The following is a 144,179-nucleotide window of genomic DNA, read 5'->3' on the forward strand; positions in this document are numbered from 1 at the left end:
AGATCAAAAAACGACATAAGTACTGAGTAACTTATAGTATTGCAGCAGAAGTACATCTAGCATCTACAGTAGGCCCAAAAAGTATTTGGACACTTTAAGCATTCACCATTGGACAATTTTAAGGAAGCTTTTTAGGTTACTTTATAAAATGTGTAACAAAATAAGCACAACATCAAACTGATGGTAGACTCTGTGTGGAGAAGAATTCCAACAAGACTGCTCTAAGGCTACTGCTACTGGAAACTTCAAAGTCAGGGGTTGTTTTTCTTACTGTGGTATCATAGAGCTTGTTTTCATTGATGGATCGCAAACTCAGAAGTGTACAAAGGCATTTTGAATGCAAACCCATCAGAAGTCTGCAAAGGCATTTTGAATGCAAACCCATCAGAAGTCTGCAAAGAAAATGCTGAAACAATAAATGAACTGAAACACACCAGCCGCCTTGTCAAGGTCTCGCAATGGCCTGTTTAAAAAACTGCACTTGGTTTGACATTTTGTTTCCTAATACAATTAACTAATAACATTTTAGGTATGGTGCAAATGTCCAGATATTTATTGGGGTCACTATATTGGAATGGAGCTGAAGTTTAGGCTCTATTCTCTTTTTGGTCCAATTAAACATTAAAGCTTACAAATGAGAAATGTGACCAATTAGAAGTCAACCAACGTACCAACACAAAAGGAATTGGTAGCTAAAGTTAACTACAATTTCCTCACAAATACAGACACAAGAAAGTTCAAATCCATCAAATGTTTACTTAACAAATCCATCAAATGTCTGCTTGCATTTAACTGAGTAAATGTAAGTAGTTACTACCCATACAAATACAGTCAGACCCAGAAGTATTTGGGCAGTGAAACAATTTTTCTCATTTTGCCGCTCTACACCAAGGCGTTTAACAAAAATACTGCATCAAGTTTTTAGGAATTACAGACAGTTTTTACATAATCCCTCCATTTTTACAGGATCAAAGTAATTGGGCAGTTGACTGAAAGCAGTTTCATGTTCCCTCATTATATTAGGACAAATTAAGGAGATAAAAGGTCTGGAGCTGATTCCAAATGTTGAATATGCATTTGATAGATGTTCATAAGAACTCTCAATATTCTGTCCAAAGAAGTGTCGATGCAAGTGAAGGGGGCCGTCATTAGGCTGAATAAACAAAATGCAGAAACTTTAGAAGTGGTCAAATAAACAATTTGGTACATCCTTAAAAACAAGGACTGCACTGGCGAGCTCAGCAATACCAAAAGGCCTGGAAGACCATGGAAGACAACTAAAGTAGATGACTGCAGAATCGCAGAAGAAAAACCCCTCCACAACATTCTAGAGGAGGTTGGTGTATCATTGTCAAAGTCTATAATCAAGAGATGCCTTCATGAATGTAAATACAGAGGGTTTATCTCAAGATCCAGAGCACTCAAGAACAGAAAGACCAGATAAGACTTTGCTAGAAAACATCTAAAAAATCGTGCCCAGTTCTGGAACAAGATTCTTTGGACAAATGAAACCAAGATTAACTTGTATCAGAATGATGGGAAGATTAGAACATGGAGAAGGAAAGGAAGGGCTCATGGTCTGAAGCAAACCACATCACTGGTTAAACATGGTGGAGCCAGTGTTATGGCATTGGCGTGTATGGCTGCCAATGGAACTGGGTCACTGGTGTTTATTGATTATGTGACTGTTGATAGAAGTAGCAGGATGAATTCTTAAGTGTATAGAGCTATACTTTCTGCTCAGACTCTATTAAGGGCATCAAAACTGATAAGACAGCACTTCACGGTGCAGATGAATAACGACCCAAAACACACGGCGAAAGCAACTCAAGAGCTTCTTAAGGAAAAGAAATGGAATGTTCTTAAATGGCCGAGTCAGTCACCTGACCTCAACCTGATTGACCACGCTTTTCACTTACTGAAGACAAAACTGAAGGCAGAAATACCCACAAAAAAACAGCAACTGAAGGCGGCTGCAGCGAAGGCCTGGCAAAGCATCTCAAGGGAGGAAACTCAGCATTGGGTGATGTTCGTGGGCTCCACACTTCAGGCAGTCACTGACTGCAAAGGATTTGCTTCCAAGTATTAAAAATAATTCTTGTATTTATAATTATGTTTGTCCAATTACTTTGTAAAAATGGAGGGATTATGTAAAAAAGTGGCATAATTCTTAAAGGTTGCAATATTTGGGTCAAATTTCTTGAATTAAAGCTGAATGTCTACACTTCAAACACATCTTGGCTGCTTCATTTCAAATCCATTGTGGTGGTGTAGAGAGGCAAAATGGCAAAATCTGTGTCACTGTCCAAATACTTATGGATCTGACTGTAGGTCATAGAAATGACAGTGGTAGAAGTAGTAGAAATGAGACTCCCAGCATTGCTAGACTAAAGCAGAATGTGGTCATGGTGGTTTTTAAACCACATGAAGTGCCAAATGGTGAGTTTTCCTTAGTGAGACTTTTCTGCACAGCGGTTTGAATGAATAAGTGCAGCAGAATGTAACCAGCTCATTTTTTCCGTCCTCCCTACAAAAAAATCCCAATGACAGAAAAAAATATGGTCTTGCCATTTCGCCGTCTGCGTTAGTGTTTAAAGGTGAAGCGCAGGCATTTTCCCAAGCTAAACATGCTAACTATAGCCTGCTATGTTGAACCCCAGTTCCACATTCTCCTTGTTTCCCTCTCAGTTCTTTCTTTAGCACAAAGATTAATGTGCTACCGACATCATATTCTAGCCAAAGAAAAGCAGGAATGTATTTTATATTGTCCACCAAACTTTTTAATGGGGAACTCATAGCCTTTCTTCTTCTTCTTCTTCTTAGCTTCAATGTAGCTAGACTGTTTTAGGCTAACTTAAAGTGCTAATGGGTAAACACAGAAAAATGTATGGCCAAAGAACAAACTCTCAAGTCACAAAATGAAATGGTTTAATATGTAATCTGTTTCCCAGTTCCACTATATTTCCAATACAATGCTAAGAATACAATTCTAGGATATAGTTGTCTTTCATACTGTGTTAAACTCATGGGCATTTCCCTCAGTGGAGGAAGGTGCCCTCCACACTAGTACTGATATTTCTTTTACAATGGTTAAGATTAACCAGGTTTAAACTGGAGGTTGTCTGTATGTGAAGCACAAGGGTTCATCAAGTGTAAAGAGATTAAAGGGGAATTCCACAGACTTTTAAAATTGTCTACATAATGGATAAGATATGAACAGTCTTTGCTGTGCTCCATTCAGAATTGTTCACAGAATTGTGGTGGTGATAGGAACCAGACGTCTGAAAGCCACATCACAGAGAGATATTACATGGAATTATTATGAATACACTACTTAATGCCTGACACATTGTTGTAGAGTAGATATGAAAGAAGATTTGATACATTTTTAAAATCATGGTGAAGGCATTGTAAATTTATAGTGACATTTTTACACACACATATATATATATATATATATATATATATATATATATATATATATATATATATATATAGAATATATAGAAATACACGCACATACATATATATATGTATTTCTATATTTACATCTCATTTCTTGTTTACATCTCAAGGACTGATGTATGCAGATATGCTAAAACATCAGTGGAATTCGCCTTTAAAGGAGAGATAAAACGTTGTTGCTTGTTGGAATCGTGGGAACAGACATTGTTTTGTGTTATGCCCTTTTAGTTGTGCCTTTATTTATAGGCCAGGCCAAACAACTCTAGAGCAAGATGAATGTCTGCCAGCAGAAATGTTTAGAATTTCATGCTTATCAGTTAGACAAAGCACATTAACTTCAATTAATGGGTAGCTGGCATTAAAGCATGAATGAGACACAGTAGCCTACAGTTGAACTGCTCTCTCTCTCTCTCTCTCTCTCTCTGCTTCTTTCTCCCTCTCCCTCTCCCTCTCTCTCTCTCTCTCTCTCTCTCTCCCTGCTTCTTTCTCCCTCTCTCTCTCTTGTTTGCAGCCTTGTAGGGTGTGTCTGTGTGTGTGTGTGTGTGTGTAAGATGAGTGCATGGGTCTGAAAGTGAGCTGTGCTTCTGTGGATTGAATAATGTATTCCTCTGATGCTCAGCCTCTCTCTGCTTACAGCTTTTACCAAGCTTATCATGACAGTGCATTAGGATGATCTGATCTGATCTCTCTCTCTCTCTCTCTCTCTCTCTCTCTCTCTCGCTCTCTCTCTCTCTCTCTCTCTCTCTCTCTCTCTCTCTCTCTCTTTGTACCTCCCACCCCTTCTTCCTCTTCCATGTTCTGTTTTCTCCTGGTCAAATAAAATGTTACGTTTTTATTATTTTCAGTTGTGTTATTGTTGTTGTTGTGTAGTGTGTGTGGTGTTCTTGATTTTATGTCACTTGAAGTGGAGGCATGTGGAATGTTTGTTAGCTGTTTTCACTCGTCTGTCTGTTCCTTTGGTCTACTCTGTGCTGGGTTAGATTTTAGACTTCATCTTCTTAAGTAATGTCTGTCACTGAATCCCCTCCTCCTTCCTGAAAAATTCAGCATGGGCTAACTAAGTGCCAGCATCCATCCGTCCATCCATGTCCATCCATCCGTCCATCCATCCAGCCATCCATCCATTATTTCATTACTCCTTCCACCACTAAATAAAAGAACTGATGCCACTGCTACCATTGAAAATAGGAATTAGATTATTTTTGCATTTTATTTGCCATATTAGCGTTTTTATGTATGTCACTTGAGGTTTTCAGGGCTTCGGAGGTCAGTGTGGGTGCAGTCTGAATGCAGTCTGGAAACAGCATGGGTCCAGTTTGGGTACAGTCTGGATGCCGTTTGGATGCAGTCTAGGTACAATCTATGTGCAGTCTGGGTACAGTCTGGATGCAGTTTGGGTACAATCTGGGTACAGTCTGGATGCAGTGTGGGTGCAAAATGGATACAGTCTGGAAAGAGCACAGGTGCAGTCTGGTTGCAGTCTGAATGCAGTGTGGGTGCACACTGGATGCAGATTGGGATCAGTCTGGATGCAGTGTGAGTGCAGTCTAGATGCAGTGTGGAGGTAGTGTAAGTGCAGTTTAGATACAATCTAGGTGCATTACGGATGCAGTTTAGGTACAATCTAGGTACAGTCTGGATGCAGTGTGGGTGCAGTCTGGTTGCAGTCTGAATGTAGTGTTGGTGCACACTGGATGCAGTTTGAGTGCAGTCTGGATGCAGTATGGGTGCAGTCTGGATGCAGTGTGAGTTCAGTCTGGATGCAGTGTGAGCGCAGTCTGGATGCAGTGTGGGTGCAGTCTTGATGCAATGTGAGTGCAGTCTAGGTGTGGTGTGGATGCAATGTGAGTGCAGTCTGGATGCAATGTGAGTGTAGTCTAGATGTGGTGTGGATGCAGTATGGCTGCAGTCTTGATCTGGTATGGGTGCAGTCTGGATGCAGTGTGGATGCAGTCTAGGTGCAGTCTGGATGCCAGGGGGGTGCAGCCTGGATGCAGTTTGGGTGTAGTTTGGATGCAGTCTAGATGCCGTCTGGATGCAGAGTGGATGCAGTCTGGATACAGTTTGGGTGCAGTCTAGGTACAGTCTGGATGCAGTATGGATGCATTCTAGGTCCAGTGTGGGTGCAGTCTGGATACAGTCTAGGTACAGTGTGCCTGGATGGTTTAATGAGGAAATGAGTGTGTGGTAGAGAAGGAAGGGTGTTGGTGTGAAAGCAGTGAGGGGTTTAAGGCAGGGCTGTTAATGTTTCCATGATTTGTTCAGCAGTAATGCTTGTTTCCTCTAGGCTGCTGTACAAATCTCTCGCTCTCTCACATACACAGCTTGTGTTTCCCTTTAGTGTGTGTGTGTGTGTGTGTGTGTGTGTGTGTGTGTGTATTAGTGAGTGAGTATTTACTGGAAGGAAATTCAAAGTTTTTTTCTCCTCCTTTTTCTTATTATCTCTCTCTTATATTTTATTTTCTATCTCTGCTTCTTTTTCTCATTTTATTTCTCTCTCTACTTTTTGCCTACTTTCTTTTTTCTTTTTAAATTTCTCTTTTCTTTTTGCTTACTTTCTGTCTCCTTTTCTTTTCGCTAACTTTCTCTCTCTTTTTAGTTTGCCTCTCCTTCTTTTCCACTTCTTTTTTCTAACTTTTTCTCACTTTTCTCTTTCTTTTTTCTTACTTTCTCTCCCTCATTTTCTTTTTTGAACTATTTTTCCCTCCTCATTTTTTCTTTCTTTCACATATTTTTCTTTCTCTCTTCTTCTTTTTATTATTCCTCTCTTAAGTTTTTTTTCACTGTCATCTTTTTTTCCCTCTCTCTCCTCATTCCTCTCTCTCTCCAGTTGTTTTCTTCCCTCTCTCCTCCTTTTTTTGCTCTCACTCTCTTTTCTTTTTTTTCTTACTTTCCTTATTTCTTTCGACTCCTTTTTTCGTTCTCCTCCCTCTTTTCTTTCTCTCTTCCTTTTTTCCTACTTTCTCTCTCTTGGTCTCTCCTCCTTCTGGGCTCTCTTCATCCATCTGGCTGGGTCTGCCTCCTCAGACACTTCAACTGTGCCACGCACTCCTTTCTCCACATCTCTCGCTCCTTTTTTCCTTGTCTTCCCTCTCCGTCCATCTCTCCGTTTCTCTCTCACTCCGTCTGTCTCTGTTTCACTGTCTGTCCTCACACGGCCAGTGGTCAGCTGGGCTCTGGTTGGGGGGAAGTGCGTGTGTGGGGGGGTGTTTGGTTTCTTCCACAATGGAAACTCAATCAGGAAACAGAACAGAGGAGTTGAAAGGAGCAGGACACACGCGGGCCGCTGACGCCAAAGAGGACCTGCAGGAGAACAGGCACATCGAAAGGTTCGACATACCACTGACTAGCCTCAAGAACATGTTTGAGAAACCTCCCGCACACAGCACGGTGAGTTAGTGTGTGTTTGTGTGTGTATGTGTGTGTGGGAGACTGCTGAGTCAGACAAATTTAACCCCCTTAACCTGCATGTGTATCAGTTCCTTCAATACCTCACTAATTACACATTATATAATAACTTATATAATAGGTTATATATTAGTTTCATAGTAGGTACTGAATTATTTATAGTATTTACTGAATGACAAGTCCTAAAGAGCCCATACCCTACATTTTTATTATATTTAAATTTTCCCCCTGGTCCATTTATAATGCATGTGTGGGTTTCTGTACCAAAAACAGTCATAATTAAATTTTACATGACAATTTTCCAACCTCTCTATATCCCTTAAAATTAAAAAGACTGTTTGTGTTACTGTGTCTTTAAGAATAAGAGATGTAAATGATTGGCTGCCCTGTGTTGTGCCTCAGTCAAAAAGCAGTCTGGGCTGAAACAGTCCATAGAACTTCAGCATGAAAAAGTGGGTTTGACTGCTGCCGGCCAAACAGACAGAAATACTGTTTTTGTGACATCACAAAAACAGTGTATTCAAAATGGGCTGTTTTTGCAGCTTACTTTCTGTGTATAGACTGTATGGATTGGAAGTGGACAGTGCACTTCAAAATTTTAGCTCTAAAGCTAACTCTTTTATTTGAAAAATGTGATGATATGGGCACTTTAACACTCCAAAATATATATTTTGCCAATTATCTAAAATCTAGTTGATACATCTAATACACTGTTACATGTGAAAGTTTGGGCAACCCTGGTCAAATAACATGCTTTGTTGATCTTCTAAATGAAAAGAGGTTAACACTATCTGCCTGGAGCAGACTTAAATACATATTTCTACCTTTTTACACAATTACACATGATTTTTTACTATTTTTATACACAATTACCATTTTATTTGCTATGCAAAAATTTAAGTCTCAGAGCTCATTTGATGCATTAGGCTATAACCCAAGTCAGGGCTAGGCAGTTCCAGACCCTTTAAACCTCCCAGGGCGAGGTGCTTACATTCAACAGCCATGGCCACCTCTAAGCAGCTGGCTGAAGGTCAGAAAAACTAAAGATAATTTAATCTTACAAAGCAACAAAAGACTTCTAACCACTTTCTGCTTGAAGTTTTCAATTCCTGAGTTGTCTTTAAGGAACAGAAGTTACTGGGAATTGTTGAAGTCAAGGAATGATCTGAAAGACCAAGACAAATCTCAGATAAATCTGCTTTTAGACTGGTAAGTTATGCAAAGCAAAACCCCCACAACATTGCTAATGACCTACATGAGATTTAGTTGGCACGAGAATAGTGACGCACTAGTCCACTGTGCAGTGTTGTTGTTGTCATCAGAAGTAAACATGAATTGTGATCTCATCACAAAAGTCAACATCTGAAGTATGTAATACAACAAGAGGATAAACCAGAGGCCTTTTTAAATCCAGCGCTGTGGTCTGATGAAACAAAAATTGAATGTTATGTTTGGATACCTTGCCAGTTGTTAAGTGTGAGGGTGGATCTATTATGCTTTGGGGTTGTGTGGCAGCCTGGGGCACAGGAAATGTTTTGAGGATAGAGGAAAGAAAGAATTATACTAAATATGAATAAAAGAACAAAAACAGAAGTCAAAACATGCATCATCCCATCATCAGCCATACATACATACATACATACATACATCATCTAAACCGCTTATCCTTCTGGGTCGCAGTGGGGTGCTGGAGCCTATCCCAGCTGTCATTGGGTGGAAGGCAGGATACACCCTGGACAGGTCACCAGTCCATGACAGGGCAGACAGACAGACATACACATTCACACACTCACACCTAGGGGCAATTTTAGCATGTCCAATTGGCCTGACTGCATGTTTTTTGGACTGCGGGAGGAAACCGGAGTACCCGGAGGAAAACCACGCAGACACGGGGAGAACAGGCAAACTCCACACAGAAATGACCCTGGTCATTCGGCCGGGAATCGAACCCAGGCCATTCTTGCTGTGAGGTGACAGCGCTACCCACTGCGCCACCGTGCTGCCATCAGCCATACATGATCACTCAAAATTAATATTAAACTACTTCAAGAAACAATAGGTTTAAAGGCTTTGGAATGGCCTTCACTATCGCCAGACTATCTTGTATTAAAATCTGTGTCTCAAACACAGTGTGCATGCAAGACAACCTATAAATATATTTGAACTTGAAACATTATGCAGGGAACAGCGGAAAAATAACTCTTCAATCATAAAATAAAAGACTGTTAGCTACAAGAAAGATTTGGTGGCTCAGATTTCAGTGAAAGGGGGTCCTATTAAGTACTGACTGAAAGGGTGAAGAAATATGTCATATATAAGTTTGTTTCATGCAGACGTGGTGTCATTTGAGCAGTGGTGCCCAAACTTTTGCATACAGCTGTATCTCATCATGAGATAAACATATATTTAACAGACAATTACACAGAAGCCTCAACAACTAAACAGAATATCATAGTGTGCCCACTCTTAGCCTTTATTACAGCTTCTGTTCCTATCAGGAGACTTGATTTCAGTTATTCAAAGAAATCTGCAGGGATATTTATTCACACCTACAAAGTTCAGTCTTAGAAGTTGGTTATATTTTCTGCTTCTCACAAACCAAGTAATCCTAATTACATTCAGAGATCCAAATAAAGCTGCCATAATTAATTGCATTATTTCTTGAAATGAGTAAAATTGTCTGCCAGTGGAATAAATCTCTAGATAACATTACTTGAATAGAACTAGGTTGAATAATCTTACAATATTTTTACAACTATCTACTAATGAAAAATATTAGATATATTGACTAGATTTAAGATGATTTCACTTTCTACGATATCAAATTTTTCAGTGAACCCCTAAAATTCTAGATTCACTATTACTATGAGCTTATTATTGCATTATTTTATTAATAAACATTCAGTAACTGTTATAAATTATTTTGTATCTGCTATACAACTAATATATTAAGTTAATTGTTACACTCAAAGGTTCTTAAGTGAAACGATTTTTCAGATTGATGGAGAATGTGTTGTATATGGTTCTATATAGCACCAAAAAGGGTTCTTCTATTCTCACAATGTCAGGCTTGTAACAATAGCGGAACTCTTTTTCTAAAAGGTTCTATATAGAACCATGTATAACACATTCTCCATCAATCTGAAGAATCATTTCACCTTACAAAGAACGCTTTAAGCATGTAAACGGTTGTACATTGGTATAAAACCTTTACATGTGTTGGTTCTTTAAACTGTTGAAATGGTCTTCACACTCACACATCTCTTTTCAAACGGTTCTTTAGGGAGCCCAAAGTGGTTCTTCTGTGACATAAAGAAGTCTTTGTGGCGAAGCCTTTTTTAAAGAGGGGATTCATAACTGGATAATTAGCATAGAGTTCAGGGGGTTAATGAAGTTTGATCGTGCTTGGATCCCTATGCATCCAACTTTTTACAACGACAGCGCTAGACTCAGAGTTATGTTGATCTTTCATTCAAATTTATACATTTAGATTGCAGCAGGGTTGTGAGGCGAATAGTGGAGAAAGAAAGAGTGTATGTATGAGACAGAGAGAGAGAGAGAGAGAAAGAGAGAAGGAGAGTGAAAGAATGGAGCACAGGGCACCAACTGTTTTTCTTTTGTCATTGCACAACTTACACAGTCAGTAGCCAAACTCAATCTCTCATGATTTCCTCATCTGATTTTGACCCCTCTCCTCCCACACGGAGCACAGGAGGGATCACTTTGTTCTACTTGGAATCACTGATACAAATTTAGTGGGGGTGGTGGGGTTGGGGGACATGTTCTTTCCACTTTTTGGAAATTTTGCAATATATTTTGTATGTTGCAAGAAGGTTGTCAAAAAAAGTACATGGCTGATTTGCATTATTCTAGAGCTGTCAGTTACATTTCAGAACTCGGATTAAGGCTAAAATAGATTTAGTTGCTGTGTTTTGTTTGTTTAAAGCGTGAGATATCAATATGGTACGCATAATTTTGGTATACTTTGTTTAGTCATTTTTACATTTAAATTGCTGTATGTAAGCTATAGCCTCCTAATGCCTGTTCACCCACTTCTCAGACCAAATTTACATCCCTAAATACAAATTCATGTATTTATTAAAGGCTGTATTGAATTGTATTGAAATTCAAACTGTATCATCAGTACAGCTCTGGGTCCTTTCTAGTGGTCTTTCATTTGCCTTTTTTCATGGAAACCAAATTGAAAATTTGAAAAAAATTGAAAAAAAATTGAAAATTAGTTACACAGTTAATGCTTATATATCGCTGTTTTCAGAAGAAGACCTCATATCTCAAAAATGATACCTTTACAGGAGAAGGAAAAACCCACTGTACTTTTAATGTAAGTCAATGGAACCAGACCTTTTTCTAAGTCATTTTGGGACATTTCTTTTTGTGGGGTTGGGGGGGGGGACTCCCAGCCTCGAATGACTGTGGCATCACCGGGGACAAACTCTCAATTTCCTAAGAGCCAACAGTTAGATGGTTGTGCCACTCAAGAACAAGAGCATTATTTTGCACAAGGATATGCTGCTCTACAGTCTTTTGCCCTGAAATACATTTGTATTTCTCTGAGCCAAACCAGCCTGTGTAGTAAATAATAAGCGATCTGTAAAATCAAACCATTTTAACATATAAAATATTGGCTATTGAACTAAATCTTTATTTCAAAATTGAAATTGAAAAAATCATATCGATCCTGCGAGTATGTGTGTTGTTACGTCCTTATTATTTATCTATTTGTTTGTTTTCTTGTTTAAAACATTTTAGTTTAGGGATGCACAAAGTGTTTAGCCACCTAACATTTACAATCAGAAAAACAAAAAAATTAAACAGACCTGTGATGAAGTGTCAAAAACCGCTTAACAAATAATCTGAACAGCAATGAAAATGAGAAATAGTGAATAAAAACACACTCTTCACTCTTTTGATGAATACAACAGCATTCAAACAGTTTGAGCATCATCAGATCAACAGTGAAACGCAAACACGGTCTGCTGCAGCTGAATGTTTGATTTCAGTGTACTATTCTGGATGTGTGCACGCTTGGTTATCACTTGTGATTGGTTAGCAGATGTATAGAGCTGATGAGTTCATGCTGTATGGAGTGCCATGGCTCGAGGCTGTGGTGGAGTTCTTTATGTTGGATGGAGACTCTTGGAGTGCACTCTGGTGCAGTCCACTCTGAGAAGTGTGAGTCACTTTTTGGCAAGCCTGTAGGTGTGTGTTATGATTAGAGGGAGGGAGTAAGCAAAAGAGAGAGAGAGATATTAAATATTTCCATTCTGAAAGGAACATTTAATCCTCATTTTCCCACATCTTCATAACCTTCAGCGTATGCTCTGAAGAAGAGGAGAGAGAAACAGACACTGAGAGAAGTTCAGCAGCAGCAACGTCATCAGCATAACTATCAGAAAAATAAACTGACCACCCCAGAGTCCAGACCTCAACATCACTGAATGTGTTTGAGATCCTTAGATTGTGAGAGGCAAAAAATGCAACCAACTGCTAAGACTGAACTTTGGAGGTGTGGACAAATATCCCTACAGATTTCTTTGAAAAAGTGAAAGCGAGTCTCCTGAAAAGAGGGGAAGGTAAAGAGTGGACGCATTAAATACTGAAAAATGTGAAATTATATTTAGCTGTTGAGGCTTCTTTGTAATTTTCTGTTAAATGTATGTTTTCTGACACAGAAAAATGAATACGTTGGCTTCTTTGACAGGAAATGAAATAAATGAAGGGTAGCCTCTGACTTTTGCACAGTAGTGCATACTAACTCACCAAAAAGTGAGTAATACTTCCTTGAAGTGTCACCATGAGAGCCAACTAACACACAGTGGCAACAAAGACTGAAACTGATAATAAACTTGTAAGAGCAGTGAAACTGCCTGGTTCACACACACACACACACACACACACACAGCCCACATGCAAATTACAGGGTTATTTATAAGGAGCCCAGTGTTGTGGAGAGAGTCCAGAAATAAAGTTTAAATAACACAGTGTTAGTTTGCCTGTGTGCACGTCTGCGTGAGGCCGCATGCATGTGTGTGTGCACCCTGAGGTTTTCGAAGCTTACGAGAGAGAGAATGAGAGTAACTTTGAAGAGGAAAATTCCACCAATTTTTCTAAATTTTTGCAGAATTCAACCACAAAAATGAAAATGAAGTCATTCAGAGTGGTTTGGTGTGAAATGCTCAATTCTAGATAAACTTAGCTGAGTTGTTCACAGTGGTGATGACAGGAACCAGACGTCCGAAGTGATTATATGATTTCACAATCTCTGGCTTGTTACATACTAAGGCTTATTATTTAGTAACCACAAGCACATCAATGCAAACTAAGCTATTCTTCGGTTACAAAAGTGTGTTATAAAACTTTGGGCCCACCGGTGGGCCTTGGCATTAAATAAATTCATGGTGTAGAGGTGCTTGTAGGGCAGGGGTCACCAATCTTGTCCACAAAGGTCCAGTCTGGCTGCAGGTGTTCATTCCAACTGATTAGCCAATTGAAATCAGGATAACATCTGCTTAGTTGGAATGAAGACCTGCAGCAGCACCGGCCCACTGTGGATAAGACTGGTGACCCCAATGTAGGGCATTGTAAGGCAAAATAGACCCCAAAGAAAATGTATTTTTCAGATTTAGCACTTTATTATCATTATTCACATTATATATAGGAACTCAGAAGACACATGTAGGCTCACTGATTTTTTTGATAGTAAACAATGGTTGGACCATGGATTAAAAACTAAAGGATACACACACACATTATGCAACAGTGAGAATAAATGGATGTAGTTGCATTTTAACCGCAACACTTTCTGTTCCTGGAGCTTCAGTATGCCCAGTATGGTTTGCAGATATGATCCCCCACACCATGTCACCTGGTCAGAGACACTCTAAAAGCTAATACTATGTTTCTGAACGTTGCATGTGTTTTGGATGATGGTATGCTGGTCAACCAGAATGACTATGCAGCTAAACCAGCACCAAACTACCACTGGACCAACATAAACCAGCTGAGACCAGTATTAAAGCCATTTGTCAAAGTAGCTGCCACCCGTTCCTCGTACACAACCCACCATGCTTCTGACTACTTAGCGTGTAAAGCTAATTAGAAATTTAGCTGGAGTGGAGTATCCCAGTACCAATGTGTCTTAATATTGCATTGAAAAGAATCCCTTGAAGTTGAGTTCACTGAAGGATTATTAGCATTCTGGGCATATTTTCCAGTGGCATACTCAGTTTTACAGCCATTAAAAGTGACAAAAGTGTGCTAGCAAGCTAAAGAGTGCTAATCTAACTGGCCTTATTTTCCTCCGTTCTGGTTGAAATCACCCGCATATTTCATTCTCTGTGTTTAGAAGGTGACTTGGAAAGGCTGCAAAAATTGCCTACTGCATTTTTTTAAACTAAAAATCCTACATTCTTTATTTTAGCATATTTGTAAGCCAGTCTGTGCAGTAAAATCTAAACCTGCTACTGAAATCTGAACTCAGTCCTCTGGATACTGTCTTGGCTGAGAGCCCTAGTGCACCAGACTGACCTGAATCCTGGGTTTCCTGTTTGCGGGTGTGAGCTGTAGGCCTTATTGATCTGTGGAGTGTTTCTGTGAAATGTGGACTGAGGAGACTGTTAAGGTGTCATTGGACTAAATTAGAGGATGAAGGAAGGCAGATTTTGTAGAGATCCAACTATCTCAGCACTCTGAAACATGACCTCTCTATTCCCCAGCTCAGTTTAATAATTCACAAACTTTCTGCGCTCTCTCTCTCTCGCTCTCTCGCTCTTTCTTTGTCTCTTTCTGTATCTCTCTCTCTCTCTCTTTCTCTCCCTCTTTCATCTTTTATGATGCAGTCAGGGGAACTGACAGGAGGAATGGCAGGAAGCTACAGTAGACTTTCTCTCGTCTACTCATTATAACCCCCTCTGTCAATCTTCGTGGCCTACAGAACAAGAAGAAATCCCACACGATAGATATAAAATCGCTAAACTTACCTTAACACTTTAGAGACTGAGAAAGCAATTTCCTTGTTTGGGTCAACATTAATGTTAAAGGCCTTTATGTAGGTTCATACTGTACTGCCTCACTCTCATAACTACACAACTGATGTATTAGTTTTATAGTAGTAACTGAATTACTCATATTAGGCAGTCATGTCATAATAATACTTCTTAAGCTTAGTAACTGAATAATACACCCAGGGCTCTAGCAGTTAAGCTGATCAGTTTAAGAAAGCTATAATTCTGTAATTTAGTGGTAACTAACAGTGGCACTTGCATAAGATAACCACCAGATGGCAGTGCAACAATTTGTTCGTTCTCCCCATTTTCCTATAAACAGGGCAACCTACAATTATGGGCCTCAGTGATTAGAATAATCTAAGTATTCGGAGGGTATTTGAGGCTGTTCCCTCTGTGTCTCAGAGTGCTTAGTCATCACATATCCCATCACGGTTTTGCATATTACAGTGGGCAGTAGAGAGAGGTTTATTTGAATAGTTTTATATGGCGATGCTATAATAAACAAATTATGTTGCTGTGAGGAACAGAAACATCATCACCAGGTAAACACGTGCAGACTAAACAATGTATTTCCTGGAACATATTTTATGGTTTCTAGCATTTTCACAAGGCCCCAGTGTGAATGTCCAGAATAATGGCGTCATAGGTCAATAGGCCTACTGTCTGACCATCTGTTGGTCGTCACACAGAGAAGAGACGATGATGCGTGTGTTTTTTAAATAAATGAAAGTAGTTCCTCTATTACAGTTAACTGTCCAGCGCAGTACTGATACCACAGTCATATGGAAAAGTTTGGGGCACCACTGGTCAGATTCAGCAATGTTTTGTTGTTTGTTTGGGTGAAAATAAGTTTATTTTTTATGCTTCATTTTTTGTTAAATAGGATGTGTATTTATTTTCACTTACAAATTCAAGAAAACATGGAACATTTGGGCGTTCAAACTTTTGCTTACAAGTGTACATTGTATATCATTAAAGGAGAATTCCACCAAAGTTTCAAAAGTTGTGCATAATTAGAGCATTAAGATGTAAACAAAGCCTCTAAAAGGCACCTTAGGACCAGTTATTATATAAAGCTGTTCAGAATATCTTGCCTGATACCTGAAACATTGTTTCATGATAGTTTTGAGAACATTTTTGCTTAAAACATATTTTTAATTTTTTTAAACAGGGTGTTGAAACGCAAATATTCCGCAAAGAAAATTCACTTTTTCCAATTTATTACTGTTTTACTATCCTCAACATTATGTATAAAACCTCTGAAGGCACATTTAGGTTTACGGTCATTTTGGATAGTTAATAAAAATGACTATATTGACGCCTGGTTTCAATCATCACCCCTGTAAAGAAATCAGAGTCCGTACGTTTCCCTACAATGCGTTAAATTACACCAAACCACTCTGAATGACTTTGTTTACATCTCAAGCATTGAATTATCCACAAAATCTGAAAAATCGGTGAAATTCCCCTTTAAGCTGGATGTTAAAGCTATGCTAACAGTAGCAGACCAGCACTCAGTTGCCTATTTAAAATACCCACATCCCTGTGAGGCTAAATATAGGTTAAGTGACACACACGGTAGCCTCATGTCTAAAAGTGAAGAACACATAGGCGCGCTGTCATCTAGGCCTCTTTATATACTCATGCTAATGCTATGAGTGAAGCTCAGGTTAAATGCAGCTCATGGTGACTTGCTGTACCATTACGGCTTTGTTAAAAAGGGACGGTGCGTCTAGTCCTCACTACAATAACTTATGAGTCTATGACAGATATGAGATGTTCTGCATGAGCAGTGCAACATGTGAGGTCACCCTCACAACTTCATTCTACTGTCTAATTTTTCAGTATTAGGAATAGAATAGAATAGAATAGAATAGAATAGAATAGAACAGTCCACGCCCAATACAGAAGTCAACCAAGCTGTTTAACTGTGTGTGTACAGATAATCTAATTTACAGTGTGTGTAGAGAACTGAGTGAATTACAGTCATATATCTTTATATCTACCATATAAAAACCTCCTGATGTTTCTACACCATTAGAAAACGCCAGCTGCTCTTCACATTGTGTAAACATTTTTTTTGATAAATGGACAAACAGAAATGGTCCAATATTCCACTTGTTAAAATCTTGTAAAGTCACCATTTCTGAGACAAAATGTTTTGTATGATAGCAATGATAAAAATATAGATATACACACATATAAATTGTCGATTAATGTTTTAATCAGTTTTGAAATGAGCTGTAGAAGATTCTAAAATGACTGAGAAAGCAGTGAGAATTAGGTTTTAATCAAATTAATATCCAGAATTCATTACCTTATAGAAAGTGGCAAATAATTTGATAAAAGAATTAATGCACAGTGCAGTATTTAACATTTAATATCTTCTTATGAACAGAATTCTTAATTCTGAAATATTTTTCTGGTAAAATATACTGTAGTGTACTGTAGGGTAGGGGTAGGGTATCTAATATACATATACATATACATACATACATATTCACACATACATATATGTATATGGAAAAATGTGTGTGTGTATAATTCTTTATGTCTGTGTGTGTTTGTGCATGTCTATGCGCTGCTTTCATGCCGCCGTGCTGCCTTGTTTGTCTAACTCTAGCTTGGTGACTAATGTTTAAAAATGTCCACTTATCAGAGACTGCAGAGTAATGAGAGCCTCTCACTGAAGCTTACACAAACAGGAAACCCCCCTCACACACACACACATGCACACACTTCAGCACACAGTGGTTATGCTTTGTGCCCACAAGCACACACAACCAATGTTTTCAGTGTTTCACTCTGTATTTAACCCTGGACAGAAGTCTGCCTCGCATGAATAACTTTAAAATAAACCAACCCTGTGCTGAGGTCAGTCTTAAAGAGCTTTCTAGAAAGCACTGCAGAGCATTCACTGAATCACGGCCTGAAACTTTAAATATATTGAGCATATGATTATGATGAAACAGAGGCTCATGTTTGGCCAGTGTTATTTTGATTGAAACATTTGCTGGAGCTGTGACTTCCTGCAGCAGAGGTTTGTGTGGCTGTGGCGTTGCTGTAGCTGTGCCATTGCATTGAACCGAAGTCATTTCCCTCCTGCCTGAATGACCGGGCTTTTCTTTCTGTATGTGAATGATCACACCTGTTTCCCACTGCGCTTGTGAACTTTGACCTCAGAGCTCAGTATAGGCCAGACCACTGGGCTCTGTGTTTGTGTAAGTATGATCAAAACACAGTAACATGACTCTCCAAAACACACCGTGGACTCTTGTGTGTGTGTGAGTGTGTCTGTGTGCAATACTGGGCAAAAGTCAGAGACAACCTTTAATTTATTGAATTTCTAGTCAAAATGGCCATTGGGTTTTTTTCTGTGTCAGGAAAAAAACATATTTAACAGAAAAAACACAGAAGCCTCAGCAGCTAAATATAATATAATCTTTCAGTATTTAGTCTCTCCACTCTGCCTTTGTTACAGCTCACATTTTTTTCAAGAGACTTGCTTTCAGTTTTTCAAAGAAATCTGCACATTTTCAAAGTTCAGTCTTAAAAGTTGGTTGCATTTTCTGCTGTACATGATTCAAATAATCCCAAACACATTCAGAAATGTTGAAGTCTGGACTCTGGTGTGGTCAGTCCATTGTTCTGAGAACACCAGCAGCTTGTTTGTTTCATTTGCAAATGTTCTTCTTTTTTGTCTATTTCCTTTTCTCAGTAGCAAGCTTTATTGGTCACACACACAGACTTACACAGTATGTACATGTCTGTTGCTGTAGCATTGAGTCGTCTTCTCACAGTGGAAGGATGGACAGAAACACCTGTGGATGTTTTCAGATCTGAAGCAGCTTTATTTTCTCCTCTCTCTCAAAGATAAAATCTTTAAGTGCTGTTTATCTGATAGTGTTGGTGGTCTACCACATCTTGCATGGTTGTTTTCTCTCTTGAAATCCAGTTTCTTTCACTCGTTTCCTTTGACTTTTCCCTTCCTTATGCGAGTGGATTGTCTTATATCTAATCTCCTCAGAAATACCTCCTGAAAAATGAATCACGTGTATTTGATGGTCGTTTTGACTGGGAAATAAAGTATTGAGAGGAGGTCTCTGACTTCAGCACAGTACTGTATGTGTACAAGTGCATGTATGTGTGTATGTGTTAGAGAGCTCTGAACCTGCTGATTTCCCTGCTGTTTTGTATGGTCTTATCCAGCTGAGCGGTTGTCGTGGAAACGCTACGGGGAGTGTATTTGATTTGCAAATATTTTTGGAAAACAAAGTCATGAGATGAGATGGAGAGAGAGAAGAGATAGAGGAGGCTGATCATTTACAGTTAATATATGCAGCTTTTAATACTTTAATGTCATGTTCTGTCAGAGTGTTGTATTAAATGAAGAAATAATTCATGTACGTGACTCATGTGGGGATTTAATCATTTACTATGTTCTAGGGCTGTCGTTATGCATTGCATTAGTGATGGGTCTAATCTAGTTGTCTCGACAGTTAATCAAGAAATTGGCCTAATTTTTTAACGACCAAACAGTAAAAACAGACTTAAAGAGGCCTAAAATCTGCATCTAAAATGTTGTTTGCCATTTAATATTCTGTAGTATCCATGATTTTATAATCTTTTTGTGTTTTACGCATCTATATTCTCTCACTACAATACCCAGCATGCATTGTACCACTGAGAATCCCCCCATGGTAATAAAGAAATCTTGACTGCTGATGTAGAGGCTAATAAGTACAGATGTGATAGTGCCTTTAATCTGCATTAGCTATTAGGTCCTTTCACCTTCAAGATGCATCATCAGAAGGGGGGGTTTCTAGTCTTTAAACTGCAGACTGTAGAGTGTTTTGCAACATATTGTAGGCGGCGAGTAAACATGTTTATAATAAATGTAATGATGGTAACATTTTCCATTTTGGCCAGAGTGCCCCTTTAACTGAACAATAACAAACCACACAAGGCATTTCAAAGATTATTTTTTATTATTATATTCATTATCTGAGCCACTGAGTCCATCACAGGGCAGATACACAGACGAACATATTCACACCTAGGAGCAATTTAGCATGTCCAATTGGCCTGACTGTCTGTCTTTGGACTGTGGGAGGAAACACACGCAGACACAGGGAGAGCATGCGCTCCACGCAGAAAGCACGCTGGTCGCCCAGCCGGGCAATCGAACCCAGGCCCTTCTTGCAAATGTGAATAATTATTGTGCAGATTAACACCTTGAAATCCCCCGTACCTCCCAAGCAGGCATTAAATACTAAGGGACTTCAATGCAAACTAGCTGAGCTGTTCTTAGGTTATAAACGTGTGTAACAGGCCCACCAGTTAAGGGGTTAACAACTGATATTGCAAGATCATTAAAAAATCAATGTTTTAATCAATGCTCATTTTAATTGAGTTATCAAGTTTAATAGTGTAATTAAGATGGCCAGTTTATGAAATACCACTTTGTATTCAGGCGGTCCCATGTTGACTGGCTACTCCAGCACTGGCTACCTGCTAACTCACCATAGAGGCACTGATGCTCACTTCAAGCACAACAAAATGTTTGGTTCCACAATTCTTTTTTTTAGAAATGTTCTTTTCTGGTTTTGTAATGGGTTTTTCTCACATTGATTTACAAATATGCTACAGTATATTGTAAAGTCTATGTGGCTGATCAAGTTGGAATTGAGTAATTTAGTGTTTATGGATTTACGCATTCTGTATCTGCACTGATACTGAAGCAAGCAGCTGTTTTCCATTTACTTTTAGTGACTGCACTTCATTCAAGGACATCAGTGTTTACTCAGCGAGGTTAATCTAGAGAAACATTCCGCTCATCCTTAACTTATTAAATCAAACTGTTGATCTTTTCTCAACCCTCCACACTGCAGACTCACTGTTCAGTTATCACTCTTATCAAACCTGTTTCTTTACCTGCTATAAATCATTCAGTTACTGCTATGAAACTAACATTAAGAGAAGGAGGAAGGTGTCGGCCCACCTTTAGGGTGTCCAGAGACACTCTGTAGACACTCACACGTGTTTTACAGCAGACCTTTATTAAGGCCACTTCTGCACACATTGGTAACATTTTGTGGTGCATGCAAACTAACATGAGCAGCAAATTATTATTTGTGTAACCACTCCTCCCCTCCTCCCCTCCTCCCTCCCCTCTCTCTCTGTAGGAAGTGAAGGGTTCACCCTCCTCTGCTAGGAGAGTTATGGATCAAAAGAGCAAAGAAGCTTCTAGAAAAGAGGTGTCCAATCAGAGTGAAGATATGAGCATCTGTAAGTACCACTGGATCTCCTCGTATTAATGCTCGCTCTGATGATTTAATGGTGACTGTTATAAAAGAGTGTTTAACCTGCGTAACGTAAGTGAACTGACTTCTGCCCTTTGGTTTTTGTGGTGTGTGTGTGGGTGTGTGTGTGTGTGGGTGTGTGTGTGTGTGTGTGTGTGTATGTGTGTGTGTGTGTGTATGTGTGTGTGTGCACTTGTGTCAGTTTTGGTACATTTGTAGGACAGAAATAGGAAAACCTCCCTGAAATGTCTTTTTGCTGTTTACAGCATCTACTTTTTTTATTTCTTGAAAGCATTTTTGGTTAGGGTTAGATTTAGGGCTTAGAAAAAATCTAGGTACTTACATGTATGTAACAAATATGGAACATGCTATGATTACTGATAAAGTACTGTGCAGAAGTCAGAGACTAGGCTTCATTGATTTAATTTCCAGTCAAAATGATGTAATTCATTTTTTAGGAGGTATTTCTGAGATACCCTTGCATAATGATGGAGGTTTACTACACTGAAAAATGAAGAACTTGTACTTACTGTATGTTTTGACTGGGAAATGAATGACAAAAAGGGAACTTTGACTTTTCAAAGAGTTCACCCAATTAAAACTTCATAGCTGAGTCAAAAGTTCCCTGAATTTTTTTACCTTTCTTTTTACACTCAGCTTCCCAACTGGCCAGGACTCTCTCCATCACACAATCCTACTAGACATTTTTCCTCTTGATTACACACATACTGATGGCTATGGTTGGGGCTCAAACTCACAGCCTCCTGTTGGGGTGACAGCTTAGTCCACTGCACCACTCAGGAACACACAAAGCAACTCAGATTTTCTACAAATGTTTAATACACCGGAGAAAATATTTGTTGTTTTAACTTTAAAGCATGACATCGTCTCATGTGGTGCAACCGTCTAATAATTCATCCCAACATCGGGAGGTTGTGAGTTTGAATCCCAGCATCACTGTAGCTGTCCATATACAGAAGCCCAAGAGAAAAATATGCCAGATGGGACTGTATGATAGAAGGAGTGCCAGCTAGTGGGGAAACTGAATAAAAAACACAAATTCAGATTTGTTTATCTAACTGAGATGCAGAACTAAAAACAGTAGCTGGGAGAATTTTTGACTCAACTAAGAAGTTTGAGTTGTGTGAACTCTGCTGTCCTCAAGTTGAGTCAACTAAAGAAAAGCCATGTAATCAGTTACTATATCATTTTAGGTTAAGCTGATCCCTCATTTTTACAGTGTAGGCACTCACATATAAATAAATCATATAAGACGTATTATTATTACATATAGGCGCTTCCATATGTATAAAACATATCTGACATATATGTAAGACCCTACTTGACACTGTGTGTGTGGGTGTGTGTGTGTGTGTGTGTGTGTGTGTGTGTGGGTATGTGTGAGTGTTTTCAAGGTGACATGATTAAAGACTCTTCTCTATTGCCCTGTGACTCTCTGACAAGTGTGATGGCTTTATCCGTGTTTGTATGTGTGTGTGTGTGTGTGTGTGTGTGTGTGTTTGTGTACATCTACAGTAGTTATCGTTTCTTCACTGTGTTGCTTCCTCTTATTATTTGTTGTCTATTCTAGTGTTCATGTCTCTGTGTTGCTGTAACTCTATCCCGCATGTACAGCCTTTTATATATTTCATGAATGCTTTTAGTGTGTTTGTGGGGGTGGAAGTGTGTGTTTTCACACATGTGAGCGTGTGCTGTAGCTGTACACGTGTAGGAACAAATGTGGTTCCAGTAGCATGTTAGCACGTCAACAGCTTCGGCTGATTTAGAGAGCTGGATTGTCAGGTGAAGAGTTGTGTGTTGAGTGGATTGTGCGAAACGTGCACCGGCGCCACTTAGGGTTATACATTGGGGGGGGCTTGTGTAGTGGGGCTTATGTCCAAATCTAGTGAAATATATTTAATGTTGAATTTTGGGGAAGGTCATGGGCATATGAAAAGGAGTTATGGGTGAATACGTTAAAATTATTTATTGTTATCATTATTATACACTTTTATAATTCTATTGTGTTTATTGAAGTAGCCCTAAATTCATAATTAAAAACACAAAAAAAAATTATATTAAAAAATAAATTGCTCAATAATTTTAAGGCATCATTGCCCAGAGAACTACAAAAAATTGAAGTGTCCCTAAACCTTAACACACCAAGAGATATAAATTTGTATGATTATACAAATTGTAAACGCCTCCTGATTCCCCGTTTCTAAATCCTGTCCCTTCCCCACCCTGCATGTTGCCTCAGGTGATGCAGAGCAAAACCAAAGCTCCCACTGTAACTTTTAGAAAGATTTTTTCTTTCTGTCACTCCAGCACCAGCCACTCAACTTAACTTGCTCAAATGTGAGTCTTCATCCCCTAAACTTGCCTCAGTGCAGCATCAGTAAGCCAGAATTGCTGGTGATTTAGCCTTCTCGCTAAGCTAACGTTAGGTTCTTGTGCGATATGAATTCAAACTGAACCTACGTTGTTGTGTGTGAACCTATTTGGCCTTGCATCAGTGAAGTTTCAGTGAGCTGGAATGAACCTGTTCTGCTGTGTGCTGCAGCGTTAGCATGCTAAGCTGCGGCAGTTGCATGCTATCTGGTACCAGAATAGCCCTCCACCACATTTGGCAGTTTTTAGGTAGATGTGGGATATAAATTTGACACTGTCATAATTGTAAATACCAATAGTGTTTATTTATTTTAGCCAACTACTTACTGCACACTCAATACGTTTAAAAGAAGTAAGATATTGAGTGCAAACATGTGCTAACAGTTACATAGACCTCTGAGACACTGAGCCTCATTCACCAACTATTCCTAAGACAAGATTTCTTCTTCAAACCCACTAACGCAGTAAGATTCTGACGTTCACCAGTGTTTTCTCATTTGGGATTTGTTCTTAGGTATAAGAACAGAATCTACACTTACAAAGGTGTGAACAGTCCTGTGCTTGAAGAGCATGCCATGAATCTGACGTAGACTTTTTTAAGCCCTTTTTTTAACAAAAAATTAAGGAAGAGGTGAATGAGGCCCAAAGGGTCTAAGCTAGTTTTCTTTAAAAGAGAAATTAATTCTGTTTTTTTTAAATATCACTGCTATTTTGCCTTGTCGTCAACAATAATGTTCCAAACTTGATATGTTTGTACATTTCTCCTACCGAACATTGCCAGATACTCTGAATTAAGAAGTCACTAAGGAGCTGAACTACGGCTATCGCTACATGCATTGCGTGCAATTTAACATATGTAACAGTGTTGAAGTTTAATAGTAGACTTATCTTCACGCACTATGCAGGAGTGTTATCTTGCTTGTTGCATGTATTTAGCATTAATTGTATTTTGACTGTCAAACAATTTCATATTTCACAGGATCCATTGACACTGGGGGGGTGGGGGGGTGAATATACAGAGAATGAATCAGGTTTGGATCATTGTTTACCACAGGGTGCGATGGTGGTGCTTTCAAAAACATTATTCATTTTTCTCTTACAGAAATCTGCTTAGACCCTGAGTTCCTAATATAGGATGCCAACTACAGAGTGATGCACAGCTCATATTCAGCTGTAGCTAATAGTTTGCTTTTGCCGGTCTGTGTGCTGTGCAACATTTCCCTAATAAGAAATATTGTTTTTAGTTCAGCTGCTGCTTTTTCTTTCTCAAACTTGCGTCAGCTAAAACCTCTTGCTGTATCTGTTTTTTGTGTGCCATTAAAGACCAGCATGCCAGGCTACGGCCTAATGGAGGAAAGAACCAGTGAGACGATACGTGCCTGTAGAAAACAGCACAGTTTTTCTGGTTACCCTGCATGCTCAAAATCTCTGTTGTTTTCCAGCTGTTAAATGCAATTTCATGGCAAAATCACTGTTGTTTTCAGACAATTCTATGCCATTTCACTACCATGGCTTTTTTTGAAGCTTTGCACCAAAGTTGGGTGGGTATTGCCCCTCCAAATTTAGTTTCTGGACAATGACCCAGCACTCCTCCTGGTTGGCGCCTATGGGTACATAAATCTGTGTGTGTGTGAGGGTCAGTTACTTATCCCTCTAATCTGTCTATCAACACTAATTTTAAATAGACAATCTTGTTTATCGTGTTTCTTCTCTCTTTCATTGGACCTACACACTTCTGCCTCACAAACCCACTTGCTGGTTTAGGCACACACACACACACACACACACACACACACACACCCCATACACACTACAATAACAACACCTCCCCCCTACCCTGTAACACATACAGAGCATATTTTTGACTGGATATTTATGACTAAAGCGTTTGTTACTGCATTCCCTTCAGTCAAAAGATACTTCTGCTTGGAGACACATCACGTCATGTTTAAGAATGGATGTGCATGATGAGCAAATATGTTGTGAAAACTAGAGAACCTAAGTGTTCTGTGATTCTGTAGTGAGTTTTTTTTGTTTTTTTTCAACAAATTGTGTTCATTTTCAAGAATACTTAGAAAGTTATGATTATCACTACCAGAACTGGGATTTAGATACTGGTACCAAATGTACTTTTACAATGCTGGATACCAAAACAATATTATGGTAGAAAATAAACAACACTTGTTATTGTCTGTACAATGAGTATTTACTGAACTGAATGCAGAAAATATTCAAATTTTACAGCTGAATTAACATGACTGCTTAATTAACATCTTTTTTTTTAATTCTGCCTCTTTTTTCTCAGTACAAAACTATATAAACTATAATCTCTATATAATCACACTTTTGTTTAAAACATACAAAATGGGTTATACTTTATGTTGTTATTCTCGATAGGAGAATAAGACATACACTATATAGCCAAGGGTATGTGGACCCCTGACCACCATACCTATGTGAGTTTGCCGGACATCCTATTCCAAAGCCATTGGCACTAATATGGAGTTGCCCCCCCACCCCCTTTTTGCCTGCACCAGCCGTCACTCTGATGGGAAGGCTTTGCCCAAGATTTTGGAGTGTGTCTGTGGGAATTTGTGCCCATTCAATCGAAAGAGCATTTGTGACGTCAGGCACTGATGTTGGACAAGAAGGCCTGGCTCACAATCAACGTTCCAGTTCATCCCAAAGGTGTTCAGTAGGGTTAAGGTCAGGGCTCTGTGCAGGCCACTGGAGTTCCTCCACACCAAACTCATCAAACCATGTCTTTATTGACTTTGTTTTGTGCACTTGGGCTCAGTCATGCTGTAACAGAAACTTTACCCAAACAGTTGCCACAAAGTTGGAAGCATATGATTGTCTAAAATGCCTTTGTATGCTGTAACATTATTAGTGCCCTTCACTGGAACTAAGGGGCCCAAACCCTGAAAAACAGCCCCAGACCTTTATCCCTCCTCCACCAAACTTTGCTGTTGGCACTATGCATTCTGGCAGCTAGCATTCTCCTGGCATCCACCAAACCCAGATTTGTCCAGCAGACTGCCAGATACATTTCCACTGCTCCACAGTCTAGTAGCCGCATGCTTTACACCACTCCATCTGATACGTCATTGTGTGTAGTAATCTTATTACTTGTGTGCAGCTGCTCAGCTATTTCCAAAATCTCCTAATGCATAGTTCTTGTGCTGATGTTGCTTCCAGAGGCATTTCAGAGCTCTGTGGTGAGTGATGCAATAGAGGATGGGTGTTTTTTATACACCTTGTGCTTCATGGTGCACCCCTACTGTGAGTTTGCATGGTCTGCCGCTTTGTGGCTGAGCTGTTGTTGCTCCTGGGTGTTTCCATTTCACAATAACAGCTCTTACAGTTGACCGGGGCAGTTCTAGCAGGACAGAAATTTCACAAACTGACTTGTGGCAAAGGTGACATCCTATGACACTGCCAAATTTAAAATCACTTAGTTCTTCAGCATGACCTATTCTACTGCCAGTGTTTGTGTTTGGAGATTGCATGGTGCTTGGTTGCATACACCTGTTAGCAAGAAGTGTGGCTGAAGCACCTGAACTCAATAATTAGAAAGGGTATCCACATACTTTTGGCATAGGTCAGGGGTCGGCAACGTAAATGTTAAGAAGAGCCATTTTGTTCTTTTAACAAAAATCAAACCACCTTGGGAGGCACAACATTTTATATCCATTTTACCATCTTGGCTGTAAATATGTCTCAGTATGTGCTACTGTATTTTATTTCATTTACATTGCTCTGCATTAAACTTTTGCTCAGCTATAGCTGCTTTTCTCACATCTCTGACAGGAAACTTTTACTCAAAAGTAGAATAGTTTCTTCTAAAATGTCTCTCAGTGTTTGATTTTTACAAGGCTGAAGTCGCTTCTCATTCATCAGCTTTTTGTTCAAATTTTCCTCAGTATTCCTCAAATTTACTCAGTATTTTAAGCTATTATATCACTGCTGTCAGAAGAAAACTTCATATCTCCATTTTTGTTGTTTTTTCAGTTTTTGACATAATTTGAAAATACCCTTTTACATTTGTGTATAAATTTGAATGGACCAAAATAAACGGCCCAAAATGACTTGGAAAAATGCCTGGTTCCACTGACTTACATTAAAAGTAAAGTATGTTTTTTCCTTATCATTATCTTAATAACTTATAAGTTATCATTTTGGAGGTTTTCTTCCAACAACAGCGACGTTAAAAATTATACTACAATTATCTATTTAATTACGTTTTGTTAAGTTATCTTGAGATTTGATCTCCACGTTTGAAACATGATTACTTATGGTTATTGATTTTATCTCAAATCTAGGCAGCTTTCTCCATTTAGAATCCTCTACAGCTCAGTTCATCATTCTGGACACATCTAACATTTCTTCATTTTTCTTTACAGCTTCTAAGCTTCCTACTAATTTCCTTGAAAGCTGTAGAGTTACTGTACAAGCACATTTTTAATTTTATATACAAACACACACACACACACACACACACACACACACTCACATACACACACACACACAGACACACACAGACACATAGACATACATATTCTCTGCAACCAAATTGTTTTATATTATTGAAATGCTGACACTGATTTCAAACTTCTGAAGGGTAGAGTATATCACACTTAAAGATATTAAAATAATCATCACAGAGACCCGTTTACATTATTCATCTGTTGTTATGCAATCATATTAATGCAGTGACTATCTCAGGCCACTAGAGGGGCTGTTCTTAGACGCCTCCTGCCCTTTTATAGAAGTCTTATTAGTTCTGGCGGGAAAATTAGAGACAGCCTGGGTGTTTTCTGTATTCAAACTCTGAAAATGTTTAAGGATGTTAAGTAGAATGTTAAGCAAATTATATTTATTTAAAAATGGTCAGAAGAATTTGCTTTGGGTCAGCTGTTTTGGGTTAGACATTCACATTTTATTTACACTGACAAAAGTAATGCATTGTTTTCTCTTGATTCAAATATGTAGCTAATTTCTACATGCAAAAAAAATGTATTACATCAACGGACTCCTGTCTCTCAGTTCACTCACTCTTGGCAATAACGATGATGTAATATATTTTATTCATGTGAAAATTCAATGCATCACTTTTTTACTGTACACGTCTCATCCAGGTCAGATCCTTCTACCGTTCTCCTATTCACAGTATACTGCCTCATATCCAGGTGAGATCAGTGCCTTTATATCGTGGACTGACTCAGATCTGTCATCTAAAGCAGTGAACCACTGAGAATCTATGCTTCTTGTACATCCTGTGATGTTGATTCATCTCTTTAGTTGCTCATCTTATGACGGTAAAAGTTAAAAATAGATTTGAATTAATCCTCTCTCTGGTAGTTTGTCTTGACTGTACATGTCAACAACAGGTCCAGCATATTAAGCGTATTCTCTTCATCTGCTTAACTGTGTTTCAAAGGCTGCGTAAGCAGTTGTAGAGTATTATGTTGAAAGACATTTAATATTTCAACTCTTCTTATCACAGCTGAGTTTACTTTACTGTCTGTCTGGTCAACTCAGTTAAGGGCAACTCCACCAATTTTTCTACATTTCTGCATAAGTAAATGATGAAGATGTAAAGAGTCAGTTTGGTATGAAATGCATTATTCTAGTACAGAGTCACTTACACAGTGGTGGTAATAGGAACCAGATGTCTGAAGAGTTTATCCCTCATAGAAAGTTATGACATGAAATGGTTACAAATATACAGGCTGATGTCTGAAACATTGTTTTACGAGGTATTACGAGGTAAAAAAACAGGTACTTTTTGGGTGTTATACACTCTCAGAAATAAAAGTGCAAAACTGTCACTGGGGCAGTACCCTTCTTGTCACTGAGGTGGTTTCCTCAAGGGTACATCTGAGTACCTTTAGTCAGGAAACATAACTGTACCATAATCCATTGAAATTATATTTTCTAAGTTGTATTGACTCCACACACCCCGTCTCGTCTCCAGGCTTTTTATTTTATTGGTCTGTTTTAAAACATTCGGTTATGAAAAGGTACAAATATATAGTTTTCACCTGGAAAAACTTACTTAAGGTACACAATTAGACCTTAAAACCACTGTTGTACCTTTAAGGAAACATTTACATTGTTTGTACCTTGATGAATGAAAAATGTACCTGCACAAACCCTTTATTTCTAACAGTGTGTGGCAAAGTAGAACCCAAAGAAAAGTTACTTTTTTCAGTTTTATCACTATTTTAAAAGGACCAACATTACATATAAAACTCATGAAATGGTTCACTGTAGAGAAACATACAGACTTATGTGTGTAATGCTGGTAAAGGTAAAATAGTGGTAATTCTTTTTTTTTTAAGACTTTTATTTCGGGACTCTGCATATACCTCTCAGCCATAAAGATTTTTTTCTTTTAAGTGTAACCTTTTAGGTTACAACAGTCGTAAAACAATGTCTCTGACATCTGGCAGTGAATTCATAACCATATTATGTAAAAACTTTCTGTGAGTGAGCTTTTCAAGGTGGACGTCTGGTTCCTATCACCACCACTGTGAACAAACTCTCGAATGGATCATTTCACATCAAGTCACTCTGAATGACTTTGTTTACATCCCAACAATCATGTGGTAATGCAGGTGTTGTTAAACATTTGTAGAATTGCTCTATAATCCATGTCAAATTGTGTTCACTGTGTAATATATATGAATGTTTGGTACTAAAGGAGACTAAAACCAACATAAAAGTTTTTAGCTACCTTTGACCAGAAATCAGAAAGTGTCATTTGTTGGTCTATGATCATGAAGGAAGACATTATAGTTCTTGGATTAACTCTTGAATGATTGTGTAATTAAAGGATAATTTCACCAAGTTTTCAAAATTCCTGCATAACTTAATGGTTGAGATGTAAACAAAGCCATTCAGAGTGGTTTGATGTGAAACAGTTCACTGTAGAGAAACATACTGACCCAGATTTCTTTACAGTGGCGCGGATAGGAACCAGGGGTCACAATGTCTACAACACATATTTATTTATTTATCTGGTTATTTATTTATTCATTTAGTAAGTTAGTTAGTTATTTTTTATTTTTGTATGTAATGGTGATAAAGGTAAAATAGTGGTACTTTTTTTTTAAGACTTTTATTTTAGGACTCTCAAAACAGTCTTAAAACAAGGTCTCAGGCATCTTTCAATGTATTCATAACCATTTAATGTAAAAACTTTTTGTGAGGGAACATTTTAAGGTGGACGTCTAGTTGCTATCACCACCACGGTGAACAAACTTAGTCTCTCTAGAATGGAGCATTTCACATCAAATCATTCTGAATGACTTTGTTTACATTTTAACCATTTAATTATGCAGAAATTATCAAACATTCCTCTTCAGTCCTCTTCCTCACATACATGAACAGCTGCTGTGTGCTATGTTTTACTCGCTGACTCTCCCTCTTATGTGAAGCATATTTCTCGTATGGCACAACAAATAATGTTTCATGTAGGGTTTCTTAACGTCTTACTCAGGTCTTATTCATTTACTAGTTAGCGTAACTCCACTTTAGTCTCGTAGATTCACTCGCATGTGTGTCTGGTTGGTCAGTCTTACTTTAAGGTGATAGTGAATGAGTCTCATTCTCAGACTGCATGCATGAGTGAGTGACACTGTCTCTCTCTATGACTTCAGGTTAAGGGCATGTCTGGTAGCCGGGCTAAAAAAGGGCCCCCAATGCTGCCGATCCTGGTCATCTTTTTTTAAAGAGAAGAGGTGGAGGAGGAGGAGGAGGAGGAGGGGGGAGGTGGTTAGGGGGGGTGCTTGTCTAAAATAAAACCAGCTGTCTCTGCCCTCTGCCACTCTGAGGTGAACAGGACAGAAGTCTGGAGCTGGTCTCCAAACACGCACACACGCATCCGCATACACACACAAGGAAACCAGGTGTCTGAGTTGGCGACTTAGCCGAAATCTCCAGGTGGGATCTGTATCGTCCAGGTGACGCCGTACTAACGTTGAACCAAGGTGGTGATATCAGCAATAGACCTGTATTAGGTAAGTGCTGTTTTACTGAGATGGGGCCTAGCGTGAAACACATGTCGCGTGATTTGGCAGTTAGAGGAACGTTATCTGTGTTCTTTGTATGTTAAAGATCTTCAATATACTATTGTACAGCTACTGTTGGGGACTGTACAGTGATACAGACTCTGGCTAATATTTTTCTGTACCTAAGTCTTGATCATGTACTGTGTGGTTATTCTGATTATATTAAGACAAATTAAAGCAGGTCTCGTTCATTGTAGGATGGTCAACTGAGAATCACCCTTATTAACCGAGTTATTTGACTCTGGCCTTTGATTTAATCAGGCCCCTGATATTCAGGTTAAAGACCGCTTCCTCGGCTAGCGAGCGCTCCTCAATTATGCATCGAGGGCTCACATGTAACACGATTACATCACGGGGGGCTGAGTGAAAAATGAATATTGATGAGAGTGATTTACATGAGGACAAAGTAATTAGAGAGCTGCTCGTAATGAGTCACTCTATTGTTTTGAAAGTGAAGAGTTTCGAATGGCCACTGAATTACTGGTCAAGTGACTTCAAGCTTTTTCAATGTTTTTTTTCCTGACTTTAGCTTAAATAGAGACAGGATTAAGGACCTGAAAGTGAAATACAGAGGCAAAAAGTGTGAAAACACTGTTCAAAAGTTTGTAATCTACATTTTCAACAATATTGTATGAATATATATAAATATATATACACTTACAAATTCCAAACGCTAGCTTATTGGACACGGAAACATTTTGGAGGACTGTAAGATAGTAAAGGACAGAAGTAAAGAAGGTTTTATTCTGATGTCTCCAAATGGTAGCTGCTGATAAAATGCAGCACCGGCTCAAATAGCCTGTATGCCTGAGGCCTCTGTAAGTGCTCTCAGAATAGAGTCCAGCACTAGAACTCTCTGCGCCACCACTACTGTACAATGGAGAGAGAGAGTGTGTGTGTGTGTGTGTGTGTGTTATCCACAGTGGTTTGTACTTAAAAGCTAGTTAATTTCTTTTCTAATTGAATTCCCTGTTCTTTGTATTTTGATTCCAATTCCGTAAATGGGCCCCTACAATCGCTGAGGATGTTAAATGAATAGTCCAGAAAGGGTGATTTATACACATGTACTTAAAGGCCTGAGTTCTTTTTGATTTCTAATGTAATTGTGTAAGTTTTAATTGCTTGACTGAGCCTTTAAATGACTTTAGCTGGTAAAGGAATGGTCCTTAAAGTGAAAATGGAAGAGCGTGAGAGAATCTGCAAGGGAAAAAGGATTAGCCTAGCAGGGAATTATGGGACCAGTGGAGCTTTCTGGAAATGCTTTCTCATGCTTTTGACGTTCAGGAAGTATCTCTTCCTCAGACACCCATCTGAAATATGATACTCAGCAGGCACTGCAGTAAAATAAGTCTGGTTTAATTTTTCTCTCTGCCCAGATTACTCTACTGCAGTGCAATCCGCTATGAAAATAAAATATATTGTAAGATGTTGTCAGTACCAATATAAGACAAAATATATGTACATACATTTCTTTACATCCAAAAAATTGATGTGCCATATGTGATGTGTTAGCCCCGAAATCCCAATTGTGGGAAAAAATATGTACATATATTTTTTAATATCCAAAATATATGTGCAACATATGTTAACATATGTGATGGCTGAGCACCAAAAATCCAAATGTATTAAAATATATGTACATATATTTCATTATATCTAAAATACATGCAGAATATATGTCAACATATGTGATATCATAGCCCTGAAATTCCAAATGTGAACATATATTCTTAATATCTAGAATATATATGAAATATATATCAATATATATAATGTCTCAACAACAAAATTCCAAATGTAGAAAAGCATATATACATATATTTCTTAATATCCAAAATATGTGTGCAATATAGATCAATCTATGCAATGTCTTAGCATCAAAATTCCAAATGTAGAAACATATATGTGCATATATTTCTTAAAATGTATTATATATGCACAATATATGTCAATATATGTGCTGTTTTCAGCACCTCCAGTTCCACATTGTTGCTTGAGGTTTCTGACATGGCATGCGAAGGCCTGTCTGTCCTCCCTGCTGATCTGTCTTTCTTACCACCATGACAAACGAGTGCGTGATCCCTCTGTCTCCGCATCCCTCCATCCTTCTGTTTGAAGAGTGTCGAATGTCCTCTATCTCTCAGGTGTAGAGTTTCTGACCAGCTGCTACTAAAACCCAGCTTATTCGAGACCACATCTCTCTTTCTCTGTCTCGCTCTTCCTCGCTCTCTCTGGATAGCTTTACACTGACATGCTCTAAATAGCAGGGCCGCTAAAATTAACGGCCCAGGGAACATACCTCCGTCACATGGTGCCGTTGCAGCGCTTAACTGATGTAAGAGAAGCGTGTGGGTTTATGACACAGTGATGGTGAGTGGCCTAAATTCATCACTGCTTAGCCACGCGCTGCATCCCCACCGCAGGCGTCATTCCTTTTGACACTCAACTCCAAGAATGTGCCAAACAATTTCAGATAGCTTTTCCAGAGCAGGGACACAGAGAGTACATAGCAGGCCTATACTGAAAAAGTGATGCACTGACTCTGAATCGAAATGTGTATCATTTCCATATGAACAAAGTATATTACGCCAACACAGATTTGCTTTCAGTTTACTTACTTTGGAAACAAATGTGTTGATGTTCTTTAAGTTCACAAATGTCAGAGACCACCTTTTATTTATTTAACTTCCAGTCAAAACAGCCAAAAAGTACAAGTTATTCATTTTTATGAGATTAGCTACAAGATAATGTACTTGCATAAGGAAAAAAAAAATGAAAAAAAACAGGACTTTCCAAAACTGGAGTTCAAAAACATTCAAAAATACAGAGAAAGTTGGACTCCTAACAACCACCCGCAAGACCTGGTAGACACCAACACTGTCCCCATCAGATAAACAACACTTAAAGCTTTCATCTTAGAGAGAGAGGAGAAAATGAAGCTGCTTCAGATCTGAAAACATCCACAGGTGTTTCTGTCCATCCTTCCACTGTGAGAAGACGGCTCACCGCTATGAGTCTGAAAGGATCTGCCAGAAGACTCACTAAGAAAAGGAAAGAAGAAGCGCATCTAAAATCAAACAAAGAAGCTGCTGGTGTTCTCAGAACAATGATCCAGACCTCAACATCACCGAATGTGTTTGGGATTAATTGGATCATGAGAAGCGGAAAATGCAACCAACTTCTAAGACTGAAAAAATATCCCTGCACATTTCTTTAAAACACATTAAATACTGAGTAATAGTTCTTCTCTGGCACTAAATAATGAATAATTTGTACTTAATGGCAGTTTAGACTGGAAATAAATGGAGGGTGGTCTCTGATTTCTGCACAGTACCATTTATGGTGGATATATAAGGCAGATGACCAGTGAGTAGAAGCACAAAGAAGATGTTTCTAATAAAGTGGACAGTGAGTACAGCGTGTATTACACATTTTTACTTTTGCTTTGTTGTGATTTTTGTATCATTAATACATTTATTTTCAGGGATGTCAGAAGTGACAGTTGTTAAAACGTTCAGGACGTGTCAGCAGCATATTAAAGCTGAGGTTTAAACTAAAGCGGATGCACCAGTGTTGATGAAGGTGTCCTGAATGTTAATTCAGACAGTGATTGATGAAACTGACTCTCACATTTTACAACAGCATACCGCACACTTCACTAAGCCTGTAGATCTAACTATAGAATGAGAGGGAGAGAGAGAGAGAGAGCATCATCCATCAGTCATTATTCATGCTGTCCTGATGGCTGAATCTGATCTGAATACACTGTTTTTAAAATTCTGCTCATGGTCTGATGAAATATTATCATTGGGCCAAGTATGTAGTGAGAATGTGTGGTGTGTGATGGGGAGGGTAGTTGAAGGTGTCAGTGTGAATCAGTTCTTTTGAAATGCAAATATATTTCTAAACAGCACCTTATATGACGGTATCTTATATTATTATAAGCTAAAGCAAATAGACTAACACTAAGCACCAATCGACTGTATCCCAGACACCAAAGAACTGACTCTTCACCCCTTAAAATCTCAGGCTTATTACAGATTAAGGCTTATTATTCAGTAACTAGAGAGACTTCTATGCAGACTGGCTGAGCTATTCTTAGGTTATAGAAGTGTGTAATAAAACTTTGGGCCCACCAGTGAGCCCTGGCCATTTAAGGGGTTAAAGGGAATTTCCCCTGTTGAGATTGTTGAGATGTAAACAAAGTGCCCTGTAAAGAAACTTAAGCCCAATTCCATTTCTTATTTTTACCTCTACCCCTTGATTTCGAGTGTCACCTTGGCTCTTCCAGCTAAGTTACAGAGGGTAGTGGTTAAAATCTTCCTCTATGAAATGGGACCCTCAAATAAAAAGAGCATTACTTCATTAACAGCTACTAGCGCTGCTCTGTAGGCGACCCTGCCCGTCTGCAGTGACAGCAGAGGAGGGTAAAGTTCAGCTCCTCACTGCTGGGCTTTAGTTACATTTAGGGAATCATATGCCTTCAAAGAGGGGGGATACGATAATTATTGATTAATGCCCACCCCTAATTCTTGGTGACACAAAGCTGAAGTCAGATATTCACCAGCATCTTGTTCGAATTTTCCTGTTCGACCTTAAATGGAGCAGCAGTTACATTCTGGCACTTCAGGTGTCAGTACCGCTGAACTATTTAAGGTGGAACAGGAAAGTTAGCTAGCTACCAAGACACTAGCATATCACTAGCGATTTTATGCTTGTTATGACTAAAATACATCAAAATGACATTAAACTAAGATCAGTGGAAACCTACGAACAAACTAAGAACAGTGGTTATCGTAATTTTTAATGGAGAAATGGGTTTCTTTGGTTACTTGCTGGTTCTTCTTTTTTTCTCATAACACTGTTTGGAGTGTGCTTCTGAAAAAACTTCGTTTGGAGGACCGTGTAGCTCTAACACTTCGCCCTACCCCTCTATCTCAACAAATATTGGGACACCCAACCCCTAGTCGTGAATGCGCAAAACAGAGGGCTAAGTGGTAGGAGCCTTACAGTCTCAGAACGAGGAATTGCATAAAGCTTACAATGCAAATATAGCCATTTTATTTACAATCCAAGATGATTGGTGTACCTAGTAGGAAAAGTAGGTTTTAAAAATATGTTTCTTACCAAAAAACTCACTGCAGAACAACCGTAAAATAGTGTACTGAGTATTAAGTACCATAGTCAAAACAAATTGATTGAGCTTTTAGAAGCATTAACCCCTTAAATGGCCAGAGCTCACTAGTGGTCCCAAAGTTTACACTTCTATAACCTAAGAATAGCTCTTTCAGTTTGTACTGAAGTCCCTTTAGTTACTAAATAGTACATTTTAGTATGTAATTTTAAGGGGGGTTTTGTGGTTAAACCAAAAATCCCCTTAAAATAATTTTAAGGGGTTAAACTCCTCAGACGTCTGGTTCCTATCACCACCACTGTGAACAACTCTGAATCAAGTTTCTCTAGAGCAGAGACTGCACACCAAACCACTCTGAATGACTTTGTTTGATCTCAATAGTGGAATTATGTAGAAATTGAGGAAAATCAGTGCAGTTTCCTCTAACCAAGACAAGTTTGATCTCAGCTAATGTAGCAGTGGCACCATCACTACCGTGGTGATGTTGAGTTATGCACTCAAGCCTATATTTCCAGCTGACAGTTGCAGCTGTTATTTGCTATGGAAAAAAGCGTTGGCTAGACACATAACGACAGCTAAGCTAATTTATTTATTCTCTTCAACTCAGTCCAGATGTTTGGAGACGCCAGATCAATCACCCTCACGTCTCCAAACACATCAGCGCATTCAGACTGAGATACAGTAATATCACTGCAGAGAAATGCCGAACCAACATCTTTTCTTTGTGAATTTTAGCTGCAGACAGTGCAGGTGTTTCAAGGGACGCGCGGGGAGATACACACGCTGAAGGTGAACTTGAGACTGTTCCTCTCAAACAGCGACTGGCCTTGTACCAGGCTGCCATCAGCAAGGAGGAGAGAAGCTCTGCTAGTGTGGTAAGAGCACACAAGCACATATTCATACACACACGCACTCGAATACTATCCATTTACTATCTACCTCCACAGAGAGGAGAGAGGAGACAAGCGAGAGGTTTCCACTTTCCTGAGTTACTCTCCCACTTCCTGATGAATATTTATCACTGTGTGAACTAATCTAAGAAAGAGAGAGAGAGAGAGAGAGAGAGAGAGAGAGATTACTAGTCTTGTTTTTTAACATTGCAATGCCTCCTACAGGACAAACTAAGCAGCAACACTATGCTGTCTGTGATTGTGTTTGTGTTTAGGTCATGGAGGACTCTGAGGCCTGCTCTTTGCCAGGTGGTCTGGCCAGTGTGAAGAAGCAGTTTGAGAGTCAGAAAGTCAGCTCCTCTTCCAGCTCTCAGAGCACCGTCACACAGTACCACTTCCAGCAAAGACAGGTAAACATGCAGACAGACCCGCTCATACAGAACAATTTAAGTGTTGAGAGAATTATTTGTAATTTTGGTGCTAAAACATGACATATTTTCATATACAGTACTAATTTTTCTGGACAATAATTGTGTTTTTGCTTGGAAAAACAGTCGGTCTTCCCTCGTACTACCACCATGTTGAAGGCATGGTCAAAATTCCTTCAGCAGCACACCTGATTTAATTTAATAAAGGATTGGATGATAGCCAGGGCTTCATTTGAGGGGATGGGATCGAGGGGATGGCACATCCCATGTCAAAAAATGACAGAAACCATCCCCTTGTAAAACAACCATGCTGCCGTCCATCCACTTTTGGTTTAATGTGATATCACTTAAGATTTCTATGAAGTGTTTTAATTTCATCCATAGACTTACACTCTATGAGAGTTTTTCATGCAAAAAGGAGTCCAAGAGAGCACAATTGGCCTCACTCTCTCTGGGTGGGTAGCATCTCCCATTGTGATGGCGTCTTTTAGCTGACGTAACAGATCTGGTGGTTGGATCTTTTCTCTGAGTGCGTTCGGCTGTCCAATGACGTTGCGTCAGCGGCAGTTCGAAAAGTTGTGGTGGCGCTTCACAGGTCTCAGAGAAAGCCTGTGTTAGTCTTCGCCCTCCTAGTGGGTGGAATCAGAAAATGACTAAATTGGGGAGAAAATTGGGGGAATTGGGGAAAAATACAGGCAGATCTGTGGACTCTTTAAAAAGAAAGATGTTGAATAACTAACATGTGGAGAGGAAACAATAAGTAGTACTAAGTACCTCATGTCTTACAGTTACAGTTAGCAGTTACAGGAAGTATTATGTCTATTAACAGGAGGTGGTGAGCTCATCTGAAATGAGTATGAGAAGCAGCATGAGAGAAAGCCATGACATGCAGGTATGATCACAGAGAATCACAAAAAAAAACATTTTTTTAATTTTTTTGAGCTGGTATAGCTAAATATTAAGCATTTCTATGTTCATGCTGCACTGCTACAGGTTTCACAGGATCAGAAAATTCAACAGAACATAGCATCCAGCTTTGGGAACCACTTTGATGAAAAAGGTAGGTTCAAGCTGAACTCCCAAAGGTTCTGGTTTGCTCAACTTTTACTCCCATTACCAGTTTTTAATGTGTAATATACATTAGGAAGTGCACAAAAGAAGCCATTTAGTCCATAGCTTCAGTCCTGTATTGTGAAGAAGGTTGAAGTATGATCATGTTTTTTCTGGCATGTCTTAAATCATGACTCTCCCCTTTCTGCTATTCCTCTCAGTGGTGGTGATCGGAGGTCAGGAGCTGCCTAAGGTCTCCGCCCAAGCTCTGAAACAACAGCATGAAAAAAGCATAGAAGAAGCCACTCCAAGCAAGCACATCAAGGTAATGAAGGTTTATGATCACAGTTACCAATGTTCAGTGCGCATATCTATACTTTTTCATCAGAATATTTCTGCTATCATTAGGAATCACTGTTCTGCATAAATTGAAAGCTATATGTACCCTGTGTGCTCATTACACATTTATAGCTCTGGGAGCTGAAAAATCCACTTTAAGAACTTTAATACTTTTATACTGTGATACTTTGTGCTACTATGTGATAGGCCAATATGTTTTAAGTGTCAGGTTCCTTTGCAAATAGGTTTTCTTCTTTATCTGCTTTATCTTTATTCTATTGGGTTTGCCTTGTACTACGTAATACATTTTTTTTACTCTCTCTACAACAGTGGTTCTTAAACCTGTCCTCAGGGACGCCTACAAATTTTTTGCTCTATTCCTTTGTGTTGCAAGTTAGGTTGGAGCAAAAATCTGGGACGGTTTTAGAACTACTGCTATATATCACACAAAGAATAGTTTCAGAATTTAAATTCAGTGAACATCTTTTGATTGAAACAATTGCTGTCCTTTTTTTCCCCTCAACTACAAAGATTGATCTTGATTACAACCAGTTTCAGTGGGCCCCGGTTAACATGTCATCAAAGATTGCAACAGAAGGTAGTTATGAGTCTGTTACCAAAACTATGAAGGAGACCTCCTCTACCTCCTCTGCCTCTGCAGCTGCCCACTATGGAAGCATTGAGCAATTCCCCCCACCACCATCCACCACCGACCTCCTTCAGGTGCCTGCAGAGGTCCCAATAAGTTGTCCCTCTCCCCAGCTTCTTGATCAAGGTGCTCCCCAAAAACACCATGTCAGCAAGGAGCAGTACTCCAAGCAGAGGAACCTCTATGAGTTGAAACGCCTGTACAAGCACATTCATCCAGAGGTACGCAAAAACTTGGAGCGAGACTTCATCACTGAAATGGAGCATTCTCACATGGACAGTGATGAGGAAGTGAGTGGTGATGTGCAGCAAGCACGGTACGTCTTCGAGAACAACGGCAGCAGTCCTGGGAAGTGTATGAGCCCAGAAAGAGAGTATCTGGAATGGGATGAGATTCTGAAAGGTGAGGTGCAGTCTATGCGCTGGATGTTCGAGAATAAACCACTGGATGCCATTAAAGATGATACGCCAGATGAGAGTGAAAGCAGGAACATCGCCCAGCAGGAAATCATTGCTGGGAAAGATGTAAAATACACAACTTGGATGTTTGAAACACAGCCTATCGATGCTCTAGGTACAGAAACACCTGACTCAGTGGAGCACAGTGGGAAACTAACAGATCTAGCCAGAGGTGATGTCAGAACTGCAACCTGGCTGTTTGAGACACAGCCACTAGACTCCATGAATAAGATCTACCAAGAAGATGACCAAGAGGAGCATGTGGTGTATACAAAAGACATCACAGGAGGAGATGTTAAAACTGCCAGATACTTGTTTGAAACTCAGCATCTCGACTCTCTTGGGCACACTGAGACTATTGATGAATCACACTTCCTACAGCTAAAGTCGGAGCTTGAAGAGGTGAAAGGGGAAGTCAAAACTACAACCAGAATGTTTGAGACCCAACCTATGTGTGTCATTAGAGGAGACTCTGGTGAAATGCTGCAGATTACGACTGTCCGACGTGAGGAGACTGAGAAAGGTGATGTGAAAACGTCACGTTGGCTCTTTGAAACCCAACCACTGGATATGATCAATAAAGACCCTACTAAAGTTAAGCTAATCTGTGGCGTCTCCATTGAGGAGAACTATCAAGGTGGTGTGAATCGGGGCAGGTGGCTTTTCGAGACAAAAACGCTGGATCAAATCAAAGATGAGGAATGGGAGAGTACCAAAACCCAAAAAGAGGAGATCATAGGAGCTGATGTTCGGAGGCACTGCATGGTCTTTGAGACACAGCCTATGGATATTCTAAAAGACAACGCCAATGCCAGGCCACTGGAACCAGAGGATATCTTAGGAGGTGACGTAACTTCCACCAGGCATCTCTTTGAGACAGTGCCAATGGAAAATCTGAAGGAGCTGCCCGAAGTTGGAAAACTGCAAAAGGTTGTTGCCTCAGAAGAGGAGAAGGGGGATGTGAGACATCAGAGGTGGTTATTTGAGAGTAAACCGCTGGAGCAAATCAGAGAGGAGAAAAAAGAGATCACTCGCACAGTTAAGCTACAAGAGCTGGACAAGGGTGACGTCACCAACTATAAGGAGATATTTGAGACCATGGATCTGAGCAAGTGCACAGATAAACAGAAAATAGCAGTAGAAGGTGTGACAAGTGGGTCGGTGAAATCAAACAAAGTGCTTTTTGAGTCCACACCCTTGTATGCCATACAGGACAGCTCAGGGCATTACCATGAGGTCAAAACTGTGCATCGTGAAGAAATTGTGAAGGGTGATGTGCGAAGCTGCAAATGGATGTTCGAAACCCGGCCAATCGATCAGTTTGACGAAAGCAATAACAAGTTTCAGATCATAAAGGGCATTTCTAAACAGGAGATTGAAGCAGGTGATGTGAAAACAGCAAAGTGGCTGTTTGAAACTCAGCCTCTTGATGGGATCAAGTATTTCAGCAACATGGAGGAAGAAGACAACAGGAAAAATGAGACTATTGAGATCCAGAAGGGTGATGTCAAGACATGCAGGTGGTTGTTTGAGACTCAGCCAATGGACGTGCTGTATGAAAAAGCAGAGGTAAAGTCAGAGGACACCGCAGAGGTACAGAAAGGTGATGTTAAAACATGCACATGGCTTTTTGAGACACAGACGCTTGACAGTATCAAAGACGAGTCAGAGACTGTCTTGAAAACCTGCACAGTGAAGCAAGAGGACGTGCAAGGTAAAGATGTACGTCTGGCCCGCTTCCTTTTTGAGACTGAGAACCTGGAGAATATCACCGGGGGTGAGGAGCATGGTAACTTTAAGAGACTCACGCAGATTGATATTGAGTCTGGAGATGTATCGAGGATGAAGTATGTTTTTGAGAACCAGTCATCTGACATTATAACCTCCTCTTCTGAGGAGACCATGAAGAAACTGAAGTCTCGTCAGGCTGAGGACATCCAGAAAGGAAATGTTGTCAGCTGCACCTGGATGTTTGAAAATCAGCCAATTGATACCATCAAGGAGAATGCTGAGGAATCTAAGGTGCGCACAGTGACAGATGTTCAAGGAGGCAATGTTGACAAAGGCCGATTCATCTTTGAGACATTTTCCTTGGATAAGATTCAGGAAGACTCTTCTAAGACAGAGATTAATAAGCTTCAAAGCATCATACGGGAGGAGATTGAAAAAGGAGATGTGAAAAACTACACCATGATGTTTGAGACACAACCACTATATGCTATTCAGGACAAGGAGGGACACTTTCATGAAGTTACTACTGTCACCAAGGAAGAAATTCTGAGAGGTGATGTGATTGGGGCAAGATGGCTGTTTGAGACAAAGCCGTTGGACTCAATAAGAGACACGGATGAAGTTTATGTCATCAAAGCAGTTACACAGGAAGATATACAGAAAGGTGATGTCAGCACAGCCAGGTGGAGGTTTGAAACGCAACCGCTTGATGAAATTGCTGAGGATATGAAAGTCACCATCAAGACAGTTGCAGATATCCAGGGTGGAGATGTCAAAACAAACAAGCAGCGCTTTGAAAGTGATGAGATGTCTGAGAAGTACGTGAGAACCGTTAGTGTTAGTGAGATCCAAAAGGGCGATGTGAGAAGTGCTACGTGGATGTTTGAAACTCATACAATTGATAAGATCCGTGGAGAGGGGTCAGAATACAATGAAATGGAGAAAGTAACACGAGAGGAAGTGGTGAAGGGTGATGTTAAGCAGTCAGTGTGGCTCTTTGAAAAAGAACCTCTTGATCGTATCAAGGACACTGATGGGTCAGAAACTGTGGTTTCTCGTGAGGAAATTCCCAAAGCTGATGTGAAGACGACAACATGGCTCTTTGAAACCACGCCACTGACTGACTTTAACGAGACCAGTGTGGAGAAGACAGAGATCATTGGCAAGAGCATCAAGGAGACATTGGAGGAGCTTTACAGTCAGAAAATGGTTGACTCCCAGGGCATTCTTATAGAAGCAAATGAGATTGGTGATGTTAGGATGGCCAAGTACAAACTACTGAATCAGAAGAATCCAGAGATTCAGAGAGAGGAGGTTATTCGAGGAGACCTGAATAGCATCATGATGAACCTGCTCAACAGGCGTGAGACAACAGAGAGGGGGATCACCATTGATGCAGAGGAGAGGGGGAATATCAACACAACTGTCCAACAGCTTTTTAGTCAGGATAGGGGTGTTAATGTAGAGAAAGAAGAAATCATCAGAGGAGACATACAAGAAGCCATCAACAACCTGCTGAAGAAGGAAGGGTCTGCTAAACATGGCATTTTAATTCAAGAAGATGAGAAAGGAGATGTGAGGATGACTATATACTCACTCCTGAACAAAGAAGAAGGAAGCAGCCTTGTGAAAGAGGATATTATCAAAGGAAATGTCCGTGGGACTCTACATATGCTGTTGTCCAATTCTGATGTGAAAGGCTCTAAAATACAGGTCGGTGATTCAGAGAGAGGCAATGTGAGTTTCTATTCGACTTGTATTGAGTCTGGAGCACTGGACTACCTCAAACAACTTCAGTTAGGATCAGATGAGACCTATGAGGAGAAGGTCAAAGAAGAGATTATTGGAGGTGATGTGGAGCACACAAAAATGATCCTGAGGAACAATCAGCAGGCCATTGGACGAACCGTGGCAGAAGATGATATCGTTCCTGGGGACGTTCACAACACTGTGCAGGTGTTTATGATGGAACCAGTGCACTCTTTACACAATCTGCAGAAAGAGGAGATTGTAAAGGGAGACCTGAGAGCAGCTCTTGACTCACTATCACAAGCAGTGAACGAGCGCAAAGTTGTTGAGAAAGAGGAGGTGGTCAAAGGTGACATCAACACCACGCTCAAGTCTCTGAAAGAGGCCCAGAACCAACTCAAAGAACTAGAGAAGCCTGAGATCATTCCTGGGGACATCAGAGGAGCTCTAGAATCCCTTGAGAAATCAACAACTGCTAAGACTGAAATTATCATTGAAGACTTAGTCCCAGGTGACATCAGGGGCACTTTAAGATGCCTGGAGGAGGCAAAACAGGCAGTGAAAGAGGTAGAGAAAGAGGAAATTGTTAAAGGTGACATCCACACCACTTTACTAAGTTTACAGGAGGCATCAACTGAGAAGAAAACCTTCCAGCATCAAGTGAGCGAACAGGGTGATGTAAAGGGCACCATTCAGCTCTTACTAGAACCTGCCTCGTCCTCTCATATGCAGAGACGAGCAAGCACAGAGGGTGACATAAAATCGTCAATTAAGTCTCTTTATGAACAGGAACAAACCCAAATAGAGAAGGAGGAGGTGGTCAAGGGAGATGTCAAAGGAACCATCAAATGCCTTATGAAGAAGAAAGAACAGTCAGGTCAGAAGTCAAAAATGAATCCCTCCAGAAAAGGTAAAGCTCCAATAAATAATCCAGTGCCTCCTCAGCAAGAGCCTGGTGAATGCCCTACAAGACCCAAGGCTGATTCCAAGTCTGCAAATACACTCATTTCAAAAAACATATCTCAGAGTACTGAATCACATACAGGCACACAAAAACAAACAGAAGTCAAATTTGATGAAAGCCAGACCTCTGCTCAAGAGCAACAATCTACAACCAAGCATATAACGACAGTGAGCGAGTCTGGGTCCTCCCAAGTTTCACAGAAGATGAACATAAAAGACGTAAAGCAGAAGCAAAACATCTCTAATCCTGTGACTATAAAGAAAAAGAATATTGGAAAGCAAATGACTGAGAAAATAGGTGAAAGTGTCGCTTTGTCCTCTGGAGAGAGTAAAACAAAAGACACTAAACAAACAGCCGAAATCATGAAACAAACACAGGAAATGAAGACGATCACACAGGTTCAAACTGAGGTGACAACAGTGAACACGACCATTACACAAGAGCACAGTGTAAAAAATGTGAAGTCAGAACAAAATGTTAAGAGTCTGAAAACCGAACAAAATGTTAAGAGTCTGAACAGGAACCTTAATCCAAAAGGAATGATCAAAAAGAAGCCCCAGCCAGAAATTCACTTCCCTCCTCCTCCAAACTTTCCACCACCACCCTCTGAGTCTGAGCTCTCACTTCCTCCACCTCCATCTCCAGTGACAGAGACTGATATCCCTCTTCGTCCTCTCTTGGCAATGAGGCAGGATAGTGATCTTCCTCCTCCACCACCACCACCTCCACCAACCAGTGAGGCAGAAGGTGAATTCTTTCCCCCACCTCCTCAGGACTTGCTTCCTCCTCCACCATCCCAACAGGAACTCAGCTCTGTGACCCAGCCAAGTCCTGGAAAGCCAAAGGGCCGTCCTCTGTTCAAAGTGCCTAAGACTGAGCCTCCAAAGCAACAAGAACCACCCAAATTTAAGTGGCAGAAAAAGCAAGCCACTCCTGCTCCCCCACCACCACCACCGTCTGTGGCTGATCAGAAGGAAACAGTAACAACACATGTTACAACAGTCACTGAAACCAAAGGGATGGAGAAAAAGCATGAGGAAAGTCTGAAGTCACTTCAAATGCCGCCTCCACCAGCCACTGGACCTCCTTCAGTAGTCCCAGTACACAAGGTACAACCTGAGGAGCCACCTCAACCTAAAAAAGTATTTGTGCCACCAGTTAAGCTTCCACCACCCCCAGAGCCTGCTGATGATCCAAAGTCACGGCCTTATGCAAGGAAATTCAAGACACCTCTCATGCTTGCAGAGGAAAAATATCGCCAGCAAAGAGAGGAAGCTGAAAAGAACAAGACAGGGTCAACTCCAACATCTCCTATTAACACACCATTTCAGTCTGTAGCTGGTGTGACCAAAGTGGAGTCCACCACAGAGAAACTTGCACAATCACAAATTACACCTGAAATGCAACAGAAACAGCCTAAGGAACCAGAACCTGAAAAGAAGCCAGCAGTGGTGCCTACAGTGCCAGAGCCTGTAAAGAAGCCGGTCATGTCAGCACAAGAAAGGCCTGCAAAACCAATTTCCTCAAAAGTGGCTCAGCCCTCACCAACAGAAAAGGTACCTGCAAGCTTTCAGCTGAGCAAGCCTTCCTTTCCCAAAGTCAGTAAGAAAGCCAGCACTGAGTCAGCTAGTGTTGCTTCAGATAAAAAGCAGACCTCTACTACTATCGGCAAGGCCACAGCCGAGATCAAAGTTCAGCCAACATCCGCAGCAACTGAACACTTTGAAAATGTAAAGTCAAGCTCTCACACTAGCATCTCCAAGCAAGACCATGCTCAATCTATGCAGCAATCCTCAACATCTGTTCAGTGTCAGGCCAGTGTCTCTGCAAAAGCAGAAGAAATGGTAACTGATGAAACAAAGAAGGTTTCCTCACAGCCTACGAAGATCCCAAAAGTCACCCAAAGCTTCAAAGTTAAAACGTTTAAGGTGCCCACAGAAGTGAAGCAGGAGGAAAAGAAAGAGTCAGTCCAGAAAGAGCAGATGGCTGTGGAGGATGTAAGAAGTGCACAGCATGTATCTCAGGTTTGTGCAGGTCAAGTGTGCTCCCAAATGACTACTGGCCTTAAAGAAAAAGTAGTTAAAGTGGAGAAACAAGAACAAGGGGAGCAAACCGCCAAGGATGCCAAAGTGGAGATACAGCTGAAAACACCCCAGAAAAAAATAAAGAAGGAGATCAGGCAACCACCGCCTGTGGCACCTAGACCATCAGTGGAGATACATCATGTGTTACCATCCGTGTCTATGGAAGTTCATCACCAAGGGTCAGGTCAGACAACAGTTATTCAGTCTCAGCAGGCTATTAAGGAGGAGAATGTTGTGGTACACAAAGAAAAAGTGGTCACTCAGAGCACAGTTCAGCAGCAAAGTATTCAACAAAAGGGAAAGTTTCAGATCAAGAAGCAAATTAAGAGTCCGGCAAGTGGCGAGGAGGCCATTAAACACATTCAGAAGGGGCCTAGCCAAATGAAAGAAACACAGAAATCAGAACTGAATGTGACTGCATCAGAGACATCCGATTTTCAGAAGTATGAGGAAATGTACAAACTGCTGAGTCATATCAGGGAGATGCAAGAAAAAGTCGTCAAAACAGATGCAAAGTCAGTCAAGATAATGCTGAGTATGATCCCTGACTGGTTAGTAGGAGCTGAGGAAAAGGCAGAATTAATCCGTGCACAGTTCAATAAGCAAAAACTTCAGGAGATCATCGTCTATGTGAGGAACCTTGCTCAAGCAAAACTTGTTTTTTTAGAGGGAAATTTAGCTGCACTGGGCAAGTCAGAGAGTGCAGTAGAGGAGAAGAAGACAATCAGTGGAACATCACAGAAAATATCTAAAATAAGCATTGGTTCTGCTAAAGTGGAGACTCAGAAAAGGGTTGCGGAGAAAACGGTTCAAGAGCTAAGCGAGTCAAAGTTTACAGACTCCAAAACAATGCCTCCAGAGCTTAGAATGAGAACTCCGTCTCCCACATATATTTGCATTGAGACGGCTCGGAGGACAGACTCTCCTTTGGTAGTAACCCCCTCTCCTCCACCACCCTACAGATCAGGTGCAACCCCAACACCCCCACCTCGTTGCACAGACACCCCCACAAGTTTTAACCGAGCTACTCCCTCTCCAACCATGAGTCACTCTGAGAAGTTGGCCAAACTGAGAGATACAACTGCCAAGCTTTCCCTTGGTACAACTCCTCCTCCCATGCCTTTGCCCGAGCATATAATGAAGGTGCAAGGTGAAATGGAGGAGTTGCGCTCATCCAGCCGCCAAGAGTTTGCTATTGAGACCCATATGTCGGAGTCATCCACACTTGAGTCATCTATGGAGATCCATGGTGACTCCATGATGACTGTGAAAGACAAGCGAGAGTTTTTTGAGGAGGCTCAAAGGGCGGAGTTGAATCCTCATTACATACGGAAGGATCCCATTGATATCCCAGAGCGGCTGGAGCCAGACACAGAGGAGACAGAGATCCCTATAGACGTCCATGAGAGGATGAAGGATGATCTGCCCAGGGTTGACCTGTCCAAACTTGTCAATAAGTTTGAGTCCCCACAGCCCAAAGTCTATGTTAGGAGAGAGCCCATTGTAATTCCTGAAAGACTAGGCAGCGATACAGAGGATGCTGAGGCTGAACCACAGAAAAAACCTTCCGAACTAGAGGAGATTCCTACTTTTGATATTAAGGCCCTGAAGAATGTGTTTGAAATGGGTGAGCAGGCCCACCAGTATCTCAGAGAGGAGAGAAAGAACCTAGAAAAACAGGAGGAATCTGCTGAACCCACAGGTTTCTCAGAGACACAATCTGTTACAGAGCACTACTCCACTGTTGATGACTTTGGAAACTCAATAACTGGGTCAAGGAGCGAGATTACATCTCATTCTCAGAGTGTGACAACACGCCGTGATCCTCCAACATATGCAGATGTGGTGCGAGGAAAGGTTCCTGTTCTTGATGTACCACCTGAGGCCTCAGCGGAGCAACTTCTGAAGAGCTTCCAGCAGACATGGGCAGAGAGTGAGAATGTCTTCAAGAACTTAGGATTTGGAATCTCAGGACAGCATACCTCACAGACTGTATCGCACCAGCAGCAGAGTGTTGTCACTGGTAAAACTGTGTGATGAGGCATGGAAACACTAACCAGAGAATGGGGTGATTACTAAAATATCAATGATGTATTTGATTATGTGACCAAGGCATGGAACTTTGATGTGTTTAAACCACAGTTTTGAAGCACTTTCTACAGGAACTGAAAATATGCTTGAAGCACTTATGTCTAGTTTTGCCTTACATTTAAATACTGATCTGTTGTTGTGGAAATGTAATACTATTTTAATTCATATGCAGTGTATTTATATTGCTCTAATGATCTCCATCAACAATAACGATGTTTTTACATATTTTCCTTATTTTTATTGTTTGTCTGTTGTGCTATTAACATGATCGCTGACTGTTTTTGCGTGTTTTTTTGCAAGAAAAATTGCTTTCATATTACTGTTCTGATAAATGTCATTGACAAATGTCATTTTACTTTCTCTTTTACAGAAAATAAGAGTGCCAGAGTCCGAACTGTGTCGGGCATGTCGGAAGAGGGTGTATCCCATGGAGTCTCTCGTAGCGGACAAACAAAACTTTCATAAAACCTGTTTCAGGTGTGCCCACTGTAACAGCCAACTCAGGTAAATTAGTATAGCTGTTTACTTAAATACCTAACATATATCGCTGTCCAAAGAAAAACATGTCTCCATTCTTTCTCTGTTTTTACTTTTCTACATAATAGCATTAGCATGACAGCTGTCCTTTATATTGTGAAAAGTTCATGGTTAATAGATAAATATAAATGTTTCAAAGTTGCTTGTAATTAAATCTTTTTACGTTAACTTGCATTGAATACCTCTCCTGTAAAGTTACTATTTTGGAGATACTTATTTTCCCTTGGACAGTGATGATATTTAGAAAGTAGAGGTGTGCACAGATACTCGGGTACTCAGTTAATCCTGAAAACGCTATTTGGGTATTTGTTGCATAAAATGTGATGGTTTTGTTCATATTTGTGAGAAAGTATGTATATTATATTACACTTTGCTACATCAAAGCATAAGTGCCTCAATATAAGCGTGCTGGATGGTTTGTTAAGGACATAATTAAGAAGTAGCAAACCTGTATTGCTAATGAAGTGCTAGCTAGGTCTAGAAATAATGATATATTGATGAGATATAATGAGATATATTTCAATGATAAACTAACAAAGTGGGACATCATCCACTGAGGAGAAAATGCCTTGTGTAGAAGACAAAGAGTCCTCATGAGCATCTATCCATGTTGTATAGGTTGTGTGTAGTGTTAACTGATTAGCTCATCTGAAGATGCAGCCTCTTTTACTCATCCAACAGAAAAACCTACTGATTTCACTTGGCAATTTTGAGTTATAAAGCCATTTTTTTAAATGTATTCCTCAGTGTAGTGCTAGAGTTTTTTTGGTGGTTGTTTTCAAATATCTATTCATTAACTCTTAAAGATATTCAAATATCAATATTAAAAGAGTGCACATCCCTACTAGAAACCTATATTTATGACTTAAACATTCCCCTACAACTTAAATTGACCATAACGAAAAAATGCTAAGGATAAAATTAGTATATTTTATTTAATACCGATACATCACTTAAGATATGCAGGATATTCATCATATTTTTAAAGAGAATAAATGTACAGCATTTTGAACCAGGCTTTGACTGACTATTCCTCTCCACCAGCCTGGGAAACTATGCTTCTCTCCATGGACGAATGTACTGCAAACCCCACTACAAACAGCTCTTCAAGTCCAAAGGAAACTATGATGAGGGATTTGGGGAAAAGCCCCACAGGGAGCTTTGGAGCACAAAAAATCAGAAGAACACCTCAGAAAAAGCTCATGTTAAAAGTGTTCCTCCAGTCAAAGATGAAACAAAAGCACACATCTCAAAAGAAAATGACTTATTCCCAGCTGAGGAAGACTCAAGGAAGTTGGATGATAATGCCAAAAAGCCAACAAGTAAGATAGCAATTGTTTGGCCACCTCAAACCCAAAGCGAGGCCCAAAAGAAGAGTTTTAGCCTGGAGGAAGAAGTAAAAGTCATCAAGCCTACCTGGCCTCCTAAAGAGGAGCCTGTGCCACAAGTCATAAATAAAGAGCGACCACTTAGAGAGAGGACATCACCAACAAAATCTGGCATGGCTAATGAAAATCAAATAGAGAGAAGACACAAGGAAAATGGTGGTGACCCTGTGATAACCCCAGCAGAGTCAACCAAACCTGAAGAGGAGGTCTCAGAGCAACCAACAGCAGCTCATCCGATCCAAACTGAAGTTACAGAAGCTGTCAGTCCAGCACCAGAGGCATCCGATGGTATGGCAGAAAAGGTAGAGGAAGCAGAAGGTGAAGGAGAAATGAAAGAAGAGAAAGAGGTTTCTGAAATGAATGGAGAGACAGGCTTGGAGCAGAAGATCGAAGAAAAGGAGGAGGTAATCGAGGAAAAAGTTGATTGTGTGAAACTAAATGAAGAGACTGAGAATGTGGAAAATGTGCAAGAAAACGGAAGTGAGAACTTGAAGGGAAGTGAAGGAAATGGAGAAGCTGACGCTGTAAAGGTGACTATGATAGACAGTGGAACTCCAGACCATGAGGCAGCCAATGGAAATGTAAACAGCAACAACAACAACAACAACAACAACAACAACAGTAACCTGTTATTTGACAGTGCTGTCACGTGGGTGGGTTTGGATGACATTAAAGCAGAGCCAAATCTACTAGACCTCAGATCATCTGCACCACCCTCTACTCAGGTAACCATCAAAGAGGACATCAACACCAAAGAGATAAGGCACGGTGACATTTTACAATTACCGCACCAGGACGAAGCTTGTCTACTTCCAAGTGCCAAGCCAGACACAAAACAAGAGCATCAGTGTGGCAAAGATATGTCTAGGGAGGTTTCAGCTGAGGAGACAAAGTTCAGCGCCTCCCAGTTCCTGGATGACATATTTGCAGGCTTTGGGGAAAGTTCAGGGTTGCTGCTGGACTTTAAGGAGGACTTTCACACCAAAGAAATCAGCACAAAATCAGCAGTCTCTCTGCTGGACGATCTTATGGATTTTGGAATGGAGACAAGAGAGGTGGCGGACAAGCAAACTGCGGAGGAGAGGAACAAGGAGATGTTCGATAATTCTGACACCAAAGATGCCAGCTTGCTGGCTGAGGCCAGCTGCCTGTGGGGAGAGGAACCGGAATCGTTGACTGTAGAGGAACAAATCAAACGGAACAGATTTTACGACGACGATGATGATTGACGTCTGACGTCACCATTCGGTTAAAATTAAATTAGCCATGCAGCCTTTTTATACACACCCCTCGCAAAACTTCAGATATTTCCCAGTTTCTGTCCATGGAGAGATGTTCGTGATCATTTATTCATATTCTTTTGTACTCAATTTGCAATAATCCAGTGTTGCTACTCTGCACATTACACTTGTAACACATGAATCTTTTAAAAAGCTTTATATAAATATGCACCTGGTGTGCAAAACAAAAAGGGAAAATATGATATATTTTTTTCTTTGTTCTTTGTTTTGCTGTATACTTTTAACTTGATTTCATATACCTTTTGCTTGTGTATGATTTTTTCTTGTTTGTAATTTTTGCAGATGCTCTTTTATTTTCTTGATTATTGTAGGTGGCTCTTTTTTGTCCTGTTTAGCAGGACCACTGAGATGTCCTGCCTTTCAGGCTGGTTAGATGAATTATTTCTTATATTATACTGCTTATGCATTGATCAATAAAAATACATTTCTGAAATGTGGTCACGTTTGAATTGCTCTTGAATGCCTGGGTTCATAATCAAAGACACATAATTCATAATTTATGTGGATATTATAGCTGTTCAAATTATGTTCTCCTCCCTAAAACATATATGAAAACTCATAATTACTTCACAATACTCAGCCTGTTTAAACTTTTGTATTTCAATCGATATTGGTGGTAGTTGCACTATATGGCCAAAAGTACTCCTAATTATTGAGTTCAGGTGTTTCAGCCATTGCTAACAGGTGTATAAAGTCAAGCACATAGCCTTGCAATCTTCCTGAACACACACTGGCAGTTGAATGGGTTGTACTGAAGAGCTCAGTGACTTTAAACGTGGCACTGTCATTGGATGCCACCTTTACCACAAGTCAGTTCATGAAATTTCTGGCCTGCTAGAACTGCCCCAACTGTAAGTGCTGGTATTGTGAAATGGAAACATCTAGGAGCAATAACAGGTTTTGCCAACTCCATATTTATGCCCATGGCTTTGGAATGGGGTGTCCAAAAAGCTCATATAGGTGTGGGGCCAGGCGTCCACATACTTTTGGCCATATAGTGTATTTGGATTTCAGTATGAAGTAATTTCTAGACATTCAAACTTTTGATGCATCTGAATTGACTTCAATAGTAAATGTGAATCTACAGTTTCAATCCTAAAAGAAAGAAAGAAAAAATAGACTAGTAGGCTAACACAATCATGGCGCTCCCACCCAGGATCATTAGCTTCGATCTGCATTGGGGGGCGCTGATCGGACTGCTACCTCTCCCGCCCCTGCAGCGTTATTTTTATTCCACCCGTATTCCTACAAGTCCCGCCTTTGCTTCAGGGATTGGCTCGTTAAATCCTGCCTCCTGCGCGTGTGCGTTCTAGTTGTCTGCTCTAGGATTGGTTGTAGCTCAGACTCGTCGCGGCAGACTGGTTTTGAGTACGAACTACTAGCCAATCCTAGCGCAGGAGGCGGAGTTTGTCTGAAAACAGGTGGGAAAAAAATGCACCTCACTTCAGTACATGGGTCAGCAGCCAACTGCGAGCATCTACCACAACAACAGAGAAGGCTGCAGGGGGAGAAAACGGTAGGTTTATGCTCTCTCTCTTTTCTGTAGCTTACTTTATTTAATACTTTACTCACTTTCTCTCCTTAAACCGTGGCTCGTGTTAGCATTTGTTTTCCAGTGTCTTGTGTCCTCACCTCAGTACAAAAGGCAGCAGACGAGCAACGTGCTCAATGTCGAGTCATGTGATGCTGCTATATGGATATGGAGCCGAACAGTGCTGAAATGTTTCTGAACAACGTTTTGTTTCACAACACGGTTAGACTTCTGGCGTCCCAGTGGCTCTTAAATGGACACTCACCTTGCGAGTAGTGGATGTAGTGGGCTGGTTAGGCCACTTCATTTGCAGTATTGCTCCATACTGTCCGTTCTGGCTCAGTTTCGCCAGGTACACAGCGTTACTGTTACCAGTTCAGTTCATTAGCCTGTTTGTATAGGAATGCATTAGCTAATGCGGAGGCTAGGCTACATGTAGCCACCAATTACATCGAATCAGCATCTGCTTTTGTCAGCAATCCCGCTTCGCATTTCCTTTCTATATATTGATTTTCAGCTGACCCCTTAGGCTTTTGGACGCTCCGGCTATTGTGAGTCATTGTGGGTGACGGGAAAACATGAGCATAACAAAAAATAGTAGTTTCAAATGATCTGGAGATGGGCGATATGGCAACAATATCACATCGCGATACTTATAAACATTTTCACGATATACAGTATGCATCGCGATATTTATGTAATTAATTTTTTAAAAGGTAAATTAGAGCAAACACAAAATGCTATGAGAAACTATGAATGCAGTTGTTTTTATGTAACATTTCACGGACCGCTTCAGTTAAACAGGTCTAATTGGGCTCTCTTTGTAATGTAAAAAGCTCTGATTCAGTGCCATTATATCCACAATATGCTCAGAAAAGCGTGTTGTGACATAATGTGACAATTCATCACAATAACGTTAAATATTGTCATATTGCTCGCCTCTAATATATTCTTAATGGACATCAGTTTTTTTTTGGAAAAGTATCTATAGACTTCCTTTATCTTTCATTATACATCACTCCTCATGTTTGATGAGATCATTTTTAAAAAACATTTAAATATACACATTTATTTACCACTAGAATTAACCAATCTGTGCTTACGTCAAAAATTAAATTGCATAGCATTCTGGGATGGATGAGTATCAACGCTTCATGATGTTGTGATATTGCAGTACAAAGATGTGACAACGCACAGTGAAGAGTGGACATTCTATTAATTATTTATTAATTAATTAATTATTAAGACAAATAGATCTGGTCCTAAAATCTGATTGGCTGAGCCTTCGTTGAAGCCGCTGTAAAATACACAATATATGCTCACCTATGAGCACCTCACAACAACTGAACAGGATTACTGCACCACAAAAAATCCTTGTGCTGTTAATGTAGTAAACTTTGACTCTAATGCTGCTCGCATGGATCACCGAGTATATTGGTGAAGTAAGAACCTGTTTTCTGTTTAAACTGAGGGGCTGGAGACTTGTTTTCTAGAAGTAGAACTCGGCTTGTCAGCTAGCTAACAGGCTAAAAGATAGCTAACAGCCTAGACAATTCCATCATTAATATTACAGGCTTGAATCAAAGTAGTTACAATAGGATTTACTGTAAAACTGCAATATAAAAGTCTAAAGAATGTCACTTGAATGTATTACACAGAAGTAGCATCAAATCCAGATTGAATCCCAAACTATATAAGACTTGCGGTGGTAATTTGGTGACCAAAAAGTACTTATAAATGAAGGTTTTTGCATTAAAAAGTGCTGTGTTATGATATGTTCATTATTATAGGACAAAAAAGATAAAAAGATCACGAAATGACCACAACATAGCATCAGCAGAAGAAGGCTACAATACAGTGATGGGCAACCAAATGTTCTTCTCCTGATTCAGCAGTCTGTGGTTGCTTGGCAACGATACCATACTCTAAAGGAACTACATTTCTTGGCGGAATATTTGTTTACATTGATTATTATGAATAATAACTTAATTTATTACTATAAATATACACCAGCTCAGAACATGTACACTCTCAGAAAAAAAAATATTAAACTGTCACTGTGGTGGAACCATCAGGGATACATCTTTATTTCTCTTAATCCAGGACAATAATTGTACCAGATTCTATTGCAGTTATTTTTTTACTTGTGTCGACTCCACACACCCTCGTCTTGACTGCCTTGGTTTTATTTTTCTGTTTTAAAACATTAGGTTATGAAAAAGTACAAATATGTACTTTTGTCTGAGAAAAATATATCTAATGTACACAGTTGGACTTTAAAACCACTGCTGTGCCTTTGAGGGAACATTTACATAGTTTGTACCTTGATGAACAAAAATGTACCTGCACAGAACCTTTATTTTGACAGTGTAGACTCATATGTGTGTCATATGTATATAGTATGTAGGGCAAGATCTGTGCTTTAGATATAGAAACATGCACAACTGCATTTAGGTAATGCATCCAGTTCACTGTACAACACTGGAGATTTTTTCTTTCTTCTTGCTCTGACATGGGTTTGCATTGCCGTGACAGTGAGTCAGCCGGATCCATGAACTCACGTAGGAGCTGTCTCTGTATTGAAGATAGTCAGTGAGCAGATGAAGGCGCCCTATTCTCCTCTCTGTCTTCCATTAGTTTCTGGAAGGAGGCAACATACAATGAGAATGTATTTATTTACAGACCTTTTTGAAAGTGTGACAGCCCTGTTCTTTGTGGAAGTTTTCAGTTTAGAATTTTTTTTGCCTTATGTCCATGTCGATCTTTTACAAGACTAGTTCATTTAATTTTTAAGTAGCCTACTGAACTGCTGAAAAGCTCCTTCTTTTGCAGAGCTGGTGTTGGCAAACATGCCCAAAGTTAATCATGGTGTCCTGCTAGTAGGCTACACCAGCTTCTTACTCATCCCAGAACTCTTTGTTTATCAGAAGTAACATTCTCAGGAGTTTTCAGTCGCAATCGGTATATTTTTACATGAAATCACATCAGATGTCTGTGACTGACTGCTGGTTGAAGACTTGAATGTGGTGGTATCTATAGGTGTGGATGAAAATACTTTTGTGCATTTTAAAGCTGTGGGCAGCATATTTTCAGATATTTATATCATTCAACTTGATTGACAGTCATGATAGATGGAAACTACTATCTTCATTCGGCTCAAGCTTATATGAATAATAAAAAAAGTACAGGAATCTTTGGGCTTCAGGCTATCACACACTGGACTCATCAGTGACCGGACACAGTAACTTTGTTCAGCATCTTACTGTTACTGTATGATGTTAAAGTCCTGCAGAGTAAAATATTAAAAATGTTTGTATGATACTTGAATGATCTATTAAACATCAGACACACTTGAATGAAAAATGTAAGAGATAAATTTAATAAAACATGGCTAAAAACCGCTGATCAGACCTCTCTGAGAACTGTGTGGGCGTGGCTAATGAGCAGCTTGTTTGACAGTTCTCTTTCAAGATTACCTGCTCCGCCACTCGTACAGAATTCAGATCGTTATCCAGCTTTTATGTGATGGTAACCGGACGTAAAAGGCAAAAACAAACAGATCTGCAGACAGACAAATAAACAAACAAATGGACAGATGAAGCAACGCATGACAGAATGACGCAGGGACGAACAAATGGACAGACAGAGCAATACGTCAATGAAGGACAATGTTTGTGTGGAAGAAATGTATGAATGGGTGACCGCCAGCTAGAGAGACAGGTGGTCTAGCTTGCTAGCTTTTGGTTATGCTGGGTTAGCCTTAGCTCGCCAAGTTTTTATGACCTGGTTTACACCTGGTCACTTTATGCGTCTTGAGTATCAGAATTGTATCTGGATACAGTCAAGCCACATAAAAATGCAAGTGTAAATGCACCTAAGTGGCCTTTAAAACAGATACAAATCCGATCACTCAAACCACTTGTGGCTAAAACCTAATCAGGATACAACCCAGATACTAGTCACATGAAGTGACCAGGTGTAAACAGGATCACTGACTCTGAAACTGTTTTGTGTGGGCGGGGCAATAGACATCAGTCTTGTGGGTGGTAAGAGAAAAAATCTTACCGATGCATTGCCCAAGATTAGGACTGCCCAGTTTACATCAATAGGAGAGAAATCTGGTGAAATATATTGGTCGTTTATTGGTTTTTGAAACATTATTCAATGGGTATACTTATTAAATATTTACTGTTTGCCTGCAAGAACAAGATTAACCTAATAAGAAAGAAAACACAGATTTAGGGTCCCTGGATCTTTAAACTCTGAGCACAGATCCATAGTAGATGACATGGCTTTAAATTTGCACAAAGAAATGCGTCAAAGTCTGTAAAAAAATAATAATAAAATATTATTTTAATCGTCTGTTTTCACTTCTGCTGACATTATTGGCGTAGCCATATCGTATATTAGAGGTCTGTATTATTATCTCATGTAGGTCAAATTGTGGGAGCGGGACAAATAATTCTGATTTACTGCAGGAGTGGGTGGGAGTGAGTTGAAATCTTGCGGGAGCGGGACTGAAAAAAGAGTCCGAACTCTCACCTCATACCTTTTAGCCCAAAAACAGAGTTTGTGAATTAGTTATTTGATACTAGCTCTGGGCGATAGGGCAGTGTAGTCGACTGTTGTTGATGATGGACAAATATGCCTCATCCCAAATGCGGTGTATACTTGCATGTACGGTAAGAGTAGAACAATATCACTCACATCAAAAAATTAAATTTGATATGTCCCTTAGCATCTTTCATTTATCGTTTTTCATGAAGGACACTGTCTGGGATCAAAACTAGGAATCTGGGTGCAGCCTATCAGAGTAAGGTGGGCAGAGAGGGGGCGGGGCTTATGCCATGCACACACACACACACATGCTCAAGTGAGTGGTCTTTTTTCTGATGAGCTTACAAATTGTAGAAGTTGTGATTGTTAGAGGGCAGCATAGCAATTACTGAAAAAAAATCTTTTGGAGAACTTTTATTTATCTGAGCCAAACCAAGCAGCGCCCAGTTTCCCAGAAGCATCTTAGTGTTAAGATTATCTTAACTGATAAAGAGAGTGTTCATTGTGATGCTCACTCAACCATTTAATAATCTTTGTGCTAAGATGCATTTGGGATACCCAGCCCTGCGTAGTACAGAATTACAGCTCTGTTGAATCAATTTGAATATTTTATACATAAATTATTATTAAGTCTAATTGAGTCTTGACCTCAGAATTGAAAATCATGTTGAACCTGAAATGTGTGTATCGTTACATGCATGAAACCTGTGCACATGATGGAAGCATGAACATAGTAATTTTAGCATAAGAACACAGGGCACATATTCAAGCGCTCCTTTTTTTCCGCTGTATTGAGACACCTCTGAATTTGAACTTTGCATATTGTTGCATCTGTAGTATACGCCCGACTACATCTCTGGTGTAATAAGTTAATAAATTGTGCAACAACATAGGTACAGTCGTCATTAGTTTTTTAGATTTAGTACAAATTCGTGTCAGTATCGAATGACAGTATTGAATTGTCAACCCAGTATAGTGAATCAAATGGAATCGTGGTATGATTGTATCGTTACATCCCTACTGTTGTATATAATTAGGTTTTTGCTGTTTCCAGTTTCAGCAATGTGTGACTTTGGACAGGCCGCAGTAATCAGCTTGCTGGTTTCAGGGCTTCAAAGAAATGGATGGTAGTCCGTGCCTCTTAAACACTGAAGCAGATTTAATGCATATGGATTTGATACTTCATGGCCATCTGGCACTTGACTAAAACAAACAGAAATGTGCAAAAACGTGTCCAGAAAATGTGACTGCTGTGGTTTACGGTTCTCCGCTTTCTCGCCTTAGTCAAAACACACTCACACACATACCGCTAAAGAGCAGAGAGGAGAAGTTATGTTCCATTTCATTTGGAAACATCCTTCAGGAGCACTTCAGCCTTTAATGGTGGGAAAGGGAAGCACGGTTAAATTCCAATTAGATCCTGCAATGTTTATGTGACATTATAAGTGGTTGTGTGAAGAAGATGTAGAGCTTTTTAAATGATTGTTGCCAAGTAGCAGATCTCTACTGGCCTCTGTGGCAATAGGAAGATGTAATGGTCCTCATTTGGCTGAATGAGAGATCTAAAAGGAGGCATTTGGTGGATGCTGTGCCAGTCTGCCCAGCCTGCGGGCTAATGACGAAGAGGGCTGTTGATTTGTAGAGTTAATGAAATGTTGTTTACAGTGTTGGGAATAAACTCTTGGCATGATTTGTAGGCCTGGCTTGAGACCCCTGATTGAATTGTACAGCTGTGGTCCTTGATCTAAGACCTCCTGCCTCTGGTCAAAAACCATGTTTTTGAGTGGTTAATGATTATGAATGGTTTGAATGGTTTATGATTATGTAGAGTGGTATTTGTGTCAAATGTGTTACCTTAGCACACACAGCATATAGTTCACATTTTTCCATTGAAAACACAGAATTTCTCAATACATACAAAAAAACATGGCATGTTGTGTAGCAGCTTAGCTTGAACCTATCACTGTCTAATATAGCCTACTAACATATGCTAATGAAAGGATTACAAGGCAACTGTAAACTTATAGGTAGAGAAAACTCACACTAAGCTCACCTCATGTTTGAGATTTAGTTAACGGTTAGCTAAAATAATAATAAATTCTTGTGCTATTTAAAATTATGACAGTGTCAAATTTATATTTCACATTTTTCTTCTAAAGATGTGCAGAAATGTCCTAGCAGTAGTAAAGACTGAAGTTCAAGGCAGTGAATCATTTGAGCAGTTAGCTACACTAATCTTGTTACATTTTACTGTGCTTGCTAGCAAAGCTAGCATTAGCTTAGCAAGCAGATAAAACAGTTTCATACAGTACAACAGGTTTGATATCCACTAGTTCAGAGGATAGAGTCTCAAATCGGAGTGAGTGAAGTCGAGTGAGTGGTGGTGGAGTGACACAAAGGCCCAATCCCATTTCACCCCTTGCCCCTACCAATTAGCCCTTTGCTTGTTCACGTCTAGGCGTAGGGTGTCCCAATTTTTGTTGAGATAGAGGGGTAGGGCGAAGTGTTGGGGCTACATGGCCTTCCAAACTGAGGTTTTTCAGAGACACACTCCAAACGGAGTGTTATGAAGAAAATCTGGCAAGATGGCTGCACGAGCGACCAAAGAAACCCACAAATGTGAGAAATTTCTCTGTTAAAAAATTACGATAACCATTGTATTGTCTTAGTTTAATGTCACTTCAATGTATTATATTCGTTTTCTTCATAACAAGCATTAAAAATCGCTATTAGCATTCTAATGTCTTGGTAGCTAGCTAGCTAACTTTCCCGTTCCACCTTAAATAGTCCAGGAGTTCTGGGGCCTGAAGCGGCAGAATGTAACTGCTGAACCATTTCAGTTCGAACAAGAAGCTGGCGAATAGCTGACTTCAGCTTCATATCACCAAAGAATTAGCGATGGGTGATAATAAATAATTGCCCCCCTCTTTGAAGGAATATGATGCCCTAAATGTAACTAAAGCCCAGCAGTGAGGAGCTGAACTTTACCCTCCTCTGCTGTCACTGCAGACGGGCAGGGTCGCCTACAGAGCAGTGCTAATAGCCTGTTAATGAAGAAATGTTCTTTTTTTAGTTTGAGGGTCCCATTTCGTACGGCAAGATTTCAACCACTATCCCTTGTAACTCAGTTCCAGGGGGTTAGGGTGACATTCGAAAACAAGGGGTAGGGGGAAAAAGAAGAAATGGGATTGGGCCAAAGACAGTCTAACGTGGTGTGTTGAGCTAGGCTGTTAGACTGCTAAGCTAGCACTAGCATAATAGGCTATACTTTCCTTAGCATTGTTCAGCATTTAACAATAGTTGTTCAGCCTATGGTTTAAAATTTAATGAGTGGTGATTTGAAGATTTCGGTAGTTTACTTTAGATTTTTAGTGTTGCAGCAGGAGCTTTTTTGTTTCTGTTGTGCTTTATCTCAGTCATGATCATGAATTTTAGCTGACAAATAATTAGATTAATAATTGTGATCAACAATTTAATTTTTTTTCTTGTTCATTGTATGCAACTATTAAAGCACAGGCTAGAACCTTGATAGCAAAAGGATAGTGGACCGCTGATGGCAAAGTTGGCGGTCCATTGGTGTTTTGCTCAGCGTTTTCTGGGCGGCCCATCGGTGGTTACACAGAGTCATAGACAAAATTCCACTTTTCATCACTCATTTTCCATTTACAGTCCAGTTTACTCATTTTTACTTCCTTTCTTTAAGTATATTTTGTAAATTTGTTTAGGAAATTTGTTTTAATCTAGCACAGTGTCAGCAACAACACTTTCTATAAAATTATTTTATATCAGGCCTAGTCATTATTTTTCTCTGTCTAAGTTTATTTTCCAAAATAAAAGTCTCTGTGCATTTAAAACCTGTTTTAAGAAGATTTAAAACTAGTTAGAGCTTGTTTGCAGGACAGTGATCTGGTTGGTCCGAGGGTGGACCAGCAGTGGCAAACAGTCAGTGGGGTGCTGACCTTATTAAGCTAGCGGATCGATATATGCTCACTGTCTGGGTAGTGACCAGATAGCTATCTTACAAATCTACATTTTTCACTAAAGTGAAAATATAAGCAAAAAACTCTCATTTTGCTGTTGTACATGTTGGAATTAGCTACATAGCTAACAAATAAATAAACAATACTCTGCCCTCTAAACATGCAAGAGCACCAAGTAAGTTACAACTGCTTTTTTTGTGCGTTTGTTTTCCGAGTCCCATGACGTCTCAGTGAATGCATTTACTGCTTTCTTTTATTTACATTTACTTTACTTGCCTCAACAAAACGCACCCAATTCACATTCTGCTTGTTGCAGACTAACTGTGGAAAATCATAATTGCATTTAGGTGATCATGTAAGAATTGGGGCATATATTGTTGCACTTAACAGGTAAAAGTTATGATCACAGAAAGATGAATAATTAAGAAGGAAAGGGGGGGAAAAACAAACGAAACAAACTCACAAAAACAGTCACAGAAAACAGTAGAAAATGATCATGTAGTAGCTAATAAGCAAAACCATAGACAAATATAGGATGGGTGCTCATGGATAAATGAAAACATTTAGGAAAAACGGTAAAATAAAACCAATTAAGAACGATTTTCACTATAATTCTAGAGGACAAGCCATAAACGTCAAAATTGATCAGCTTTTTGGTGCAGATCAAAAGTTAATTTCTCAAGAGGAAGTAAAAGGGCTATTAGATAAATTTAGAGATGTAACCTTGAGGAGCAGAGCAAAAAAGCAGATTCACATTTTTGCAGTGAAGTCCAACAAAGTAAATGTCTGTCTTGGCTGATAGTCAGAGTAGCTGGCCATTTAGCGGGTATAAGGATATTTAGGGCACATTGTGAACTGTATTAATACAGAATGCTCTCTTTTCCACAGAGATTTTATTACAGGCCCAAAAGGCATGAATAAAGGTGCCTTTAGGGGTCTTTTTCTAAGTGAAGATTATTTTGACATGACCTACAAAATGGCAATCATTCAGAAGCAATCAAGGTCAGTGGTGATTGCTTCTGATGCACTGTATGTATTTATATTAAAACGTGGTTTCCTCTGACGTTTTCTGTCATGAAGGATTTGTGTATTTGACGTAAACTCATCTTGAACCCCTTCTTGGCTGTCAGTGTAGCAGCATGGCCCTGGACTGTGTCCTATTGAGGATGAAATGTGAGCTGTTAAATGTCCTCTTGCTGCTGTTATCGCATCGTCATGGTCACATAACCTTATGTTTCTGAAGTGTCTTCATGTTATGTATTGTAATGCATTTTGCTTCCTCTTCTGTGATAAGCATGCATTAGTGCTGGGTGATATGTCATCTGCCAGTGTACAAGGGTTGATGTCCAACAACAGTATTAGCACTGCAACAGATATTCAATAATAATTGATAAATGTGCTAATTAAAATATTCAGAAACTGAAAAGCCAGTTGAATAACTGACACTTTTACCTCTTTGTAAAGCAAATGTTTGTTTATTAAGCTAAATACTAGCTTGTTTTCATTTTTAAGACAGTAGTAATAAAGATGGTTTTCCTTTGCTTTCAGCAGAGCCACTTACCTGATCAGGGTTGCCAGATTGGGCAGGATTGATGGATTTGCATTTTAATACAACTTGCTTTGAAAATGATTATTTTCCAGTGATGTTTTTCATTACATTGTTGTAATTTAATTAATATATTTTTAAAAAATAGAGTTGAATTCACACAATAGTGCAAAACAGTAGACATGACAACAACTATAATTATAATAAAAGCAGCAATATTTTTTCACATTCAGTTTTTTAAGGTGAAACATCTTGAGCTTATTCAAATATTCAATGTGATATTCAGTGGAATATTTAATAATGAAAGTAGTTTGATATTTGCATCTCTAAATAGAATTGTTCCCGCTTTAATCAATAAATAACAAAAACCTCAAAATACCATTTGGTGCTGTGAAATATGTAAAATGTCAAATATCATGATATTAAATTTCGTCAATAATTCGCAGCACTAGCATGCGTGCATTATTGAGCTTATGAGATTATGAGCTGGTGAGAAACTAGACATCTAAAGGCATTATGAATTTCAAATATAAGAAACGATAGCAATGTTGTGCTCACAGAGCAAAGACTAATCAGATTTAGGTGCTTTTGAAAAATGAGTTAGAACTAATAGGATTGCATTCGATCTGCCAAAAGGGAAACACTAGATGCTTTAGTAGCGTATTTCTGTTTAACTCATACTCAAGACAGCATGTGGACAAAAGAAAATGAAACCGGCTGCCCACTAATGACATCATAGCATGGCTTCTATCAGAGAAAGACTTATATGTAGCTACTACATCATGGTTTTTGTGTCAAGGATTGAAAAGCATTGTTTCTGCTCAGATCTTCCCTTCAAGGAATCTCCTACAATGTGTTTTCACAGTGGCTGCAAATAGAACAGCTCTTCTGCTGGCAGCTCGGAGAGTAAACCCACATGCATACTAATCACATTTACTAAGATAAAACGTGTTTATAGAGTCTCTTAAATAAATGTTTCATTGCTCAACAACAGTATGACAACAGCGCTCTGCTAATATCGTATCACAAAGATGGTTGTACGCCTTAACAGGGATTCACAGTAAGCTTTCTGCTGAGGAACACTGGAGCTTCTGATCTGAAATAAACAGAAGTGCACAGAAAATATCTGTGAGTACAAAATGAAATATGATTTTTTTTATCCTTTTTATTCCTGTCAGTCAGAGAGGATGTCTAATTGAGCTATCAGATTTATCCTACATTGTCCAAGCCTTTAAGGATGACCTGGCCATTAGGAATGATAATTTTCAGTATTTGTGTTCCTTTCTTGCAGTTTCTTTAATTTTATCTGTGCTCCTGTTTTTAATCTAATTAACACATAGTATGTATTTGTACCAGCAGTGTTTATGAAGCTGGCCTTCAAGCCTGTTTGCTGGACAACTATTTCTTACTGTCTTAATAGTTTCAGATTTATTGAAATTGTGCTTTCATAGGCAAAATGTTGGGTCCACTTTGCTGGGAAAAACAGAGCAAACCAATATATTAATGTAAACATAACAGTATAATGTGAAATATTATGATAAAAGAACTTTAGTTGTAGATGCAAAACAGATTGCATTCCCTTTTATTAATGCCTCAGAGTGGTTTGGTCCACTGCCTTCCATCCCTGAACCCCCCCACAGATTAGCCCTTGGCACAGATTAGCCCTTGGAGTGTCTGGAGCAAGCTAGATGGGTGTCAGTGGTGGCTGACCTCCAGTAAGTAGCTACTTTGCAACAGTTAACCCTCTATTGCATGACTTTATCTCAATTTTACTAAGAGGCAGTTATCTAAAATCTGTGTTTTCCTATTTATTTGCAGAAAAAAATGTTTTTTACTTTAAAAGGACAAATACTTTATGACATCACATGACCAGGAGTTCTTGTTATGATGTTATTACCATACATTCAAAATACCAATTGAAATTGTATTAATTTCTAATAGATGTAAATATAGGGTCGTACATTCTAATAAGTACAAGCTGGATTTGTTTGGTCTTGTTTTCAATAAAAGGATGTTTTTAGAGAAAGATTAGAGTCCAGGATCCTTTTATTAGATTTTATGGTGCTATGGTATGATTATGCATTGTTGCCATATGGCAACAATTTACCAAACACACCACCTAAAAATATATTTTTTTTCAAAGATTTCCATTATTTAAGCAATTTTAAATAACAAAAACACATTAAAACATTTTATTGTGTTTAAGTAATAATTCATGCAACAGACAGTTAAAATGAAGGACATTTTTCTTTGCTTCAACCACTCAGTAGAATAAAACACATTTACAGCTGTAACCAGACTACATTGTGTTCTCTCCATTGTCTCGCGGTTAAATCTTATGTATCAACCCGGCCACCATATTGGTACGGGGCAGCTGCGTCTCCTAATTTAATGTATGTCTATGAAAGTGGAAGATCCACAATTATAATTATCATAACTGGCTGAATTTTCCAGCGATTTTCAAGCGGTTTGGTTTGTTGGCTTTCGTCAAGTGGTTTGTTTTTCATACCAAAATACTTTATCTTTTGTAGATGGTTCTGTAATATAATATTTAAGATCAACTTACTATACATAATTCAGTTCTATAGTATATTCTGTTTTTTTTTTCTTGCTGCATGTGAAATGGCTGCCATGATGTAATTTTGGAAATAAATGAAGACTTAATTCATAAAAAGATATAATTACAACAAACATTATGTTAAAATATTAAGTAAGTTTCCAGCAGGCTTCGTAGCGTTCTGGACTTTTACACTTTTACATTTGATCATTTTACAGTGCATCAAAATGCCAAGTAAGTAGAAAGACTCCAGTAATATCAAAGCCAATTTGATAAAATTTTTATAAGAAAGGAATGAAGTGCTTATGGAAATGTTTCATAATGGTGTCATTAGGAAAATGCAACACAAAGAACAGTATAATATAGTAATAATGAGGGTTTTCTCTGTATATATTTAATACAACAGTACTTTTGGCAGCACCTTTGGTGTCCCCTTCAGGAACTGTTCTTGAGAAGGTTTTCTGTGTATTGTTTTCTGTTAATGTGGTGTTTGGGACTAGTATTTTGACAAAGCTAACGATAGCTTAGTTACCAGGCCAAATGTGCCACAAACCACAGCACAAGTTTGGTTCCCGCTTACTGAAGCTAAAATGACACCTGTTTAGAGGATAAAGACAATTATCTGCAAATCCCACAATGTGTTGTTCTATGTTGTAAGAAACAGATGAACCTAACCTTTAGCCTGAGAGTAAAGTCTTAGTACACACACAAAAAAACTTTCTATAAAAAAATAAATTCATAAATTAAGAAAAATAAAAGGCCCACACTAAAATATTAAGTCATATTAAATTATGGCTCACATTGGCTGTGGGAATTTTTATCTCCTTAAAATTTTATCTCCTAACAATTATAATTTGTTGGCAGTATGAAGTTTCTGTGTCTTACTGATGCCATACTGTGCTGTAAAATGCCAGACAGAGAGCTTACGTCTAAAACAGTGAGCGCTGTGGGTTATTTGATTTCCACTAATATATTGTTGCATGCCTTTAGCTCATTAGTCCAAGATACACAAGTAAATGAAGTTAGAGTGAACTGCTAGTAGATCAGAGCAACGGCAGTGGAGCACTCAGTGCTTTCTACTCCATTACATACCATTCTGTTCTGTTATAATTTAATGAGGCCTATTTCTTTACCTTAAAAGCCTCATGAACAGTTTTTATATAATACAGACCATAACCAGAAAAAAATATCTATCCATGACCATCTGTTGTTATGAAAAGCGCTGCATAAATTTGCATTAATTGGCTGGTTTCTGTATGGAACAGAGTGGCATGTTTGTGTGTATCATCTGGAAAAAAGATTTCTATTTGCAGCTTGGGTTTTAAAACTGGGCCAGTACTTTAACAGCAATATACAGTGTGTATGGGTTGTTTTTTATTTTTAATGAGTTGCACCTCATTTTTCTACAAATGCATTAGTTCTAATTAGCCTCAGTTTTCTCTGGTCTTTAGCCTTTAGCATTTCTTCAGTAGCATAACAGTAGTATTTTTCACAGCCAGTACCCTCCAGATTTATTAAAGTCTAAAGTATGGTTTTGTAGTTTTTGAGGCAAATCCCACAAAATTCTTTGAAACTGCATTATTTGAAAGACCTAATAAAAGTCATTTCCACAATAAGAGAACACTTTCACACTTTTCAGAGCCTAACAGTAGAGAAAGCTGCAATCACAGATGACTTTAGACGTGGGCAACAAGATGACAAGCTGTTGTTATTGTGATAAACTACATGACAAAACACTTTTCTGAGTAAATCATGTGTATAATCAGTATATTTAGAGCACTAAACAAATGCATTTATCACTAAAAAATAAACCAATTATAGGGAGTCTATAAACAACAACACACTCTGTTTAATTTAAACCTTATTGGTACAACACAGCCTAGATTGTTTGGGGAAATGTGTGCATTTCTCAGCTGTGTGCAGTACATCAAACAATGGCTGTGACAGTTCTGCCACGCGCAACCTAAAACCACAGAAAGTACAGCATGCAGAAATAACGAAATAAGGAATAGCTTTTCTATGGCAAGGATTGCAGAGCCAGAGTTTTATATGTGCTTTTAAAAATCATTTGAATGGCTATGACATCATTATTTAGGCAAAACCTGCTCTTTGAAAATGTAAAATGTAAAATTTACTTAAAATATTAGCAGTTAAAACATTGTTTTTCTGAAAGTATGTGGTTTTAGCCTTTATTTATTTCCTTCATCACATCGAAGCGTTACTCAGATTTTTCAGAACTGCTGCATAATTCAGTGGTTGAGATGTAAACAAAGCCATTCAGAGTGGTTTGATGTGAAATGCTCAGATCTAGAGAAACTTCCACATTCATATTTCTTCACAGTGGTGTTGATAAGAAACAGGAGTCACAATGTCTACAACACAAATATAACCATTCTATTTACTACCCAAAACCACCAGTGTACCTGCACACCTTCTGAGTCTTTATATGTAGTGTTGATCATGGTTAAACAGCAGTAAATCAGACACGACTGTGCTTTAAAAAAAAAAAAGGCTATAATTTTACCTCAAAACTACAATAAAACAATGTCTCGGCCATCAGGCAGTGTATTCATAAGCATTTCATGCAATAACTTTCTGTGAGCTTTTAGAGGTGTTAAACTCTTCAGACGTCTGGTTCCTATCACCACCACTGTGCACAAGTCTGACTCGGTAAGGTTCTCTAGAACAGTGCATTTCACACCAAACCACTCTGAATGACTCTGTTAATGATTGACTTAATTTAACGCTGAAATTTTGAAAAATTGATTGATTTCCTTTTTGGGTAATGTGACATGACAGGGATTTACAGGTGTTTTTTTTTCATCAAAAGTAAACGAATGTGTGTCAGAAACATCTGTAGCCACGTTAGCGCCAAAAGTAAGACGAGCTTTTAAGACGTTAAGTAAAGTAAATGGGAGTAGATGATTTATTATAATAGTCTCCTCCCTTCTGTGCTTTGAGAGGGAAATGCCTGTAAATGTGAGAGAGCAGTGACCATCGCTTTGCTCATATCACCCACCCTCCCTTCCTATTGATACGTAAAGCATCCTCCCTAATCCCTTTCTAAAAACAATGGGCTTTTTTGAATTGAAATATTTTCCTGTGCTCTTCGAATTCTTATGTATTCAGAACAGAGCGCAGCGCGAACCTGTGTGCTGAAGACGAGAAAAGAGAGCTATGCTCACAGGAACATAAGAAGGGAAAGGTGGACCACTGACACATTTACATATGTGTCACATAGAACTCCTTTATTAAATCATGAGACTCTCCCACACACTCTCTCTCCCTTTTTCTTCATGTTACTGGTTAGATCTAGGCCAGCGTGACCCATTTTATTACACACTTTTCCTCACTCCTTTCACTCTGTTTCCCACCACATACGGGAGCAAGTGTCTTCGACACAAGATCAGGATCAAAGGAACACACTTCAGTAACATCTGACACCATCAGCTTCTCTGTGTTCGAATCCTCTCACTAGATGCTAATTACTAGGCACCTCCCATCTCAGCTAGGTAGGAATGTAGCAGGTACCATCACACTGACGTTCAGCTGTAAACGTCAGTCAGCTCAGCTACAGATCGTGCTAAAAACTCTTTAAACCCCATGTGCCAGTAGGACAACCCTATTTGGCCCACAGAATTATTTTTATTTTCTATTCATTTTGGCCCATTTTACTGTGCTGCACTACAGTTCCTAGCATGCACTGCAATGTAATGTGTAAACAAAACAAAAAAAGATGCCAGGTGTCCAGTTTAAGCTAATGGGCGGTTTTAAAAAACCTACTGTACAGTGGGGACATTTAAAGAGGTTTTACAGTTATCTGCAGTTAGTGTTGTCTACTGGTTTATATAAAACAATATGTTTTTATTTAAAATCATTTTTGAATCATTCAAGTAATTAGAGCCAGTATTTTTTGCTGTTGTAATTTTGGTATATTTTGGATAAACAATGGCCTGTTGAGGTTACGGCAAAATGTAAAGTAAAAGTAAAATGAAACCATAACAGGTTTGTTGAGGTCTTTTAATGTGGTCCTGTCAGTGGCTAAGTTTGACACCCCTGTCTTTAACCCTAAGGGTCTGGATTTCAGTTCCTCACTCTCATAACAGCAGAACGTATACAATAGTTTTACAGCAGTTACTGTGTCATTTTTATTTAAGTCTGAAGTTGAAGAACTGAATAATGAGCCTGCAGTTAAAAGGGTTCAGGTCATTCATTACTAGCCCTTCTTCTGGAGATCTACCTTCCTGTAGGTTTTAGTTCTAACCTGCATCTAACATAGAACCAGCACAAAAAATGGAGATACTTGGGTTTTTTGGAAAGCAACGATATCAAAGCTGTTGTAAAACTATTGTAATGTCTCAGGCATCACACAGTGTATTCATAACCATTTCATGTAACAGTTATGAGAGAGCTTTTAGAGGCATTAAACTTCTCAGACGTCAGCAGCACTGTGAACAGTTCTGACTGCAAGTTTCTGTAGAACAGAGCATTTCACACCAAACCACTCTGAACCATGAAGTCATAATTATGTACCCAAAATTCATGAAGTCATGATTCATTTTTTATGGCCGTTTTCTAAGCTCTCTCTATTCCTTAGAATTAAACAGGCTGTTCTTGTTATTTTGACCGTTTTGCTGCAGCTCTCCTGCAGTGTTTCTACTCTGGGCTGCTGACCTCCTGCTCAGAGAGGACAGAGTAGAAGTCACAGCAACAGTGATTCTCAGGAGAGAGTACGAGCACACATACACAGATACACACATGCACGCAGGTGCAGGTGCACACACACACACACACACACACACACACGTGTTGTTTTTAAAGCCATCTGTCACAGATGGTCCAACCAGTGATAGTGGATTCAACACTGCATACACAGACAAGCACACACACACACACACATCCTCTTGCACACGTTGACGTTGGTGGCAGGTAAGGACAGTGTACAGCTGAAGGTTAATTGCTCTGCCACCTCGCTGTCCAGCTTCGTATCCCACGGCAACAACTCAGCATCCCAAGACAGCCAACTGCTGGTGCTTTTGTAGTGAATTGCAATATAGTATTCATGTGGGACAAGAGGGCAGAAGCCTTAACACCGGAGTAGCCTGTGCCAGTATCAGAATCCTCTTAGTCAGGTATCTGTGGTAATCGATTAAACCAGGTTAAAAGGGTGTCTTTTTTTTCCTTTTGATTTTGCTCACACACTATTTCTGTATTTGCTTCTGTGCCTGCTTCAGATTTAGGAACTGTCTAAAAATGTTCAAAATGTTTTGCTATTATTATTGCTGTCTCTGTAAGTATCTGCTGGTGCTTCCAGGCACATCACTGATGATGTGCCCAGAAGCATTAGCAGATGTACTTACAGAGATAAAACCACTGATAATAAGAAGAAGAATAGTAGAAGCAACATTTTTTTTTTTTTGGTAATTTTTTGATGATCCCTAATAGGGCCTGACTGATGATATCACTGATACTGATTTTAAACATCTAAATTATCTAAATGATACATAATAATATGTATAAATATGTAAAAGCATAGAGAAATAATAATTCAGTTAATATAAAACAGATCAAATAAATCAGCATTTGTTTTCTTCTGCTGTGGAACTGTGCTGTGCATGTCTGTCAGTCAAATGGCAGACAGTGTGAATAACAAAGCTAAATGTTAAATAGCTTTAAATTAATAACTTAACCAAAATATGTCGGAGCATTGTAAATATTATGTATAATGTAAGTAAACAGTGGTGTTTGAAAGTTTTTCAACACTTTTGAATTTTCTGCATAAATTTGACCTACAACTTTTTCTGTTTCTGTTAAGCAACTAGTTATGAATAATATCTGGACAAGTGTTTTAATTCAATAATGCGTGAAGTGTAATAATAATAATAATAATAATGCTTATTATAATAATACTTGCTTATTACCGTTATCAGGGAATGCTGAGGGAGGTCAGCCTTGATTTGGGCCGTGTGAAGTTGCCTCTCGTGCTGCCAATTGTAAGCAAACGTTTACTAGTGCTCTCAGTTTTTATTCAGTTTGTCACTCCTAGACTTGAGTTGTGTCTAAAACAACTCTGCTGGGTCCACTTGAGTTGTTTGACCACAGGGCCGTCATCTGCTGTGATGCAGGAACAGCAAATTACCTCCAGCTTCCACTCCTCCAAGGAAACTGGTAGAGCAGCAGCTACTGTCCCTCACATGCATCTCTGAGGAACAGCTGGTCTTGAGGTGTTATGGCTCTAATGTCTGATCACTGCTGATGAGGTGTGCAGTGACAAATGTTAGTGAAAAATACTCGCGCTGTGAATCACTTTCTTCACATTAAGCAACTAAAGTTGTTTGACGTGTAAATCAGACCTTAGGTGATTCCGATGATTCGAAGTGTTACCACCTTTTGTGACGACTTGTTTGTTATGTTATCTTTCGAATTGAGTAGCCGACCCTTTTCACTGGATTTGAATCTAAAAATTTGCCAGACTGGAGCGTGGTATTTTTTCTTCTGAACCGTTTTCTTTCCGCAATTGTGGTCACAGCACATGGGTTCATAACCAGGTCATGGTGCCTGTTTAAAAAAGGTATTTTTACAAGTTACTTAAAAATAACTGCAAAACTAACCAGAAAGCCTAATCGTACTTTAAAAATAGGAAAATTAAGAGTTAAGTGCCAGTTATGCGCAGTTAGTGAAATAATAGACTCAGTTACTGTCACTGGATATCCTGGCAGTGTAAGATCGTGTAGGGATGACCAAATTGTTATATCACACAAGCCTAGCATGTATGTAGATACAAGTACTCTTTAAATTACACTGTACATTTAGCTGAAGGAGACCGACAGGGCTAACAACTTCAGTAGCGCAGAGGAACATTTTGTAGCAGGCAGGCATGATTTTTTTTATTAACATGATTTTGTTTTTATTTAAAAAAAAAACTGCTCTGGTAATATTCAAAAGTGCAGGGAAATCTTGTAGCCACTGTGGCCTAAATCAGTTGATGAGCTAATGCTAATAATACTAAGGCTTACAGTTTAACCTTAGATGAGGCGTTCATAGTTTTCTACACAAGGTGATGTTAAATTATTTTCTGCCCAGTGGGAACATGTTGGCATGTCAATGAGAACAGAGACAATTTCAGCTATCATGGTTAGTCTAGCCGCACTGAACGTCACTCAAGGCCTTCAGGAAATCCTATATGTCACTGAGTGGCAGTTAGGGCTATCACAGTTATTACATAATCACCTAATCACAGTTGTTTGCAATGATCATAATTATTTGAATTGATCACAAGTATTTAGAACTGCAGTCAATTTTCCACACTCTTTAAGATTTCTGCAGCAAGCACGATGTGAATTGGGTGTTTGGGTTGTTCCAAACAAATTTGAATAGATAGAAGCAGTAAATACATTCATGGAGACATCATGGCGTTTATGAAAACAGTAAAATTCTAACTTCTAACTTGGTGCTTTACCATGTTATGCTGAGTAATATTAGGCCCAGTCCCTTTTCACCCCTCGCCCCTACCACTTAGCCCTTAGCCCTCTGTTTTGCATGTTCACGTCTAGGGTTGGGGTGTCAATTTTTGTTAAGATAGAGGGGTAGGACGAAGTGTTAGGGCTACATGGCCCTCCAAACGGAGGTTAATGTTGTTTCAATGTATTATGGTCGTTTTCTTCATAACAAGCATAAAAAATCACTAATAGCATGCTAATGTCTCAGTAGCTAGCTAGCTAACTTTCCTGTTCCACCTTAAATAGTCCAGCAGTTCTGACGCCTGAAGCGCCAGAATGCAACTGCTGCACCATTTAAGGTGGAACAGGAAAATTCGAACAAGAATCTGGTGAATATCTGACTTCAGCTTTAAATCACCAAAGAATGGGTGATAATAAATAATTGTCTTAAACCCCTCTCAAAAGCATTTGATGCCCTAAATGTAACTAAAGCCCAGCTGAACTTTTCCCTCCTCTATCACTGAAGACGGGCCGGGTCGTCTACAGAGCAGCGCTGGTAGCTGTTAATGAAGAATGTTTTTTTTGTTTTTTAGTGTTGTCCCATTTCATAGGGCAAGATTTTGGCCACCTTAGGCTTGTACTTTAGTAGCTTCATTCAGTGTTAATTGCAACTATTTATATGACAATTAATCAACAGCTAATATTTCATGTTTGTGACAGGCCTAGCAGCAGCCTAATCACTGGATTGTCAGAAACACAGCTCTATTTCACACAGTCACTGTGAAACTGCTACATAGTAAAATATAAGCTTATCTGTCAAAATCTCTCTGTGTCTCCTGACCGATGCCGTGGTCTCTGTAGCCGCTTAGCTTAGCCTGATTGTACAAGAACTGAGACCTGTGTTTTTCCCAAGACGCTAAGCTGTTTAGTCTGATGTCTGAAACGTGACTCTGTGGTCTGCAGATGTGTTCAAATGTGCACAACATGATAGGCGGCTTTTTGTAGGCATGATATTTCCATATTTCTACAATCTCACCTCTGCTAGGTTCAGTAAATGTGGTATTGATGTGGGATGTGACATCACCCAGCATGTTTAAAAGTTCAGTTATGTTCATGTGTCTTGCTGTGCTTTGCGAGAAATAAATCAATAAATGAACAATGTTTTTTGTTTTTTTTTAAACTGGCAGTAAATGGGTTTTTACTGGCACTGGGGGCTGTTACTACGGTAACTCAGTTAACCGTCACAGGGCGCAGGCCTGCTCTCACAAAATCAAACCCTGTGTGTGTGAGTGTGTGTTAGTAATGATCCAAATGTCCCTTCTCAGAACCCCTTAAGCCACTCCTGTCTTTTGACACCAGATAAATGACACTGACGCGACACAGAGCGAGAGAGAGAGTGAGATGGGGTGAGAGAGAGACAGAAAAAGAAAGAGTGTCAGTGCCGTGCTGTAATTGCCATTCAGTTTGAAGCCCTGTGGCTTTATAGGGGAGGCAGACATTAACACTGTCATACATCACTGCCGCTGTCCCCTTCGTCATTCATTATCAGCGTCTGGCATCTATCCAGCATTGCTTCATTACTGCTCAGCTTTGTTTGTGCGTAAGCCAGGCCTGAGTGGGATATTACAGAAAATTAGCAGGAATGCGCTTTAAATGCCAAGTGTCTGATTACGTTTGGTGAAGTAATTGGGGAAATTGTTGCACTTATTTTTGTTTTGCACACAATAACATTTTAGTCCAATACAGCGCAGATTAGGAAGGACTAAATGCTAGAGTCAGCCACTCGGTTCTTCATCACTGGTCATGTACAAGACATACACTATATGGGCAATAGTATTGGAGTGGGTCTGTAGGAATTTTGCCCATTCATCCAGAAGAGCATTTGTGAGGTCAGACACTGATGTTGGACGAGAGGGCCTGGCTCACAATCTCTGTTCTAGTTCATCCTAAAGGTGTTCGATGGGGTCGTGGTCAGGGCTCTGTGAGGACCAGTCAAGTTCTTCCACACCAAACTCACCCAGCCATGACTTTATGGACCTTGCTTTGTGCACTGGGGCTCAGTCATGCTGGAACAGAAAAGGTTCTTCCCCAAACTCTTCCCACAAAGTTGGAAGCATAGAATTGTCCAAGAAGTCTTGGTCTGCTGAAGCATTAGGATTTCCCTTCACTGGAGCTAAGGGTTCTTGGCCAATCTCTGAAAAGCACAATGCAGTCTGGCAGGTAATGTTCTCCTGGCATTCACCAAACCCAGACTCGTCCATCAGACAGCCAGATAGAGAAGCGTGATTCGTCACAATACATGCTTTACACCACTCCATCCGACGCGTGGCATGCAGCTACTCAGCCATATGAACCCAGGCCAGTTTTTGTGCTGATGTTGATGCCAGAGAAGCTTTAAACTCTGCAGTTATTGAGTCAGCAAAGTGACTGTGATGCACTGTGCTCTTCAGCATTTAGCGACCTGCTCTGTAACTTTACGTGGTCTCATACTTCAAGGCTGAGCTGCTGTGGTTCCTAAACGCTCCCCTTTTTCAATAATACCACTCACAATTGATTGTGGAATATCTAGGAGGGAAGAAATCCAGAACTGACTTGTTGCAACGGTGCCATCCTGTTACAGCACCACGCTCAAATTTACTGAGCTCTTTAGACCAACCCATTCTTTCACTAATGTTTGTAAAGGTAGACTGCATGGCTTGATTTATACACCTGTGGCAATGAGACTGAATGAAACACTTGAATTCATGATTAAGAGGTGTGTCCCAATACTTTTGTCCATGTAACATATGTTTAGAAGTACCACTTTGAAAGTCTTTGTTGTTGTAGTGCATTAAGCCCTTTCGCAGTAGCCATAAAATGCAATTTCCACCTTTTTTAGAGTTAATTCTTCAATAAAACCGGAAGAGACCAGGATTTGCGCCTTTGTAGGTGATAAATCGAGCTTTTTATGTATTCAAATCAGGGGTGATGACAAGTTTACTCAGTCAAATTGGGAAAGAATATTTATTAATCCAAATTTTTAAGACAGTGCAGTTTGATTTGTTTTCTGTGAAGGCTGTCACTGTATTATAGCCAATCAAATTATTACACTCTCCTTCAAGCTCCGCCTTCTGTTCTCGGCCCAACAATCACTGCACAGCAACTGTTGCTATGCGCCATTAGCCTTCAGTTTATTATTGCTGCATCAGTGTTCGCATTTGAAGTTCTGGTTGCAGTTAACAGATGTAACTGTGGATGTTTAAAAGTGAGATTCCATCCATACAGTATGTCATTTTCTATCCATCCAAAGCCAAAAAAAAAGTTTTCTGTTGTTGTCAATTTTACTACAAAAGTTGAAATCTAATGTTACTTCAGTGAATCGAAGGTAAGACATGAATGGACCATAAGCATTTTTATGACCACTGTGACAGCACTTTTATATTGTGTACACTGGGCCAAAGTGCTTGTGGTGAGTGGACGAATGATTTATAGTTCTTATAATGAAGGTTGTTGCAGTGTTGGTTGTTGTTTATGTGAATCCAGTATTCTGGTTAATTATATCTAGTAATATCACCATAGGGGTGGCAGCATTAGAATAGGTGGGGTGATGGCTGCACTGTGATCAGGAATAAGCTACAGCCTGATGTCATGACATTGGAGAACATTAGCAAGTTTGAAAGTTGTATCTACCAAGTTGTATTTCTGCTTACATCACTTTTTTAAATGGAATTTTTGAAATGGAGCCATTGTCAGCCATTGTCTTTGTGGAGAGGTGTGAATTGTTCACAGCAGTTGGTTCTCAACAACCCCCCCCTGCCCCCACATACTGGCCCCCCCCTTTGCTAGTACTACCCCATTGGCTGTTTTCTGGTATGTTTTTTTTGTTGTTTTTTTTTTCTACAGTTAATAAGATAATCGGATAATCGTCTTTGGTTTATTTAGCTAACATTGTGTGTTAAAATAAATGTTACATGGTGGTGCTGTAGTAATTTGATGTGATATTTAATACAGGACATGTGGTTTAAGGCACAGAATGCATACACCCTGCAATTGAAAACTTCTGCGCATGCCCGCATGTGTGTGTGAGAGAGAAAGAGAGAGAAAGAAACAGAAAGAGAGAGAAGTGCAGTAACAGGGCTAGAATGGGACTCAATGTACTTCACCAAATGGAATGCTTTTAGAGCGAGACTCAACTGGACATTTTAACATCTGGTAAAAAGTACCAAAAGTGGACACCTGGCGTTTATCTCAGCATAAGTGCACAAACAGAGAGAAGGAGAGAATGAGAAACTCACTGGAATGAGAACAGATGGATGGACTGAATGGGCACAAACACTGTGCATACACATTTCCTAACCCATCTTGAGTTAAAGTGCCATTACAGCCAGTGCAAGAAAGTAAACTTGCACCATCATCAGCTTGGTGCAAATATGACACTGAAAACCCCTCAGACGGGCTAGCAGAAATTAACTTTATTGCAGCAGTGGTAATTTCTGGTATTAACAAATGTACAACATTGTATTGCATTCATACTTCCCATATTTCAAACTCAAATTTGTTCAGCACAGCACCAGGAGGGCGTGGTCATCAGTGGGTGGTAACATTGGTTGACTAATTTGCATATTGTGACAAAGGCTGCGTCCCAATTCAGGGGCTACGTCCTTCAGAGGCTGCATTTGAAGGCCGATTGCGTCACAGCGGCGCAACTAGGCTGTCCCATTTCAAAGGCTCCTTCATATGGGGCTGAGAAAGGTGTCCTTCTTTTCCACGGCAACGGCAGCCAACATATCTAGAGGTTCACTGCGTGTCAGCGAAGATTCGGGAACCCGGTGGCGTTAGCAGAGGAGCGAACGGCGGCTGAGGAGACACTTTAAAATATAACTATTGGGTTTAAACTGAATCGAATAGCTAATGATACAAATGTTAAAAAAAACCAATGTGCTCTGAAGCTAAACTTACGCTAACGTCTCGTTTCATTTTAGTGAGCAAGGAGCAGACAGAAAGAAGCATCTCCAGCTCTAATAAATGAAAAAATAAAAACCTAAAATCAAAGTTTTTGGCTCCGTCTTTAAAGAACTTTAAAATAAGTTGATAAGAGCGGTGTTTTGTGACGGAGCAGTAAGGGTGGGAACAGCGGTGCTGTGACACAAACAGGGAATCTGCCGCAGAGCGGACTTTGAAGGATGCAGCCCCTGAATTGGGACACAGCTAAAGATTCATCCTGAGCCACATCATGCGCACCTATAATGTTGAACCGGAAGGAGGTCCTGCAGACATGAAACAGACCACAATGCAACTTTGACAGTTTAAACAATGTTAAAATTTAAAAAAGACTGACATAATTTATCAAGCAATGTATTTCAGCTTTTCAATGAAAAACAATGAGGTTTAGCAGTAATATCCAACTGCAGAGACGCAGCACCACAACTTTAGACCTCACACTTTCAGACCTGCACTTTTAGCTCTGACTAGAACAGGATTAAATGTTGGATTCAACTTCTACTATATTACTATTATTAGATGAAAGAAACACTTATCAAAAAAAACTATTTGTATTCATGGTAACATTGTTGGTTATTTCAGTACTATGTATGTTCTGGTACTGCAGGCTGCCGTTAAGCATACACAATTGACTGATTAGCCGCTCGTTCACACAGCCCGACTCTCAGTGTAAATCTCAGGTGGCTACCTACTCCCTACTTAGCACGCTTTGTAGGTCATGGAATCACAGAGTCTATAACCAAATAGTGCATTATATATCTAATAGAAAGCAATTTATGTTCAGCCAAAGCTGCTTAACTCTGTGTCTGACTTTTAGCGCACTGTTTCAGTGTAGAAGCCACAGTTTCATGACCTATGTAGTGCACTCTATAGGGAGTAGGGAACCATTTGAGATTCAGCCTCTGTCTTCCAGCCAACGCTCAACCACACCACAGACTTTGTGTTTTATTTCATGATCACATAGTATTTGAGAATTTTTTAAAACATTACCTTCTGAGCCTCCATGTAATTAAAACACAAGGTATAGTGGCTACTTAGCATCCCAATCACTATAATATCATATCCAGAGCTGAGAGTGTGGGTCTCACAGCCCGGGTCTGTGTGGTACTACGGCTCTGCAGTTTAGTGTGTAATTACTCTTTAAAGCTCTGGGGAACCCTAAATATTTTCTTTCTAATTGGGTCAATTTTGCTCTTGTGGCCACACAGTACGCATGTACAAAGCACAGTGTTCAATGAATAACATTCCAACTTGCATTAAATTATATATTTAGAATAGTCTCCTCTTTTGATGTAAACTGGGCAGTGCTAATCTTGGGTAAAGTTTACATAAGATTTACTTTCACCAATCTCCAAAATAGTAAAAGCAGAAGGCAAAAATGTTCTTAACTTTTAATGGAAGTTAATGTAAGAGATTTTATTCCAAGTAATTTTGAAGCACCTCTGTGGGTCCAAAGATAAAACTTTCTCACATGTGAAGGTGCTGCTGCTGTGTTCAAATGAAAAATAAAAAAGGAAAATATATGTCAAATGTTTGCTAACGCTCTGGTGTTTGGTTTAGTGTGAGAGGTGTAGCAGGCTGACTGAGTTGGACTAGATATGTTCGAGGTCACTGGACCTATGAGGCTAATCAATAAAATCGACAAAAGTCATGCTTCACGATGGTCGCTGTGACCTTTTAGCTGTGTGGGGTACTTTTTGTACCGTATAAGGGATGTGACATTGCAAATATCAAATATCAAAATATCACCCCTCCCCTTTTACCCATCGTTGCTCACTAGCAGCTCAACACTCTCACAACATTTCACACACAGAAAGACAGTCTGTTAATCTGAGAACAGAGTTACAGGGCGAGCATCCAATATGCCTTTTATTGTGCCCTCCATTCTGTGTATGTGGTTTGAGACAAAGCCACAGAAAGCACCAACCCAGCAATTGAAAACCCCTGTGTGTGTGTGCTCGCATGTGTATGTGAGAAAGAGAAGTGCAATAACAGAGCTAGAATGACACTTGTACTTTCTGCTATGAGGCTAATCAATAAGATGGACAAAATTCACACTTCAAGATGGTCACTGTGACTTTTTAGGTATGTGGTATCCTTTTTGTACAGTATTTGGGGTGTAACATTACAAATACTGAATTGTATCCCATCATTGTATTATGACTAGCATGATAGCTTCTGGCTAGAGTGTTACATTGGAACACTATAAAGCACAGATTTTGTTTCAGATATTGTTTATATATCGTTATATGTTGAATGCTCTGATAAGCGTAAAATGGGAACATTAACTTTTGAATTTAAGGCTCATTTTGAAATAGAAAATGTGTTAAATTGAGACATCACTTTTGTACTGAATCACTGAATTTTATGAACTGTTACACCCCTAAACAGTAGGTCATAAAGTGAAACCACATACGACAGTCTGTTTCATGGTTTGAAGGCGGGTATGTGATCTTTTAGACCTGCAGTTTTCACAGTGCTAGTTGATGAGGTATAAGCTTTCATTACTCAAAAATAAAGAAACTTCCAACATTAAGTAGGGTAACATGGCAAAAGAAGCCCCCAAGGGTAAGCTGCCCCCCCACCTAATTTTCTCTCCTGATCAATTGATGGGACCAAATCTAATGTCAGCTCACCAACTGAATGGCTGTGGTCTAATTAATTCTGCAATTTCATCTGAATCACTGCTTTCCTGGAATTTATTTCCCCAGAAACGTTTCAGGGTCAGTTGATGTAAATTTTTTGTAATTGGATAATAATGATATTAATGTTAAGTTGTACAAGAAAAAAGGTGTTTTGGAAGTTGTGAACTAAGCAGTACATTTGGTTTTGAGAGGAATGTAAAGCTAGACCTTTGGGCCAAGAAGCCCCCTTTAGTCCCCAGAAGGCCCCACCTACAATACTGCACCAAATATATTAAATTATTAAGGCATCAAGCTCAGATGGGCTGTGAGTTGGCTATCTAGCTTTATAGTCAAAATTCTAGTTGCTGTTCAAGTTGTTATTGATGCCATATAACCACCACCACCACCACTCTTACTACTACTGCTACTACTACTCATAAGAATAATACTTATAATGATGCCTGTAATTGAATTTAATAGAATCACAAAACACTTTATCATAAATACAATTTACACTTTTAATGTTTCTATTTTGTTGTCATTTGTTTTTTATCATATAACCTAAATAAATGCTTCTGCTTACAAAACCATGAACTGATAGAGGCATCAGTTTCATTTTAGATATAATATTTTGTGTGTTGTACTTTGATTGGTAAACTTGTGTGCTATAAAAACAAAACTGTCAGTAGTTCCAGTTTATTTCCTTTCACTGTGTGTTTTAATATGCATGATCATCCTGTACATGATAAACTCATGCACAGATGTTGTTTAACTTTACAGTAAATGGACATTGTTCTTAAGGGGGGGCGTTCCCCTCCCATTGTTCATCGTGACTTGGCTGATCAAATAAATTTAGGGTAAGGGCTGTTTTTACCTGTTGCTTTAAAAGTGAGCTTTTCATATTGAAATCAGATTGAAAGAGCACATTTTTAAACTGCTGCAGATTGAATTGTAGCTTACATTATTAACAACGCTGTCCTAAGTTATAAATGGAGGTATTTAACTGTATGTGTGACAACACAACCACAGCTAACTGGCAATCTGGCGCATCTGCAGCTGTCTAGCCTCAAACAAGAAAATGGCCATAATCACAAAAATGATAGAAAATAATCACAATTTAAAATCACAATCACAGTATTGATCAGTAAAATTGCAGTTATGATATTTTCCCCAAGTGGTTCAGTTTGGTTCCTGGATGAGGCGTTAAATTGTCTGTTTAAAAAGCCTGGCTGTAACACGCTGAAGAAGCTGTGGCTGCTGTTGGAGCTGAGAAAAGGCCTGCTGTGAGGATGTGGCTGGTGTGATGTTGATGTTAAGCGTGTTTTGTGAGGAGGTGGATTGCTTGCCCTCTCTCTCTGTAAGTGGGTGTGTGTGGGGCGCTCACAGAAAGGTCACCCTGCTCAATCAATGCCTATTACTGCGGATTTGAAGCTGCCGCCTCCACCACAGAGGGTGAAGCTGAGGCCCATGTCAGAGTCATACTCTGGGAAAAAGACCGGGTTACGATGGAAGGAAAGTTTTGCCACATGAATTTTAAATGTGCTCTTTGCTCTATGTCCTCACAGCATGGAGCAGTGGATGTGTAATAGTGGCCTGACCTGCACTCAGACCCCTCACTGCTTTCAGAGAAAGAGTGCAAGCATGGAAATGAAAGCAGAGAAAGGAGGAGAAGAAGTCTGCAGAAAACAGAATGCATCTGAGCGTATTTCTTAGCTTCTCAGCTAGTAATGGAACTGGATACTCAGAGACCCGGGCTGGGGGGGTGGAGGGGGCCTTAAAGGAGCCTGGGCTAAAAAGTTTCCTTTGGTGTGCCATTTTAAACTTCTGAGTAATTTTTGTCATGGCAAATCTGATACATTTGCCAGTTTAAAATATTAGAAAATAGAAGAGCAATTTGAATAACTGGTACTTTTACCCGTTTTATGAAAGCACGTGCTTCCATGTGTCGTTTTTACCTGCTGGAGTAGTCAGAGGTAGGCCTGTGGAGACTCTGTTCCTTTCTGACTGTAATTTGAAACAATAATGTTGGGTTTAATCGCCCAGCACAGTACAAATGCTTTTCCCCCTGCTCCAGACTGCTAGCTAACCTGCTTTCCATTGTATTTACTTCCGAGAATAAATGACTGTATGCTGGCTAATGAAATGTCTGCCTAGAGCAGAAAAAAATATTTAAAACTGCACTGGGCGTTAAGACATAAAAGCTGTGTTTACTGCACGCTTGGTTCTATAGAATCTAACATTGGCTTTACACAGTGAAACTTACATCAGCTTATTATATGCAAATAATTACTGGGCAACTTGGCAGTTATATGGAGCAATTTTAAAACAAAGCTGTACACAAAACATTTAAATATGCCAAGTTACCATTTTTTAAGTACACATCTTCATATGTTTTTGCCCATAACTATGTGGTACGCCCCCCGTCAGTATGTGTGTGTGTTTATTTGCCAAGTTTCTTGTTAGCAAATTAATACAACATTACAGTACTAGTCATGAACTCTATATACAAGCTTAGAGATGGAGGGGTGGGGTATCACTTCACAAAGCAGCATTCAGCTTAGATTCATTTGGAATCCAAAAGCTGAAAATGTTTACAGAAGAAGGTACTGAGATGCAGTCTGTGAAGTCACACTCATTGTCAGAGGCTAAAAAACAAACAAAAAAAATATATGAAGTACAGAATGCCTGATAGTTAAATTATAGATAAAAACGGCAATGACATATGATGATAAAAATGCTGCAAAATATGTAAATTACACCTCGTGGCTCACTTTATAGCAAGAGCAATACGGTGTACCAAAAAAATGAGCTACTAATGAGCGGCGTAATCAAATGTGTTGTGTACAACACAACTTGCACTCTGAAATGACAACAGCTTTTGAGGCTTAATGAAAACCATTCCACTGAAAGCGGCTGTGAACAGCACCAGTTTTAAAGCTGGAACTGCCTTCAGTGTTAATCAGTAGCGGTGAGATGCTGACACAAAGATACTTCCCCTCTGTATGACAAAGTTTGCACAATTGCACTCTGAGAAGCCATCAGAACTGTTTTTGCTTTGAGCTCAGACACCTGGGTTCACTACAAAAGCTCTTCTTCTTATACTCGGACATTATTGTTGTTGTGGTTTTAGCGGAAGCAGCATCACCCAGCAAGAGCACTTCTAGCAGAAAAAAAAAATTGTGCCCTGGAACATAATGTGGATAATTAGCATAATTTAGAGGGAGTTCAGTGCTGGTGTGCTATGAGATATTGTTGGCTAATCACTGTACACAACAAGGACTAGAGTCTGTGAATAGTACTACCAATTTCAACAGACATAATTGTTAGCTTGATGTTAATATTACATATGAATTCCTATTGACAGGATAATGGAAATCAGCATAATGACAGTGGTGGAAATTTCATGGAAAAATGCCACTTAAAAAGCAAATAATCACCGTATTAAATATTGTTTTTAAGGTGTGCATGAATATTCATGAATTTATGTCTTGCAGACTAACACTGAAAAGCAGTATGCAGTTTGTATCACAAACAATATATGGATGCAGTCAATATATCTCCCAATCTCAATATCAAATTACAGCATGCTTTTGTTATTGCTGCTGATAACTAAGGATATGTGTTGCGACTAATTTTGATATTTCAGTATCCATAAGAATTCCTCAACAGTCATACAGTTAACCACATAAAAGGAAAAACAATGCCACAAAAAGAGACTGAAAACATCTTCTATTCTTCAAAAACAGCCAAGGGAAATTAGGTTTTTGTGCTGGATGAATGACGGAGGCCGCTTCTTCAGATGAGCTAATGAGGTAACAAGTATCACATTGGATTGTAATGAAGAATCGCTGTTGTCCGCTGTTGTCCTCAGTGGACGATGTGCCAACAGGTTGTCAGAGAAAATAATTTTCATTGTTTCTGGATCTAGCTAACATCAGCTGGAGTAGCTAGCCTCCGTAACATACATTCTCGGGATCACATCCTTAGCAGTGCGCTCTCATTCAGGCACTCATGCTTTGTAATAGCACAGTATAGCGTACTCACTCACAACTATGAGCAAAATCATTGCATTTAACTGAATTGTACTGCACCAGGTACTCAAGTACCTGTGCACATCCATAGCAGTAACTGCTGCTTCTGAGGATTTGAGCCTCTCTAGTTTGGTTTGTTCTGGGCTTAATCACGTCACTACGAACTACTGCTGCTGTGTCATCTTGTCCTTCTTCCTTGAACTGTCCTTGTTTAATCTAGCTGTCAAATCTTCCATCCACTCGCCATTGATCAGATTGTGACCATACAATGTGTTCCTGTAGGGCAGGTTTTGAAAAATATTCACTGTGTCAAATCAGCATGGACAGGTGCCATCAATCTTAACTGATACGGACTGGATTTATTGGTTTCCATTACATGTTATAACTCATTTGTGCCCTGAGTGACCTCTCAAAACTACACAGTTGCTACTGACCAAGTATCTCAGCGTAAGATTCCTGATCCAGTATTTTATACATCAGAATATGAAGGGTAAGTAACCTGCCCACATCAGCACCCTCACTACGAGAAATTTCACACACACTGCATCTGTTGCAGCTTTTTAAGGGTTATGTAGAGTTTGGAAAGGCTATGTGGAAACACAAAAACAGGGCAGCATGTGTCGAACTTACTCCTGCCATGTTAGAGCGAGTGGGAGCTTGAGGGATTTTTGAAAATGCCTGTAGCTCAGTTCTGCATCATTTTCTTCAGCTGCATTAACAATGCAGGCCAGACCTGCTGTCTTCCTTGCAGAAACAAATGGGCTGTTCTTATCGATTCCAGGATCCCACAGGTTGGTTTAGAGCTGCCCTGTGTGATTTGAAACATGTCTGTACACAATGATTGCTGGAGCTTTTTTAATCATAATGAATTTGTTTTGCAACACCTTTCGTTTGTAACGTCAGTGTTTTCTGTGAGGGCAGTTTCAGATTGAATGTATGTACCAGTCGATAAAAGAGGTGCAGTGAAGTTCAAAATACCCACATGCTACGCATTTACTATTCGGAGAGATCCTAATGTTTTGTTCATCTGGCTTGTGGAGGCGTTTGAATGCATTGAGCATTTCAGGTTTGGCAGATGTAACTGTCAAGAACTCAAACTACTGCTCTGCATGTGTTAATCTAAAGGCACTTACACTGAGAAGAGTAAAACTTGATCTGAGTTTTCAGCTACACCACACAATTAATCTGATGTGCTTAGGGCTGAAACGGTTATTCAACATTATCAATAATGTTGATTTAGGCTACGTTTACACAGCAGGTAAAAGTGGCCCAAACCTGATTTTTTTATTTTTCTGTGTGTCAGTGTGAAGAGCAAAAAACGCATTGAATCTGACATTATCAATTGCGATTTGACTGAAATCCGATATGTATCCGATCTGCGGTAATGCGAGTCAGTCTGAACAGCCCGATCGGAATTCATGCGGCTTTTACGTCAATCCAACTCGACATTCGTCATAATTTTGCGCTGCTGAGACTCATTTGGGGTGATATTTCTGTACAAAAATTAGGAGAGACTTATCCAAAACGCTCCGTGTTCAAAGAAGTTTCAATAGAAATGGCCGAACACGGCCAGAGGAGACCGAGGCTGCAGCATCAAGAAACAGTTAAAAAAATCCGAGGACACGAGCCAAAGACGTGGCCGTGGCCGAATAACGTGTATTTTTTACGGCAAGCTCGAACGGCAAGCATTCTGGGAGATGAGCCCAGCTGTCAGACAGTTTCATGATGGCTCCTGTGATGCTGGCGAAGATGAAGCTGAACCTCAGCACTGTTTACCTCTGGATGAGCCACATGAAGCAACGTGATGCGTTGTTCTTTTGCGCATGCGGGTCAGTTTAGGAGCTGATCTGTTCAGCTCCTAAACTGTTCAGGAGCTGATCTGTTCAGCTCATCTGGCGTACCACTTCAGGGTGCTTTGCATACCAGTTTGAGAACCACTGATCTAGATGATTCAGCAGTGAATGTGGATTAAGGACAAATGGTAGACTTTCAAATGGCTGATGAGGCTGTTAGAATTACAGTATAGCAGACATCCTGTGGCTAAGTCTAATGAGCTTAATCTAAATGAAATTCACTAAGAGGTTTAATTATAAAAATGCAAAACTCATCACTGCTGTCAACTTTCAATTGTCACACATGTGGAAGCTTAATATTGCCCATCTCTGTATCTGCTGTCTCTCTTCTCCCGTCTTCCCTTTGTGTGTCCAGTGCCTTTACTAATGGCTTGGGGTGACCTTCCTGCTGCAGTATACTGCAAATGCAAAGTGCTGGACAGCAAGCGTGAGAGAGACTCATAACTCTGTACTTTCCGGTAAAGACCCACCCTGTGTGTTTTCTACTGGTAGCTATATCTTTCTAATTTTAATGAACTAAAAAAGAAAGAGACTTTGAGAGAAGGAGAAACAGAGCCAAGAAAAAAGGGAAAAATACAGCATAGCTATGCACGCCCTGTTAAAGAATGTGCCCTTGTACTTCACTGCATTAGAGGTAGAAAGAAAGAGAGACAAAGAGAGGATCATCTTTCATAGGCACCTGCAATAACGCAGTGCGGAAGGAACCCTATGGTGATTCAACTTGTAGTTCAGGCAGAAATGAGAGGAGCACAGTGAATGGAATCTGCCTCATATAAGTTCAATTCAGTCTTCACCCTGAATGTCTAATGTGATCTTAGACATAAAATAATAGTAATATAGTGTTATGGTCTGAGGGGATGGGAGTTTGAGGGGAATGTTTGTGTTGGTGTGGTTAATGAACAGTGAGAAGGTGCCTATTTGAGCTGCAGGCTCTTATTGATTTCCTGTTTAATTGGAGTTAAAACATCCTGCACACAGAAGGGTTCTAGTGCAAGCTTTTGAACTCTAGACACCCTCTCTCTCCTGTCTCCCACCATTTTCCCCTTTTCATGTTTATACCTTATTCAACACAAAGTGTATACTTTCTTCTTTCCCTCCTGCAGACTCCGGGATTGACAGGAGGAAGGACAGAGGAACAGTGAGCTGAGGCCAGATATCTGAACTCTGACTCTCTCAGCATCACAGCAGCAATGTTTTCTGCTTCAAGAGGTTGCTTGAACTTCTAGTAAGCTGCCGACCATGCCATTCTGAAGCACCTGAAATTAAGCTGTTCGACGTCAAGCTCTCACCTGCTCCATGCTTTATTAATGACCACTGGGACTGACGCACTGCAGCGTTGACAGATGCACACAGATCACAGCAGACAGGACAGGAACCTTCGCTGAATTACTTAAGGTTTGATCAAAACTGGAAAGTACAGTCACAGCAAACTAGACATGGTTATAAGGACAGTGATTTTTCATTAAAGTCTCCAAGCCTGACTTTAAATGTCTTGCTGCTACAGTTGAAATGATTGGCAGGGTTATTAGGGCCTTTGGTACAATGTCTTTGAATACTCTGTCTGAATTTTATCGGTACTATAACTGTAAATACAACTGAGCATGATTAGACATTAAGTGGGGAAAGGACTGATGTTCCGGAGCGATGTTCTTTAAATAACTGCTCGTGATTGGCCAGCGGGCTGGTTGGCAAGCAAGCCAGCCAGTGGCGAGATGCCCTCAAAGGTGTCATGTCTGTACTTGCTCACAGTGCTCTGCTGGGCCAGTGCTCTCTGGTACCTCAGCGGCTCCCGGCCATCCACCGCCTACGTGGGCCAGATGTCCATCCCCATCCGCAAGCAATCACCCAGGCTCCTGAAGAACATGACCTTCAGCAACATCCGTACGCGCACTCTCAACCCGCATGGCTTCCGCTTCCTCATCAACGAGCCAAGTAAGTGCGAGGGCACCGCACCCTTCCTCCTCATCCTCATCAGCACCAACCACAAGGAGTTTGACGCACGGCAGGCTATCCGGGAGACGTGGGGCGATGAGAGCATGTACAGTGACATTCGCATTGTCACGCTTTTCCTTCTTGGCCACAATTCCGAGCCTGTGCTCAACCAGATGGTGGAGCAGGAGAGTCAGATTTTCCATGACATCATTGTGGAAGACTTCGAAGACTCCTACCACAACCTAACCTTGAAGACCCTGATGGGAATGCGCTGGGTATCCTCCTTCTGTCCCAACGCCCAGTATGTCATGAAGACTGACAGTGACATCTTCGTCAACATGGACAATCTTGTTCTGAACCTCCTGAGACCAAATGCCAAGCCCAGGCAACGTTTCTTCACAGGGCATGTAATAAACGGAGGGCCCATCCGGGACACTCGCAGCAAGTGGTACATGTCCAGGGAGATGTACCCCGAGAGCAAGTACCCTCCTTTCTGTTCCGGAACTGGGTACGTGTTCTCCGGGGACATGGCAGAGTTGATCTATAAGACTTCCCTCCACACGGCCCTCATTCACCTCGAGGACGTGTATGTGGGCATGTGCTTGCGCAAGCTGGGGGTTCACCCCATCCAGAACAGTGGCTTCAACCACTGGAAGATGAGCTACAGCCTCTGCCGGTACCGCAGGGTGGTCACTGTGCACCAGATCTCACCAGAGGAGATGCACAGGATATGGAACGACATGTCTAGCAAGAAGCATCTCAAGTGTTAACAAAGACCAGACACTGCTGGTTTGGGGAGAATGAACATGCTTTACATCACCGCTTTGCTATTCACAGACCCTTAATGATGCTGTTGTAATGTGGTTCTATGATCTAAAAACATGGTCAAGTGGTTCAGTTGTTGGGGATCTAACGGTGGTCTGTGGTTTATGGCAGGGCTGTCCAGTCTTATCTGCAGAGGGCTGCTGTGGCTGCAGGTTTTCATTTCTACAAAGCAGGAGATCACATGATCATTTGTTTGATGGCTGAGCCATTGATTAAACTAGTGGAATCAGATGTCCTCTCACTTGTTTAGAATGAAAACTTGCAGCCACAGCAGCCCTTTGCAGATAAGATTGGACACCCCTGGTCTATGGTATAGTAGTCTCGCAGGCCAGACGTGATCTCATAATGAGAACATCTGGGGACAACCATAAGAAATGTAGGTGTGAACGTAGACTTAAAAGGTTGTGAACAAACTGGGGAGTGTAATTTCTAAACCAATTCATCAACTCATGAAGGAAGATCTCAGAGTAGGGGGCGAAGGCGCACTTGTCAATGGTGTCCAACAGACAGCAGGCCTGTCATTAACCTATGGCATGTAAGGTCTGAAAAGTAGGATTACTGGGTCAGGAAAACAAGCACACTAAAATATGGTGTGAATATGCTGCTGTGAGTCAGAATAATTTAAAAGTCAGAAGTGTCAGATCAGATTTATCAGATTTTCGGTCCACATCATAAGTCTTTACATATTAACGTCACACACGGGCTCAGAAAGAAAGTCTGGCTCAATGTTTAGGTCTTACATGTACTGATAAAGATATGATGACAATAGTAGACATCACCAGACATCATCAGGCTTCACGCCCATCACCAGGTTCTCTTTGAATACTCTTTCAACACGCATGCAATCATCAGATTCATCCACTTGGGGAAAGGGGTCTGAAGCACAACCAGGGTGACAAAATTTTCTACAGTTATTTATTTATTTTTTTTATGTATTTTTTTACAAAAGTTGCATGCAATTAACAGTTCCACACGAGAGATCTCCAAATCCCAAAAAATTACATAGGCCCTCTGTTTTGCACGTTCACGTCTTGGGTTAGGGTGTCCCAATTTTTGTTGAGATAGAGGGGTAGGGTGAAGTGTTGGGGCTACATGGGCCTCCAAACAGAGGTTTTTCAGAGACACACTCCAAACGGAGTGTTATGAGAAAAAAAGAAAAACCGGCAAGATGGCTGCGCGAGCGACCAAAGAATCTCCAATAGAAAAATTACAATAACCACTGTATTGTCTTAGTTTAATGTTATTTTGATGTATTATGGTTATTTTCTTCATAACAAGCATAAAAATTCCAAATAGCATGCTGATGTTTCAATAGCTAGCTAGTTAACTTTCCTTTTCCACCTTAAACAGTCCAGCATTATTGACGCCTGAAGCAGCAGAATGCAACTGCTGCACCATTTAAGGTGGAACAGGAAAATTTGAAGAACCTGGTGAATAGCTGACTTCAGCTTTGTATCACCAAAGAATTAGCGGTGGGTGATAATAAATAATTGTCTTATTTCCCCTCTTTGAAAGCATATGATGCCCTAAATGTAACTAAAGCCCAGCAGTGAGGTCGCTGAGGTCGCACCCTGTTGGTAACAGATTTCATTGCAGCCCAGCACCAAACCTTTAACAAATTGTCCCGAGAGGTGTATTCTCGTTATGAGATTGCGTCTGGCCCCTCATAGAGTGGCTCTGTTGTTGAGGAACCAACAGATTCTTTATGTATCAACAGGAGAGTTTCATGTAATCACATTAAGAATCAGCAACCCCAGGTCTTCGATGAAGCTCTGCGGTTGGCTGGTTTCGAAGTCATTCAGTTGAAACCTGAGCCAGGCATGAATGTTGTGCTACACAGTACTGGTCGAATGTGTGGGTAACCACTTTGTTCACTTACTTTCTAATTTCAAGATTCAAATACACACAAAAGTATGATAGACCATCTGTACCGTACGCCTGCCTCAGAGTCAGCAGAGAAGCTACCAGCACAAAGCTGCAGTGTCTTGATTTTTGCCACTAGCTAAAAGTCTCAATCCTGCTTAAAAACAAGCGCTGACACAGACCAATTCAGTGTTGTCTTTGTATTCATATCTTTGTCGATCCACAACTGTGCAAATATGAAGAGAAAATACACCAGCAAGGGGCAAACAGGGGATAAGAAAGTGAAGGAAAGTCTAATAACAACTTTGTCAGGCTAACAGGAGCTTAGTTTCTCTTGGATGCGCTGAGACGCATAAAGGTAATCTGTTTTTAGGTGTCTCACGGGAACATGACAAAAAATATGTGTGCAGCAGGCTGTGCAACTCAAAGTTACACACTGCAGAACTCAAACAGGACATTTCGTTTAATCCGAGCTCAGCTTTGTGCTTGCTGTCACAGTAGATCTGTGCCTCTGATAGAGGAATCAGCAGAAACTTGTTTAATATTCGCATATTTTCTAAGACAGCAAGACACCAGATTCATCACATGAAATATATCTGCATATCTAACATTTAGCCTCACCAGTGAGTCAGGGCTGGCCTGCTTGGCTCCTGATGGCTCCTGCCTAGTCCAAAACCCCTCGAGTATTAATCCAAGCGGTGCCGTGAACAAAGGCTGTGTATATTTTTCAGCAGCTTTGCAAAGCAGTAGAGCTCAGTAGTGAATTGTAATCAAAGAATTAAAATAATGCCAAAATAAATGTACTGATTCTCTGAGTATACTGAGAGAACACATGGGCATAAGGCCTCATACAGACACACATGCACACATTTGCAACCAACGTGGCGCCGATATATACAGACACATAAGGTGCAGGTTGTATGTTATTTGAAGTGATGACAGTTTTTGGTTTTTGGTTTCATATTCCAGCATTTCACTTTATGTGAAACAATAATTATGAGGTTAAAGTGCAGTGTATCTTCCCTGGTGAGGCTCTGCTGGGGCTGTCACACGTCCACTTTTGGTTCCTGTTTGTTTTAGGGCCTTTAGCCTGCTTGCCTTCAGTAAATGAAATTAATGGGGGTCAGATTATTGACTTAAGTCAATTAAAAACATCCCACCTTTTGGACATAGTAGCTTTTGCAGTATTTTTCAGGTTATTGTCCTCCTGCAAGGTGATACTTTTAGTCTTTGACATGATACTGTGCAAAAGTTTGAGACCACCTTTCATTTATTTCAATTCCATTCAAAACGGTCATTAAGTACAACATTCATTTTTCAGGAGATATGACTCTGGGTCTAGACCTCAACACGTTCAGTATGTTTGGGAGTTTTTAAACGTAGTGTCCACTCACTGTCCACTCTATTAGACACTCCTAGCATGTTGGTCCACCTTGTAGATGTAAAGTCAGAGATGGTAGCTCATCTGTTGCTGCACATTTTGTGTTGGTCTTCACTGCCCAAAGCACAATGTTGGCTGGATATTTTTGGTTGGTGGACTATTCTCAGTCCAGCGGTGACACTAAGGTATTTAAACTCCAGCAGCACTGCTGTGTCTGATCCACTCGTACCAGCACAACACACACTAACACACCACCACCACATCAGTGTCACTGCAGTGCTGATAAAGACCCACCACCCAAATAGTACCTGCTCTGTGGTGGTCCTACGGTGGTCCACTGAAGAACAGGGTAAAAGGGGGCTAACAAAGTATGCAGAGAAACAGATGGACTACAGTCTGTAACTGTAGAACTACAAAGTGCACCTATATAGGAAGTAGAGCTGATAAAATAGACAGTCAATGTAGAAACAAGCAGGTGGTTTTAATATTATGGCTGATTGGTGTATATTTACTGCTGTTTTCCTGACATTAAAAATGAAATAACTTGTGCTTAAAGGCAGTTTTGACCTAAAATTTAAGAAATGAAGGGTGGTCTCTGACCTGCACAGTATTTGTTTCCTCCTAACATTGGGCCTCATTCACCAACCATTCTTAAGAAGTAGTTTCTTCTTAAAATACACATTGAGCAGTTTTCATTCTGACATTCACCAGTGTTTCTTATTTGGGATTTGTTCTCAGGTAAGAACAGACTCTACACACACCCAAGAGCACAAAGGTGTGAACAGTTCTGTGGTTTAAGAACACGTTATGAATCTGATGTAGACTTTTTCTTAGGACTTTTCTCAAGAACACACTTAAGAAACGACTTAGGAAGATATTTGGTGAATGAGGCCCACTGTTCCTAACACTTTATACTTTACTGATTTATTCCCTGTCTCTCACTGCTTTCTCCAACATGATGGCCAGCATTAATTGCCATAATGGCCAGCTTCCTTGGACCACATCTTGACATAGTCAAGTTCAAGAAACATCTGAAATTGTTTAATTTTGGTCACATTCTGTGTATAGGAAGAACTGCTAAATGTAATTATGTGCAAAATAAAGCTCACTTTCTGCATTTTAGCCTCATAGTCTGGAATGCAGAGCCAAAACAACCAGAAATGTGCACTGTCCAGGTACTTACAGACTGCAGTGTTTATCCTCCAGAGCATATGGAGCTTTGCAAAGTTCCACTAAAGTAGAGAAAAGTGCTGGTACTCTAAGCCTCTAAGCTTCTACAGTATGCCAATAATTGTCTATAAGTAACAACGTTCCTGATTATATTACCATCAGCCAAACTTACTGATCTTTGCCTTTTTCCAGCCTTTTCTGGGTGTATTTGAGGACAAGCATTTCTGACGGTGTGTGTTGATTGTTTTCAATGTTACAGCCACAGTCAGGGGTTTGTTAAGCTGTTTTAGATGGCAAAACTCCTGAAGATGTTTTAGATGCTTCATTTGCCAAGTACAACCCATCATTGTGGCCCTGGGGCCACCATCTCAGAGACACTAAACATCCAGAACCTAAAATGCTTTTTGGTTTGTGTTATTAATCGATTCTTGCTCTCCTTATGAATTTTTCAGAGCTAACTTCTTCCTTCAGGCCTTCATGATAAAGTTTGTTGTTCCTGACTGTGGCTTTTGGTTGAGTGCGTAATGGTGACGGCTGGACGGTAGAGGACAGGAGGACAAGTCTGTCATCTGCTGCACATCATGGTAATACATGAGAGTCATGGTAAATAGCACTCTTTGAACTGTTGTAAAAAGGCTGCAAATTGTGCACTTTACACACAAGGGAAAAGGTTCCTTGGCAAGGCTGAAGATTTAATAAAACATATCCTCCACTTTTTTTTAATAAAAATGCTGATCTGTTTGTGAATTTGTCCTATTTTTTGTGCTTTTACTCACGTATGAATGGCATGTAATTGTTTGGAGACGGTCTTGTACTAAGTCTGAACACACCCAGGTAAATAACATGTTTTGTTGATTTTCTAAGTGAAAATAAATGAACACATCCTCTACAGAGAACACACTTCTGCACATTTTAATGCACAATTTATTTAAATATGGTGATTCACCAAATAAACAGTAACTGTGCATTAAAATGTAACTTATTTTCACTTAGAAAATCAACAAAACATGTCATTTGACCTGCCCATACGACTGTACATCTGAACAGGTCTGAAATTCTGATCTGTATATAGTCTTACGTGGACATAGAGCCTTCTGGCCATTTGAAGACACTTTGTCTGTAATGCTGTGCCAGATTCTGTCCGAGTCAAATAGTTCCTTGGAGCCGTGTTTGTGGGCATGCTCAGTATGTGCCAAGGTCAGCTAGTTCGAATTCCAATGCTAATGCTGCAGATTTACTGCCACCTGTTGGTCAACAGCTGGAACTACACCAATCTCGACCAGCCACACCCCTGCGTCACTGCTTCTCAGAAATAGCCCGAGGTTCACTATTGCTCAAAAGTTTGGAATCACTTGGTATATTAACTTATATATACAATAATAATATATAAAATGGAATAATAATTTACACAATAATAATTTACAGTGTAGATGTTAACATTATAAACTACTTACCAAGTGGTATTTGTAGATATTTTGCTAAGAATTCTGTAAACAAGGATGTAGTAAATAATAATATATGGAAATCTGTTTAGTAAAGAGCCCTTATCATATTTTTATTGCATTTTTTTTCCTGAGGTTGGGAACATTAATGTGGGTTTACATAACAAGAACAGTTCTTTTTTATGCAATTATTTAACAACTTTTCTTTATCCATTGGAATAAATCTGCGTGTTCTTTTTACTGCACCTTTAAGACTGAGATATTTTTATTTCAAAAAAGCAAGAAAAATGAAATGATCTCAGTTCTCAATGCTTTCCCAGTCATTTTAGGATAGAACCCTCAGCTTCTTCATTTATATTTACAGCCTCCTAGTTTACTAGTAATTAACCGAAAACTGAGGTTGTACAGGATGAACATATTAGAATCAGTTTAGATTTTTTAAACAGCGATTCCAAACTTTTGAACAGTAGTGTACATCAAAATCTGCCCTGCGATGGACTGGCGACCCTTCCAGGGTGTATCCTGCCTTCCACCCAGTGACAGCTGGGATAGGCTCCAGCACCCCACCGTGACCCAGAAGGATAAGCAGTTTAGATGGTGTGTGTGTGTGTGTACATCAAAATACATGAAAATACATTGATATTCCCCCGTTTTAAAGAGTAAATCTTACGGATACTGTTCTGTAACACAGGCACAGCCATCCTACATTTCAAGTTACTTATGTTTATTTGGTGATAAAAAGGTGGTACAAAATTTCAGACAGATAAAATGCCTCCCGTGTGGTCATAATAAGTGCACAGAGTACATGAATATATTAGTGTTCTTAAAATACTCTTTCCCTGATACAGTTGCTCAGATTTTCAGTGTAAGACTACACAGACACTTCCTCTTAAAGCGCCAGTATTCACAACACATCTCTGAGCAGAGCTACTGACCTAGGATCTGCTTCTGTAGCCCTACTGACCAGAAGTAAATGAGGAAGGCATCCAGGGAGGTGGGAAGGTGTTCAGGGGCATAGCGAAGGGCTATCCAGAGCTACCCACCCGTGAAGCATGGCCATCCTTCTGGCCACCCCAGTTAAACTGAACCAGTCAGAGGAGAATCCTGTTCCTGCGAAAGCTACAGTAGATGAGGTTGTTACTCGGCCAGATCTTACAGAAGTACAGAGAGGCCATGAGCTGTTACTATCATTTTCAGGATTGTTATCTGGAGATAATGAGTTAATTATCATGTGATCTCAAGATAACAACTCTGTTATTTTTAAATAACTAGATAATTAACTCATCTCAAGAAAACTTGTTATCTCAAGATAAGATAACTTGTTATTTAAAGATTACAACTTTGTTATCTTGAGATCACAAGATAAGGGCTCATTATCTCAGGATAACAACTTTTGTTATTTTGAGATAAGATAATTAACTCATTATCTCAAGATCAACAGTCCAGAAAATTATAACTACCTTATGACCTCTCTGGACTTCCGCAAGGTCTTACTCCCTTATAATGTTTCCTTTTTTCCTTTTCAGTTTGCCACCCTAGCAAAGTCGCTGTGTTTTACCTGCCTAACTCACTGAAAAGGTTCTGGCTACGACGCTGAAAATGTTTTTAACGTGTTATTTAATTTTATAAATGATAATATTTTCGTTTATATACATTTTAATTTGCATTATGTGACTACTAGAGATGACTATACACATATGGTTGCAGTTGGAACAAAACCTTGTATCTCTCAGCGCTCTCAAAAAGTAACTTTAGGGAAAAAAACATTGCTAACTTTCAATGCAAGTTAATGTAACAAGATCTAAGTCATTTTTGACTGTTTCTTTTGGACTGTCTGTCATGAACTTTTGACACAGTGTAAGTGGCAGCTGGCATTTTTAAATGATGCAGAAACTCTCCAACAAACAACAGTGATGACATATAACTGATGGCGAAATGGTTGGTATAGTGTTTTGGGTAACACCGCTGCCTTCTACGCTGTAGACTGGGGTTCAATCCCTGGCCTGGGTAAGCGCCCTACACTATACCAATAAGAGTCCTTGGGCAAGACTCCTAACACTACCTTCGCCTACCTGTGTAAAAATGATAAAATTGTAAGTCGCTCTGGATAAGAGTGTCTGCCAAATGCCGTAAAATGTAAATGCATCAAACCACTGATGCACTCTATACTCTGCTTCCTCTTGATGCATAAGAATTGTTATGCGAATGAGCTGAGCAGTGGCCAATCAGATTACTGCTTTGAGGTGATGTCACCGATAGGAAGCTACATGCTGAGATATAGCAAGCGAGAGATAAAATGTTTGAAAGTATTCAAAAGGAGACATTATGTTAAATTACTATGTTTAAAAATAATATTAGGCCACTTTGAGGCTCAGAGCTGGCGTTAAACTCTGCACCCACTTTTACAGCTAAACCTGCTTGTTTTAGCGACAACCCCAAACTGTAATTAAAATACAGCACTAACTTTAAAAGTTGGAAAGTATATAAATAAAAACTCCAAAATACCAACCTGCACAAGCACACAGGTCCTTACTACACTCTTAAAAAAGATGGTTCTTCAAGAGTTCTTCAGTAAGGGGAATGGTTCTATTTAGAACCATGGGTTGCAAATACAGAACCATTTTATGGTGAAATGGTTCTTCACACTGATGGAGAATATGTTGTATATGGTTCTCTAATGAACCTTCTTTGAAAATGGTTCTATATAGCACCAAAAGGGCTTTTATTGTTACAAGCTTGACATCCTAACAACTGAAGAACTGTTTTTGCTGCTATATAGAACTATTTTCAAAAAGGTTCTATAGAGAACACATTCTTTATCAATCTGAAGAACTATTTCACAATGCAAAGAACCTTTTAAACATGAAATGGTTCTATACAGAACTCATGGTCCTTTACTAAAAGACTCTTGAAGAACCATTTTTAAAGGCTATGCTCAAGTCATTTTAAAGCTCCATCTATATTTTTAATACCTTTCGGCAGGTGCAGTTAAACAGTCCCGAAATCTGGTGGTGCTAAGCTCCACTTCCCGCATCCCTGAAGGCATGTGATCCTAGATCTGTAGCTCCTCCTTTCTCTCGCCCCTTTTCTTCTGTTGGTCCAAACAGTTAACATGACTGCACTGTGCCGTTCTGTGCCGGCATGAGCTTGTGTGACTGGTTTCTTTTCCATATTTTGTGCTGTTAAATCAAGACTAGAAAACATTTAAGAAAATCTATAGTGACGACAGCGATTGTGACCTGTTTGTGTAGTAAACATGCATATGAAGTTGTTGATCTCCATTCAGCTAACAGGCAATTTGGAGGATTTAGAAATGTGATGATTTTTGTTTTTTTGTGTGCAAAAGTCATAAAATCAACCATGCCACATTAGGATAGGCTGTTACGAACATAACTTCAGTGAACAGCTAGGTCATTAAAGGAATACTCCAGTGTAAACAGAAAACTCGTTGACTAAAACCACGTGTAAACTAAAAGCACCTGCCCACTGGCTTCCACTATATGCGTGTTTCAAGTCAATGGCTTTTCTGTTCAGGTGAACACGTCTAAATTCTCGTTTGTGGTAATCAAATGGAATCAGATGCAGCAGATAGAGATGAGGCTGAAAAAACCTGGAGTACTCCTTTAATCCATCCTGCTCCTTCAGCAGTCAGCAGGGTCTGTAAATGTGTCAAACCGTGTCCAGGTAGAAATGCTACCGGAACCGTCACTCTCTATGCTGTTTGATGTTACATGGGAAAAGAGGCTTGTATGAGCGCTGGTCCTGGTCTCTACACTATGAGCTGTTGTCCATTCTGGTCGTGCTCCAGTTGTGAGTGGCGGTCCAGGTGCGCGTACGGCTGTGTCCCGGAGCGGCCAGAGAGTGTGGGAGGCTGGGAGGGCATTCCAGAGCTGTGGCTGGACTGGCTGTGTCTGGACCGGCCGCGCTGGAGAGCACGCGGGCTGCAGCGCCTTTCCTCCAGCCCCACGTGGGTGCTGACCTGAGACGAACTCAAACTGCTCATCCGGCCATGAGCCCGTGATTCATACTGCTCCACTGTCGTCTTCTTATAGCTGAGAGAAAGAGAGAGAGAGAGAAAGGTTAAGTGGGAAACCCTTCTAACAGCATGACCTCAACCCCACTGAACAACAGGAACGTCGACTGAGAGCCAGGCCTTCAAACATACATACATACATACATCATCTAAACCGCTTATGCTTCTGGGTCGCGGTGGGGTGCTGGAGCCTATTCCAGCTGTCATTGGGCGGAAGGCAGGATACACCCTGGACAGGTCGCCAGTCCATCGCAGGGCGGCCTTCAAACACACACTCCAAAATCTTGTGGAAAGCCTTCCCAGAAAGAGTGGAGGCTCTTACAGCCGTTAAGGCAGGGAGCAAGTCCATATTAATGCCCTTGGTTTTGAAATGGGATGTCCAACAAACTCATGTCGATGTGATGGTCATGTGTCCACATACCTTTGGCCATATGGTGCAGTACCCTCGGCCTGAATAACTAGGAGCTAAACTCCAGGTGTCTAATGATAATGTATTATTAGCATGCATGTTAGCGCACTCAGTGATGAATGTAATCACTAAAGAAGTCACTGATGAAAAGAAAGAAGAGAATGTTCAAACACCGATGAGACTACTTCATCGCACTTTTTTAAAGGTGCACTCCGTCACCGGCTTTAATTCTTAACCACTCCAAACCACTGTGTTGTAAGCTTGCTGAGTGAAGCTTTAAATGATTCATTAGCTGTGTGAAGCCCACTCACAGACGCAGCAGCAGAGAGGAAACCAGCACAGAGACAGAGGAGGCAGCCATCGCAGCTGAACCCATCCAGGGCTGGAGCACCAAACCAGCAGGCATAAACACCCCTGAACACACATATATACACATGTATTACAGAAATAAACATAAACACGTGCTTAAAATCTAAACTTTTAACATGCAGTGCATTTCATTGTCGTATAAAAATCTTGCACAATCATTTGCAAAAGGTTCAACACTCATGGTCAGATTACATGTTTTGTTGATTTTCTATGTGAAAATGAGCACATCTGCAGAGAACACACTTATATATGGTATTTTTTCTGCTAATTTTATTGCATAATTTCTATTTAAATGAACACATTTTGAAAAAAAAATGCCAAAATATTTGCACAGGCCACATTTTATGTTGTATTATTTTTTTTAATATATTAAATTTAGCAAATTAACAGTAATTGTGTATTAAAAGGTACAGGTAATTATTGGATGGACAATTATTACTTATTTACAAAGTTTAACATATTGGAAAATAATAAAACATGACATAAGTTGTGCATGACTGTGGACACCCTTCAGCTGCTCCACTACTGTTATTTTTTGTACAGTGTCAGAGCTTATTTGACTTTGGAGTAGTCCTTAATCCACATCAGATCTGGAATGGAAATAGTGATGCACCGGTCCACTGTGCAGTGTTGGACAATCAGCATCTACATGTAAGAGTTATCAGAGGGTAATCTTAACTGTGATCTCATCACAAAACTAAATGTCTGAAGAAAGCAAAGCGACTTCTAGATAAGCCAGAGGCATTTTTGAGTCGTGTTCTGCAATCAGATAAAACAAAAACTGAAGTCTTTGGCTACAATTACCAAAGGTATATTTAAAGAAAAAAAGGAGCAACATTTGATGAAAAGAACACCTTGCTAACTGTAAACCACTGCTAACTGTAAAGCATGGGGGTGGATTAAGGTGTGAAATACAGGGGGCCTGGGATGGCTGGGACACCTTCATTAACCTCTTGAAGTTAGTCCTTCATTGCCAAACAACTATAACTATGCTAAGGATACCTCTGTATCACTGTAGCATATCTGAAAACTTTCCCAAGAGTTCGGTGAAAAGAGTGAATTCTTACTTATTTCACAAACCGAAGAAACAGAAAGAGGTTAGAAGACCACATTACAAAACTAGGAATTTTACATTTCCGAAAGAGGAACTGTAAAACTAAACATTTTGCTGCCATTGCAGCTAGCATCAGTGCAGCTACAGAAAGTAAGTTAGCAATCAGCCAATGCTGGCGTAGCTAGCCAGCCCAGGGGGTATATCATACACTGGGGTGGATCTATTGTGCCTTGGGGTTGTGTGGCAGTTAGTGGCACAGGAAGTCTTGTGGGGATAGAAGGAAAAATGGATTCTACTGAAATGAACAACTCCGAGAAGGTAATGTCCCACAGTCAGTGCAGAAACCAAAGAAGGTATTACAACAAGACAAAGATCCAAAATACACAGCGACCTTAAACACTTTCAAAAAACTAAAGATTAAGGTTTTGGAATGGCCTTCATCCCCAGATTTGAATTTTACTGAAAATCTGTGGTTATATCTCACATATGCTGTGCATATGTTCTGCACAGAAAAGTGGGGAATAAATCCTACACACGAACAGAAAGAAACATTTGGAGGCTGTGATTTTAACCAAAGGGGTTCACACTGCTAAAAAAACTGCAAGGCTGTCCAAATTTAAGCACTACTTATTTTATTCCAATGTGTTAAATTTTGCAAATCATAATAAATAATAATAATAATAATTGTGCTTTAAAATGTGCAGAAATGTGTCATAGTTACATTTGTTCCATGCATATGTTGTATAACTTCTTTTCACTTAGAAAATGTGTATAGTTTAACCGAGCTTCCTCGGGTTTTCCTTTCTCCTATAAGTAAACCACTTAAAGTGGTGTTTTTCTCACCTGCTGCAATCGGAATGCCCAGCAGGTTGTAAATGAGAGCAAACACGAAGTTGATTCGTATTCTCTGAACGGTCTTCTTGGACAGCTCAATACTGGCCACCACATCCAGCAAATCATTCTACAGTTAAAGTGGAAAAGAACAATGAATACAAATCCTGCAAACATCTTTTTTTCAAATCAGCTTTCAGGCTGTCTTCCACCACTGAGACTAGCTTTAGCAAATAATAAAAAGAAGCACTTGCATTGACATATTTCAGCTTCTTCTGGGCAGCCATATGTTTGAGGTATCATTTGGATCAGAGTTAAACTGCAGTTTGTTAAACATATAGAGCTGTATTCAATGTTTGCTTTTATCATTAATCGGTTGATTATGATGTCTTAGGCTGAATCAAAAGGGAGGAACTAAACTGTGAAGTAGTGCAGTCTTTCCAGGCGCCTGATATATATACTGAGGATATATTGATATTCTTTCACTAAATCAAGTTTTTTAAATATAGTTTAGAATAAGATACTCTGCTTCCTAGAAGTAATGTTAGCTATTTGCACGTTCAGATCAGTAGTGATGGTTAAAGTTTTCATTTTCATTTCCTTTAAATGAAAAGGCAACATCTAAGTAGAGTTATATATATATTTGAAATATAAAGACGGCATATTTGTACTGTGCAATTTATGCAGCTCCCAAGTTACTGGTCTACATACACTTGCTTTAACATACATTAACATACTTAAATGCATAATAAATCACTAAATAAACCAAACAATCAGGCAGGAATAACATGTCTTCGATGTCTTTCTTTTTTATTGAGAACAAAATAAAATGTCTTGCCCATGCTTGTCTACACTATGATGAAACAGGTAACTATCTCTAATCAGACTGACCCGTATAAGGACTACGTCAGCCGCCTCAATGGCCACATCAGTACCCGTGCCGATGGCAATGCCCAGGTCAGCGCGGGCGAGAGCAGGTGAGTCGTTGACCCCATCACCCACCATGGCCACCTTCAAGCCCTTCTCCTGCAGCTCCTGCACCTTCGCCACCTTGTGAGAGGGCAAGACTTCAGCAAACACCTTCCTGATTCCAACCTGTAAGAAAGAATGGAATAAAGCAGCTGAAGCACAAATATGCGCTTAATTCAAAATTATTTAATCCTCATATGCATACATTGGCTTGCTAATGACCCGTGACGTCATTTCCCCTTCTCCAACTCATCCGTTTTTTTAAAATCAGATTATCAAATATATTTTGTTATGGTTAATAAAATATCTTGACAGTTTTACGCTATCATTTGTAGATCAGTTTGTAAATCAATTTTAGATGTAAGGGCTTTAAGCCAGGCTTCTGAGAGTGTGTTGCATTTTGCTGCTCAAAGTGGCAAAGAACTGCTTACTTCGACAAGAATGGTCTGTTTGACTGACACGCAAAATAATAACCACAGGTCAGTGTTTCTGTGTAATGTGTAAGGTCAGTTGTTTTTTTTTTTTATTGGAATGGTAAATGGTAACCTTCACCAGCAAACAAAAGGGAACATGCTGACAAACATGCAAGGATATCACTCTTGCTAGCTTCTAAATTAGGGTGACTACATGTCCTCTATATCCAGGATATGTCCTCTTTTTGAGATTCAAAAAAAGGAATCCAACTAAGATTTCTAAATTGCCTAGAATGCCTGGGATTTAGCTTTATTTTCATGCTGATGTCTGCTTTCTACAGTCGGCCCCGTGACACACATCTGCCCCCGGTACCCTCTTTTTTGAAAACCAAAATATGATCACTCTATATAAATCCTTCAAAAAATGACTGAATGTTGAACTGTTCAATAAAGATGTCATGCCATCTTGCTCTGAAATACTCATCACAGAGGGTGCATCTTCTTACAAAACTTCGTCTCCCGTCAGTCAGATTAAACCTGGTGCACAGATTTTTTTCTGTAGTCCTCTTGTTCCAACAAAGTTTTTAAGTGGCAAATTCCTGATAAAATGAAAGTTATTTCCAGCTACTGCCATACCATAAATTGTTTATCACCAAAATAAGTCAGGACAGCATGGTGGCGCAGTGGGTAGTGCTGTCGCCTCACAGCATGAAGGGCTTGGGTTTGATTCCCGGCCAGGCGAGCAGGATTCTTTCTGTATGTATATGTCTGTCTGCCTGCCCTGCGATGGACTGGTGACCTGTCCTGTATCCTGCCTTCTGCCCAATGGCTGCTAGCACCCAGAAGGATGAGCAGTTTACAAAAGGTGTGTGTGTGTGTGTGTGTGAAATAGATCATTCACCAGCAAAACATACCACAGTTGCGGCAATATCAGTAATTCAGCAGGGTACACTGGACAGTGCTCAAAGTGAGAAACTAACAAGCTATACTGAAGTTCACTCATTCTGCTAGCACACATGCTAAAAATCAAATTAGCTACATAACTAACTAACTAGCAAATATTACTCAGGCAGTGCTCTAAATGTGTCATAGTACCCTAAGGGGCAGTAGCTAAAAAAAAAAATACATTGCATTCCCTCACAATGATTTTGCATTCACTTGCAAATGCAATGGATTTTGCGAGGGAATGCAAAACTATTTCCAGAGAAAGCAAAGTCGTTGCAAATTTTTTCACAGTGGCACTGCGGGGCTCAATATTATAGCACCAAGTCAGAACTTTTTCTTGTTTTAATTAGACCATTGATGTGTTATAATGAATTCACATTTATTTGTCTTCTCATTCTGCTTGTTGCAGTATAATATGATGGTGAAATCTAATGACTGTAGAAATTGATTGCGGTCAGCTTACATAACTGCAGTCACCTCAAATAATTGCAATCGTCCCAAATAATTGTGATCAGGCGATTATGTACCATGGTTACATGTAATAACTGTGACAGGCCTACAATTACACAACATAATGAGATTAGGCATGGTTATTTTAATTGCTTGACAGCCCTACTGACAACAGGTACACATAAACATGCAAAACCTGTGTAAAAGCTCTAATGCTCACGTGTACAACTGTTCAGCCCCTAAACAAACAAATGTTCATATGGGTACACATGTGCACGTGTTTGGTTGCGTGTGACTGACAGTGTGAGGGTAGGTGCACCTGTGTAGCAATGGCTTTAGCGGTGCGTCTGTTGTCTCCAGTGATCATGAGAACATCAATGCCCATCCTGCTCAGAGTGTGCACTGCCAGAGCCGACTCCTCTTTCACCGTGTCTGCTATAGCCAACATAGCACACAACACACCTGATACAGAGAAAGAGAGAGAGTGAGAGTGAGAGAGAGAGAGAAGATGATGATGACAATGATGTGCTGCCACAAAACCTTTATTACATTCATGTATGCATAATACAATACAATACAATATAATCTGGAATCTTTCAGGTCTTTAGGTAGGACTGTACCATCAATGGCCACCAGAATGGCAGTCTGGCCTTTAGTCTCGTGGCTGCTCATGGCTTCATCCACATCAGGAGTGACCTGTACACTGTTCCTCTGCATCCACTGCCTGTTCCCAATCAGAACAGAATATGTAGTGGGACCTGGGTACACACATAAAGACAAACGACATGCACAAACATTAATGATAAATCATAAATAAGCATTTGAAATGGCAGCTGGCCTATACACTTGGTGCTCATTTCATGATATTCAGGGCTTCCAGAAAGCATCTCAGCACAAAGACCTTTCTCAAATGGTAGAGCGAGCATTACACTCAACACTATCTCTACTACTTAAGATGATCTTATCACTAAGATGTATTTTGGAAACTGGAAAATCACTTCTAAAAAATCTAATTGCATTACACTACATAAATTAGGAACGTTTTTTTCCTTGTACATGTTCTGACATGTGACATCATGTTCAATATGACTTCTGATATAACCCTGATTTACTGGAACAGTCTAACCACACACACTAGGGGGCAGCACATGCACATATTACTGACCAGGGCCAGGTTCGGAGTCTGTGACCAAACAGCTCTCGTCTGTTGTGGCTCCTTGGAGTGTGAGCTGGGTGGGCAACGTGTGTGTGCTCTCTGTCTCTAGGCTGTTCTGCAGGAGCTCCTCAATATTTGAAACTTTGCAGCTGATTCCACAGCCCGGCACTGCCTGGAAGTCATGGCAGTAGCCCAGCGCCTCTGTGTCCAGCTCCTGCAGCGGGAAAGAGAGTGTCACAGAGAAAGCTCAGGCCAGAGAACGCCTTAGATTCCGCTCCAGCACTTCAGACCCACTCAACGTTTAGTCTTGAGGGTTTCTTGCCTCACTTGGCACCAATGAGTTTACTTATTCTGCATGTAAGTCTTGCTGGTCAAGTTTTGCTAGGCTAGACACTGGCTTCAAAAGTTTCATCTTGCCTTCTCATTTCCTTAATACTACTTAACAACTGGAAATAGGAAAACTTTTAACTTCATCACTTCTTCTGTATTTCTTGCTATAAAGGGCAGCTTTTGCCTGAATAATGATTTAACAGTCTTCTTTTCCAAACTATTGTTTAAACACATATTGAAAGCAGGTTTACAGTCAGCGTAAAATGGAAATCAGAACACATTTTTTTCCACTCCGGGACATACAGTAGGGTCTAAAAGTCTGGGACAACCAGTAAAAATGCTCGGACTCTGCTTTCCTTTCTAATTTAAAATGTTTTTCATGACAAATGATATCATCAGCATAAAAATTGACTGAAATTTAAAGCAGAACATTTGAATGTTTACATAAATGTCTAAACTTCTTAATATTTGGTATGCCTCGCCCCCTTTTGTTTTAATGACAGCTGTGGACATATGACAGATATGGACTCCATATGTTTGTGCAAAAGCCTCTAATCAGTAGATCAAATTCTTTGGCAGAATACAAGCTTCAATGAAAGCAGCAAGACTAAAAATTTAGCCTTTTTTTACAAAGACCTTAATATGGTCAGTTTCGTAAATTTGGTTTATTTTGACTAGTGACATAGAAATAGTGCAGCATTTTTCATAATTATAATTGTTGTAATTTTTCTTTGGGTTAAATTTTTTCAAGATTCTAAAATATTGTGCTGTTTATTTCCAAGTTTGCATGAAAAAAATCCCAGATTTTCAATGTGGTCTCAGACTCTGTATTTCTAAGTGAAACATGGTTTCGGAAGTGAAACATGACATTGGTTAATATTTTTTTCCCAATCCACTGGTGCATTAAAAATCTGACATTTTAGACTCAGACAAAAGTCATCACATTTTGATGAAGATTACAAAACCTTTTGGATTGAATCTTATCAATAATAAATTGTGGTAAATATGACCAGGAACAGAAACAAACCAGTAAAAAAACTGCTTTTCTGAGTACTGAAGTACCAACATCACAAAAAGAGGGTTAAATGTGTGGGCATTATGTGAAAAGTAGGAATTTTGTAAGGTTCTCCTTTTTTGTTAGAAAAATAGCACAATATAAATAGCTTTCTGTTTATCAACTTTTATTTATTAACAGCTAGGTGTCCAAACTACCAACTTTTGACCAGCAGCACGCAAAAAAAGCTTTCCTACAATTAAATGCATAAAGAAATCTCAAAATTCACCACACTATGGCTCAATTTAGCTTTTCTGGTATGATTCAGAATTGTTTTTTAAAATAAATGACTAGAAAATAACATTTATACAATATAGATCATAGAAACAACACTTCGGCTTTTGTGGAAATTTGTGTACATTTTACATTTAAAACAGATAGAGAGGTTTATTTTAAGGCTTATATAAAAAGTGAGCAGATACCTTTATTATGTATTATGATAATCGATTATAAACTATTCTGACAAAAATGTAACTAAACCGACAGCTGAATCACCATCTATAGGTTGATTTTAACACTCCCTGTGTGTATGTAAGCGTGGGTGGGTTCTTTACCTCTTTGCAGTGTTTAGCAACTGCCATGCCCAGCGGGTGCTCACTGCTGGCCTCTGCTGTGCCCACCACAGCCAGAACCTTCCGGAGGGGCAGCCGTGCTCGATCCCACAGCACCAGCACCCGTGTCACCCTCGGCACCCCGTTAGTGATGGTGCCCGTTTTATCAAACATGACAGCTCGGATCTGTGGAACACACAAAGGGTTTTGTCTGACTTGTTGTGCAGCCCAATATAAGCAAACCCCAAACACTACAACTCCTTTTTGTCTGGCTGCCATGACTACCAAGTCCATGCAAGCTGAAAAAGAGTATTGGACTAAACCTTTGGGGAATCTGGAACAGCTGTACTATTTCAGTGTTGTTCCAGAAGACTCTTGCAAGATTTGTCACATAAGAGAAGCTATACAACCCTAAAACCCTGAAAGAACAGACATGGGTTTTCAGTGATACAGGCCTATATGTGCACAACTATTCCAACACTGCTGACAGGTGTGACAACTAGTCACAGCTATCAGCAGTGATATAAAAAAAAATTGGTGTAAGTCTCTCTCTTAGCTCAAGTACTTAGTGTCTTAGTGTCCTACTAATTATTTAAATGCTCTGAAGTTGTACAGGATTGGCGTATGATAATCTAATTTATTCACTTGCCTGCAATCAAATTTGTTTTATATTATCGAAAACATTGATTTCAAGCATTTGAACAGCTTTAAACTTTAGTGCAACTTCAGTTTTTTAAAGGGTAGTGTAAGTAGTTTATTATAATTGATATTTAATGAAATGTTATTGTTGTGCTACAATTTTGCTTTTTTGAGAAAGAAAAATCTGTATATTTTCCCATCATTTTATCATTTTTTTCAGTTTTAATAAACTAAAAAAAGGAAGGCAGATTTAAACCTGTCAATATAGAATGTAAAAAGAATGTAAAGGTAATTTATTATGTAAGTAATTATGTTATATATATTATATTTAAATAACTATATACTGTAAATTAAACATAGAGCAAAATGGCAATACCTTCAGACTTCTAAAGGGTTAAAAATATAAAATAAGGTCAGTGAAACATTTATAACATGGTTCATAGGATAGAAAATGAGTAAGAAGCATTGCCTTGTGAGCCATCTCCAGCGGCTCTCCGCCTTTTATAAGGATGCCATTCTGGGCCCCCACCCCGGTGCCCACCATCACTGCCGTTGGGGTAGCCAGGCCCAAAGAGCAGGGACAGGCAATGGACAACACTGTGATGGATGCCTGGAACGCGAAACGCACAATGACGTCTGTCCGTGGAATGTTCTTATCGTAGCCCTAAACAGAACACACACCACTTACACATGGAACAACACAGTATATCACAAAAACAACAACAAAAATATCTCATACAGAAGCACATGAGATACCAACCCACAAAACAGCAGTGCAAAAATATAGCACATATGGCACATATGTTTTTATTATTATTTTATTTTTATTATTCAATTTACAGCAAGTAATAGTGAATATCAAATGTTTCAAAATAAGCCAAAGTGACCCCAATATTTGGATGTGCAGTGTAGCTACAGTACAGTGTAGGCAATGTATAGTGTACTTACAGTACAGTATTGGCACTGCAGAATGTATCTACAGTACAGTCTAGACACTGTATAGTGTATCTCTAGTACAGCATAGGCGGTGTATAGTGTATGTACATTACAGTGTAGGCAGCGTATGGTGCACCTACAGTATTTTGTAGCCAGTGTACAGGGTATCTACACTGTACATTGTAGGCATTGTACAGTGTAACAACAGTACATTTCAAGCAGTGTATAGTGTATCTACAGTACAGTGTGGGCAGTGTAGTGTATCTACAGTGCAGTGTGGGCAGTGTATAGTGTATCTACAGTACAGTGTGGGCGGTGTATAGTGTATCTACAGTACAGTGTGGGCAGTGTAGTGTATCTACAGTGCAGTGTGGGCAGTGTATAGTGTATCTACAGTACAGTGTGGGCGGTGTATAGTCTACTTACAGTGCAGTGTGGGCAGTGTATAGTGTATCTACAGTGCAGTGTGGGCAGTGTATAGTGTATCTACAGTACAGTGTGGACGGTGTATAGTCTACTTACAGTGCAGTGTGGGCAGTGTATAGTGTATCTACAGTGCAGTGTGGGCAGTGTATAGTGTACTTACAGTGCAGTGTGGGCAGTGTATAGTGTATCTACTGTACAGTGTTGATAGTGACAGGTTATCTACAGCAATAAAAAAAATGAGGAAGCCAGGTGGGAAGCTCTTGTAATTACTCACAGGAAAATACTTTGCCACGATGTCGAAGTCCAAGAACCCAATAACGAGCCACACAGCCAGTGTTACTACGGAGACGATGACAATAAAAGGGACAAAGTAGCCACTCAGTTTGTCTGCTAATTGCTGGATGGGCGCCTGAGTAACACAATCAAAACACATTCAGGGAATTATTTTATTAACTTCTAATTAAAGAAAATTGGAGGAATATGATTTTGTTTAATTTCTGTGTGTGTGTGTGTGTGTGTGTATCTGCCTGTGTGTGTGTATGTGTGTGTATCTTTTACTACCATGGGTGGGCCAAATATCTGTTTTGTAATTTGTATTTGATGGTCTTGGAAATATAAACAGACAAAGTAAACAACAAAATTTGTTTATTTAAAACATAAATATTTAGGTGTCAGCCTAGAAAGGGTTACACTGGAACACAAAGCGTGAACCCCAGAACATCACAGATTTAAAAATTATATTTCAGTTTCTATAAAAAGCCTTCTAAGCCACAACAGTTTCTCACACAGCTCTCCAGCCAAGGTCCTCTCTGTCCCCTTCAGCTTGAAGAGCATCTTTTAACCAACGTCTGTGCTCTTTCTCCAATTAATCCCAGCTGTCTTTGATTAGGAGAAGGAGCACTCTACAGGTTGCAGGGGACAAATGGGAGCTCCACCTCTTGCGTATATTGAATAAACAAATAAATATTTAGGTTTCTTATTAATAAAAACACAGGAAAAATGCACATGATTCGTGCAAAAGGTGAAGTAGTTTGCCAAACAACCCCCTAACACTGTCATCATGCTTGTTGGAAATATATGTTTGAATTTATAAAATACAAAATACATTTATGTTTAGTTTATTTATGCATTCCTGTATCAAAATGTGTTTTGCCCATCCCTGGGTACAACATGCATGAATGCATGTGTGTATGTGTAATGTAGTCTGTAGTCCAGGTGTGCAGCCTATTACCTAAATCCTTCTGTCCTTAATAGAGTCTACCTCTCCACCATCAGACCATCTAGCTCAAAGCTGTGCATATGTACAGTAAGGAGAAGCAAGTATTTTTTATTAATTAATTTATATTATGCTTCTAGTGCATATTTTCACTTCAAAATGACACACATAATAGGTTATGAGGTATTTCTTATAACTTTCATAATATCCAAGTGGAAAGTTCATGGAACCACAACTAATTGTCGTAGGACAGGTGCGCCACGCAAGATTTCACAACATGGTCCCAGACTTATGATAAGGAAGGTAAGAGAAAAGCCAGCAATCACTTGAACAGAGTTGCATGACGACCTAAAGGCAGCAGGAAAATCAGTTACACAGAGAAGAATAACCACTGAACTGCACAGCAATCACTGTTCCTACAGTCCAAGCTAAAAAAAGTCCTCTGCTGAAAAAAAGAAGCACCGAGATTTGCATCTAAAATTTGCACAGACGTTTTTGGACAAATCAGAACTCTACTGGAACAATGCACTCTGATCAGACTAAATAAAAATAGGCAATCTATTATAAGATCATCAGCATTACAAGTTTCAATGAGACAATGACCCCAAACATACTGCCAAAATAACTCAAGACTGGTTTCTAAGAAAGACTGTGAAGGTAGCCAGTCTCCTGATTAGAATCCCACTGAAAATTTATGGAGGATTTTGAACCTGTGAGTCCATCTGAGCGACCCTCGTCAGGAACTGAAGATGCTTTGCTGAGAGAAATGGGCCAAAATTGAACCACAGCGCTTCAAAATGACTTGCTTTCCCTCACTGCATCTATATGTGAATGTGCATGTGTGTTTCGTATGTGTGAACATGTGTGTGTTACCTTTGATGTCTGTGCCTCCTCCACCAGTCGAACTATCTGGCAGAGTGTTGTATCTGCTCCTACGTGTGTGGCTTCCACCAACAGCGCTCCATGAGCATTAATAGAGCCAGCGATCACACAGCTGCCTGGCTTCTTCCGCACCGGCATCGGCTCTCCTGCAACAATGCACACACACAGATAAACAACACTGTTCATAATCTACCATGAGTCTAATGCTTCAACTCTATATTAGTAGAAAATTAAATGAAATACAAAGCCTTATCTGATTATACTTCTAATTATATGACCAGAAATATAGTCTAGTCAGATATAGTTTGAAGTAAAGATTTTATTTTGGGTTTGTGGGACATACTGAGATACCATTTTGATTTTGAGCAAAATCCTTGAGGGCCAACACTCACGCCTATTATAATATTTTATATGCAACAATGGAAATGAACTAACACTTAAATTTAACAGATGCTAAAAAAAATAAAGATAAAATAACAATTAACTTTAATTAACTTATAAATAATCAATAAATAAAAAACCAAAGGAAACAAAATGAAAGCAAAGTCATCAAAGTCCCCATCATAAAATGTCTGCCACTATCATGATTAACAAAATAAACAAAATAAAAATAAATGAAAAATTACTTGTGGCTTGGGGGACATAAGCAACAGCTTACTCTCATTTGAAGAAGTTGATCTGACGTCGCCCTGATAACAGCAATATACCAGCAAAAAGAATTAACTGTTGGTAAATTAACCTCAAGAAATATAATTTGCTTATATTTCATCTATTTTTTAAAAAAAATGAAAGAATTAATTTGATCATTTTAATCAAACATGACCATTCTAGCTCCTCCACAGCACATCTGCCTGATTTCTCACTCATAGATCACTAAAACAGGCAAAGAAATGGTGTAGTAAGTGCAGATAAGTAGAGGAGAAGATCGTATATAATGATTTGAATTTGGTGAAAAGTTACTGTTGTTTTTTTTGCTATTATTTGGGATCAAAACAAAAGGGAAAAATGTAGAGGTGTAAACCCATCAATACATACTGTAAACCAAATATAATTGTATTTCTGATGTTACCATTTCAGAGTAAAACTAAATAATATAATTATGTAATTATGTAACTACATTTTAATGCAGTTGGCCAGTGGCTGGCTACCATGTACACTAAAGCCTGTTACCTGTGATAAGAGATTCATCAGCCATGGAGCTTCCCTCAATCACTTTACCATCGACAGGAAACTTTCCTCCAGGTACAACCTTCACCACATCTCCCCTCTGCACCAGCTCCACAGAGACCTGCTCCTCGCTTGGGAGAAATATTCAAAATTGAGTTATCATAGAGGAATTTAACTCCACATATTGCATACAAGAATTAACCCAACAACTAATGCACATGGACTAATGCAATCAGTACCTTAGTTAACATACTTTAATATACATTATTGTAGAGCAGCCAATGTTCAATTACTTATGGTTGCATATAATAAAAGGGCTACATAGAAAAGAGGCCATCATTAGGGCTGTAACAAAGGATTACTTTAGCAGTCAAGTATTTTGATAATTATGTTCAATTCATTGATCAATCTAAAAGCCCATGATGCCACTGATAACAGGTCAAATTATAGGAAATTAAAAAGAAATCATTGTAGCTGCTTGACTAGCTACCTAGAGGGCTTTATTTGAGGTAAAATGAGTCAAATTACATTTTTTGTTGATTTTCTAAGTGAAAATAAATTAACATATACTCTACAGAGAATACACTTCAGCAAATTTTAATGAACTATCATGGTGTATTTGCTAAATTTAACATATCAGAAAAAATAAAACATAAAAAAGGGCTGTGCAAAGGTTATGGCACATTTTTTCCAACATGTTGAAACTGTGCACCAGCAATTGCAGTTTTTTTTCTAAGTGAAAGCAAGTTAACACATCCTCTACAGGGAACTTAAATATGGCATTTTAGTGCACAATTTATTTGCTGTGTCATATTGGGGAAAAAAAACATTTGAACAGGCCACATTTATTTTTTATTTCTCATAATATGTTAAATTTAGCTAATAAACAGTAATTGCGTATAAAAATGTGCAGGAGTGTTTTCTGTGGAAAGGAACACTTTACATTTTCACTTAGCAAAAAACAAAACATGTAACTTGACCAGGGACGCCCAAACTTTTGCATAAAACTGTATTGTTGCTGTCCATTTTCATTTTTCTACAACATTTAAACCCAGCAGCTGCCCTTTACACTGAGCAAAAATTTCATGATGACTGAACCAACAGAAATACTCCAAAATCACTTGGAATATGTTCTCTTCACATTAACTTACAGTAAAAGTTAAAATGTTTCTTTTGCCTTCTCCTGTAAAGTTACCATGTTGGGGATATATCTTGTTTTGAACAGCAATGATACTTCAAAATACAGTGTGCAATCTTAGCATAGCAGTATCATCACAGCCTGCCAAAATACAGCACATAGTCAGGGGGAGAATTTCACTGTGACCCAGAAGGTCATGGGTTTGATCTCAGCTGGTCCCATCTACTAATGATGCAGATGTTGCACTCTTACGCAAGACACTCTACCTCCAGGGCTGTCTGGCCTTTTTTAACAGTCATTTTTAGCAGTGCCTCAGCTGCATGATAACATAGGCATAGTTCATACCTGATGATGGAGTTGTCATGGCCTAGTGTCACTATAGTGGCATCTGTGGCCTGGAGGGACATGAGCTTGGCCAACGCCTCTGACGTCTTATCCTACAAGGACACGAAAACATACTTCACTGTGAGAAGGAAGCTTCAATCAATACAATGTAATTCATTTAATGATTTAACATTTTACTGGCTTAATATTGTCTTTTAGGTGAATTTTCATCTTAAAATAATCCTCCTTTTCTGCACAGCAGCAATAACAAAGCTGCTTCCTGAATTTATTAGTTTGACCTTATTGTGAGAAAAACACACACACAGGGCACTTTAGGGTTTGGCTCTATAGTTACTGATTAAATGCAGCTAAGAGAGCAAAACACAGGCTCCACAACTCTGAGCTTTACCAATAAAATCAGTGAAAGCTTTTACAACATAGTGGTATCTTTGCCACGTGTAGCAAGCAAGTTAGTAGCATGACTAGGCAGAGATAAGAAAGCATGACTTTAACCCTAGACAGACCTCAACAGTGAGGACAGCCTGGAGCGACAGCCAACAGAAACAGAGGATGACTCATCCAGATGTCATATATATTTTTATACTGGGTAATACAGTATATTAGCCTTTTGCTTTACATCAGTGTCTTAGCTTCAGCACATACTGTGCAATAAAATGCTGTAAGCCATCAGATGATGCCTATAAAGTGATTTTTATGCTGTAACATAACAATGTGGGGTGACTTTTCTGTGACTTCCTAACATTATTGCTTTTGAATATTTTGTTCTTTTTTAGGGGCTTGTATTTTTCTTTCTCTTAAGTTGAAGTGTAAAGTGTCTGTGCTTTTACATATCAAAGTCATTTTTACATGAAAATTTTCCAATATCTCTTTGGTACTGATATATGTAGATATCCCGTGTTCTGATTGGCTGTCTTATATTGTGCCTCATTCATAAAGAAGCACAGACCAAAACAGTCCCTGTAACTTCAGCATAAACAGGCTGAGCAAATGTGTTGATTTTAATGACATCACAAAAAAACAATGAATTCAAAACAAGTTTCCATATATGGACTGTATGAGTGAATGGCAACTAAATCTTTAAGTCTTTACAAATAACATCAAGCAGGGCTGGGCGTTAGTGATCTTATTCAGTTTTATTTACTATTTTTATATATTTAATTTATTTTTCAGTTGAATTCTTTTTAAAATTCAAGGAAAATTCATGGAAATCCACACAGATGTTTTTTGTTTAAGTTTGATAAATGCATGATATTTCAATGAGTAATCGTGTTAAATAATTGTGATTTCAATATTGACCAAAATAATCGTGATTATGATTTTTTCATAATCAAGCAGCCCTAACATCAAGCAAATAATCCAACCTTCAGTTCTACTCCTAATTCTTAAAGTCCATGCAGGTTTAATCTTAGTTCATTTCTGCATGTAAACTGCGAGACAATTCTATGAAATTTGAAATCTGGTGCAGCTGCAGATCATCTTCCCCAGTGACATGAATTCCAGGAGTTCCAGCATATTTTTATTTTACCTTGGCAATGTGTTCCAGCCACCGTCCAAGGGCAATGAACACAAACAGCATAGGAGGTGTATCAAAAAACGTGACTGGACTTTGCTTGGCCCCCTCGCTCATGGCTACCAACAGCACAATGCACGAGTACACATACGAGATGGTGGTGGCCAGGACGATGAGCACGTCCATGTTAGCCACCCCGTGCCTCAGAGAACGGTAGGCCTGGATGTAGAAGTATCGACCTCCAAAGATCTGAAGTGACGAGAGACAAAAAGAGGGAGAAACTTTTACATTTTAAATATTTTTGCAATATGAACTTCTCCATTAACAGCAATCCATTTTGGTAATAATGTACAATATTCGCAAAATTTCTCACTAATAAGTACTTGACAAGAATAGACCTGTATAGTTACTGCAATGATAATTAATTAGGGGTGGGCAATATGGCAAAAATATTTTACAATACATGTTATGCATCAATATTTATTTTTTTAAGTCAGAACAGACATAAAAAGAACCTGTATTAAAAATATAAAAAATATTAAAACAATGATTTTGTACTCAACATTTTACAGCACTTAATCCAAATAACTAGGACTAATTACGCTGTTTTTATAAGAATTATAAATGATCAGAGCTCTTTAAAGGGGACATATTATGCTTTTCTGTTTTTTCCCATTCCTTTAGTGTTATATAGCTTTTCGTACATGTAAGCGGTCTGCAAAGTTGCAAAGCTCAATGTACACACCAAAGGAAACTCTCTTCCTCTAGAAACCACTTTTCTCAGCTGCCTGAAACACCTTGCTGGAATTTGAGCCATTTTCCTTTTTACAAGATGATGTAATCTCATAACACATTCCTTATTGCCTGCATACCGGCAAGCCTGGCATGCCCTCACACAATGCACAGAGTACAGCATGAGAAAAATAAGGTGTTTTGAAACACTAAAGCATGTAAGTCTATTCTAGTAAACCCCAAAATTATGAATATTGAAAATGAGCATAATGGGTCTCCTTTAAGTACTGACTTTAAGTACACTCAAAAAGCATATTATTACGTAATTTATCACAATAACAATAAATACACACCCCTATAATTAACCCTCCAAAGTCTAGAGTTGTTACTGAGGGAACAGTAACATGATATAGCACTGCATCGCAAAGCCTTCAGGGAGTGTGTCTATTTTTCAATTTAAATATTTTTTTTAAGATTAGGACATTTTAGCTACACATTTTGTATTTGTGTAACATGTTCAAATGTAGCAGATAACAAAAACACTGGTGTTACTGAAATTTTCAGCAGTCTAGCAATTTCCCTGTAAACTGTCCCATGTCAGTTAATACCCTTATAAAAAACAGAGGATACAGCTCTCATGCATTAGTTTCTCATCATAGTTTAACTGTGTTTTGATGAAAAATGTCAGGCTTAACTGCAGGATTGCTGTTGAGGTGGAACATCAGTGCACTGCCATGCAACGCTTCAAAAATACAAAGGGGGGTTCGTTAACAACAGCACAGAGCATCATGGTCTGACACTCACAGCTGGTCTAGACAGCTTCGCTGATTATAATGGGAGCATCTGCTTGGATGAGGCGTAATTATGGCACAAGATTACAAATTAAACAATACATCATGTTTAAGGTAAACCAAGATGGTGCGTGTCTATTCAAGTCATCAGGGCAAAAAGTGATACAATTCTTGTCTGTTTATGTCTTGTCCCATCCACTTCACCCCACCCCCGTTTCCTGGGACATCAGCAGCAAATTGCGCATAAAAACCCCAAAGAAAATAGTTTTTTCTTAAAAAGCTCAACAGAAAATATGTGTTTAGGCTCAAAATGCTCACAAAACCAAAGCAATCACAAAAACAGCCACAAGTTCGCTGTATTCTTGAACGAGGGGAAAATATTCACTAAAGTTTAAAATAGGCAGTATTTCCTGCCGGTGCAACTGAGACTTGAGTCTCTGTTGTCTGCATAAGGGGAGAATGAGTCCCCCTCACTCTCAACAAAACCACGTGAGCACACTCCTGGAAATCTTTTTACATGGCGGCTCTCGCTTCATGAATCATCTTTGAAAAACACAGGTGGACATAACAAGGGGGCTATCAAGGGGGTTAACAAAGGGGGCTTAACAAGAGCTAAGGAGGAACAAGGTTGATGAGACTGGGGCAGAAGAACAGAGATGAAGGGATTTATGATGCTATATATCATTTAATAATTTATTGCTCACTACTTAAAATATTGAAAAATCCTTTTAGGGTCTAATTTATAATATTTAATTCTAACACTTCAGGGTTGAAAATTTCTAAAAATAAATTTTCTTCTACTTACAAACACAAATGCAGTCTTGATTTAAATTTTAGAATCCAGCAGAATTTCTTTGTTTCTATGAGCTACTAGCAACAACTAATTATGTTTACCAAACTACACCATCTCCTGAGGCAACAGCAGTACCTGAACAGGTGTGCAGAGTAGGAAGAAGGCCAGGTTGAGGATGGAAAGTCCAGGCAGGACGTTCTGCTCCTCTGGCATGGAGCCTCCATGTTCTGAGTGCTGGCTGTCCATCACCATCATATAGATCATCAGCCCCATCACTGGGATACCGAACACCAGACTGAAGAGGAATGAGTGCTTCCACCTGCAGACAAAGCAAAACCAGCAAAATCAACTCACTCTCATTCAAGTCATTCAATATGTGGGTAAACTTAATTTCACACTCTGTATCTGGGACTTAATTTGAGTTCCAGCATTGCACAGTTCAGAACAGCACTAAATCCAGCTGAGAGGTTTTATTGTTGGGAATGTGTCAATGATGTTTACATGCACTCAGTAATTCAATCATAATCAGATTCCCACAGTCATCTGATTACTCAAATGGTCATGTAAACACCACACTCTGATCTAGAAATCCGCTCAAGAAATCTGATAAAGAGAGCTGGATTTTAGCTCAGTAATCAGATTTCTCAGTGCATGTAAACTCTTATTCTGATTTCTTTCGGATTCCTCAGTCTGGGCATGCACGAGAACAGATGGCGGTACCAGATATAAGCAAGCAGCAAGACCGTGAGACGCAGCAAAACACTTTTGGAGAGGCGCTGAAACCAAACACAAAATGAAGGATTTAAATATTCTTCAGCTTCTAGATGATGTATGTTCATATTTTCAGGTAAAGTGGCGCGATATAAAAAAAAAGCCACGGCATGAAGTTTACATTACGTTCTTCTGTGAGTTTATTGGCTTGTTGCAAAGCAGAAATCTGAGTTTCCCCATTATCTGATTACTCAAGTGCATGTAAACGTGTTGATAGGATTACAGACAAAATCTGATTTTCTGCAGTTATCGGATCATTAAGTGGATGTTAACGCGCTCAATGTGTTTATTTGCTTAATGTTGTCGAGACAGAGGTGGAAACAAAAAGAGATACTTGCTGCCGTATCTCCTCCTGGTGATCCAAGCCTTCATTTTTTCTTAAGCCATCGTTCTTTATTAATGACACCCCGAAGCCCAGACCCTATAGGTAGAAAAATAGAGAGAGAGAGAGAGAGAGAGAGAGAGAAAGAGAGAGAGAGAGAGAAAGAGAGAGAGAGAGAGAGAGAGAGAGAGATAGAGAGAGCATGACTATTCACTCCGGTTCTAAATCTCGGACAAATCTAAATACAATTTTTTAGGGGTTTTAACAACAGTTTTTTTTATTCAGTTCTTAAGCGTCAGTGCATCACGAAATCTCACATTTCACCATGATTCAATTTGACTATTTTGCTATGATTCACAATTATTTTTTAAAAATATTCTGAATATACAATTATGACTTCAAAAACATTCAGCAATTTAATAATGTTTAGTCATTTTTTAACTATATTTTCCTCCCAGTTTGGTCATGGCCAATTTAGTCCTGTCGCAATTAACTGCGACAATAAATAAATATGATTAGCAATTTAACTGCCTGTTTTGTTCACAGTATGCAAGTATTAAAGTTCAAGCCTAAAGTTCGCGAACTGGCTGATTAGCTATCTGGCTTCCTAGCTGTTGGTACTCAGGAGCTCCCAACTGATTACACAAACAGCTCAAGCTCAAACAAACAAACATTACTGACCACTGCCCTCTAAAGGTGTTATAGCACCCGTTAGAAGTTATAACTGTTTTATATTATTACTCATGACGTATCACTAAATGCAATTTTTGCTTTTATTTATTTACATGATTTATTTTCATTTATTTATGTATTTACATCAACACAACTGATGAAAATGTAGCAAATTCACATTTGTTTGTTGCATCTGATTGTAAAAACTGTGGAAAACAAATGCATTGAGCTTAAATAATTTAGCTTAAATCCCCACCACACAATGCCGGCAAAATGAAGGCTAGCCCATGTTGGTTAGCATCACAACGAATGATGTTGGGAGAGCATGGGTCGATTATGCTCTCCTGATCTCCCTGCCACGGATAGCTATGGTATCGCCTTGGATCAAATTTGTGATCTCCTGATGAAAGAGTTTTATGAAAGAGCCCAAAGTTTTATTACACACTTCTATAATCTAAGAATAGCTCAGCCAGTTTGCACTGAAGTCCCTGTAGTTACTGAATTTTCACCTTCGTGCCTTTTTTTATTTTTTTACACCCTTGCTGTTTACTGATGTCATTCTCTTGATGCATTTACTTCCTTATTTTCTTAATTAAATAACCTATTAAATATTTCACTAATGTTTAACTTAACTGCACATTGTGCTTAACTGCACATTAATTAAAGTTGTAAACTACACATTACTAAAGTTGAGTAACATTAGCTATTTTATAGAAAGTGTAAAAGACATGATGGTCCATCATTCATTCAGGTCCAATCCCACCACAGCGACCACTATCAACTGAGAATTAGCTATATGTTTCAAACACCCATGTGGGATCAAAACAAGGATCTGGAAGCCCTCAGCAAACACGTTTGGTATTTTGCCAGCACAGTGGGTAGCTGCATATACCTCAACAATTCTGATGATGTCACGGGCTCCAACCAAATCTGGGTCGAACTTCACGTGAGCCTTGCTGGTTGCCAAGGCGACAGTGGCCTCTAGAATGCCCTTTGTTCTAAGGAGTTTGGTCTCGATGTTATGGACGCAAGAAGCACACGTCATACCCGTCACCTGGACCAGAACCAGAACAACAGCATTTACAGCACATTCGACCACAGTTAGTTTCAACCAGATTTGGATACAAACAGAATACATGTGACAACGTTACATGATCAGGATACAAAAACTGAAACGATAAAACTGATAAAACAGGACATGATAACTGTTACCTTACTGTTACAGTTACAGAAAAAACAGTAATCAGATTACAGGTATGTTTCAGAAGGATTAGTTACCTGTCCCAGAATATATTTTAAAGTAAACCAACACTGGTTAAACCTTGTAATGTGATAGGGATTCTGCACTGGTAGATAGTGTTGCATACTAATTATTAATTATGCAATAATACACTCAAGGTTGAAATACATTTTGTTTGTCAAGTTTTGTGTTAGCATTGTCTTGCTAATAACAAATAATAAGCTATTTTTTCTCATGTTTACAACCACACACCAGTGTCAATACAGCATAACCTTAAGTGTGTCATACTGTGTCAGCTGAACTTCCTCTTCTTACTGTTATATCTCTACTCCATAACATTTTGATATACGCACATATAACTGCAGGTAAAGTTCACATTTGGGTGATATATTAAACCACTCTAAACAGCAGCATTGTAAATTTGTCTACAACACTTGGAGCAAACTCACGGAAAGGTCCAGAACACCATCACTAACAGCACCCTCCTCCATTAGCGATGCTCCAAAGCCCAGGCCGGAGATGAGCTTGACGATCTGAGCTGGATCCACATCTTCTGGGTCGTACTTTATCTCTGCTTTACCCGCCATAAGAGCTACCAGAACAGATTTAATCCCTACAAACACAAACAAACACTTATTAAGAGATGCAAAGAAACATAAAAACACACACTAAGAGACTGTTTACAAGTCTGGAATCACATATCAATTACTTTGGTTATTGACTCTGTCTCACTTTCATTTGGACTCAGCCTTGACCCATTATTTTTCTCATTTGGACTTGATCCATTACCGCTCTCATTTGGACTCAGTCTGAACCCTGTTTCAATCTCATCTGGACTCGGTCTGAACCCTGTCTCACTCTCATTTGGACTAATTCTAGATTCTTGCTCTCTTCTGGACTCAGTCTAGACTCCGTCTCATTCTCATTTGGACTCAATCTTGACTTTGTCTCACTCTCATTTTGTCTCAATCGCAGTCTTGACTCTGTCTCTGACCCATTTAGACTCTGTTTTGACTTGATCTTGACTAGTCATAGTCTTGGACTTGACAAAGGTGGTCATGACTACAGGCCTACGTTCCCCACATTGTAAAAACACTATGTTATAGTCCCACACCAAACAATGGTTTTATTGGAGCACCATATAGAACATTGTTAAGCTGTAAAAGACACACTATACTATATTGTCTACAGTAAACTTAAGGTCTCAACATGATAAGGACCCTGTAAAACCATAGTTAGAGTTACAGTTTTCATAAAGGCTAGACTGGATTAGTTTCTAGGACACAGGCAGGTAAATGCTATGCAAAACTCGTCTTTTTATCATTTTCCCCCCATATAACTAGCCTGTATTTGGGAGTTTTTCTTTCAGATTTTACTTTTCTGTTTAGTAACATTGCAGTGTGTTTTTTTGTACTTACCACCTTGTGATTCCAAATAATTATCCAAACATCAGATATTTTACTGTGTTCTTAATACACAGAAACTTTTGAGCATTGCAGATTGATTTAGTTAGACTGTCTGATTAACCCCTTCAAATCTCCGGCCCATTACATACTAAGGCTTATTATCCAGTAACTACAAGGACTTTAATGCAAACTGGCTGAGCTATTCTTGGGTTATAGAAGTGTTTAATAAAGCTTTGGGCCTGTCGGTGGGCCCTGGCCATCATTTTTATAAACATCATTCTCAATGTTATACAGCTTTCTCAATCATTTTAGAAACATTTACAGCTCTGTCCATCTTTCTGGACAATTGGGGTTTATTTGCTTGTATGTGATTCAAAATATTGATTCCAGAACGTTTGAGTGGTTGTGCACATAATAACACAGGCACCTTTATGTTTGAGCAGGTTTCTCTCAATATTGGCCACACATGAAGCGCAGGTCATCCCTGTTACACGGACAAAGCACTTCCTGGTCTTCTCCTCTTCAGGAACTCCTGTTTTTGCTGAATTCAATGAAGCTGCCTGAGATTTGGAGGTTTGGGGTCTGACTGCTGGGGGGGTCGGGTTCTTGGGGTTAGAGGACATGCTTCTCTTTGACCCCTGACCCCTGATGTGGCTGTTTTGGCCAGAATCTTCAATGGAGAGACAGCAAAGATGTCAGTGAAGCATACATGCGAAACCCTACCTTCAACCACAATAATTACTTACTAGGAATTAAACTGTGAAGAAAGTCATTTCTGTAATCTCTTAACTAAGCACTAAAATTACGACGCAGCCTTGCTGAGAACTAATCCTGACGACCTCACCAGTGAAACACAGAGGGAGGGAGAGAGAGAGAAAGTAATATAAGCCCTCTATAATCCGATTAGACACTCACTCTATTTCTTGGCACTTGCATGCCATTTAAAGGTTGCCATGTCTGGGTCTGAGTCATTCAAGAACACTTCATGTTATTCTAGAATGCCCACTTGAACGGTAACCACGGAAACCTATGTCCCACTTCAGAATCTGTTGGCCGAGGAGTCTGGGGCAGATAAGCTCATCAGGCGATCTTCTACACCGCACTGCCTATGAGCCTAGAAATAAAGGCTACCTTTTTGTTTCGTAAAACAGTGCAGTTACCACTTCCCAGTGCCAGCTCCAGTGACTGATTTCGCCCATTGAACATTTGCCGTTGTCTTTGTGATGTGAGTTTTAGCCACTGGCATGAGAGAACAGGAGAATAATGGCTGCAAATAAATGAAGGGAAAGTGCTCAGCCTGAGAGATTAGACTGCCCAACCATGGAGAGCAGTCAATGCTCTTTAAAACTCAACAGCTGACTCAAAGGCTTATGGAAAAGTTTTGCTTTGACTCATTAGGTTGCCATGACTTACACATGACAGCTAAATCAGTTACATTAAATTACACTCATCGCACAAAATTTCTGTGTAATTTAATCATAGAGATGCCGACAGCAATTCAGCGGTCTGATGTAAAATGGTTTATTGTAGAGAAACTTACTGACTCTGATTTCCTTACAGTGGTGATGACAGAAACCATTGGTCACATTGTCTACAGCATTATTACAGCACTTTTATTTACTATCCAAAACAACCAGCTCACTTGCATGTCTTCTGAGTTTCATATGTAATGTTAATAATGATAAAGTAGTGGTATATCTAAAACAAACAGCTTTTATTGAGGACTATTTTCCCTGCATGTACCTCTCAACCATGAATTGATAAAAAAAAGTGCATTTTAAACCAAAATCTCATCTCAAAACTATTTGAAAAATGCATGCCTCAGGCACCAGGCACCATAATCTCACCCATTTCATGTAATAACTTTATGTGATGTAGCTTTCAGAGGTATGAAACTCCTCAGACATCTGGTTCATATCACCACCACTGTGAGTGATTCTTGGTAAGTTTCTCTAAAACAGAGCCTTTCAAATGAAACAACTCTGAATGACTGATGTAGAAATCTGTTTAATTTCCCTTCTTAAGGGAAATTAATTTGAGTTCATTTTAATCTAACTAAACTAAATCTACATCTAAAGCAGGGTTCTCAAACATACAACCTGGGGGACAATTATGGCTGGAGTTAAAATCCTCAGCAAAGAAGATTATAAAGATTTTAACTCAGAACAAATCTAAAGTGAGAACAGTGCTAACGGTAAATTAGTCAGTATTATAAGGCTAAGAGATGAAAAGGTGTTACTGAGGAGAGTATAATGCCCGACATAGATTACCATGATCATCTGGAGGGTGGAGCTGTTTTTATTTCATTCATGAAGCTGTAAAAGTTTTTAATTAAATTTTGCTGAAGACCAAACTTACAGCTTAGTCTGATCCACTTGTACCAGCTGAGAATGATCAACCACCCAAATAGTACCTGCTCTGTAGTGGTCCTGTGGGTGTCTTGAACATTGAAGATCAGGGTAAAAGGGGGCTTTGAGAAACAGATGGACTACAGTCTGTAATTGTACAACTACAAAGTGCTTCTATATGATAAGTGGAGCTGATAAAATAGACAGCGAGTGTAGGAATGAGGAGGTGGTTTTAGTGGAGTGGCCAGGTGGTGTATGTGTGCAATCCTTTGCAATCATCAGCATCTTACGTTACACCGACTAACTTTCATTGTAATTTTCTGATAAATGATGATAATATAAGTACATTTATGAGGTGTTGTTGATCTGTTATCAGCTCTATTGTTTGTGTAATGTGGCCTGTTACCTAAAATGAGTTTGACACCGCCGATCTACACTCCTGAAAACAGTGCCACGAAAGGTGTTCTTTGAGCCATAGAAGAACCTCTTCTGTTTCCAAAAGAACCATGTTTAAAAAAAACATCAAAAAGATTTGATAGTGTGAGGAACCTTTTAAAGGTTCAAAGAACCTTCAGATAATGTAAATATTCTAGGCCAATTTAAGGGTTCATCCAAGAATCTTTACAGAACGTTGAGCTTTTGTTTTACATTTACATTTGTTCTAATTCTAAAGACCGTAACCTACAGACATCACAGGGCGCTGGGTATCTTCTCTAGATGATGTTCTGCATGCCTGTAATGAAGGTCTGAAGGCTTTTTGCCTTCACTCTTATCTTCAGCAAATGAAAAGTGAGTTGGCTCGTCACCAATATCTTTCTGGCTCTGAAAACTCCATAGTTGCGTTAACCGTATGTTCCAGGTCACTGACCTGCTAAAAGGTGAAGCGCCGCCCAGTGAGTTTTCAGATATTCATCTGTATTTATACTGCTACTGCCTTTGGCGCTCGGTAATCAATAAAGACCTTGCTTTTACTTTAGATTATAAAATGTGAAGAGAAGTCTGAATGTCTGAATAATAATTTGAATGAAATTTTAATATGAATTTCAGAATTACTTAGTATTTGATATGTCCTTCTTTTGCTTTAATGACAGCATACAGACAAGCGGGCACAGTTATTCCACAAGTCTGTGCTTCTGATGAGCAGATCCAATCACTCTGAGAGTCATCAGAACATGTGCTTCAACAGAAGATACAAATTTTACTCAAACTTGAACAGTGACTTCGAAATACTGCAGACATGTCATTTTTTCTTCCTTATTTTACTTCTCATAACTTTTCTTTCTTTGAATGTTTCCAAAATTCTAACATGTTCTGTTGTTTAGTTTAAATGGGAAAAAAAATCCCAAATTTTCAATGTGGTCTCAGACTTTTGAATCCCTCTGTATGAAGACACGCGTTGGTTTGCTGATTTGGACAGTAGATAAAATGAGTATTTTTGTGCTACAGACATGGTTCCTATCACCACGACTTGGTTTCTCTACATTTACATTTCACATCAAACCACTTCGAATGACTTTATTTACATCTCAATAATAATGTAGAAATTTTTAAAAATTGTGAAAAAGTCTTCTGAATTTTCAGCTTTATAGTGGACTGATATCCTCACATTTCTTTGCTCCTCATGTCGTCAGAAAACAGCAACAGCCTCTAGATGCAAAAGCAACATCTAGAATCAATCCAACACTTTTTTAAATGTCTTTTGCATGAACCACTAATGTAAGGACACACAACTGGTCATGAAACAATTGTGCAATTACTAAATAAAATGACTATGTATAATGGGGCTCCTACTGGGGCTCTTACTGTTCACTCGATATGGATGCATATGCAAAAGTTTGAAGTGACAATAACTTACTTAAAACTTAAATATGGCATTTTTTATTTACTGCACAGCTTCTGTTTATTTTCCCATATTGTTATATTCAGCAAATAAACAGTTATTGTGCACTAAAATGTACAGAAGTGTATTCTCTGTAGAGGATTTATTAACTTTAATCAGCAAAATGTAATTTTGCAATTTTTAGCCCAAATCCATTGTGGTCCAGAGAGAGTACAGACATGTGTCATTGTTCAGGTATGAATGGACATTGTAGGTGCGCATACTTTACCTTGTTCCAGGTAAGCTTCAAAGCCCATGTCCTCAATGGCATCCCTGAGCTCTGCTGGACGGGTCAGATTGGGGTCAAATGTAATAATTCCCTTCTCTTCCTTTAGATAAACTGTGATGGAATGCACACCATCCTTCTGCGATATCAGTCCTTCAATTGACTGCACACAAGAGTTGCAAGTCATTCCTTTTATTCCAACTGTTACTTTCTGGAGTGGAATGTCGTCCATGGAATGAGGTAAGGATTTCTGAGAGCGTACTGAGTCGTTAGTCTTTGGCTCATGGAAAGATAATTGTGGACTCTGACCTGGAAGGGTTACCCTAAAATTCCCAGGAGGCAGTCCCTCCAACACCCCTTTAATTGTGTCCAAGGTTACTAGAGATGGATCATATTTCAAACCCATGGTTTTGCCTTCCAATGACAAAAGCACTGCCTGGACACCCAGCATTCCGGACAAGCTCTCTGTAATGTTCTTCACGCATGACCCACAGCGCATCCCTTCCACACCTAACCTCACCTCTAGCCCTTCAGTTGGGAGAGCCGGAGATGGCTGTGGTAGGATTGGATCTTTTAGAAAGGCCTCAAAGCCCATGTCTTCAATGCATTCCCTCAGCTCCTCAGGCTTCACGTCCAAGGGGTTAAACCAAATAACAGCTTCTCTATCAGTTAAGGACACTTGGACACCCAGAACCCCTTTCAGAGCTCCAATGCGCCCCTCAATGGAGCGTACACATGAGTGGCAGGTCATGCCTTCCACCCTGATCCTCACCAAGCTTTCCTCCAACCTTGGCGGTCCAGGTTGGGACAAAGCATTGGTTACTTCACTGACCCCATACCCCATTCCCTGGATCTCCTGTAGGATCTCTCGGGCTGTAACTGTGGATGGGTGGTAGTCTACCCAAGCTTTACCACCAGACTGAGGAACAGATACAGCCACCACACCGCTGAGAGCGGAAAGCCATGTGTGGAGGGCCTGAGCACTTTCTGGGGATGAAGGGCCACTGAGTAGGAGAGTTAACCGAGAAAGGTGACCCAAATTTGGGCTGAGTTCACTGGGGCTGCCCGGCTCATAGGCCAGATTATCAAAGGCATGTTTCTTGGAGGCCCATGTCTCATGAGGTCCTCCATTCTCCTGCAAAAATAGAGAGAATGAACAAATTTAAAACACGTTTACATTGTCTACATTGCCTATTTCCCGGTGCCGCTAGCCACATCTTATCCACTAAAAATGTCGTGCAGATGGTCACTTGAAGTTTTTTCTGTCTTTTAAAAATGCATCACACCAGTTGATTTTTTACATATTCAAAAATACCCACATTAATAACAAAACAGCCATTTAGTAAGACACAAATTGCCTTAGAAATAAAAATTACCTCAACTTTGCTGTAATATTAATATTAACATTACCACTGCGACAGCTAACATGTTCTTTTTAGAACACGGATAAGAACTGGATAATGATGATGATTACAAAAAAAGAGACAAAATGTTCAGAGTGGAAGAAGAGTATGATTTTGAGAAGGATGCAATGTTATGTCTAGCTGGTCTCCAGGTTCCACTAGGGCAAACAATGAGAAAAAATAAATACATTTTGGTCAAGAGTAATGTAGGCTTATCTGTTTAGGTGAAAGCACTGGTGATGCACAAAAACAGCAGCACAAAGAAGAACATGACATACTGTTAAAAAATAGCTGAGGCAAATCAGTAGGTTTTCATGTTGGCCTCTTCAGATGAACTAATAGGCTAGCACAGCTAACAAGTGTCACTAGATGCAGATAAAGAACTGTAGTCTTCTACACAAGGTATCTTCTCCTCAGTGGACGATGTGGCAACATGTAATATGTCAGAGAAATAGATTTTCACTCCTTCTGGACCTAGCTAACATCAGTTAGACTAGTTAGTTACACATCTCTGCCTTCTCAGCCATGTCCTTAACAACGCTGCCAGAAAAAAAACAGCACAGACAAGCTTGGCTGGTGACCATAAGTTGCTGTTATGCTGGTCAGCAGCAATGGAAGTTGATATGCTGATCACCACCAAAACCAGCATATCGCTGTTGTCGGAAGAAAACCTTGTATCTCCAAAATGTTAACTTTACAGGAGAAGGAAAAAATTTACTTTACTTTTAATGTAAGTCAATGGAACCAGACTTTTTTCCCCAAGTCATTTTGGGTCATTTCTTTCAGTCCATTAATCATGAAATTTACATACAATTTAAAGGGTAACAGGCATTTTTTTGCCAAAAACTGAAAAATGTCAAAAATGGAGATACGAGGTTTTCTTCCAACAACAGCAATTTGTTGTGTTTTGATGGTGGTATGCTGGGCAACTGGCATGACCATGGTGGGGTGACCAGCTAAACCAGCACTAGACCAGCATAAACCAACATGTAACGAATACCCGAATAGTGATTTCAGAATTTGAAAACTGGCGCCACGAACAGTTAACAATAGCATGTGACTGGCGTTCAGTACTGCAGCATGCTTCTCTGTTATTCTGGCCACAAATTCTTAATACTGGCCACAAGATTCATGTTTACTCCTGCATGTCTGTCGATTTTGTAACCTGAAAATATGCAGCACTCACAATACCTTGCGAGGTGTAGTGGCCATGCTGTAGGAGGTGCATTACTGGGTGTCCACTGAATGAATTGAACTGAATGAACTTGTGTTGAACTGGGGCCACTGCATAAGCGCAGGCTAATCACAGCCTCACTGGGGTATTAGTGCTAAAGTCCCTTACCACCAGGACATCAAAGAGCAGATTATACACCAGGCAAATCTGACTTATCACATGATCCCAGCTTGTAAGGGGGCCATGCTATGAGATGAGGAGAGATGTGGTAGTGGCTATTTTATTACACGTGCCTTATTACTGGTGTTATTGCTGAGCTGAGGACTAAGTGTTTTAGTTGGATATTGAGTGTTGGAGACAAGGGCAGTAATATAAAATCACATACTCTCAAGACACACCCACTGAATGTTGGGTTATAGGCTCATAACTAAAATGTTACGAAGGCTGGACCGAATAGAAGAGATAAAAAATAAGGTAGGTGAAGAGCAGCGAGGAGATGAGACCAGACAGACTTCCACGGACAAACGAACACACACACACATATCGCAAACCCAGTGACACTGATCTTTATTCAGAGCTGGGTATGGTGGCATTTACTCACTATTATTATATAAGTTATGATTTTTTTGTAATTATAAATAATTAATATATCCTGTGAAGGAGCCGTTTGAGAACAGTTATGAAGGATGAGCTGCATTATGAAAAAGGAGGAGATACACAGACATCAGATTTGTGTTGATAGAAGCTAAGTGGTGAGGCGTGTTCTTAAGAAATTGGATTTTTCTGTGGGTAGTGGGTGTACAATTGTGTCAGCAACCATATGAGGGGCCTGATAAAGATTTTAGAAGGCCTTCTGGGGCTACAACCCCTCAACAACCACACACTGGATGAGGTGATAGGAATAAGGTAACTCTTGCTCACAGGTACCTTTGGGCAGCCCTTGTCTAAAATGATGCTCAGAATTGAGAGATGTAAGGAACAGCAAAGCAGTCCAAGTGCTCCACCAATACAACAGAATACAATTAAATTAGAGATATCAATATGGATGGGTATCAGTATCAGGCTAATATGAGCAGAAAATTCTGGACTGGATATCAGAGGAAAAAAAGAATGATTCAATCCTGTAACAAATCTAACGTGAAATAGCACTAACGCATATGATGCTGTTGGCTGTATATTTTTCCCTGTGGATGTTCGAGCAGTTCGAGCATGATAGTCTACTTTTAAAAGCACCTCCTAAAGGGGGAACTCCACAGATTTTTCAAAATTTCTGCATAGTTCATTCATTGAGATGTATACAAAGTTATTCAGAGTGGTCTGACGTCAAACATTCTAGAGAAATTTACAGACCAAGATTTCATTACAGTGGTGATGATAGGAACCAGGTGTTGCAGTGTCTAAAATGCAAATATAGCCATTTTATTTACAATCCAAAATGGCCAATTAATCTACATGTGTCTTCTATTTTGACTATTTTGCCTTACAACACACTGCATGTATCTCTCTGTCAATAAAGTAAGTACAAAATACATTTTAGGCCAAAATCTTATATCAAAACCTTTGTAAAACAGTGTTTCAGGCATGAGACAGTGTATTCATAACCATTTCATGTAACAGCTTTCTGTAAAGGAGCTTTTAGAGGCACTAAACATTTGAGATCGGGTTCCTATCACCACCACTGTGAACACTAGTGGGCCGTGTATGTATACACACACACACACACACACATTTAATGAAGTTCAATAGTACTTTTAACATTCTTTACATGTGTAGCACACTACTCTTTGTGTATACCAGTATGCATATCATAGTTATCTGTGTACCATGGATTTTGTATTTTAGTTGGAGAGGTAAAATGAATGTACAGCCATATACTGCTTACATGATGTCATCAAAGTACTGTTATCTTTATTCAGTGTTATGGCCTTAAATTAGCTAAAGAATGCATACTGACTTGTTTAGGACAAAGACTTGGATTATTGACTTGGGACTCAACTTAAGACTCACCTTCACTGATTTGGGACTTGCATCAAGACTCAACTATCTTGACTTGGGACTTGACTCAAGACTTGAGTGTGAAGACCTGAGACTTACTTGTTACTTGCAACATAGTGACTTGTTCCCACCTCTACCAACCAGCATCATTCTGTTGTCCTAGATAATGTTTCACCTTTAACAACTGTTACTTTTAGACTGATATTTTCATTATTTATTTATTTTACACTTGGAAAATTGCACTCACTTATGTTCTGGGTAATACTAAAGAATTTTTTTCTCTGATCCCCCCTTCATCACAGCTTCTCCCAACTGTGCAAGTAGGAAAAGTATTTATATTACAGCAAAATTGAGGGTTTTGGTGTTACAGACATCTGATTTACAAGTTGGAGGCAGTGTAAATAGCAAGGCTGGAGTTAATGCTAATTTCACTCAGAGTAAACAGACTCCCAAATGTGAAAGAGTAAAATGTAAAGGATAGTTTTTTTCCCTCACAAACGTATTTGAAGAAAATATATTTGAAAAAAAAAAAACTCAAAAAGAACAGTAAACAGAGAAACAAATCCAACTAAATGATACTTAAGTTCGTGTAACTAGATTAACGATACCAGTTAGCCTCCTGCCTTGAACAAACAGAGTAGCTAACCTGTGGCAGTGATTTGAACGTGTCACTCTAGTAAGCTTACAGCACTCATGCTCGTCCAGACACTCACCTTTCCCTCTACCGGCCCGTCTCTGCCTCGTGCTGAACGGCACACACACGGTTCGGTCCGGCAGAGACACAGAGGACCACAGTCCACCATACACACCTGCTCCGTACCGGGGTCATGCCGCCTGCGCTTACCGAAGCTGCTCCGCGAGTCCAGCCGGCTCATCTTTTCAGCCTCCGCGAGCTGCTAACGTCGCTCGAGCGTGATCCGCGCGCTCGCGGTCCCTACTGGTGGCCCTGAGGGCGGACTGAGAGTATTTAGCCTTCCCCTCTGCACACGACACCCGGCTAGCACACAGCTCACTCTCACCTGCGCGGAGAGGCCGAGTGCACTGACTGGCACAGACTGTCTAAAACGGTCTGCCTGAGCAGAGGTCACTTCGCTTTAGGGCCGTGTGCTTAACGCAGTTTTGATTTCGACAGATTTTTATTTTCAGATGATCGCTTTGGCTTCTGCTTGTGAGAAAAGGAAACTTTTTTGTCCTAGTTCCACTTTTTGTGCACCTGGACTGCTTTGCAGTTCACACTTTTCACTCTCGAGTTACAGCATTTTGTTTTAGAGCTATGGATGTTAAAAGAGAAGACTTAAAGGGGAATTCCACCAATTTTTCAAATTTTCTGCACAATTCAGTCGCTGAGATGGAAGTCATTCAGAGTGGTTTGATGTGAAATGGTTCGTTGTAACTTAGTAACTTACAGAGTCAGATTTCTTCACATTGAGGGATCCAGGGGTCGTGAATACAGCCATTTTATATACTATCCAAAACAACTAGAGAACCTATACGTGCTGTGAGTTTATACACTGATCAGCCACAACATCAAAATCACCTCCTTGTTTCTACACTCTTACCATATAGCAGCACCTTGTAGTTCTACAATCACAGACTGAAGTCCACCTGTTTCCCTGCGTACTTTGTTTACTCTGTTATTCAGTGGTCAGGACCCCCACATGACCACCACAGAGCAGGCACTTTTTGGGTGGTGGATCATTCTCAGCACTGCAGTGACACTGGCCTGGTGGTGGTGTGTTAGTGTGTGTCGCGCTGGTCTGAGTGGATCAGACACAGCAGTGCTGCTGGAGTTTTTAAACACTTCAGTGTCACTGCTGGACTGAGAATAGTCCACCAACCAAAAATATCCAGACAACAGCGTCCTGTGGGCGGCATCCTGTGACCACTGATGAAGGACTAGAGGATGACCAACACAAACTGTGTAGCAACAGATGAGCTATTGTCTCTGACTTTACATCTACAAGGTGAACCAAGAAGGTGAGTGTGTCAAATAGAGTGGACAGTGAGTGGACACAAGTGTTTAAAAAACTCCAGCACTACTGCTGCGTCTGATCCACTCGTACCAGCGCAACACACACTAACACACCACCACCACGTCAGTGTCACTGAAATGCTGAGAATGACCCACCGCCCAAATAATACCTGCTCTGTGGTGGTCCTGTGGGGGTCCTAACCATTGAAGACCATGCAAGTATGCAGAGAAACAGATGGACTTGGTCTGTAATTGTACAACTACAAAGTGCACCTGTATTTAGGTGGAGCTGATAAAATGGACAAAGAGTGTAGAAATAAGGAGGTGGTTTATGTTATGGCTGACTGGTGTATATTATCGCTCATATTTCCAAAACTTTGAATGGAAGTTAATGGAACAATGTTTTCCAAGTATTTTAAAGCATTTCTGTTTCTCCATTCATGCTGAAATTTTCTCCACTGTAAAGCAAAGTTGGAATTTTCAAATACGGTAAAAATACTACATATAATAGAAATAAAATTAAATGGAGATACAAGATTTTGTTCTGGCACTGAGAATATGTAATGATGATAATGGTAAAATAGTGATATTTATAAGATATTTAAAAGAAAGTTTTCTTTAGGTACTATTTTGCCTAACAACACCTTGTATGTACCTTCCACCAATCAGTGCCTCGGGGTATCATCATATTCATAACCATTTCATGTAATAACTTCTGTGACAGAGCTTTTAGAGGTATTAAAGGAGAATTCCACCAGTTTTTCAAACTTTCTCTTTAATTACATGGTTAACCCTTGTGCGGTGTTGATGTGTTTGTTACTCAGTGGTCTGGTGGACCCACCACGTTACTGTTTTTTAAATCAATACAGGCATAACAATTTATGTAAACATACCAGATGTTTAAAATATCACAAGTGGCCAGCGTGGGGTTCTCCTTTAGCAGCTGTAGCCAATCAGCAGCCTGTCCATGTTGTTCACTCTCACACACACGCACACATGTACAAACACAGACACACACAGACACACACACACACACACTAACAACAGGCCACATTGAAAATGGGGCCCACAGACCCCAACACCACACAAGGGTTAAGATGTAAACAAAGTCATTCAGATTGCTTTGGTGTGAAATGCTCTGTCCTGGATAAGAAGTCAGAGCTGTTCACAGTGGTGGTGGTAGGAACCAGCCGTTTGAAGACTTTCGTGCCTCTTAAAAGATCCCTCACAGAAAGCTATTACATAAAATAATTACGAACATGCTGCTTGATTCCTGAGACACTGTTCTGTAATGAGATCAGGTTTTGGCCCAAAATCATTTTTTTAATGGAGGTGACATGTAGTGTGTTCTAAGGCAATATAGTCCCCAATTAAAACAAAGTTTTTCAGATGTATGACTATTTTACCATCATTAGCATTACATATGAAAACTAAGAAGACAAGTGTAGACTCACTGGTCAATTTAGATACTAAATAAAATGCCTATATTTGCATCGTTGACATTGCGACCCCTATCAATTAGGATTTCTTTACAGTGGTGGTTTCTATCACCACCACTGTGAAGAAATGCTGATTAGTAAATTTCTGTATAATGTACCATTTTACATCAAACCACCCTGAATGATGATAAAATAGGTCACCTACCCTGTTTACACTGCATACACAATGCTACACTGTATAGCTTTAGAACAGCACATAGAAAAACCTGAACAAAATGCCATAAGAAACTGCACAACAGGGAGAACTGCTTTTTAACGCTTGTGACAATTATCACCTACCAGCAGGGGGCGCAGCGACACGCCTGCACATGAGCTAAATGCAACTACCAATTCAAAACTGAGTTCTCTATTTGTCCATGCCTAGCACGAACCTGTAAGCCTAATGGACTTCATTAGCCTGTATTCACTGATCAAATTCTCTTAAAGACAAATACTGGCATCTGTAGAGTGTATTATTCTAAAATGGGCCCTTTTTCATTAATGAATTTGCTGGAAGAACGCCAGGAACAGCAGCAAAGTAACCGTTACAAAGGGAGAATCAGAGGCTAAATATGTAAGAATTGGCCAGCTACACTCAAACTGCATTTAAAAAGTGCATTACGACTGTGGCCAAGACAACTTAAGCCCTCACTCACGCTTATTGACCCATAGGGAGACTATGTATAGGCCTTCATGCATTTTTAGTGGTAAGTTCTGATGTTCTTGAGAGCATTTTATTTAATACAGTGTATTTTGCATTGTCATTTGGTCAAATGTACTGAAGAACAGCTGAGTTGGGCCAGTAAAACAGGCATTTTAACATCCATAATGTTGCTTTTTCATTTTTTCTTGTATAATATTACATTTCCAGCATCAAAATAACTTCATATAAAAAAAGCAAAAACCACTCACCCCCTGGGTGACCCCCATGGAGCCGTAGGACATGGCTGGACTCAGCTTGGTCTAACTCTGGAATAGCATGCAGCCTGAGACTCGGGCTACTCTGGAAGGATGTGCTGCTGGAGAGCCTCGTTTAATGACCACATGACGGTCACAGATACTCAATTGTTCCTCTTTCCGCCTGATAAGACCATACACATGGATTATAGCCAGCAGTGCTGAGGTTGTTTCTCAAAAAAAGTTATTACTTCTATTACGTTCTGTCACTTCTACAAAGTTATTTCTTCTCTCAGACTGTAATGGGATTACTTTGCTTATTATTTACAGGAAAACGCAATTTCACTACCCTTTACTTCTAAGCTACTTTAACATACAAATCTCTATCAAGATGCTAAGTACAAGGAATCACAACCAATAGTCTGTTCAGTAGTTTTTAAAAGTTAGAAATAGCCAATCACAGCCATGTCACCATCCCTGCCTCTACTCTGAACTAAACATAGCCAGTAATGCTTCATTATAATTTTGCACTTGGCAAATACTATTTGAAAACTCAAAAACTAAGCAGTAGAACATGTAGTTTAAAATCTATGGCTCTAATTAAATAGTGTAAAGCTCACCACGCAGTCCGCTTTGCTCAGATACAAGCATCAATATTTTACTTTAGCCTGTGGCATTCGAAACACGAAAATCAAGTCTGGACCTGTTTAAGTGGGAATGAAGGGCTTCAGTGCGGGCAGAGGGATTGACGTGGGTGTTTATGTATGTATATGTATATACATGCCCTGGTCAACGGTAAATGCTATTGCTGTGAAATGGAAGCATGTAGGAGCATCAACAGCTCAGCAGCGAAGCGGTAGACCATGTAAACTCACAAAGTGGGGCTGCTGAGTGCTGAAAAACACGGAGCATAAAAATTGCTATCTTCTGTTGCATCACTCAGAGCTCCAAATTACCTCTGAAAGCAACATGAACACAAGAAATGTGTGTCGAAACTTCCATGGCTTCTGAGCAGCTGCACACAGGCCTAAGATCACTATGCGAAATGTCAAGCGTCTGATGCAGTGGTGTAAAGCATGCCACCACTGGACTCTGAAGCAGTGCAAATGTATTCTTTGGCAATCTGCAGTGGACAAATCTGAGTTTGGCAGATGCCAGGAGAACGCTACCTACCGGAATGCATAATGCCAACAGTAAAGTTTAGTGGAGGAGGGATAATGGGCTGAGGCTGTTATTCAGGGTTTGGGCTCTGCCCCTTAGTTCCAGTAAGGGATGATGTTAAAGAGGACCTATTATGCTTTTCTGTTTTTTTCTCTTTCCTTTAGTGTGTTATATAGCTTTTTGTGCATGTAAATGGCCTGCAAAGTTACAAAGCCCAAAATACAGGTCAGCGAGTAACTCTCTCCCAAGAAACCACTTTTCTCAGCTGCCTGAAATGCCTCGTTGGAATCCCAGCCCTTTGTTACAATATGATGCAATCTCACAACAGAATTCTTACTGCCCGCCTGCTGGCAAGCTTGGCAAACCCTCACACAACATACAGCAACTACTGGAGGCCAGAAGGAGTTCTGATTTTCAGGATTGAACTCTGGCTCAAAATGACAATGGCAGAACCAACGCCATTTTAAGAATGACCACAGCAACGTTTACAGCTGCTCAGGAGAGAAGACAGGGGCAGAACAGGAGAGAAGACGGGCAGAACTTGTAGCAGGATGCCACTACTGCTTTCAACTGCTCTGGTGGTTGACCAATCAGAACAGAGTGGGTGAGCTGACCAATCAGAGCACACTGGGCTCACTGGGAGAGGTGCTTAAAGACACAGGAGCTCTAACAGTGTTTCAGACAGAGGGTGAATACAGATGTACAGTATGAGAAAAATAATGTGTTTTTGGAACACTGAAGCATGAAAATCTATTCCAGTAGACCCCAAAAATAATATTATTGACATTAAAAATGAGCACAATAGGTCCTCTTTAATGCTACAGCATACAAAGACCTTTCAAACAACTATATAGCAAACACTTCACAATAACATCCATTGGTGAAACTGGAATTTTATTGGTCGATATCAAAACAGAACTTTAAATAAGAAACATATTTTGTGAGTTCATTTTTATTTGTGGTTTTAGTTTAGTTGAGATTTTGGCCTGGGTCTGCTGGGCTAATCATACTAATATTAGATGGTGCATGATCCATCACTGCTCCGTGTTCCAAGACCTAATCATTTACAAATTCAGCCCGGAGTACAGGGATCTTTAACTGTGAGTTTCATATTAGCATGCAGTTTAATCAGATGGACAGATTGCTTACGAGTCTGGAATGGTGGAAAGTTGTTTTGAGTTTTGGGTATAACTTGCACTTCTTAGGTTTTAGAGGCTAAGCACCTCATAAATGTGGCTAGTAACTTACTCATTTAACCAGTCACATTTAGCAGGCTGAAGAGTCTCCACAAGGGGGCGCTCTTAACACTCAAGTACCTTTCTTTGTGTCACAAGTGTGCTTCATGACCTTAATGTCCTTGTTATCTTTACATGCTGCAAGTTCAAAAATAATGAGAATATTACTTTGAACACCACATCCACTCATGTGCCCATGGTCATTATACAGTCTACATGGTAGTGTCCACAATTCAAGTGCAGTGAACTGGCACAGGTAGTGCATACATAAGCAAAACACATTCAAATTTAATTGTCAATAACTGTTACCTATTTAAAGAATGCAGACTGTAATTCCTTACAGGAAAAAGTCAGTACATTACTGCTACGTGTTGCATTGCACAATATTACCTCCAAAACTGAAAGCCAGTTATTGAAGCAACTGCTGCAGTGTTTGCAGACCTCTTTGCAGTGATTTATGTGAAGGCAGATGTGCCAAGTTTTCATTGTGTAAGATCTCATATGGACGTTTGGCGGATTTATGGTATGCGTAGTTCCTCTTGGCACCCAAGTTGTTTACTTTTTTTTTAAATAGTGGAACTATTGTCAGCCAAGTAGTGACAGGATTTACCCCAGACTGGTCAGATTCTTCAGTGGCACTTTTCTAGGTTGCGGTTTGTGCCCTAAAATGGTCTCTTCGGTTACCTTTAAGGAGCGACCATAATACTCCATTGTGAAGAGCACAATACTGCATTGATATATGATGTTTGGAATTCCAGTGCCATGTGTAACATTTCAAGATGCAGCTTTTTAGTGACTGGTCACTTAGCCCAACCACAAGAAGGTCAGAAATAGAGCTCTACCATCAAGGACAGTCTATTTATTTACATACACACATTTAAACATTATACATAAGTCTTCATAATTCCACATAGAATTAATTAAAGTATTCATTCCCAGAGTAGTAAACAAGAAAAATCTTTTAAAATTCTTTAATGTTAGGTTTCCCAGGGTACTGACCACTCACTGTGAAAAGATAATCAACATAAATAAACTCAGAATCAGTAGCTTCTTGCTCATCCTGAAAATGCAATATAAATTCCTTAGAAAATATAACCAGATGGAGGTTTTATGAAAAAAGAAGGTCAGTTAGATGGACAGCTTGGAAGGCTATCCAAATGAAGCCAGCACTCCCATGGCCTTCAGCTGACAATGCAGACAAAGAAATGTCGAGACACAATTTCAGTGCTGTTTCAGGTCTTAATAAATAATGAGGCAGTAAAATCCCAGAATTTCAGAGCAAATGTCCCATCATTTCCAGCCAGACACTTTGTAGTGTTACATTCATTAAAGGGGGGATCAGAGGAATCAGACCTGCTCCACCAGCTCAAGTCATGTTGCACAACGTGGGGAAACATAAAACAGTCTTGATGTCCTAGGACCTGCTGCAATGGCAGCCGCCTTCAAACAAAACTACTGTAGGACTGCGTCCACATAAAAAATATGATTTATTTGCACGTCCTGTCAGTCTGAGTCGTGGGAAAGCCGTGGCACTGTTTCAGCAATTCCTGAATGTGGCATTAGTAGATATTGCTAGCATTTTAACTGGGCATGTCCTTAAACAAAAGCCACCATTCCAAGATATATATCTGCAGACCTGGAGAGCCAACAGTTTTAGACCAGTAGATGGCAGTTTCAGAGCATGACATGGCTTAGACTTAGACTTATGCCCACTAACATCTTGTGCTAGCGTAACACTTAGGTAGTTAGCTAGCTAGCATAACTTTTAACTGTCCTGTAAACCTTGACTTGCATTGATCATTTCAGAATTTATTCCTTTGTATTAAAGAGTTTATTATTTATTTTAGTAAATAATTAGGTTAGCTACCTTGACTTCGCTAGCTGGCTAATATTACCTGCTAGGGTTGCGACCTGAGCCCTGTAAAATTCCTGTACACTCAATCCTTGGCTAGATTTTTTTGCTAAATTCAGTCTAAGTGGATAGATGTCAGGTCAGTTAGAGAGCCTAATCTTTAAGTTATCTTGTTGAGGTCCTACCTAGTTCCTAAACATGTTACCAGCAGGGCACCTTTCCAAAAAACTGTTGCTAAGTTGAGGGTAGACTAACTAATCAAACCCATTCTTTGTATACAAATGGTTTGACTGGATAAAAAAAAGTCCAGGAATAGAATTATTTTTTCCTGGACAAGCAACCAAAAACCTGGACATTCTAGGGACATCCTGGATGGGTGGCAACCCTAGTGACTTCAGTTACAAGTAATTCTAACTCTAACTGGTGCAAACCTAAAACAATAACATGCCCTGAAACTGCATGTATAGAACTGCTGCTGACTGGAGTCAGACTATTCCAGCTTCACACGTGACTCACCCTTTCGTCCGTTTCACACTTGTTTTGTAAATTGGTAGACTCTGTCTGGTTCATAGTGGGGGAGCCCCCTGATCCGCTGCCCTCTGTTGACCGTCTCAAAGAGATGCTTCCCTGTAGGGGGAGCTTGGAGGAGTCAAAGGCCAGCGGAGGGATGGTGTTGACCAGGATGACCTGCAGTGGCCTCCTCTTCTCCCGGTAACTACAGCGCATGTAGCGGGCAAATGCAGCTCGGTATGTCTTGTTGAAGAGCGTATAGACCAACGGGTTGACGGCGGACGAGAGGTAGCCCACCCACACAAAGACGTTCAGCAGTCCTGCCATGAGCGTCGGGTCACAGGCCGAGGAGTCACAGACCACCGCCATTACGTTGGTGATGAAGAACGGGCACCACATGATGACAAACAAGAAGAAAACCACACCTAGAACCTTGGAGGCCTTCTGTTCATTGCTGATGGACTGCATGGTGCGTCGGCCAAAGGGCCTGGAGGTCCCGACAATGGAGTCAGGACAGAGGGATCCCCGGCCAAAGAGACGCTCAGAGGACAGCGAGCCTCTCGGCAGCAGCTCCAGCATGGACAGCCATTTGGGACGCACCATAAGCTGGTCCAAGCACATCGTCGCCTGGCTCTGCAGGGCGCTGATGGTAAGGAAGTATGTCACCACCATGATGAGGAGGGGCACGAAGAACGCCACGAAGGAACCGATCAGGACAAAGCTGTTGTCCGTCAGCTGGCAGCTGCCATCCTGGAAGACTTTGGAGTGGTCATGGACGCCAAGGACAGGAACTGGCATGGATATTCCTAGAGAGAGAGTAGAGCTTGCAATATTTGTCTGACATCATTTCTCAAATATTTGTTGGGATTGGATACACCTGCAACAATTTTTGCCTGCATTTCCCTTCACTTTAATACTTTTATCATCATATAATTTTGTTGGGCTACTCTTGACAATTTTAGGCCCAGGGCCCTTAAGTGGCACAACTGTCTAAGCGTTGGCCCTATCATCAGGGGATTGCAAGTTCGACTCCTGGTGGTGCCACGGCCATATTTGGCCTCACTCTCTCTCTCTGTGGGTGGGTAGGATGGTGCTGATGTTGTATTAGAGGCAGTTCAAAAAGATGCAGTGTCTCAGAGGAAACATGCCAGCCTGGTTGCATCATATGAAAGGGGGAAACCTAGCTAGTAGGTGGAATTGGCAATGACCAAACTGGAGAGAAAACTGGGTAAAAACAAAAAGAGCCAATTAAAGCACTAAGAGATAGAGATTTGGTGAGAGGGTATATAATAATATACCATCTCACTTACAGGTTCTGAAGTAGAACGACCTCAACTTTGAATCTCAGAATTATCTGAAGTTCTCCCACAGAACAAAAATGTCTTTATGATTATGTAAAGATTTGATCAGGTGTCTCCAAACCTTTGCCTGGAACTGTAGGTAAATAGGAGCAAAAGAGTAAAAGGAGAAACTGACAACATGGCATGCTCACCTACAGAGATGGTCCAGGCTGCAGTGATTTTGACCCGGGCTCGGGCGCGGGAGTTGCTGCGGCTGTGTTGGATGGGATTGCGGATGGCGATGTAGCGGTCTAAAGAGATGGCACAGAGGTGCATGATGGAGGCTGTGGAGAACAGTACGTCCAGGTAGATCCAGACAGGACACAGAGCGAAGGGGAAGGGCCATGTGTAATCTGCAAGGCAGGTATAAAGAGACACTGTCAAGACATTCCTGACACGGAAAGGAGAAGAGTGCCTGATACTCTATGGGGCAGATTTGCTCAAAGATTTTCAATGTTAAAGTTGCCCAGATTACTTTTTGTCCAGCAGAGGGTGCTGTATTTGTGTATCACAGGTCTTTTTTGCTCAAGTGCACAAATTGTTAATGTGTGGTTTAATATAGAAATAAGATCAACAACTGGATTAAAGTTTTGTTCTTGCCCAGTCAGAGATGATAGTTTTGTTCTATAAAGCCAATAGTTCAGCAAAAATAAAATTATACAGTTTTAAATAACAAGTATAGTCGATCAGCCAAGTCATGGTGTCAAAGTTTGCTTTGAGCTATGAGGCCAATGCATCTCACAAGTAATATAAGCTTAATACTGAAATGATTAGTATGTAACCATGTAAGCAAGTCTATTTTAAACTACTTAACAACTTGATATGCATTAAGGCAAGAGCGTGAAAATAAACACACACGTTTTATTAGGTACACCTACCTTGTATCTACAATGAATGCCCATTTTCAGCTCCACTTACCATATACGTGCACTTTGTTGTTCTACAATTACAGACTGTCGTCCATCTGTTTCTCTGCATACTTAGCTA

The 144,179-nt window shown here is 39.7% G+C and overlaps 4 protein-coding genes across 8 annotated transcripts in view; 2 read left to right on the forward strand and 2 right to left on the reverse strand.

Moving 5' to 3' along the window:
• The first annotated feature begins 6,414 nt into the window (after positions 1–6,414).
• Positions 6,415–51,131, forward strand: xirp2a (xin actin binding repeat containing 2a). 3 transcript variants are annotated; one of them, XM_036569955.1, is made up of 10 exons: positions 6,415–6,855; positions 21,086–21,188; positions 37,538–37,677; positions 37,968–38,102; positions 38,950–39,012; positions 39,114–39,180; positions 39,392–39,495; positions 40,041–49,167; positions 49,606–49,739; positions 50,817–51,131. In XM_036569955.1, exons 1-9 carry the CDS (start codon positions 6,691–6,693, stop codon positions 49,698–49,700), a joined length of 9,999 nt encoding a protein of 3,332 aa, XP_036425848.1. In that variant the 5' UTR covers positions 6,415–6,690; the 3' UTR covers positions 49,701–49,739; positions 50,817–51,131. The 3 variants fall into 3 exon arrangements, with proteins under 3 accessions (XP_036425848.1, XP_036425849.1, XP_036425850.1); XM_036569956.1 differs by lacking the exon at positions 6,415–6,855 and adding an exon at positions 20,880–20,984; XM_036569957.1 differs by lacking the exons at positions 6,415–6,855; positions 21,086–21,188 and adding an exon at positions 31,388–31,617.
• Positions 51,132–53,921: 2,790 nt separating this feature from the next.
• On the forward strand, positions 53,922–91,370 carry b3galt1a (UDP-Gal:betaGlcNAc beta 1,3-galactosyltransferase, polypeptide 1a). Of its 2 annotated transcripts, XM_036569959.1 has the most exons (3): positions 86,369–86,497; positions 87,915–88,017; positions 88,663–91,370. In XM_036569959.1, exon 3 carries the CDS (start codon positions 89,272–89,274, stop codon positions 90,259–90,261), a length of 990 nt encoding a protein of 329 aa, XP_036425852.1. In that variant the 5' UTR covers positions 86,369–86,497; positions 87,915–88,017; positions 88,663–89,271; the 3' UTR covers positions 90,262–91,370. The 2 variants fall into 2 exon arrangements, with proteins under 2 accessions (XP_036425851.1, XP_036425852.1); XM_036569958.1 differs by lacking the exons at positions 86,369–86,497; positions 87,915–88,017 and adding an exon at positions 53,922–53,977.
• An 8,130-nt stretch (positions 91,371–99,500) lies between these two features.
• On the reverse strand, positions 99,501–137,200 carry atp7b (ATPase copper transporting beta). Of its 2 annotated transcripts, none has more exons than XM_036569961.1 (21): positions 137,110–137,200; positions 128,179–129,310; positions 124,150–124,392; positions 122,766–122,929; positions 121,969–122,130; positions 120,421–120,503; positions 119,447–119,630; positions 117,011–117,244; positions 115,486–115,577; positions 114,006–114,133; positions 112,827–112,981; positions 111,012–111,146; positions 109,845–110,039; positions 108,740–108,922; positions 106,811–107,015; positions 106,266–106,403; positions 105,965–106,107; positions 103,760–103,963; positions 102,881–102,998; positions 100,926–101,028; positions 99,501–100,224 (listed from the first exon to the last, which is right to left on the reverse strand). In XM_036569961.1, the coding sequence occupies exons 1-21, from the start codon at positions 137,140–137,142 to the stop codon at positions 99,942–99,944; spliced, it is 4,317 nt and encodes a 1,438-aa protein (XP_036425854.1). In that variant the 5' UTR covers positions 137,143–137,200; the 3' UTR covers positions 99,501–99,941. The 2 variants fall into 2 exon arrangements, with proteins under 2 accessions (XP_036425854.1, XP_036425853.1); XM_036569960.1 differs by lacking the exon at positions 137,110–137,200 and adding an exon at positions 133,461–133,699.
• Positions 137,201–141,658: 4,458 nt separating this feature from the next.
• The window catches only part of htr2ab (5-hydroxytryptamine (serotonin) receptor 2A, genome duplicate b), a 12,164-nt gene continuing 9,643 nt past the window's right edge, over positions 141,659–144,179 (reverse strand). Inside the window, exons 2-3 of the mRNA XM_036569440.1 lie at positions 143,345–143,545; positions 141,659–142,658 (exon numbers count right to left, since the gene is read on the reverse strand). Coding sequence (XP_036425333.1) covers positions 141,844–142,658; positions 143,345–143,545 — 1,016 coding nt within the window. The 3' untranslated portion in view covers positions 141,659–141,843. The remainder of the gene's footprint in view (positions 142,659–143,344; positions 143,546–144,179) is intronic.

Source organism: Colossoma macropomum, unplaced genomic scaffold (genome assembly GCF_904425465.1).
Source record: "Colossoma macropomum unplaced genomic scaffold, Colossoma_macropomum, whole genome shotgun sequence".
NCBI lineage: Eukaryota > Metazoa > Chordata > Actinopteri > Characiformes > Serrasalmidae > Colossoma > Colossoma macropomum.

Coding starts and splice junctions, on each gene's coding strand:
- atp7b (XM_036569960.1), bottom strand. CDS start 133,622: ATGAGCCGGCTGGACTCGCGGAGCAGCTTCGGTAAGCGCAGGCGGCAT. Junction 101,029..102,880: donor GGGCATTCCGATTGCAGCAG/GTGAGAAAAACA, acceptor ATGTGTGTTCAG/GGGTGTTTATGCCTGCTGGT. Junction 100,225..100,925: donor TCCTCTCTGCTGCTGCGTCT/GTGAGTGGGCTT, acceptor TCTTTCTCTCAG/CTATAAGAAGACGACAGTGG.
- b3galt1a (XM_036569958.1), top strand. CDS start 89,272: ATGCCCTCAAAGGTGTCATGTCTGTACTTGCTCACAGTGCTCTGCTGG.
- xirp2a (XM_036569955.1), top strand. CDS start 6,691: ATGGAAACTCAATCAGGAAACAGAACAGAGGAGTTGAAAGGAGCAGGA. Junction 37,678..37,967: donor AGAGAAGCTCTGCTAGTGTG/GTAAGAGCACAC, acceptor GTTTGTGTTTAG/GTCATGGAGGACTCTGAGGC. Junction 38,103..38,949: donor ACCACTTCCAGCAAAGACAG/GTAAACATGCAG, acceptor GTCTATTAACAG/GAGGTGGTGAGCTCATCTGA.